This window comes from Argentina silus (genome assembly GCF_951799395.1).
Source record: "Argentina silus genome assembly, chromosome: X".
In the NCBI taxonomy this organism is placed as follows: Eukaryota; Metazoa; Chordata; class Actinopteri; order Argentiniformes; family Argentinidae; genus Argentina; species Argentina silus.
Window position 1 is genome coordinate 9,210,657 of NC_139653.1, and position 144,165 is coordinate 9,354,821.

The 144,165-nt window shown below is 42.6% G+C and overlaps 5 protein-coding genes across 6 annotated transcripts in view; 3 read left to right on the top strand and 2 right to left on the bottom strand.

Moving 5' to 3' along the window:
• Positions 1-2,354, top strand: part of entpd6 (ectonucleoside triphosphate diphosphohydrolase 6) — a 12,465-nt gene extending 10,111 nt beyond the window's left edge. Inside the window, exons 10-14 of the mRNA XM_083695495.1 lie at positions 869-970; positions 1,163-1,303; positions 1,484-1,540; positions 1,714-1,826; positions 1,959-2,354. Of these exons, the coding sequence (XP_083551621.1) occupies positions 869-970; positions 1,163-1,303; positions 1,484-1,540; positions 1,714-1,826; positions 1,959-2,042 (497 nt within the window). The 3' untranslated portion in view covers positions 2,043-2,354. The remainder of the gene's footprint in view (positions 1-868; positions 971-1,162; positions 1,304-1,483; positions 1,541-1,713; positions 1,827-1,958) is intronic.
• Positions 2,355-10,458: 8,104 nt separating this feature from the next.
• On the top strand, positions 10,459-22,568 carry pygb (phosphorylase, glycogen; brain). Its single transcript, XM_083695977.1, has 20 exons — positions 10,459-10,778; positions 12,098-12,199; positions 13,232-13,310; positions 13,426-13,529; positions 13,618-13,749; positions 14,073-14,184; positions 15,348-15,430; positions 16,050-16,193; positions 16,327-16,419; positions 16,863-17,009; positions 17,500-17,663; positions 17,845-17,959; positions 18,627-18,728; positions 18,868-19,015; positions 19,362-19,420; positions 19,740-19,881; positions 20,194-20,401; positions 20,732-20,866; positions 21,012-21,078; positions 21,563-22,568. Exons 1-20 carry the CDS (start codon positions 10,536-10,538, stop codon positions 21,725-21,727), a joined length of 2,544 nt encoding a protein of 847 aa, XP_083552103.1. The 5' UTR covers positions 10,459-10,535; the 3' UTR covers positions 21,728-22,568.
• A 386-nt stretch (positions 22,569-22,954) lies between these two features.
• On the bottom strand, positions 22,955-46,214 carry abhd12 (abhydrolase domain containing 12, lysophospholipase). 2 transcript variants are annotated; one of them, XM_083695978.1, is made up of 15 exons: positions 46,120-46,214; positions 45,321-45,495; positions 36,363-36,434; positions 34,871-34,992; positions 33,930-34,035; positions 30,193-30,312; positions 29,952-29,982; positions 29,790-29,835; positions 29,487-29,616; positions 29,191-29,228; positions 28,689-28,768; positions 28,494-28,576; positions 27,955-28,033; positions 26,854-26,981; positions 22,955-26,377 (listed from the first exon to the last, which is right to left on the bottom strand). In XM_083695978.1, the coding sequence occupies exons 2-15, from the start codon at positions 45,491-45,493 to the stop codon at positions 26,344-26,346; spliced, it is 1,242 nt and encodes a 413-aa protein (XP_083552104.1). In that variant the 5' UTR covers positions 45,494-45,495; positions 46,120-46,214; the 3' UTR covers positions 22,955-26,343. The 2 variants fall into 2 exon arrangements, with proteins under 2 accessions (XP_083552104.1, XP_083552105.1); XM_083695979.1 differs by lacking the exon at positions 36,363-36,434.
• A 98-nt stretch (positions 46,215-46,312) lies between these two features.
• gins1 (GINS complex subunit 1 (Psf1 homolog)) lies at positions 46,313-49,782 on the top strand. The gene is made up of 7 exons (XM_083696157.1): positions 46,313-46,509; positions 46,728-46,792; positions 47,501-47,599; positions 47,685-47,775; positions 47,906-48,022; positions 48,395-48,469; positions 48,724-49,782. The coding sequence occupies exons 1-7, from the start codon at positions 46,435-46,437 to the stop codon at positions 48,790-48,792; spliced, it is 591 nt and encodes a 196-aa protein (XP_083552283.1). The 5' UTR covers positions 46,313-46,434; the 3' UTR covers positions 48,793-49,782.
• Positions 49,783-49,794: 12 nt separating this feature from the next.
• ninl (ninein-like) lies at positions 49,795-69,896 on the bottom strand. Its single transcript, XM_083696155.1, has 28 exons — positions 69,858-69,896; positions 68,488-68,693; positions 68,196-68,292; positions 66,943-67,142; positions 62,664-62,730; positions 62,332-62,522; positions 61,987-62,142; positions 60,810-60,977; positions 59,803-59,939; positions 58,880-59,020; positions 58,332-58,506; positions 57,422-57,532; positions 57,191-57,280; positions 56,665-56,812; positions 56,250-56,318; positions 55,948-56,069; positions 55,331-55,701; positions 53,512-54,993; positions 52,825-52,929; positions 52,602-52,671; positions 52,143-52,427; positions 51,911-52,024; positions 51,685-51,831; positions 51,394-51,543; positions 51,116-51,229; positions 50,630-50,839; positions 50,286-50,399; positions 49,795-49,996 (listed from the first exon to the last, which is right to left on the bottom strand). Exons 2-28 carry the CDS (start codon positions 68,668-68,670, stop codon positions 49,805-49,807), a joined length of 5,409 nt encoding a protein of 1,802 aa, XP_083552281.1. The 5' UTR covers positions 68,671-68,693; positions 69,858-69,896; the 3' UTR covers positions 49,795-49,804.
• Positions 69,897-144,165: the final 74,269 nt, after the last annotated feature.

Consider the following 144,165-nt stretch of genomic DNA (forward strand, 5'->3'; position numbering starts at 1 on the left):
TTTAGTTGATGCCTGGCTTTAAGAACTGCCATCAGTCCGTTGCCCCGGATGCAGTTCTCCACGGGGGATTTGCATTTTATACACTTCAATTCTAATCAGATTTCTTTGTTAATACATTCATTTGTTGTACGGTGTATTTATTCTAAATTTTCCAATAATATTCTCAACACATTTTGGCTTGCTTATTCTCAGGACTACTTCAGTTTGCCACCAGATGTCAGTCTTAAAGCCTAGAATGCAGCAGTAGAAGCTTTGCCATCTCATAGCAGGTTTCTGTTATTGCAGGTTGTTGACCATTGGGTAGCACTGTAGTACTGGCATCTTGTGTGTTTCTACAATGCTCCTATTTTTCCTTAACCCATATAAATCCAGAGAAGTACATTTGAATTGTTCTCTGTGCTAACGTATGTGGAAATCTGAAGACATTTTCCAGTTTAACCAAAGCACAGCTGCTTCCTTACTGAACTGTTTTTAGTCTTTTAAGGACCCGATGAGTTTTGACAATGCTTATTCTGATGGAGTATTGTAGACACCTGGACAAGCTGTATACCAAAAATTATCCAAATCTGATCTTTTGAATATGGACCAAAATGTATTTGAACTTGAACATTTCTAAACAAAGAAACTACTTGTGACCAGGGACTAAAAGTAGCACTGATTATTCTGACACAAACATTAACATCCATTCACACCAATCAGTAAAAAAATTGGTGTTCATTCATATTCTACTAAACATTGTCTCAGAACCTAAATATGTTAAAAAAAAAAACTACCTCAGCATTGTGAGTAATGGCTTTCATACACCCTGCCTTTGTACCGAAGCATAAGCTATGTGGTTAGGTCAAAATGAAACATTTCTGTTTAACAGTAGAGGGCACCACAGAGCTGATGAGCCCCTGCCTGGCCCCAGACTACAGTGGCTCATGGGAACATGCGGAAGTGCTGTACACTGTGAAAGGACAGAAGGCAGGTATGTAAAAAAAAAAAAAAAAAAAAAAAAACTTCTAGTAGTGTCTGAATATTTGTCTGCCCATTCCATGTAATGATCAGACACTACAGTGTATGGGAGATTCAGTACACAGTGTGGCATTGGTAATATCCATGTTATGCACCAACTCTGGTTGTACGTTTTGGAGACTTGGCTGCTTTGGTTCTGTTTTAGGAGAGCCTATATATGAGTCCTGCCTTAAGAAAGTGGAAAAGATCCTCTACAAGAAAGTGAAGAAAGCAGGGGAAGCCAAGGATATGGACTTCTATGCCTTCTCGTATTACTATGACAGAGCAGTGGATCTGGGTGCAATTGGTAGGAACCATACCTGTGAGATTATTGAGTAGTTTGATTGTATGTTCATGATGATTATTGTTGTTGTTGTTATTAGTAACTGTTCATGACAATGAACAGTTGGTGCAATACAGTTAAATATAATGACATCTTACTGGGGAGTTTAATTGTGTCATTTTTAATCTCCTCTCTCTCACTTAGATGAGAAAACAGGGGGATTGATAAAAGTCAGCGATTACATGGATGCTGCCAGGAGAGGTGAGACAGCGCCCTCATGCTGTGGATGTGTGTATGTGTTTCACTACTCACTCAAATTGAATTTATTTAGCAGCATTTGAGCCTAAATTAGTAACAAAAATTGCCTTATTACAGTCCAATCACACATACAAAAATGTAATGGATGGAATTCAGGAAGTCTTCCTCTCTCCTAGTGTGCAATGGGATGGCGGTTAGTCCATCAGAGAACCCTTTCCTTTGTCTGGATCTTACCTACATCTCTGTCTTGCTGCAGGAGCTTGGCTTTCCCAAAGATAAAGTATTTAAGGTGAGAGCAAAATGGGAACAAATGTTCGTCTCTGTTAATCTACTGTGAGTGATGTAGGCATGTGATGCACTGAGGTTGTGTGTTTTATTTCGGTCCTGCCAAATGTGACAAATGATGTGTGTCTGCTTGCAGCTTGCAAGGACGATTAACGAAGTGGAGACTAGCTGGGCTCTTGGTGCCACGTTACACTACATCGAGTCCCTCCACCGTCAGTGAGCTGCCAACCTCACAAGCGAAGTCTTTCCTCTCAACACTACCATGATGTGCCATGAATGAATCTGTACTGCAAAGTATGCTCTGGGAAAATGTCCTCAGTGATTGTACTTATTGAATGCAAAGTTTAGCAGAATGTGAGTTTTTATTGACCAGTCACCTTGGGTGTCTGACTTTTATCATTTACATAGATTGTTTTTGTACTTTTGAAGGAAAGTTGTATGTATTAACTAATCAAGCACAAGGTACTGATGTAGTTCAATGGAGCATGACCAATTACATATTTGGTATTTTTGAATATAAAATTGAGCTTAAAAGATTGATTGGCTGTCAGTTTACATTTTTATTATTATTTATTTGTTTTAAAGACTTATTTAGGGTTTTAAAGACTATATAGTGTATTCAGGATGTTAATAGCTTTTAAGTGGAGTTACTTAAAAATAATTATTGGCAGGAGCAAAGTAAATTAAAAGTTTATACTTATTCAACACCTATTAACATTATTAGCATTATTAGCATTTGTTGTTCTCATATGGCCATACATGGATAAGCAAGCCACAGAAGATGTACTGAAGTGTTTTTACATGACACTTACATTGTTAGACAGCCTTAGTCCATACTAGTGAGACCAATTTAGAAATGTCCTCAATGGTCTGGAACTAGACAGGGTCAACTGTGCCTACAACATTTCCCCTCAATAATAATAATAGGATTATTTTGCTACAGGACTTTTATTTAGAAAAATAAGTCAGCAAAAGTAATTGTAGACAACAAACGTAAATATAACAACACAAACTGGATAAATGTGAGTCAACTTTGAGATGCTAGGAAGATGTTGAGTTTCTCCTGGCTAGTACTTACTGTAGCTGCAATGTCAGGGTTTATCTCTAGCACTTGCTAAGTTAGCTAGTTAACGATGTGTGATAAAAAAATCTGTGAGTCCACTAGAACACCCCTGGCAGTAGCAACATGTTCTGGTCGTGTGAAATACTGATAGTGAGTAATGTTTTGTACAGTAGCAGAAAAAGAGTACTTAAAGATCCAGTATGTAACATTCACGCTTTCTAAAAACTTCATAATGGTTGTTATGACAATGTTTAATTGGTAGTGATCATGGAATGAGATTCATTGAAAGAAATATTTAATTTCCTAACGCTGTTTTGGTCCCGAAAAGCGCTTTCTAAAATGGAGTGTCCTACCTGACACTTGTTTGCATATAAACATGTTGTTACTGCCAGAGGTGTTCTAGTGGAGTGGACTCTTGCTGACTCTTCGAATCGTACGAGCATCCAAAAACACCACAGCTAATGCCCATGCAAGTCCAGGGGTTATATTATTATTAGGGAAGATGTTGTTTGGAAATTCAAACAATTTCACTGCAGTGGCCAGAGGTGGCAGATATCCAAACTTACGCCCTGCTCCTTTAAAAATGGTTGTTTAATTTGAAACATATCCACATGCAGTCACCCCATTGTCTTACGATAGACTCCGTCCACACTGACCTGTTTGATAACTCGGAAGACGGGTAGCTCAGGTGACGCGGGTTGTGCTCGAATGAACAACAATACAGTCACACTATTATTCAGTACAGTATGAATGGCCCTAGGACCGGTTGGACTGTACCAGAGTGAGTGCCCCTCTGCAAGGCCTTCAATTGTAAATTAAGATTACTGATTTGTCTGTGTCCTTTTCCCCTTAGTCTGTAATTTCCTTCAATTATAAGTTAGTTATAATTGTAAGATGTGTCTGTATCCTTTTCTCAATAGTCACTAGATAAAAGCATTTAAAAGCTGACTCCTACATCCTTGGTGTCAGGGTTTATCTCTTGCTAAGTTAGCTAGCTAACATTGGGTAGTTCTGGCTGTGTGAAAACCTGATGGTGAATAATGTTTTGTACAGTAGCAGGGAAAGAGGACTTAAATTATTGTTTCATTGAATATATCTACATTCACACCATTGACGATAGATAGAACGACTCAACGACTGTCCACAGACTCAACACTGATCTGTTGCAAGATAGTTCTGGCGGCACGTGTAGAATGGCGACGCCTGTGGTAAGACAATGCAGTCACACTGGTATTCAGTACAGTATCAATGGCCCTAAGACTGGTTGGACTGTACCAGAGTAAGTTCCCCTCTGCAAGGCCTTCAATTGTAAATTAAGATTACTGATTTGTCTGTGTCCTTTTCACAAAAGTCACTCGGCAACTCCCGGACGCCCCAGCAAAATGGGTCCCTCCCCCCATGTCCAGCTGACTCCGACACATGCATTCAAGCTCTTTTGAAGTGGGGAGAACTCTTCAACCAATGAGATTTCGTTTGCAATTCATAATGAACGTTAACAAACTACAAACATACATTATACATCCATGTGTGATTGTTAAGAATTAAATATGTTGAAATTGTACAGAAAGATGAGACATTTTTACCATTCACTGTCAAAATCAGTGTCTCTTTTCTGGGCATATATTTCTGACTATTTAGGGGGTGCCACTAAACCAAATTAGGCTGTGGGCCCTAGGCACTAGGAGATCACCTGCGCCTGCCTGGTCTACTGAGTTGACTTGTGCTTTTGATTGCTTGATCAATTCTTATCATCAACTTAAAATTCAAGCGTTAATTACCACTACAAGGCAGCATAGGCAGTAATTAATCATTTCAACAGTCACATTTTAGGAAAATGACAAAATAAAGTGACAAATTAGCGTTCAAAATTTCATACAAGGATCATGCCTACCAATTACTTAAAAGTATATAGTGCATAGTAATCATACTACATGCTATTTAGAGCCTATTGTTTAGTGAAATGTATTCAGTAAGTGACACATGTCAACATACTACACCTCATTCACCTGTAGCTCAACCATGTTGTTAACTGTAATTTGTCAAATGTTGCTACATGCCCGTTTCACAGCTCTCTACTGGCGTACGGAAGTGGGGTTTCCAGTGGGATACAATTGTCTGTTAACTATGATGCAGATGATTGATGGTGATAACTATTTTGATAATGACACCCCAAACTCATGAAAAAGTTTATTGAAACATAAAAATAACAACAACAGCGAATGTCGAAAGTGACCAACGGTAAGCTATTTGTAGAGAGAGTCAATGGGGAAACTTGACTTCTGTACCCCAGTAGAGGGGCTTGGCTTCAGATTTCTGTGTTTTAACGTGAGTACCTATTGAATTGTGGGAATAAAATCGGAAAAGACTTCCTGAATAGTGTGCAGTGAATTCATATTACATGAAAAGGCGAGTCCAGTATGCCAACATGGCATTTTGAGTATACTCAATGTTCGTAAATTTTGCATACTGTAACACGTTATAATCTTGCACGGGTCATTCTAGAATTGGAGGACAATTTAGGCATCAACACTTTTGAAAAATGTACCCTTTATTTGATCATTTTCTGTTATGTATTTAAGAAAAACATGTAATAAACCAACAAATAATTTGATTCGTCCAGCTCAGGCATCAAAGGTACACTTTTTATGAGATGTTTTATTTGTTGTATGCGAATGCTTGGTGCAACCCTGTTACAAATACTCAGGTATATTTTAAAATATTGTTTAATAAATCATTTACCATTAAGTAAAGAAAGTCACAAAATTACATTGAATACTCATTTAATTTCAGATAAGACTTAATTTAAGCAACTTTTGAAATCTATCTTGCCCAACTTTTCAATAGTCATACTTTTTTTTTATTTTATTTTTTTACTAATTTCAGTATTTATTTTCAAATATTTGCTCAAATACATTATGCACATAATCATTCAAACTATTAAAAGGACAATAGGCTAAACCCTTGTGAGCTGAGAAAATCATTTAAGATTATTTTAATAAAAATGATATGGTAACAGGGTTGCGCAAAGTAACAGGGTTGAATGGATACATACTTTTGATTGTAGATCATGACATAAATGTGACAAATAAATACTCAGGACCACAGGAATGTTGTTTAATAATATTTTATATATCTTTTCGATGAAGGATCAACAGGATGAGTAGGAATGATAAAAAATAAACATGTCAACAAGACCACAAACTGGATCTGATCAAATATTCAATGGATAAACATAAAAAATAGTCATATTACAGTAGGCCGACAACCTGGCATTAAAATGAATGAGCATATCAAAAATAGTCATGAACTGATCAATATTTTAGAAAGCTGATTCAGATTTAATTTTCGTGGCTGGCCGGAGTATCCCATTTCACCTGGCAGTGGGTCTCATTCACTTCTTGGATGATCCCTGGGTAGATGGTGTGGTTGTACACCAGGAAACACCTGGAAATTTCCCCACAACCTCTGAACTGTGCCACTGCACTTCTTCTGGTGTGCTGTGTATGGGGTCTTCTGTGTGGTCATCTCTGGGATTAAAGCTGAAGCACTTGGTTTTTTGGCAATCACACTCCAGATTCCCTGTTGCAGAACACATGCAGCTGACGTCGCGGTAGAGAGTTGTCTCAGGTGAAAGAGTGACCACCTGGTGGAGCCTCATTGTGGACGGTACAGCTGGAAGGTCAGTTGGCATTTCTTTCACTGCATCCTCCACAGCTTGCTCCTGAATGTAAAACAATTTCACCTTTAAATTGTTCCTCACTCAGAGCTTGGTACAGGGACAATGCCGTGGGGATATCAATTCCTTGGCTGACAAGGCTGTCGGCCCTCCTTTTCAATGTGCCACCAACACCATCTGGAGCACCTTTGCCATGGCTGGCTTCGAAGTAGTTCCAGGTTCCTCTTGTAAACCCCTTCTTGAAAATGTTAGTACAAAAGAGGTAAAAAATTACGCTGCTTGTAATGTGTGCAGGGGCCGTTGCTAAAAAAAATGGATGGTTGTCACATCCGGGCATCTCTCTCGGATTTCCCTCAGGATGGGCTCCAGGCGCTGCCATATGGCAGGTGGTCCCTTCTGTCTGGATGCTGATACAGTGCAGAAGGAGGTAGGAGCAGATGCCTAGTCAACCCCAGTGTGCAAAGTGGCCTGTTGGTGTGATGCACCAAAATGGACAGCTTGTACTTTAGCGCTGTACTTGCATCCGTAGTTCTCTGAGAAGTCAATATGGAGTGCACATTCATTTGCAGACAGGTTCAGCTTCAGGGCCCGTGAGAAAGCATATTGCTGCCTGATGTCATAGAGATGGCGCCTGAACTTCTGGGCAAAATGGCAAACGTTTCCACCAGCTCATCTTGAGAGCATTCAAATTATTTTTTAAAAGTGATCTTTGAGGCTGCTCCAGGATCATTTTGTGCTCTTTGTTAATATTTTGTGCTCACAGTGGCCCACTGAAGACACTGGAGACACGATCGATGGCTCTGTAGTGGCTAGTGAGTGTATAGGTATTCTTGCTGCTTTCCTCACATTCCCCATACATACAGTGCCTATAGAAAGTCATCATACCCTATGAAAACTTTACCTTTTTGTCATATTACACCCTGGAAATTAAAATAAATCAAATCTAACTTTTTTGAGCTGTATGTACACATTATAACCCTCATCATCAAAGTGAAAATAACAATTAAAAAAATTCTGGACAATTATTAAAAATTAACTCGTGAAATACCTGGTTTGGTTAAGTGATCAGCCCCTTAGAGTATACCATTATAAACTTGCTCAGGTGCAACCAATCAACTTCCAGATCAAACACCAGGCTAATTGCCCCCCACCTGACATCAATTGTAGTGGTTTTGATTACTTCAGAATAAAACCAGCTGTTTCTTGAGGACTCCACTACTAGAAGTGCATGGTTCTGCAAAGAATTCACCATGGTTGGAAAAGTACTTTCAAAAGGCCTCCGGGATAAAGTTGTAGGAAGGCACAAGTTAGGTGAAGGCTACAAAAAGATTTCTAAGGCTTTAGCTATCCCTTTGAGTACCGTTCAGAGCATCATTAAGAAGTGGAAGGCGTATGGCACCACCAACACCTTGCCTAGATCAGGCCGTCCGTCCAAACTGGATGATTGAGCCAGGAGGACATTGTTCAGAGAAGCTACCAAGAGGCCAAAGGCAACTTTGAAGGACTTACAAGTCTTTATGGCTGGGACTGGTCTGTCTGTGCATGTGACAACAATCTCACAAGCTTTACACAAAGCTGGCCTGTATGGCAGGGTAGCAAGAAATAAGCCTTTTCTGAAAAAGTGCCACAGTCAGTCTCGTTTGTGCTATGCAAAAACACACCTGGAAGATTCTGTTGCCATGTGGAAAAAGGTTTTATGGTCAGACGGAACTAAGATTGAACTTTTTGGACTGAACTCCAAGCTCTATGTTTGGCGAAAACCAAACACAGCACACCACCCAAAACACACCATACCTACTGTAAAGCATGGTGGTGGCAACATTATGTTGTGGGGATGTGTCTCTTCAGCGGGGACTGGGCAATTGGTCAGGATTGAAGGGAAAATGGATGCTGCCAAGTACACCCAAATTCTTGAGGACAACCTGCGTCCCTCTGCTAGACAGCTGAAGATGGGCAGGTCATTCACCTTCCAACACGACAACAATCCTAAACATACCGCCAAAAGAACAACACAGTGGCTTAAGGATAGAAAGGTGAATGTCCTTGAGTGGCCAAGTCAGAGCCCTGACTTAAATCCGATAGAAAATCTGTGGATGGACTGGAAGAGAGCAGTCCATCGCCGCTCACCACAGAATTTGACTGAACTCAAGCAATTCTGCAAGGAAGAATGGGCAAATATTCTCCAATCTAGGTGTGCAAAGCTAGTAGAGACATATCCAAACAGATTGATGGCTGTAATTGCAGCAAAAGGTGGCTCTACAAAGTATTAAATCAGGGGACTGATGACTTTTCCAACCTTGTTATTCTTGTTTTTAATTTTTTATAAATTTTCAGAACTGTTGCCTTTTTTTCCATTAGTTTGATGTTGTATGGCTAAATTTGTACATAAAGCTGGAAAAAGTTTTTTTTTAATGGGTTTTGGTTTCAGGCTGTACGACAAATATAGTAACTATTTCAAAGGGGTATGATGACTTTCTATAGGCACTGTACATTGCTACCATGTGATGGCTTGTGTCAGGCTCTCCAAATTGGATGTGTCGATGATGTGCATCTGGTGAAGCATTTTGGCAATAAAGCCTAGATTTTCATTTTGTTTGCACATGCATGTTTCACGATCTGGCAATGTTGGATGCACAACCCAGCAGGGGCGAAGTGTGCAGAACAGTGAGTATGATAGACATACATGCATGGACCTTTTCCCAATTGTAGTTTTGCACCAAACAAACAAAGTAATTAACAGAAATGACTTTCTTTATTATAGTGACTTTCTAGATTATACCTATCAAGTAAAAGTGATGCCTATTTCACTGTTCATTGTACAGATACAGTTCCTTTACTTTTCTTCACTTAAATATATCCTTATGATCTACTTGTATTCCTCAATAATCTAAACTTATGTCCTGACCATGAAGTCCCAGGTTGAGAGCTGACTGGAGACTCTGACCTGACTGGAATTTCTGGGCTGACTGGAGGGGTGTTTAATCCTTCAAGTACCTTTTTCCTGACATTTCCTGGCATTATGAGCCTCTTTTCCACTTTTTTCGCTGGGCACGCTGCACTCTCACACAGCGGTCTTTTTGCCTTTTCTTCTTCCCTGTTTCTACGTCTTTCCTACACTTCTCTTTTTCAACGTACTGCTGTCTCCTCTGGTCATCAGCATCACGCCTGGCACGGTAGCGTGTCTGCTTTTCAGCAGCGCTCAATGGTGTACAAGAACTATGTAGAAATCAATTTAAAATTTTAAAAATGTCTATTAACGTATTGAAAATGATCTGAACATGATTTAAACACAGTTGAGTTCATTTTGAGTTCACAATCCCATTAATAATCCCATCCAGGTAGTTGATGCAACCTTAACATGCTTAAGATACCTGGTGGCAATAAAAGAAAAATAAAAGGCAATTAATATTTTGGAAAATACGGGAATACATTTAAAACATGTAGATTGTGCTAAATTATACATACACATTACTTATTATTATTTATAAATGTTATATTTGACATGCAAGTTAGTCATCAACAAAGAAGGTGGGACAAGAGAAAAAAAATGTTTGAATCACTTGTTCTACAACTTTATTTACATTTTGACTCGGGACAAGTATAATTTACACAACAAGTGCATGTTTTAGTTTTTTCTACATGGATTATCTGAAATTTAACGCGTGGGACAGAAAATATCTTCCAATTCTGGAATGTCCCGCATTCTGAAAACGCCTACTAAATAGGTCTCAATTTCAACTGTCGGACATAGCCCCCCCTTAATTAATTTATCAAGACGTATTTTTGTTGGGCCAATAAGAGACAAGTGCGAACGCCCTCCCCTCTCTCTGTCAAGGGGCGTGTCTCCTGAGTTCCTTCATATTGTGTACGGCTGGTTCTTCTGTGCCACCTCCAGTCACCTGTGTTTGTCAGGCGGGCATCTCAATTGAATCAAACCTAAACACTGAGGTTAGGAATCCCCTTCATTAGAAGCCATGGCTACGCCATTGAGTGATCATGAGAAGAGAAAGCAGATCAGCGTGCGGGGCATTGCAGGACTGGGCGATGTCGCAGAAATTAAGAAAAGCTTCAACAGGCATCTTCATTTCACTCTAGTCAAAGACCGAAATGTAGCCACTCCGCGGGACTACTACTTCGCCTTGGCCCACACAGTGAGGGACCATCTCGTTGGCCGATGGATCCGCACTCAGCAATATTATTACGAGAAGGATCCAAAGGTAAAGGAAAAGCAAGTTCGGCGGAAATATTCTATAAGTGGTATTGGGTTTCCTGTTTATGTTCCGATATTGTCATGCCACTATTTCACTATAATGATAATGCTGATATCATGTATGCATTACTTCATACGTAACTGCATGTTTACTGCTAATCTTTTTGATCAAGATTATTAACCTACCCACTAACTTCAGTTGAACCGTCAGCCTCCTTGTTTCAGCTCACCTCGCGTACCTTTACTGTACATTTTGCTTCACTGCTAGCACCCCATGGCTTTATCAGGCAGCTACGGCTATTTACAGTGGAGTAAATACTTGTACATGTCATTTTCCATAGTAGTGAGGCAGTCAGGTAGCTCCTGACTGCCTGGACATCACGGGAGTGAGGCCGGGTCAGAAATTATTGGTATAGAGCGGGTAGTGTGTTCTCTCTACCTCATAGGAAATCAGGGCAGATCAACAATACTTCAACTCTGTGCAGACTGAGGCACTTTATGATTGTGCCTCTGCCTGACTTCTGTGAATGAAAGCTCTGTTTAATACCAGCACCCAAGCTGCTCCTTATGTGTGTCTATGGCCCATGTTAAAAAACCTGTTTGGTTTTATCACAAACATCATCTGTCTGTAAGTGGAGAACACAGAGGATGTGTTTTCTTTATTATCAGGAACAAGGTCTCATCAGGCAAGAGCGTGAGCTTCACCAAGTCATAGTCTTGAGCTACTGTAGTATGTTGAATACTGCAGACAGCGTCGTCAGATGTTGTACATGTTTCTCAGCCATACCTTCTTTTGCACATTTCTGTATGAACACAACCATACTGGAAACACGCCAGATATTGCATAACATGCATACCAGAGTGGGCTCTAATTTATACATCTCCCCAATCAATGTGCTAAACATTTCCTGTGTCCACAGCAGAATTTCCCCTGTAGTAGTTGCTAAATCATGACAAGTCTACCTTTTTACTTGAGAAATAGGGCTAGGGTTAGCAATGCCTTTGTGTTCAGTCTGTTTGAGAAGCTGCAGTATTGACAATGCAGTGGGGCTGCTCCAGCCAAAGACGGATATCTCAGGGGGTCAAACAGATATGTCCTTATGTGATAATTTCCAGGATTCTACCAAACTTGTTGTAATCGGAAGCAATGCCAGAAGGAAAAGATTCCCCTGAATAAATAATGCCAACTCCTCTTTGCATCAAAGTGTGATTTGTTATGCTCAGTCATTTCACAAGTTTACTGTATAGGGAATCATTTTTTCTCCTCTGTCTTAAGTGATGAGATCAGAATGAATTGCTCACATTCATTATCCTTTTTATCCTCAGAGGATCCACTATCTGTCATTGGAGTTTTATATGGGTCGGACCCTTCAGAATACCATGATCAACCTTGGCCTGCAGAATACCTGTGATGAAGCTCTCTACCAGGTAAACGCAAGTCATTCTGTTCCTTTGTCACATCTTTGTAGCATTTTATCTTGTTTGCATTGCGTGCGTGCCCATGTGTGTGGGTGTGCATGTACACCTACGTGTGAGTGTGCATTTTAGAGTCTCAGTTATATTGCTTTCAGTGCCAGTGTCACAAAGCCCAGCTCCAGCACTAATATATATAATATATGTCATTTAGCTGACGCTTTTATCCAAAGAGACTTACATTGCAGTGAGTGCATAATTTTTTTAGTATATATGGTCCCAGCAGGAATCAAACCCACAACCTTAGCGATGTTAGCACCATGCTCTACCAACTGAGCCAGAGAGGACCACACTGAACACAAGACCAGCACTGAAGTGGCCTGTGTTCTGTCACTGGAAAGCTGTGTCATTATACCATTCACCTGTGACCCAATACATGTTTTCTAAGGCCTCTTTGTGTTAATTTAAAGTTATCTGCAGTCCCAGTTACTGTGAGAAAGGTACCATAGTTGCCAGTTTGAGGCTAGAGTACAGGGGGGCTGTGCCTCTCGTAGTCTCACATTGTCGTTGTTTCTAGTGATGGCAGCTCTTCAGCCCTGGACCCGCTGTATGATATCCTGCAAAGCAAGGAGGGATTTGTGGTATCTCCGTGCAGTTTTGATAGACAATGGCACTTTTGTTCAGTATGGCACCGTGCACCCTTTGTTTAGGCCTAGTTAGATTTAATCTGAAAAAACAGGCTTCGCCCATAGCCTGCAGGGCAAGTTGATGTAAACCAAGGGTATACGAGTAGTCGCTGACAGACTCAGTAGCAGGCAGTTCTCAGCAGCAGTGACTGAATGAGGAAACATTTTTATTTGTTTTGTTTCCTCATTTTTGCTCCTCACCGTACACTCAACCAGGAACCTCCTATATATGCTATAGGTAGTGGGGTTTGTGTGTGTGATTTTTAAAAATAACACAACTCACTCACGGTTGTTTCTGCCCAGGGTTGTAAGAGTGTTGTCTCTGTTACTGTTTCTCTAATGAGTTCTCTCTCCTGACCAGCTGGGCCTGGACCTGGAGGAGCTGGAGGAGATCGAAGAGGACGCTGGGCTGGGAAATGGGGGACTGGGGCGCCTTGCAGGTGACAGATCAAACACTCTGTGAAGTGAATTTAACAATTTCACTCAATAAAAGATGTCATTGCAAGGAGAATATATCCTCAGTAATGGACTCTGCTGTCCCATCCTCCATTTCAGCTTGTTTCTTGGACTCCATGGCCTCCCTAGGCCTGGCAGCCTATGGCTACGGCATCCGCTATGAGTTTGGCATCTTCAACCAGAAGATCATCAATGGCTGGCAGGTGAGGGATGGAGTCTTATATTTTGGTCACTTTCAGAGGCCATTGCAATGGATTCTTACTTGGAATTACCTCACTATTTACTACTAAGGTGGAAGAGGCAGATGATTGGCTGCGCTATGGGAACCCATGGGAGAAGGCCCGTCCAGAGTACATGCTACCTGTGCATTTCTATGGCCGAGTGGAACGCACAGGGGAGGAAGTGAAGTGGGTGGACACCCAGGTGAGCGTGCACCACACACTCCTGTCTATTGAAGTCTGTCCCATCATCGGTCTTCTCCTCCATCCTCCACTCGCGTCCTACTGAGAACACACTGGAGGAGAAGATCTAGGCTCCTCCCCTTACATATTCTTCTCCAATGCTTTGAGGACTGAGGAGATGAGGCGAGGAGACATGTTCCTAACAATTGAGAAAAAGACCGCTCACTCACTGAGACTTGGACACTAGCGCACATCTAATCTAGCTTTGTTGAAAGACAAACACTTGTTTAATAATAATCACCTCATCACAGTCTCCTCAAATCACTACTGTATTCTGTCTTTTAGGTTGTCCTGGCCATGCCATATGACACTCCTGTGCCTGGATACAAGAACAACACTGTTAACACCATGAGACTGTGGTCTGCCAAGGCACCCAATGACTTCAATCTGCAAGAGTGTATGTATTCACTTCAGTGTTTGTTTTGCTTTTGTTTACCTTGCCATAATTAATAATTTGTGCTCAATAGGGGTTGGTAACTACTTGAGCACTTCAGCAGTAAGAGGCAGGGCTGAAGTTTCTATAGATACCTGATGTATTTTATGGCTCAGAGCTAGAGCTGTGATAAGAGCACACCATTGGTGATGGCGGTTGTATTGCTGTCAATGTAGGTACATTCCTCTCTAGCTTTACACAGCTCTGGTATGCAGACATTGACCCTCCCTTCCCTTGAACTCTGTGGCCACTTTTGCTCAGAGAGACTGATAAAGAAGACATTCTTAGCATTTGAAATGATCCATTTGAATATATCACAGTTAAACCAATTAAAGTTTTCCCATGGTTGTAGCCAATTGGTTTGGTTACTCCTACACTGAGCGTACAGCGAGCCAGGGACAAAACACTAATATGAGCTAAGGTCAAGTCCAGTCAGGCCAAGATAAATGGATTTATTTATGCACAGAGTGGCAACGGGGGAGTTGCTTACCTTTTAGGAAGAAGCTGATTGGAATACCAAGTGTTACCCCCCATACCAACACAATGCCATCTCTCCATTGGTGGGGGAGAGGATAGGGCAGCCAGCCAACGTTGCCAGTGGATACGGCCCTGTGTAAGGACGCAGAGGTTAGGGAGTGTTCCCTGCTGTATTTCAAGAACTACAAACAATCTTAAATGAAGTTGACCAACTCCAAACTGAGTGAAAAATACACATTTCCAAACCTCTGATGTTACATTCCTGTTGATGGAGACTCTCAGAGAATCATGTCATTCTCTTTGTTCTAATGTCAATTGCATGTCTAGTAGTTTTCTAAGTTAAAGTGTATTTAGACCAGACCTGGGTTTAAGCAAATGCTCAATGTGTTGGAAAGAATTTCATACTTTTTGACCCATGTCTGATTTAGATGACAGCCTGAGTGTCAGGTTTGGTTCATGTTTACTATGCAGACGAGTGTAGCCATGAGAAACATAGGCCACTGGGTTTACTAGGCTCATGAAAGGAATGGGTGGTTGTAGCATGACAGTTGTTACCATTCAAAGTGTTGTTTACATCATGGAGGCTGCTTGCACAGTCCTGTAACTTGTGCTGTACTACCTGTATGTAATCCTTCCTCTCTCTTGGCCAGTCAATGTTGGAGACTACATTGAAGCTGTGTTGGACCGTAACCTGGCAGAAAACATCTCAAGAGTCCTGTATCCCAATGATAATGTGAGTTTATTTATGACCTCTATGGTCTAGAAATTCAGAGAGAGATAGAGACACAGTCACTTGGGGGTGCGTGGTGCATTCTCTCCAGCCATCACCTAATAAGGACATAAGATCAGGTCTGTGGTGAGCCACAGAGCAGCACAGCAGCATACGCTACTCGCAGTGCAAAACACACTCACTCCTTAGTGCAGACTGTTATGTAACATGAAGCACACCAGCTGTTCAAGCTATGAAGATGAGGAAATCCTGGGTTACTCAATATACACTGAGCATGGATGGTATGGATGGAGCAGAGGGTGAACTGAGCAGCTGTCCTCAAGCAACAGTCTTTGTCCACTTTGACCCATAAATAAAAGCACTATTTGGACAAAGTGTCACCCACCCGCGGCACTCATACCCCTGCTGAATATGACATGTTAGTGTGAGAGATTGTCACTCAACTGTTGCTGAGCACCCACGCCATGCTGAGAGCATCTGTTTTGGTGCTTTGATATTATGCTTTAACATCTTCCGTTTGACTGAAAGGTCTTTCGATGAAGACTCAATCCATCACTATCTATACCAGGGGAGGCTGAGGTCAGTGCTCTTGACTGGGGAATTCCTAACTGTGTGTGTGTAGTTCTTCGAGGGCAAGGAGCTGCGTCTGAAGCAGGAGTACTTTGTGGTGGCTGCCACGCTGCAGGACATCATACGTCGCTTCAAGTCCTCCCAGTTTGGCTGCAGAGACCCCGTCAGGACCTCCTTTGAGACCTTCCCAGAGAAGGTGAGTCTCTATCTCCACTTTAAGGCCGGAATGCTGTTTGTCACACTCTTTCCCTAAGATTTGTTATTCCTTATTTAATATTTGCTAAACAATTCACTGACACGTTGCCACCCTCTTCCCCCTTCTTTGGTAGGTGGCCATCCAGCTGAATGACACCCACCCTGCCATGGCGATCCCTGAGCTGATGAGGATCCTGGTGGATGTGGAAAAGTTGGACTGGGAAAAGGTACGGCACACACTCCCAGGAATGGCACTCAGTGGGACAGAGGTGGAGGCAGGGCCAGGTAGTGGGGTTGCATTTAATCGGAAACCAGAGGTTTTCTAGGGCTGCATTGTTTGAGGAAAGTTGCTCACTCTGCCAAGTCATGGTAACTGATCTAGCCTGTGGAGGTTGGGTGGAGCATGGGTATTGGATATTGCTTCCTTCTAAGTGTTCTAAGGAACACTTCCTTCTACCATACAGTTTAAAATGAATTGATGTATCTACACATACAGTAAAGTAAGTCTAAAATGTATAACATATTTTCCTTTGGTCCCTTTATCTGAGCAAATCATATCAATCAAATGGTTTACCTTGTATAGTTTGATGCACTTTAATTGTAAAACAATACTGAAATCAGTCTTGTAGTAGTGCCTCTCTCTCCTCACTCCATCCCTCCGGTGTTGCAGGCGTGGGATGTGACGACTCAGACCTGTGCCTACACCAACCACACAGTCCTACCTGAGGCTCTGGAGCGCTGGCCTGTCCACATGTTTGAGAAGCTGCTGCCCCGCCACCTGGACATCGTCTATGAGATCAACCAGCGCCACCTTCAGGTCAGCCCTCTGGACACTCGGGAGGGATTTACACACTACAAGGCCAACCCAAACCTTATTGTGCTGGCGCTGATATTTTCTTTTCACATTGTCCTTTCAGCACTGTTTCAGCAACTATGGTGGATGCATTTCCAGGCCAGCCCAGCAAAGCTCAGCTCAGTTCTGTTGGGTTCAACTCTGTGTAGTGTAATTTAGGGTTCACAATGCTGATGGCGCAGCCTGGTTCTTTTGACGTATTAATTCAGCAGGAAACAGTAAATGTCCCTGTTCACCTTTATTTACTGAGTGCTCAGATCCATCTTGTTCACTACACAGTATTCAGCCTGGAATTCTGGAACTCTCCTTTTGGAATGTCTCTTGTTCCTTTCCAAAGAGTTAGAGATTAAATATAGATGTTATTGACCTTTAGGCTACTGTACTGCAGTGCAAATAACAGTATACACTGGGACCCTCATGAATTCACTAATTTGGTTTTGTTCTGTTCCCTCAGAGGATCGCTGCCATGTTCCCAGGGGACAACGACCGCTTGAGAAGGATGTCCCTGATTGAGGAGGGAGACCCCAAGAGGATCAACATGGCCCACCTGTGTGTGGTGGGCTCTCATGCTGTCAACGGAGTTGCCAGAATCCACTCCAACATTGTTAAGAACACTGTGTGAGTGTTTGGTCAGCGCTATTTGTTTTAATTATTTGTATGAACCGCAATAGATATTAGAGAAGTAGTGACTGCTTTGCATTTAAATTTATTTATTAATGGATTTTATGTTTAACAATCAGAAAGACATCCACTTCCTTCCATGTATACCTGGTTTTGAAAATTGACTTCCTCATTACAGCTTCAAGGACTTCTATGAGATGGAGCCAGAGAAGTTCCAGAACAAGACCAATGGGATCACTCCTCGTCGCTGGCTGCTGCTGTGCAACCCAGGCCTGGCTGACATCATTGCTGAGGTAGGAGTTCCAGAACTACACAGGGGTCGGTCTACTGAAAGATTTGTAGCTTAATGGTCCAGTACATGACATTCAAGCTTTCTGAAAGTTTCCTAATGGTTGTAATGACTATGTTTAATTGGCAGAATGAGATCCCTTGCAAAAAAGATTTCATTTACAAACGCTGAATGAAAAAAGCTAATTCTAAAATGAACTGTCCTTACCTACACTCAGTTTGCATATAAACATGTTGTTACTGCAAAGGGTGTTCTAGTAGAGTGGACTAACTGAACATTTTCGCCTTTCTGTCTCTAGTGTTTGGAACTTTGACCTGAATTTCACCATAGTGGCCAGAGGTGGAAGATTTTCAAAAAATCTCCGCCCGGCTCCTTTAAGTAGTACTTAATTTCTCCCGACAACCTGTCGCAAAGCCCCGAGAGTAACAATTGTAAAATCTAAATTGTCAGGTGAATCTTCTGTGTGCGAAATGTTTTAACTTAAGAATTTTTTTTGGTCTAGTAGAGGAGTGGGCCTGGATTTTCGGGAATCTAAGCATTGTTAGTGCCATGCTCTACCAACTGAGCCACAGAGGGTCCAGATGCTCAAAGTGTATGAGGGGGGGGAAAAAAAGTCAAATACTATTGAAAATTGTGTTTCATGCTAATAATGCCTTGTCCACTCACTGTAGAAACTTGGAGAGGATTTCATGACGGACCTCTCCCAGCTGAGGAAACTGCTGGACTTCATCGATGATGATGCTTTCATTCGTGATGTGGCCAAGGCTAAACAGGTACTACTTTAGGATCAACATCGCTCACAAATAATCCAAAATACAAAGGTTACACTGACTATGATTTCAAGACCAGACTTGGAGAAACCTTTTTCATACAACCCCGCCCCCCCCCCCCCCTTCTCCATTGTGATTCCAGGAGAACAAGCAGAAGTTTGGAGCCTACCTGGAAGAGGAGTACAAGGTGAAGATCAACCCAGAGTCCATCTTTGACATCCAGGTGAAGAGGATCCATGAATACAAGAGACAACTGCTCAACTGCCTCCACATCATCACCTTCTACAACCGTAAGAACTCTAACTCTATCTTCAACTAATGGCACTTGTTGCACCTCTGATGACACAATGATTTGAATCCATAATGATGGACCCTAGTTAAACATTGAATTACGCCAACTGTTTTATTGAGCAAATCTTTAGCCGTTGCATCAGAGCAGAGTGGTTTGAAACAGAGATCCCTGTGGGGGTGTGCTGCCCTCTGCCTGTGGAAGAGTGAACTTAAGTGAGGCAAAAAGTGTAAAGCCATAAGAAATTGGAGCTGCAATAGAACTAAATAAACGTATTTGTTCATGAGGTTATAATTGCTGAAAAGATTCAACGTCACTTCTATTCTCTCTTATTTATATTTGTGCAGGGATTAAAAAGGAACCCAACAAGCACTTTGTCCCCAGAACTGTGATGATTGGAGGAAAGGTATGTAAACATAATAACATGTGATGTTGTGACATATTTGTTGATGCTTGCATGGGGTACAGTATTGTTATATAGATGGTATAGATAATGGGGTACAGTATTGTTATACAGATGGTATAGATAATGTTGTAATCATCTAGTAATTTTATTTATTGGGGTGTCAGAGGGATCGATGTTCTTGATCCATCCAGATGTTTTTTTAGATGTGCATATTTGTCATTTAGTTATGAATGCAAGTGTCAACATAGTCACAATAACCATCCCTTTAATCCAGACATTGGATAATGTGTTTCTCATCAATATCCTCCTTTTACCCCAGGCTGCACCGGGCTACCACATGGCTAAAATGATTATCAAGCTGATCACCTCGGTGGGTCAGGTGGTCAACAACGACCCCATAGTGGGAGATAGACTCAAAGTCCTCTACCTGCAGAACTACAGGGTCTCCCTGGCAGAGAAAGGTAAGGGTGGGACTTGGTCACAATAGTCTGAGAGAGCCATCGTTCCTTATGTCCTTTCCAATAAGACTAATATAAAAGGACTGGGATGGTATAAGCAATATGATTCAACCCTTTCCAGTACTGAGACCTATTATTGAACAACAGGAAAGGAAGGCAACTTGGACACAGATAAATTGAATTTGTAAGAGCCCTGACTGTAAAAATGATGTATGATTAGAATATCAAAATGTTTAAGGTTCAAGGTCTACATGTTATTAGGTATGATATACCCAGTATGATTGTAAATAAGTCCCTTCTTGTTCTGCGTGTCAGTGGTCCCTGCAGCTGACCTATCTGAGCAGATCTCCACTGCGGGCACAGAGGCCTCTGGCACTGGCAACATGAAGTTCATGCTGAATGGAGCCCTCACCATCGGCACCATGGATGGAGCCAACGTAGAGATGGCAGAGGAGGCCGGAGAGGAGAACCTCTTTATCTTTGGCATGAGGGTGGAGGATGTGGATGCCATGGACAAGAAAGGGTGAGTATGTGGGAGAGGGAGGACTGGTGTGTTGGAGTGGGTTGAGCGGTACATGCATAGACATTGTGCAGCACCTATACAACTGGAGTTGACATTCTACATTCTACAGGATTCTACCGCCTGAATCCTGGGTTTAGTATCTAAGCGTCAACAGGCTTCGTTAGCATCCACTCAGGGCCGTAGCCAGGGTGAATTTCTTTGAGGTGATGCACCACCCATGTAGGGGTTCAGGAATAATCTTTTCTAGTGTCTGGTTGGTATCTGGTTACAGCAGTTTAACTACCACATTGGATGACATCGAAATCATGTGTTGTATGTGTGTGTTCACAGGTACAATGCTAGAGAGTATTACGAGTGTCTGCCTGAGCTGAGGCAGGTGATTGACCAGATCAAGACTGGCTACTTCAGTCCCAAGGAGCCTGAGCTGTTCAAGGACGTGGTCAACATGCTGATGAACCATGACAGGTAAACACAGTAACATGAGGGTCATTGTGTGGAACAGCAATAAAACACCCTGCTCCTACTGCCTGATAGCCAATCACACACTGTTGTAAACCTAGGAGATATATAGATATAGATATGTCTAATTCTTTCTTCTCTCATGCCTCAGGTTCAAAGTGTTTGCTGATTATGAGGCCTACATCATGGCCCAAGACAGGGTGAATGACCTGTACAAGGTGGGGGATTGCAAACTGCTCAAATCTTTCAGAAAACAGAATTCAGGACTATTCCCAAATATCTTGGTTGTTTTACTGGTTCTTGTTACGTGGCCTGGCCCTATCATATTGACAGTGTTGATAAACTCCACCAGGGGGCACTGTCTGATATTGTGCTTTACCTACCTGAACACCTAAACTCATAACAGTCACTACTCTCTATCACTCTGTATGAAAGGAGGTCAGGGCAGTCAGCATGTAGCAGCGCAGTCCTGGTTTGGGTTACCATCTCATGTGTCTTTAGTTTTTTGCACTCTGCAGTCGATTGGGTTGTCAGTGTGCAACAAGGTACATGCACACCCTATCACCTGACATTAGCTGCTTATTAGCGGTTCTCTCTGGATATTGAATAATGGTTACTTCTTGACACCAACAGCTGGTGTGATGTGTATCCTCACATACGAAATATGTTGCCTATGACAATATTTTTCCTGCTTCCCTCCAGAATCCTAAAGAGTGGACTAAGATGGTGATTCACAACATCGCTGGTTCTGGCAAGTTCTCCAGCGATCGTACCATCACAGAGTATGCCCGGGAGATCTGGGGGGTGGAACCCTCTGATGTGAAAATCCCACCCCCAAATGAGGCCCCCAGCGAGTCTCGCGAGTGAGAAGCTGGCCTTCACATGCAAGTCAAGATCGAACTCCTTGTTATGTTTCTTGTCTACTCAAGTCTGTCCCATCATCAGGCATTGCTCAGACACTACACCACAGCAGAGACAGCGTGTCAGGAACAGAACACAAACACACCAGCCAAAGGAAGACTGGTTTAAATTTGCCTTCACACCTCCCTATTTACTTATGTTAACTGGGCTTGCCCCTATACTATAGATGGCAAGCCCAGTTGACCAGTAGTGGTGAGACCTTATGCACGGTGTGATTTGTGAGGTTAACATGCACTGTAGGTCATTAACTCAATCATTAACTTAATCAACCAGCACACCTTAATCAAGGCAACTGAACTTACTCTCTAATGATGAAAAGATTGTAAGAATATGATAGATCTCTGCTACTGACAACATATTTTATTGTAGGGAATAACTTTGTTTTATCATCCTTATATGCACTGTTATATTTTCATCTATACTTTACGTAAGTGCCTGGTCGTCATCAATGGACCAGTTTTGGACCATTGCATTAACTTGTTAATTCTTGTCTGTTGAATTTGGTTGCTGTCTACAATCTGTAACATGTTGTGGGTTTTCCATGTTATGGAGAATGTTTTTTACATTTCTACTGTGTTTGACTTAAGTTGTCTATTATAATTGGACAAAAGCAGTTCTAGGACTTGGTGTGAATCTTATGATAAATTGAGAATCTATATTATGACACTGCTTTACTTGAATCTGCTACTTTAAACAATGGTGTGTAAAACATCTCTAAGTACCTTATCACTTGGAGTCACTGCAATCATGTTAGTATTGTTATGAAATAAAAGACTACTACTTGTGATTAGTGTGTGAGAAATTCAGTCTACTGTACGTTCAGAAAGTAAATGACATTTCAAGATGAGTCAAAATGCAACAAAAACTGATCTGTTCAAGGCTGATGTAGCCTCAGGTTATTGTTGCGTTGGTCTGTTCTGCCCTCTCCTCTTAGTCCATGAGCCAGTGGGGTCATCCGGAGGTACAATGTCTTTGTTTTTTTTGGAAGATCTGGGGTTGAAAAAATGGTAACATTGCATTGCAGCTTTCTGTGCGTCTCTTTTATAATACTCTCTGTGTCCTTCATTCTCAGCCTGCTTCCCCAACTGGAAACGTGACATGGTAATGAGTTCAAACTTAAGTAGACCTTAATTCTCAGCATAACAGGCTTTAAAAATAACACCCAGGCATGTATTTCATTCCGTTCAGTTTATTCCATTACTTAAAAACATAATATTTTGTCTGTCCAGTCAGGTTTAGCAGCTTAAAAAAGTTTCTGACAGAAAAATTTGCAAGAAAATCAAAATGTGTTAAAACAAAAAGGGCAAGATTTTCAAACAGACAAAATAACACAAAAAAAAACTGAAGACATTTGACCACGCAGGCTCCAATAACAGCTGTCAACAGTGGTCACACTCTTAACCTGACTCTTGTGATGTATACCAACTCTCCCAGCTCTCTTGTTTAATTTCTATAATCAATTTCAGAGAGAATTTCCACCAGACAAAGTGGAAAAGGCCAAAGCCAGCTGCACCAATCATTGTAAAGTTGGATGATACGGATGTATTAAAGGGATTTGAGAGGTTGACATTTGAGGAGCCTGGCTTGGTTTATTGAGATTAGATCCACTGCACCCCCAATCTTCTGTCCATAGGGAGGAGTAGATAAGACAGTGGGGGTGTGGTTTTATGAAACTCCACACAGGTGGTGTAACATCAGTTTATCCTTCAAGTTAAGTGCAAATTGAATCATGTCCTCCACAAGTGTTTTAATATAGGGGATACTGAATTGATTTCAAATCGCCTTCCTTCACAATCTAAATAAATTGGCCAACTCTTGCATTTCACCTGAAAAGCACACATACTTTAAAAAAATAAAATAAAAATTGAGGTTTTAATTTTTCAACAGATGGCTTTGTGGCTTATAGTTGTCATCTGAATCGGAATCATTATACATCCCCCACTGTAGCTGGGAAATGCCTACAACAGTCTAGCTCTAACAAAACTCATCTGTTTGTACATGCATATACCAATGCATACAGTATATCAATACGTTACGTATTACAGGTTTTCCGTTATAGCTTTGGCACATTCTTGGTAATATAGATCCATGCTCGAGATAACCCAACCTTCAAGACTTATTTATTTCTGCAAAACTGATAGTGACTTTTCATTGTATTCACACAAATTACTATTACAAAAAGTTAGCACAAAACACTACATAAAAGCACAACTCACATGGGAGATTGTAAACAAATAGAAATGTGTTGATAGTAGGTAGAACAAATGTAAGTACACCTACACTACTGTTAGATGGGTTGGATTTAACAGTAAATAAACCTTAAAAAGTTGATTCTGATTGTAGTATTTGATGTTTACATCACCCTTATGGATGCTGTTCAATAGCTGATTGCTATGCTTTGATTTTATAAATCAGAAATGCTGAATTTTGCAGTGGCTTTGGGCTTTTTGGCAGAAGTGGGAGTCCTCCGATGTTGGTTTTAACAGTTTTGAGAGCATGGACATTTGTTTGCAAAAATGTGTCAAATAAGGTGAGAAAAACTATGTTTCTAAATGTGAGGGTATGTATCTGACTGCCTGTTCATCTTCATACTGACTTATCACTGTATCTCTCCATACCATGGTTCATCTTGTGACAAAATATTCACTTCCTTCCTGCCTTAACCTGATGCATATCTTTCTACATCCAGAGCAGAGTGAACTTGTTTGAGATGGTCATGCACAACATTGCCTCTACAGCAACAGAGAAGTAGCTAGTGCAGATCTGTATCAGTTCAGGCATCACATCCAGATGACAGGGTGACAAGACCAACACAGTGATAATTGACCATTACCCCAGCAGTAAATAACATCTTGAGTTTCCTGTGGAACACGCAGATTAAAAACACAGGGTATACACCATGTCATTTTCTTAAGAGAAAATATTTGTCAACAACCAATACAAAAGCACAAATCTCTAAATAAATGACAAACAAGCACTGAGTGTTGGACAATTGATGAGGAGCCAGTCAGCATTAAATAAAGAGTGCAAACAGTAACATTGTTCCCTTCACTCTCAGAGGGACTGCTAGAGTAATGTCCAGTGGCGTTCTGTGCCATTTTAATTGAATATGAAAATGTTGCCCTAGATTCACAATCAGCTCACATTGCAATAGCACAGGGGATATTTCTGTACGTGCGTATTGGCCAGGGCAGTATTCCATGAGGGGGGGGGGGGGGGGATTTAACCTGTAGCACTGTGTACATTTAGATAAATAGCTCCCAAAGCACCTGAATTACTTAAATTCTTTCCACCTTCAAATGAACAGATTTCATTGGGAACAAAACTCTTGATGACCCAATACATAAGCCTGCATCACTAAACAAAGGAAAGAAAAAGGTTCTCTCTGAATGTATACAGACAACCTGTGCCATTTCCTCCCCAAAAGGCTCACTTAGGGAGATGGTAGGTGGCGTCAGTTACTGGCTGCTGCGGCCCACTAGTATTCATTTCACAGGGTGGGCATACAGTACTGACATACCATACTGCACATGCTGCTCAGCCACCCACCACCTCCTGCTCCTAAATGAATTACCGCTTCATCACACTCCACCACCCAGATGCCAAAGAAAAAATTAACCACCTCCACCAATGCCAGTGAAATAAGCACTTTGTTTCTCCATCGCCTTGTGTAGTTTGTACAGCAGCAGCCCTGGCTGAAAAGAGTGGTTTGGTATTCAAATTGAGATTTTCATTAGGTATCATCTATTAGTTACACTTGACTAGCTAGTTGTAATCATAAGAGACACAGCTACTAAACCAGCCATGATGTGTGTGAAGGCATACAGAACCAGACATTACTCTAAGAAGTTATTTCCTGGTTTGAGAGATATCATTGGGAACCAAGAGCCCAAAACTTTACATCCAAGATCAGTCAAATATCATTTAAGTATAATTAATGATTAAAAACATGATTAAAAACAAAAAAAGAGGGGGAATACGGAGTTTAAAAGATCCACTTTGACTGGTATTGACAGATTGTTTGCTCTGTGCTGCAGATGATTTGTAATATGAGGACATGGCTCAGATCCTGATGACCAACCCATGCTCTGGTTCTTCCTCTGTGGGGTGATGTACTATGTTCCCCATGTGCAATTCAACCTCCCCTTCAGTCTCTTGATCTACGGTTCTTCACACCCCATGAGGTTGTTGATGTCAAGGTTCGGTAGATTAGTGCATATTTATCATTTGTGCTCAAGCCATCCTCTTTGCCTGTGTAACCGTAACAAGCAACAGCAGACAAGTTGCCCATCCTTCCTCTCTTGCTGCGCGTGTTCTATTTTTGTCTTGTACTGTAGGTATCAGATTCAAAGAAATGCTAAAATCAAGGAATGGTGCATCTTCTTCAGTCCATGCATGTATGTATGTTTTTTGTTATGATTTAAGAGATACATACTTCTCGTAAAGCATACAGTGGAAGAGTTTCAGACAGTGTGCACTGAGAGTATGAGAGGGAGACAGTAGAGGGAGACGTTTAAGTATGCAAGAGGAAAGGGGTGGCCAGGCAGAACCGTTCTTGTCAGTTATGCATGGGGATGAAACGTGCCGAGGAAGTCACTGAAAAAAAAGAAAAAAAAAGAAAAAAAAGAATTAACCTTGGAACAACACCTCATTTCATTGTCAACCATCATGATATCATCATCATGAGCCATAAACAGGGACGCAGTAGAGAGTAAACACCATTTACAGACCTTAAAAGTCTAGTGTTTACTCACATATATAAATTGTGCGTCTTAACGTCAGCGTTACGTTCCTAATTTTTTCCAGTGTCAACACACACACACACACACACACACACACACACACACACACACACACACACACACACACACACACACACACACACACACTGCATGGAGAGGATTGAGAGGGCCTAGTGCCATTCACCCACCTTCTGCTTCTCCACCGCATCACTTACTGCCTACAGTATATTTGTTAATTGCTGCTCAGCTGGGTCTGACGTTATGACAAGCTTGGCCAACAGTGAGACATGACTTGCTACCATCTACATCCAGCAGGCCCAGCTGCTGTACCTGAGTATGTGTGCCAGCTCGGGACTCCTGTAGATGAACTTGTGCTTGTAGCACAGTGTGGCAGGAAAGGGAATGAACTGGACCTTGTGTCCACTCAGGCTTTTGGACTGGGCAGCGATGTTGTACAGCTGAGGGGAGAAGAAGAGGGACAAGCACAAATAATGGAAGAGTTATGGAAGGGACACATGCTTAGTTCAATTGAAAATAATAGTAAAGATGGACAGGGAGCCTGAGTGAACAATGATTGTTCTGTACTACAGAGAGGGTGCCAGGGTTAGAGTGAAGTCCTTTTTATTTATAATCTTCTTTTGACACTTGAAGGTTACAATGCTTTATTAAGCCTACAGAATTGTTCCTGGGCACACATTTTTTGAACATTGTTGAATCTTTTCTATGCAACCTTTCCTTTATTTAATTTTTCAAGGTAATCTAATTTTTAAAATGTCTACTTTATTTATGCATTTTATATGTTTTTTGGACTGATCTGTTCCTCCATCCATCCTAATGACTTGATAGTGTTTCACTTTTACCTTGAGTCGTTGTGGGGGAACCAATCTTATCATCAGACCATTCAAGACATCATTTTTATATTCTTCTACTGATTGATCCTGTGTGTGTGTGTGTGTGTGTGTGTGTGTGTGTGTGTGTGTTTTGCCTCTGACGTTATAGCTTGTTTGCAGAAAGTTGTTTTCCAAGAGACATTTGCTTGACAGGATTCTAACTAGACACTGGACTGGAAGTGTGCTGCCATCAACAACCACTCACTTCTTTCCTCGGGTGCAGGTCTCAAAATTTCCTGATGTACACTTCCGATACTTTTGTCTCTATTGCGTCCAAGGAGTGGACTAAAGGTGGACAAACCAAGTCTACCCTCCTTTTTTTGATTCCTTCCCCTGATGGGTCACTCTCTCTCTCAAAAGAGAATCCATTTTAGAATCCATCATTAAAGTAAGAGGAATTATCACAGTAACGACCATAGGTCTTGCCAAGACAACAGCTGACCATTGTAAATTGCACTGTATATTCTCAGCTCAAGGAGGGCCAGAAGAGGCTTGTGTGACAAGGTTAAGATGACAATATTTAGGGTAGAATTACGATTACCTTTTTCCCTAGATGAAACGGCACAACGGTGTCATCCTCAGCATGCAGGATGAGCACTGGGCAGGAAATGTGGTCCACGCTAAAAGAGGGGGGAACAAGAGAAAGATCTCAGTCTTTCTGAGAACAGGCATGGATTGGCTGCAGGTTTACAGCCCTAGACTGTACTAGTGCTTGGTAAAAGAAATTGGTGGCACCATGAACAATCATTGGCAAATGAACTCCTTTGTGTAGAGATGAATCAATGTCCTCTGTGGTCTGCCAATGACAACTAGATTAGGCTTCTGGCCATTCCTGGGAGCTATCTCACTCAGTACTATAAACAGCAGCAGGGCCCAGTATTTCAAAACTTTTAATCTGTATCATTCTGATCCAGATAATTTGTTTGCTATCCAGGATCAAATCGAGCAAGCTGATTCCCCCTAAACTACTCAAAATCTGCCAGATAGCTCAGATCCTGCATTGCAAAAAACAATCTGGATCATTCTGATCTACATTAAAAGTTTTAAATACTGGGCCCTAAGGCAACCAGTTCAACCTACTTCTCATCACTGGCGAACTGGATGTCATTTGCCGATATGGCATCCAAAAAGAACCAGTCAAATCCTGGCAGGTATCTGTAGACCTATGAGAGGCAATGATACACAGCAGTTAAGGAAAAATCAATACTGCATCAAATCAAATATGATTAAACATCACCGTGACTAATCATTCTAGGGTTAAGGGGAAATGCTTGCCATTGAAAAAGGGTGGCTCTTGGCCTCCTCTCTTATGTTAGTGAATGGAGACTCCAAGATTAATGAGTCAGGAGGCATCCCTGGAAAAATAGGAAAATGAAATTGCAATGAAAAAGAGCTTCAGCAAAACAATGAACAACAAATAAATGCACAGGACACTACATGGGGGCAAGTGTCTCGAACAGTTCGATTACAGCTGCTCTGTAACTTTGTCCATGTGGTGTGAAAAATTCAGGCCCTAGACACTTGAGCTGCCACTGGAAGAGGAGCTGTCCCTGTGTGTCTGTGTGGTGTTGAGCCTCAAGGCCAATGAGTTCACAACCACTCCACGAGTTCCTTAGGCCATAAGAGAACTTCCCATGAGATGTATGCGTGTGTGTCTGTGTGTGGGTGTGTGCATGTGTGTCAATTTGACTTTTCTTAGGATTTTGTATGATATTTTACATCTGCATTTATATCTGTAGTTATTTAACATGTGCACCACCTGTGAGAGGATGCTTACCTCGGTCACACAGACGTCTGACTAGGTTAGTGGCCACTCTGAAAACAGAAAGACACACATAATTAGTCATGAGTCAACACATACTGTAGATACATTTACAAATATAATAAATTTCACTCTACACACAGTATAACTCAAAGACCTTCATTTCAGAAGTAACACTTATTTGTGTGTCCTTTTACACTTTTGTGGTTTATAATAATACTTGATACATATTACGTAATACATACTTGAGCTACTATAATTTTTAGACGTTGAGATGACATAACGTTACAGAGTGACAGAGCTGCTCCTACCCTGTTCCCAGTGAATGGCCCCAGACGTAGAGGGGTTTGCTCCCGGTCCTCTGCTTCACCCATTGGTAGAGGAACAGAGCATCTGACGTCATGTCTCTCTCTGATGGGCTCCCGTCTGAATCACCCCAACCTAGGACACACACACGCACACAACACAGACACACAGACACACACACACACATTCCTGTGTTACCTTGTTACCGTGCCTTGTGACAGACTGGGCCAGGAGTATGTATTTATTTCCTCAAAATGACTGAGCTGTCCATCTAAACAAGTAATAGACTGTAATAAAACTCTACTTACCTCTATAATCAAATGTGACTACATGGTAGCCTAATGAGCCAAGAACCTGGAGGGCAGAAATATATATGTAAAAGAAAAAAAAAAAAAAAAATCTAATTATCAGAATGAAAGCAGGTCAAATTCCGAAAACATTCAATTAAGTAAATGTGTTGACCCTCTCACCTTGTAGAGTTGAACTCTATGGTCCCCTCCTCTGAAAGAGAAAGGACGGATAAGTTGATCAACCAGACGAAAGGTGAAAGCATTCCACACAGACTGGTAGAATACGATCAGAGAGCATATATGTGTTTCTATGTATAAGTTCACAGGTTGTGAACAAACCCATATTTAAGGCAGATGCTTGTGATGAGAGTTGGGGGACACAGTCTAGTTGTGGGGTGGAGGCTGGTGGACTGGGCCTTACCTTGTCCCTGCATTGCCGTGCAAGTAGAGCATGACTGGGTAGGAGGACTGGAGAGCGCCGTCATACCACACTCTGTCCTTTCCCTGTGCCTCCTTCCACATCTGGCCTGGGACTGTGTGCCTGGGGAAACACACAGGGGTCTAAGGTGTGAGGTAGCATATCCACACACACACACAAATAAAAAAAAAAAAGGTGATTTACACCTTGTGCAAACTTGACAGACAAATAGACATATATTGTGGTAAGGCAAGTTGAGGTGGGCCAGATTGACGCATAAGTCAAACTGGTTGGACAAATTTCCCAGTCTGTTTGAAAGCTTTACAACACTAAACACACAACATTTGAACATGAATGTAGTCATGGACACAGACATTCATTGGGAATTTACATAACGGCACAGAAACCCCTATATAACATTTTATGGCCTGAACTGAGACGTGTCTATTTACATATCATCACCTCACCCGTTAGTCTCCACAAACCACCACAAGATCCTCTGGGCTCAATCTGCCCTTCTCACTGCCAAGGTCTCATAGTCAGACCCCTCCCCTCAAGGCCCAGCAAGGATCCACTGAAACCTGTGTCCTACCACCCCCATGGCCCATCAGTGTGTGAGTGTCTTTGTGTGTGTGTGTGTGTGTGTGTGTGTGTGTGTGGGTCTCTGTGTGCATGCGTGCCTCTCTCTCTCTCTCTCTCCACAGAGACCTGTGTCCTACCCCCATGGCCCATCTACAGTGTCTCTGTGTGTGTGTGTGTGTGTGTGTGTGTGTGTGTGTGTGTGTGTGCGCGTTCGTGTCTGTCTGTGTGTCTCTGTGTGTGTTTGCGTTTGTCTTTGTGTGTGTGCTTAATATATAATATATGCTATTTAGCTGACGCTTTTATCCAAAGTGACTTACATTGCAGTGAGTGCATACATTTCAGTATATATGGTCCTAGCAGGAATCCCTCAAACCCACAACCTAAGCGTTGTTAGCACCATGCTCTACCAACTGAGCCACAGAGGACCACCTGGAAGAAAAAATGCTTGATTCATGCTTGTGCGCATGTGTACGTATCTGTGTGCGCACATGTATGTGTGTGTGTGTGTGTTTGGCACACAGGGTGTTATGATGCGTCTAGTGCAGCAGTGTGTAGTTAGAGAGAAGGTCCATGCCTACTTCCCACCTGCTTGCAACCCTCTTGTTCACAGCTCTCTGCCGCTGGCTAGCCCTTGTGGTGAACCGGGAAGCAGCTTTGTGTGTAAGTCTTCCTTTGCCAGTACACAGCCTCTCCTTCACCAAGACTCCGGCCAGGCCTCCTTGTGGCCACACACGGTAATTGGGTATCCTCGTGGCCTCCGGCTAACTTGGCAGGGGATCTCGGAGCTGCAGTGGTCCCCAGAGGTGCGATGCACAGGCCTGGCATCGGCCAACCGCTGTCCTGCTGCCTTGTGGGTAAGTCCAGGAAGACAAAGGCTAGGGGAGCACACCCTGAGAGAAAAGCAAGTGCTGGCAGGCGCACCACAGGCGCTCCTCCAACAGACTGGAGCTCAGGCAGCCTCCTGCAGCTGTGAGGAGGTGCTGGTCATCCTGGAGTACATCTCCCCATATGCATCTCCTTCGTCACTCTAAATAATTTCAGCCTACTGGCCCAGTGGAGTTCCATTCAGATTCCTGCACCATTCCAGTCTACTGGCGGTGGGGAGCTTGGTAACAGGGGCAGGACCGAAAGATCTGGAAGCTTCTAGCCAAGCTTCTGCACAGTAGCGACACAGGGCTATTATGGTTGTCAGCAGCTGGGATTGGCAGCGAGTGGCAGCACCCCTGTGTGTCTGAGCAGCCCTATTAACATTTACATTTTAGACATTTAGCAGACGCCTTTATCCAAAGCGACTTACAACAAGTACATTTGTCTAAAGTAAGTGAATCATCTATACATCAGTCATCATAACAAAAACAAATCTATGCTAGGACCAGGGGCCATTGGCAGTCACAATGCTAGAAGAAGTCACAACATGGAACATAAGGACTCCACTAAGCACCAATAGGCCCGGACAAAGGAGTGAGCTTATTGTGGCAGAACTAGGGATATGACATAGACGTCGCTGCTCTAACCGAGACCAGACTCCTCGGTGAGTCAGGGACGTCCTCTCTACGCAAGCCATGAGAGGGGCGGAGTGCTGGACGGATCATCGGACGATAATGACCATGCTCAAAATGAGGGTTTCATCCAGCTTTCTGCCTCAGGAAGTCCACTGGGTCTGGGTCTGGGTGCACTGCACACTGCGCCTGGCTGCAGGAAACAGAAATGCGAGACAACTTACAAAGTTCTCTAGCAGAACAGCTAGAGAACATTGAGTCTCTCCTGGGCACGGAGGGGAAGATCAACGACAAATGGTCCTCCCTTAGTGCATCACTTTATGTGGCAGCAGCCCATTCAATCAGCTACAGCAGGAAGAAACACCAGGACTGGTTGATGAGAACTCCACACACATCACCACGCTCCTCAACAGCATGCACACAGAACATAAGGCTACACTCAACAATGCCAAAAGACAAAGGCAAGACCGAAGGAGGGAGGCAGTGTGCTCTGCGATGTCTAGAAAATTTGTGGTGGGTCTCCAAACACATGAAATTCAGTTCTATTTGGACAGATACGACATGCACAACTTCTATGAAGCCGTGAAGACATGAAGTTCTCACTGCCCACTTAGAAGTGCTGATGGTTCCTCCCTCATTAAGGACCAAATTAAGATAGCCCAGGTGGGGTGAACATTGTGAGGCCCTTTTAAACTAACCAAACCCAGTTGACTTCTCAGTCCTGGAGGAGCTTCCAACTCTCCCCACCATCCAGAGCATCAACCTCCCACCTGCCTTCTACAAGGTCTGCACTGGCGTAAGATCACAAAAAAATAACAAGACTCCGGAAACAGACTCCATCTCTGCTGAGATGGACAGTCTACAGCTGCCACCTGAAACAGCTTGAGTCCTTTCACATGAAATGCCTTTAGCGCATCCTGAAAGTGACCTGGCAGGATGTGTGTCGCGCTCAGAGATCCTACAGAAGACGACCATCACCCACCACCAACATCCGGATGCCAGCTGACCGTCTGCCGCAGAAGATGTTGTACAGTTACAACTGGGCCGTCGCTCCGCAAGTGGTCAGAAAAAGCGGCAGAATGACCAACTGAAGACTTCTCTAAAGGAGTACGGTATGAACCCTACCACCCTGGGGGCTGCTGCTGCAGATCGCTCCACCTGGCGTGGACTCTGCCACCAAGGAGTGCAGCTAGCAGAGGAGAGAAGGACCGAACACCGCCTGGCAAGGAGGCAGAGAAGAAAGATGCCCATGGCTGCACCTGCCACAGTGGGTCAGGCCTTCATATGCCCTGTCTGTGGCAGACAGTGTGCATCCGCATTGGACTATACAGTCATCAACGGACCCACAAACAGTAGTAGAAGTCATCATCGGCCACGGTGGACTACCATAAGCAAGTGTGTGTGTCCATGTCTGTGTGTGCATGTGTGTGTGAGTCTCTCTCTCTTTTTGAGGCGAGGGCTTTATCACAGGCCTATGAGAGTCAGCTAGAGGGCTAATTTGAGAGAGGGGGTGGGGGGCAGAGACAACGACATCATTCCGTGTTAGCAGAGTGGATTGTGTGTGTGTGTGTGTGTGTGTGTGTCTGTCTGTGACAGTGTCTCTATGTGTGTGTGTGTGTGTGTGTGTGTGTGTGTGTGTGTGTGTGTCTCTTGTCTTACCACACTCCAATGTTGATGCCCTCTTCCGGCTGAAGATAGAAGTTAATGGTGTGGTTCAGGCCCTGGTCCTGTGGCCTCTTCAGGTCAAGAAAATAGGGCAGCCTGACTGTAGAGGAGAGAGGAGAGGGGGGAGGTTGGTGCAAGGTAGAGAGGCTATGGTAAGGGCAATGATGTACAGACTCAGCTCAGCAAAAACCGACAAGTTACTGTCGTTGCTCCAGAAATAGAAGCCTCTTTCCGCCCTAAAGCATTACACAAGATGGTCACAAGCCACTGTTCACTTCCTACATACATATACAGTTTCACTTCCTCTCTGCCTGGCCTGAAAGACTGTCTGCCACTGACACGACTTTCAGACTGGGTCTGGGTGAAAACCATTTCAGGTTTCCTGAAAGAACATCCGCTGTCACTGAGTGGGGCTAGAAAACTTTATTTTGGGGGCTGTATGGTACAAAGTAAAGACTCTAAATGCCATTATCACAAAGTGGGACAACAGAGTAGTATGGTTAGATCCAAACGTTACCAGCATGGCTCGCCTAAATGTTAGCCTACATTAGCCTACATTAGAATCATCTATGTTTAGTCACACACAGACCACCCCTCAGGCTTTGCCACTGCTGACTCATCAATGTTTTAGGTGTAATACTGCCTGTTCCTGCCTATGGCATGAAAGCTCTACGGTTACACACCCACCCACACTGCATATCAGATGGAGGGAGCAGCGGGGACTGAGTATTGGAATATCCATCTCTTTGAACTTCCTCCGTCTGGAGTTGCAAGCCGTGTTGTTGCAGAGTCACTTGACATGCACTCACACAAAGACACAGCCTACTGTAAACTGTATGTGCTGGTATGCTACTTAATGAACTCCAAGAGTCAGCGTCTACCAATTGAATCAACCGGGGCTGACCTATTATTGAGCGTGCTTCTTATTTACTCACCGAAATTCAAAAATACTAGTTTTGCCTGAATAGAGGGGCATAGTTTGACGATGAAGGGAATGGCAATATACACTCCCAGCACCCACAGAAAGATCCTCTTCAGTCTGCTGATCAGGCCATATCTGGAACACACACAGACCAAAAACATAATTATAACATTCTAAAACAAACCAAAAAAAAAAAAGTATAAATCATATTTTACACTGATCCCCTCCCAAAAAAAACAACCTAAGAGCATATATTTTATCATTGAGGCCAGAAGATTTGCTAATCTCGATGCAAAACATGCCATCAAATGCACATATGCAGTATGAGTTGTGTTAGTAGTCAGGATAAATGTTCAGGCTGTGCTTTGCCAGTAATAACTGGCATTGAAGCTTTGTGTCAGGCCTAACAACGCCCCTTTATTCACGATTAAGCATGGCCTCTCATGCCTTATGCTGCGTTCATGACATGTCGGAACTAGGAGTTTCCCACTTGGAGAGTATCAGAATCAACCAAAAGGAAGCTCTACACAATTAACTTACGTTCATTCAGAGTATCTGACTTGTCATGAACGCAGCCTCATTGTTTGATCTGACCAAACATTATGATTGGCCAAGAAGCATCATCAGCACGGCTCTCATCTCTTTCACTTGCAAAATGTATACATTACTAAGAAATTCGCTGGAGAAAAACATGAAAGTAATGGACAGGGTTATTGTTTCAGGTACGACTAGTCTACACATTGTAACCAAGGTAACGATATAACAGATCAAAAGTAGTTTGGCTAAAATGTGCTATCCCATGATCGTTATCCCGTTTGCCCGATATGAGACAAATCAGTGCAGACGGAGTCACTGAAAAGCCACTAATTGTTTTTATTTTTTTTTATCATTGAATATTTTGGTCAGAATAATTGTTATTTATGCAAAACCTTTGTATAAGAACAATAACACACTTATATACACCCTATTGTGTGCTATAATGTCCATGACAAAGTTGGAAACTCAGAAGCTATGACTTAAAATGAATGCAAATGAGTTTAATATTGGTTGATTCTGATACGATCCAAGTGGGAAACTTGTGTATCATCTTTGTATAGTGAGTTTCCAAGTTGGAAATGTCCAAGTTTCCTGTCATGAAAGCACCATTAGGTCTCTTCAGAGCGGCTGGATATAACCAGCACCCCTCCCTAAACTGACTCATCCAATTAGTAGTCAGTCAGAGGTCAAATTGCAAACGTGGCAACGTTTGGCATGGAAGCAGTGGTGCTCATTATTACCTCAGGCCTTTTCAGATTCTCACTGTAGATAATGAAAATAAAGTGAAATGCTATGTTGAAAACAACAAAATGCAGTTGTCCTTAAAGCAATTAACACCAAATGAGATGATAGGTGGAAGGGCTGCTTTCATAAAAAAAAAAATGTGCCAGCTGATAAAGAAGTAGGCTAACTGCTCTCCCTTCCAAAACATGTTTCTGCCCTGACATGGATTGTGTACAGTAGCTTACCCCACATTGAGGGTGTAGTCCCTGACACATAATAGGCCCGGACAGGAAGGATTCAGCCAATCTGTGGCTACCCTGCAGCAGGGGAACAAAACAAACCTCCTCCAATGCCTGAAATGAAGGAAAGCTGAACATACGATGTGCTCATGTGCATGTGTCTTAATGTCAAGGGGTCAGGGAAGGACTGGATACGTTTCTTTCCCTCTTCCCCTTTATGGGACCTGGCCGTCTCTTTAGCATGTTTCTGTTCGTTCAGAGATGACCTCTAATACCCAGTGCGGCTGGGGGCTCTGATATGTCATGATGATGTGGCTGGACCGTCAGTCAGGGAGGAGGCCAGAGGCACGTCGTCACCATGGCACCCCAAGGAGCACAGTCACACGTGCAGTTTATTCAGTACTGGGGGGGGGGTGTGACATAACCTCTAATGTACTGGCTGTGCTTTGGAATCGGAGATACTGTATGTTTTCACAATGCTGTTTTGCTACAGGAGAGAGAAGGGAATTGATGAGAGAAGGCTAGGTCATTGACCATCCAATGAATGTTATTGAAACAACAGATATGAAGCATGTTTAAAAAAAACAGATTACACCCTACTCATGGACTAAATTGCACTTTGATGACGCTAAATTATACATTAAGGTTTATCTTAAAGTTCCATTCCATGCGTAACAAATGGGAAGAAGCATTCCAATATTATACATGTGCGCAGAAACACACACCACAGACTAGCGCGTACTGTTTTTTATCACTGTGAAGAATAACAGTGCATGTACTGTAAACTGACTTATTCTGTCTGACAACCTTCACTGGGAATAGTGTAGTAAATTAAGTTGGTCCAGCCACAGAGAATGTTAGGTGTTTTCGGAATATAGCTATTCTCACATTAATTTGTCAAACATACACATGCATAAAAGCCCAATAACGGTCTGGGGCTATCGACAAGGTTGAGGGTAATCTGAATATTCACCAAAAAAGCCACAGACTCTGCAGCCCAAATGTATTCTATCAAAGGTTAATCAATTTTTTTGTTAGTTCTACACTCACTGAGCACTTTATTAGGAATATCTTCTCATGGTGGAGGTGGTGTAATGGTGTGGGGAATGTTTTCTTGGCACACTTTGGGCCCGTTAATACCAATCAATCATCGCTTGAATGCCACAGCCTATTTGAGTATTGTTGCTGACCATGTGCATCCATTCATGGCCCATCTTCTAATGGCTACTTCCAGCATAATAATGCACCATGTCACAAAGCAAAAGTCATGTCAAGCTGGTTTCATGAACATGACATTGAGTTCAGTGTTCTTCAGTGGCCTTCCCAGTCACCGGATCTGAATCCAATAGAACACCTTTGGGATGTGGTAGAAAGGCTTGAAAGTGCACCTGAAAAATCTGCAGGAATTGCGTGATGCAATCATGTCATCATGGACCAAAATCTTGTGGAATCAATGCCACGAAGAATTGAGGCTGTTTTGAGAGCAAAGGGAGGCCCGACCCAGTAATAATATAGTGCTCGGTGAGTGTATATTAACATATTTTATTAATTACATATCGGTATTCGTGGATTCCTCTAATCTGGGTCTAAAACCAGACAGACAGACAGACAGACAGACAGACAGACAGACACACACACACACACACTTAAGTCTGACCTCGACTTCAAATGCGCCAAGTGAAGTTTGTGCGGAGATGTGAAACCCCTTTGAGAGTGTTCTGCGAGAGCTCTCTGGTCCTATGAATAATGCAGGGTGGTTGATACTCTGTGCAGGGTGATCAAGGAGCCAGAGACCGAGGGACAGACAGAAGAGAAGAGGGGAGACCGAGGGACAGACAGAAGAGAAGAGGGGAGACCGAGGGACAGACAGAAGAGAAGAGGGGAGACCGAGGGAGAGACAGAAGAGAAGAGGGGAGACCAAGGGAGAGACAGAAGAGAAGAGGGGAGACCGAGGGACAGACAGAAGAGAAGAGGGGAGACCGAGGGACAGACAGAAGAGAAGAGGGGAGACCGAGGGAGAGACAGAAGAGAAGAGGGGAGACCGAGGGACAGACAGAAGAGAAGAGGGGAGACCGAGGGAGAGACAGAAGAGAAGAGGGGAGACCGAGGGACAGACAGAAGAGAAGAGGGGAGACCGAGGGACAGACAGAAGAGAAGAGGGGAGACCGAGGGACAGACAGAAGAGAAGAGGGGAGAAGGGGACAAACCTGTGTCATGTTACACACTGATGGGAATAGTGATTCGAGCTGATGAATAAGTTACATGATGCTTTAGTATGTAAGATCAGATAGGCTGCTCAATTAGGCCCCCTTGTCTCTGTCCCCAGAAGGATTAGTTTTGTCTTAGGCCAAGCTGTTGGTGCCATTCCCATACTCAGGATAGTAAAACACGTTGACCTCAGGATGGGCACAGGCTGCCCATGAGACAGAGTGAGAGGGGGTGAGGTCATTAAATCAGCTTGTAATTTAGCTTAAAACTGGGAACCAGCATTCGGATTCTTCCTTTGCTGTATGCTATATCTCTCCCTTGTGCTCATCTGATCTCTTAAGAATTCCACACACACACACACACACACACACACACACACACACACACACACACACACACACACACACACACACACACACACACACACACACACACACACACACACACACACACACACACACACACACACACACACACACACACACACACACACCAGGGCTCCAGACTAAGCTTTTTTAGTTTAAAAACGTTTTAATTTGGTGGCACCAACATTTTGTCACAGACATTGACATTTTGTCAATAGAAAAAAAATTGCAGTCTAATCATCTTAGAAATGAATTTGCCATTGCTTTCAGAGACAACTTGTGCTATGTGTGTGCTAAAGAAACATTTCAATGGTCTTACTATTTACAAACGCATACAGAAACGCATTACATGTTACATCGTCTGTTCTTTCATAAGACAAAATATGATCAAAACATCGCAATTGCATGCGGGGGAAGGCACTTCCCGGCAGCATGCATAACACTGACTGTATAGGCCAAGACAAGTCATATGGATATCGAATGGAAAGAACATATTAATATAGGCTTTTAAACAACTATCCACACACAGAGTTTAAGGATTATAAAAGGTACCGCAGACCATGAGAAAAGTTAAATATATTTTCTTACTGGACATTTTGTGCTGCTTTGGTGAAAGCTTCGGCCAGACAACTTGGGTCCGAAATGAACACCTGCCAAGCGCTAAATGAGGGTAGGCCTATATTCCACGTGGCGGGTAAATCTTGCAGTGATCACCTGCCACTCTGGCGGTTGCTTGTGAATGGCAGCGCTTCATTCCGTTTTTAAATATCTATTTGGTATCATAATTTAGGCCAAATCATTTTAGTTCCTCCTTTTTTAAAAGATTGGACAGATGCGTTTCGCTTTGATACTGTAAGTAGTTCGAGACGCAAAGCCTAACATGCAGCGCGAGATTGGTTAGGGTTAGGGTTACCCTAACCCTAGTTTTCCTTTCCCAACATCAATGTAGCAAATATAATTTTTTCGTTAGATAAGTTGTTTTCATGTAGGCCTATGGCTTTCACTTCAGCAGGCGAAAACTACCGGAAAATAGTTTTTGAAGTTTTTAAAGCAGCGATTCTAAACGTGACTTGTATAATTGTACGCGTAGTATACAGAGAGGGGTGAATGAATATCAAACATTATGTACGCCAATGAGCACTTCCTTTACTCGCATAGCAACGTCGAATGGTCGCAAAACGGAGCCCTGCACTCCCTAATAAACATTTGCCAAGCTTTACTTGGATGCAATAATCAGCTCAACCTCTGTAGTGATCTCTTGCAGACAGCTCCTTCCACCTTCCCATGTTAATGCTCTTTTGGAAATATCAACCCAGAATCTTGGGATGTGGTTGAAATCACGAGCATTTTTCTTCTCTCATTGAGACCAATTTGGTAAGCTAATTGCTCTGTGGGCGTCATGTGAATGGTTTGAATGGCGAGTCAGCAAAAGCAGAAACATCTTACAGTGGTATGTAGCCCAACTAAGCTTGTGTGACGATTAGAGAGTCATTGCGCCACATCCTACAGAGATAATGAAACAGATACAGTACGCTGGTTTTGAACACAGTGGCAGCTGCATGTTCAGCCAACTGGAACGCGAGTCTGACAAGTTCCGACAAGCCGGAGAGCACTCTGGCTTTGTTCAGAACTAGCGCTACACTAGCCATGCCAACCAAACAGATGGTGGTCTCATTATGTAGGGTCCTGAGTTTTGGGGTAGTATTGCCAAGCTCCCCTTGAACCAATGGCATCAGTGGGAGAGAGCAAATTGCTTTGACATACAGTACAGCCCCCATGATAGCATATCTGTCCTCCCCCTACCTGTGTGGGATGGAAACAGAGCAGCACTGTGGAGCAACAAGCCAGCAGGACACCTGCACCTCCAACGCCTGGCGGCTAATGCGTTTAGCTTAGCGGAGGGGGCAGGCCAGACGTAGTTCATACGAATGTGCTGCCATATGGACATGATTACAGCCCAGTCAGTTGACATGAGGGTGGGAAGCTACTGTACATTGCATCCAATCACATTTGTTCATCAAATTCTAACTCTAAATCTGTAACACTTAATTGATGTACTTCATTTCAAATAGTATTCAACACTTCACTCTCAATTCAACTTGGTTCCTCATGTGCAGCTTAACCATGGGTTAGGGTTCTTGCAGGGCTCTCTCTCTCTCTCTCCCTTCTTCTTCTTCTTCTCCTCCTCCTCCTCCTCCCCCCCCCCCCCCCCCGGCTGAGCCCTGGCTTTGTCCCTCTCACTTCTGTTTTACAAAGTGAAGAGGGGGCACCACCAAGGTTAAGGGCTTCGATGACAGATACGTGAGATATTTTGCTGTCACTTGATACCATGCAAGCTGAACTTGTCTCAACCTCTTGAGTTAGAATATGCATTGGCTGAGAGATGATAATACACTCTACTTCAGCCCACGAGAGAGCTGGCCATCTCATGTTCCCAGAGAGGCTTCTAAAATGAGCCATAGCAATGAGCCCTGCAAACCCACACACAATTGTGTTTGCACACACACGCGCATACACACACACGCAAGATCCTCTGCTCGCAAATGGGGGGGCGGGAGTATCCTAATATAACAGCCATGACAAGGCCGATTCTAGCCGCAGACACTTGAGCCTAAGAAACTTCTGACAAGGCCAATCAAACCCAAAGAATGAATCTCTTCATCATGCGCTGGCCCATCTACTGGAGCAAACACGTTTCTGCCTCCAAACAAATAACGGAAAATGCATTAACAAACAGAGTTTGGTATTTGTAGGGACCAGAAAGCACTACTCTATTAGGATATTTGGCACAGAAGAACCATAATCTGAAGCAATTTACAGCACCACAGCGTACAATGAAATTGTTGGGTTTTAAGCAAAATTGTGCAATTAGAATTAAACATGGGTCAGGGCAACAACACACACATTTTGCTAATTTGTGCTTTCCATGACATTGCCTCCATTTCCAACACTTGATACTGAGTGCTATGCACTGCTTCCTATTGGGGATTTATGGGCACATAGGCCAACAATCACACTTGTCTAGAGACAGTGTACAAAGCCACCCAAAGTATTTGGTTGATGTCATGTGTCTGCATCATAAAGGTCACACTGAAGTATGTCTGAGGTGGATGTTGGAGGGGTTATTCAAATACATTAGTACAGTAAGGCAGCTAGCCTATATTTAAGAGTGACTGTACTGTGCGCACAGTTTTAAACCAAAACAAGTGTACAGTAAACATCTTGTCCCTGTCGAATAATGTAGCACCCCTCTATAAACGGAGAGTGATGGAATGAAGCCTCTGAATGAAGCAAGAAGTTTATTCATGAACTTTTCACAATCAGTTTCTGTGACCGAAAATAAAAATAATTTGGGCGCCATTAGGCTACTATCGTACTATTGATATAAGAATCCTTTACTTCACAAGCTTCACAACATAAACTAAGACAAAATATATGCACAGGAAAATGATTTGGTTACAAATGCTACTGGCTATAAATCATGACAACTGGTTTCTGTATTGACATAAGCCAAGTGTCAAATCTATACTGCACAACAGACTTCACTCACAAAATATTATTACCAAATCTGTTAGGCTATAGGCCTACTGCATTAGGCTACACTCTTACAGCTGCATTCATAGTCAGAATGAAAAGTCACTGAAACTATGGAAACTGTTTATCAGTCTTGCTTCTTAGAGCTTTGTGTTGATTTCTCAAAATATTATTCCCAAATTCATTAGGCTATATACCTACTGCATTAAGCTACACTCCTAGCTCTCCACTTTGCACCCTATTATGACGTGTTTAATGATGAATCGGCATCACCTCGAAACTCATAAACAATCTCTATGGCAAGATGCATCTTTCACCATAGTTTCGTCAAAATTGGGTCAATCAGTGTAATTTCATACATGTCTCATCTGTATGACAAGACCCATCATTCACCCAAGTTTCATAAAAATTGTCCCAGTGGTGTCTGAGAAAAAGCTTGTGACATACGAATGGACAGAGACTGAATCACTCTCCAATTTCATTGGTGGGGGACAACAACCCTATTATACTATTGCACTGAAGCAACAGAAAAGCTTGTTCCTGCTCTGAGAAAAACATGAAAATGACAGGAGATGATGACTAGAAGTGAGTGAGACTTCAAGGATAAAAAGAGAATACCGGAGTTAAATAGACTATGGAGTTGGGAAACTACTTGTCTGTGGTGCTAATTTTTGCAGAGTAAATCTATCTATCTGCACTAGCTGCCAGATTGGGCCAGAAGTAAACACACTCAGTACAGGGATGAACTGGAAGTGTTTTTCAACTGTCAGTGAGTCTCTTGTGGAGCTGCTAAAAAGACAACTTAGGCATTATGAGCAATCAAAATACAAGTAGACAAAATACAACTGTCTTGGACCAATTCAAATATGGTTATGCCTGATGACAGGGGAGTGACAGTTACGTTCACAAATTGAGGAGAAAACACAGAGGAAGCAAACTGTAAAGTAATCTTGACTGTGGGAAAATACTATGTACATTGTAGTCCCTGAACAAAATGACAACTCAATAAGCCAAACAGGCAACAAGGAAACAAGAGTTCCCCAGAGTATTTCTAGAAGGTCAGCTACTGGCATGAAAGGTATCAGAGGGAAGACAGAGGGCCACTGTGTATTCCATGGAGGTCGGCCCTACAGAGCCTCCTCCACCACCATATTCTCTCTCTCTCTCTCTGGAAGAGAGAGTCCCTGGCTTTTCAGCTGAACCTACGCTATTTGTTTTGACAGTGATGCCAGTGCAATTTAGCAGTCTGCCCTTCTACAATGGTCCTGTCCCACACGTTTTTATTGGATTGTCCAATCCATCAGTGGACCCACATTCAAACCAAGCCAAGACTGTTTAACGCAGCTGAAGCTGATGGGAAAATGTTGAGCAAATTGTAACATCCCTAATCTGGCCTTGATACCTTAGGAGCTTATGGTCGCTCTAAGCTCTACTATACCCTGTGGCAGGCAGCAGAATCAGGAGGCCAACTGATTCAGGGGACCTCAGAGGCTACTAATGGCTTCTAAGGCACATGCAAAGCTATCATTTAGCCTACATCCATATGTCACTGAAGATAGAGACTCAATCTCACAGCTGTCCAAGTGACCAACACACATACACTGCCCGCTATTCCCATATCCTAGCTCAGCTCAGTTATCACAATGAAGGAATGGTTTAGGTTAAAATAAGGCCTTACAGTAGTATCAGGTCCTTCCCACAAATAGTAGGCTATAAATAATAACATCATGGCCAACCAACTCTGACATTAATCACTTCAACATGGCACTCTTGGGGTCTGTTGTAGTTTATTCTCTGGTGCAGAAATGAGCAACGGTGGGTTATTTATCAGTCAACAGGTTTATTACAATCAAGTTGCATCATGTTGCAACAAGGAACAATTTCCAACATCAGAGTAGAGAAATTGTCTAACCTCAAATAGTAAGGAGGACACAGTTTATACAGTTAGGTAATCATAGTTAGTTAATACAATAAAAATGTTGTTTGTGCATGTGATTGTCTGTTGATGATGTACTCCATAGGTCAATTAATAGATTAAGACAGAACACACAAATACATCAGAGATAATATATTGTACATAACATTTCAGGCTCTGTGGTACCAGGACTCTCTCTTGTGAGGGACATTCTGAACATCAGCTGACAAGCTAGAGATTCATCAATAGAACATACAAGTATTCATAAAGCAAGACATTATATTATATTTTCTGATATGATCAGCCATACAACAATGTAATATGCTCACTCTCTCAATACTCATGTGCTACGTTTTCCCAACATGCATCTTGTAACAAGTCGTATCAAGCTACTGTAATACAGACTAATTCCAGACAGTGTGCTCACCCAGGGTCAGGCTGGTTACACAAACTGTCAAGAGCTTATTCCAAACTGTGACACAAGACGTTGGAGAATAAAATGACCTTGATTTAATTAAAAGCAGATTATTACCGTGTAAGTTACTGATGAAAATAATTTGATACAGTAGGACAGCTAGCTAGCTACTAACAAGCCGATGCTGTCATTTGGGTAACGAGTATCAAAGCACTTGGGTTGACCTTTCTCTTACCCGTTTGCCTGGAGTATGTAATAAGGTACAGTGTAGAGCATTTTCTTGGAAGACACTGTTATCTCATTGGTAATGACACCAAGCTTTGATGCTATAAACAGAGAGGTTTTAAACCTCTCTTTGCTATAAACAACACACCATTCTCAGTTATCAGCACATCCACAGCAGCAGTATGCCTATGGCATGGTCTTCATTCGACACCCCACCCCATGCTGACCCTGCTCCTGACAAAAGAGAAGTTCAGTAGAACTAGTGTGAACAGACCGGACTTCCATGGCGCAACATGCCTTACCTTCTAAATGTTCTGGCCATTGTCTTGTCCGAGTCAGAACCGAATGGGATACCGGGCTCCGGAACCCCCTCCCCTCTCGTGTGACAGTACTTCAAATTCGGGCTGGGGTCCAGCAATGTGTTGGTTGTAGAGCTGTCATGGTCCACGGTGAGCGAGTTATTTCGCTTTCGCATCACTGAAATTTCAAAACCCGCAATGTGAAAGAAAGGTTTAAAATGATGCGACAAATGTGGCAAAACACCGTCTTTTATGACACTAGCAACAATCTTTGATAGCAGCACAATGTGCTGGTGCCCTGGCTAGCTAGGACCACTGGTAGAAGCCGGGTAAAGATCTGGTCGCCCCTGTGCCGTTGTTTTCACCCCCAGCACAGCTGACATTCAGCACTTTTGCTACATTGTTTGCAGAAGTCCGATATCTGCAGAGACCAGCTGATCAAATCAACCTTTCCCCTAGGTTCATATTTCAGCCAATCAGAGCACACCATACGCCATGTTTGTAAGGGCAAGCTAGCTAGCCACTTTTCAAAACACCACCTAACAAAATTAACTTCATATGTAAATTCAGTAAGAAGAACAAACGCCCATATACCTCAAAGTTGAACTAGTATGTGAAACTCCACTGTTAACCATCTTCGCTGGCTAGCTAGCTGTAGTAGTAGCTACTACTAGCAAGTTGACAAGCAAGTTTGACAGGGTTTCGCGCGAAACACGCACATTGTTAGCTCTAATGACATATCACAACGTAGTATGTATAATGCCCATACTGTAATAACAGCGTCATAACACAAACATATTACCATTTCATTTATTCACAGCCATGTTGTTGTCCTCAGAGATTTCCTCGAAAGAGTTGGCTGTGGTGGAAGCAGGCGTTACCGGTTGGTTGAATTGGTTGTTGTCTTTCATCGGTACCCGTAGCTTCCGGTCATGTGATCATAACACTATGTGATGGGATTTTACCGCGAAAACTCAGCCGTTCAGCTAGCTTATTACCTATGCGTGGTGCTCGCAACAAAACAAGAAGCACGTATCATTGAGTGAGTGAATAATTGTAAACTATACTTCTACATATGCGTAGCCTTAGCTATTTATAAGAGAAATTACCAAGAGAAATGTTTTGTGAAAAGTCGATAGAACTCATCAGAGAACTTCACCGGATGGGCGATGGACAATTGCCTGCATTCAATGTAAGTTTGTGCAATTTACCACTGTCAATCTAATGCGTTGCCACAATGTCCAGGTGTCAACACCATTAGTAATACATGACAAGCATATTATATCCCACGTTATTAGAATTCGTTTCAGGAAAATAGCTATTTGACTATTGGTTGTGTGTGGTACTATTAAATGGAAAATACTTGTCTTTCTCTGCCCTCTGTCATCATGCTTATTCTACCTCTCACAGGAAGATGGTATTCGGCAGGTGCTGGAGGAGATGAAAGCTTTATATGAGCAAAATCAAAGTGACGTGTGAGTATTTGACTGTCAGACATTTACAATTTTTAACATAAAGCCACAGTTCTCAATGTTTCCATAATAATTGAATATACCTCTGAATTCTAAATACCCCAATGAGAGTAAAATAATTGTCTTACATTATCATAACCAGAACAACAAGGACTTAACTAGATAAAAACATCATGTTAAACACATGATGTAGCAATAACTCATCGTTTTTTTTTATAAAGTAATGTTTCTCTCATGGAATGTCAATCCTTGAGCACTATACTGTATCATAGAAATCAGATATATCATAGATATCAAGTGATATTTGCATGAGAAGATGTATTTGCACCATTTTTTTGTGTTTTGTTGGTGACCCTGTATGCTGAAAACACTGAGTAGGGCCTTAATCTCATGTGCAGGGTTGCCATGTCTGCAGTTTTCACGCCAAATTGGGCTACTTTGAAAACAAGATTGTGGGTAAAAATTTGTCGGCCGTCGGGTGCAGGTTTTTGGGCTACTTCTAACTTGCACCGCGGATGCCAGAGCATTTCTCTTTTTCAATGTGACCTGCTGCTGCTGACTATGAGGCAGTGGAGGTGGGGCAACCCTGCTCATGTGTGTTTTTTCCTAAGTAGTTATATACATACTTTACTTTTTGGGTTGGATTAATTAAATGTATTCTCATGAGTGTATTCTAAAAAGGTAATCTGGTGATCTTTTTATTTCATACAGCAATGAAGCCAAATCAGAGGGCAGGAGTGAGCTGATTCCAACGATCAAGTTCCGTCATTGCTGTCTGCTGAGAAACCAACGTTGCATTACTGCTTACCTGTGAGTGCCTGTTCTATTGAGCTGATCCTCTGTATTTTTGTTCACACCATATCATATACCATCATCACCCATTTCTCCTTCCCAGCTATGACAGGCTCCTCCGCATTCGGGCTTTGAGGTGGGAGTATGGAAGTGTTTTGCCCACCAACATCCGCTTCCACATGTGTGCAGAGGAGGTACATTGATTTCTCCTCTTCCCAAGAGAAACAAGAATATGCACTGATGATGGCAGGATCATAGGAATGCCATTCTTTGAAAGTACTTTTTTAAGGCTTTGTTTTCTGGTATTATGTTCATTTTGAATAGTTGGAATGGTTTAACCAATACAAGAAGTCCCTGGCTACCTTTATGAGGTCACTTGGAGGAGAGGAAGGACTCGACATAACACAGGACATGAAGCCCCCTAAGAGTTTGTATATAGAGGTAAGATGTACACAGGAACTGCTAGCTACTCATAGTCTTGCAAAAAGTGTGAATTCATTCCAATTCTTTCAGCTGCACTTTACACATAAACATACACATGCATCACACAACCTTCACCCTCATTGGCCATTCCTGAATACACACGCCTGTAACACACTCCATTTATACCATGTGCAAATGTCCTGATTTTACCACAATCCCTTGAAAAAGGAAGCAGCTGAAATGTTGGGGCTGGCAGAACGTTGAATTCAATAAATGTGAAGACTAAGCAAGAACAAACCTGTATTTCTGGTGTGTGCACCCTACCTCTTCATTAGAGATATTGACCATTTTGTATTGATTCTTACCCTTAATACATGTTTCTCTTCATAGGTGCGCTGTTTAAAAGATCATGGCGAGTTCGAAATAGACGACGGAACCATTATTCTTCTCAAGAAAAACAGTCAGGTTTGTTGACTTACCGCTAAATTTATCAACACAACCTATTGCTGAGTGGTCGCATTCCAGATAATCTACATTGCAGTTCAACTGCACAGATCTGCAGATTGATATTGATGTGGTACCTGAGATATTTAACATTTATCCAGGTATTGTGAGATCTGATAATCATTGCAGCACCTGCAGTGTAGGTGACATGGAACACAGTCTGTGTGATGGACATGGACATGTTTCACTCTCAAACCTCTCTCCTCTCTCCACAGCACTTTCTGCCACGGTGGAAGTGTGAGCAGTTGATTCGCCAGGGTGTCTTGGAGCATCTTGTCTCTTGAGACAGACCACAGCAGCCATCCATAATTTGTGTTACTGTGATGGTGATATACATTGGTTTTGTATCCATCATAAATGTGTCATTTAGTTTGAAAAAGTGCTTAAAAAGACTAAACTCATACATAGCAGGAGGACATTTATTACTTGATCAGTTTTGTTTTACATTGATTGTTTAGTGCATGAAGAATCCACAGCTTACATGATATTAGCCTTTTTACAATAATCAACAACCTACAATTGGAGAAGTGAGAACTTACAATTTCTTACAACAATTTTTTTCTTTAGTGTGCAAATAATTTAGGAATCAAAATGTTGACTATACAGCAATGCAAAATCTTGAACATTTTGCAGATTTATGAAAGGGCATCTGTGTATCAAAACTTTACATTTTGTGAATATTGTGCTTTTGGTTGATACCTAAAAAGATCTTGAACACTTCATTAAAAAAGTAAAGCATTTCTTTGATTCATTTTGTGTGACAAACAAGGTTTCAGCCTTTCAAATACAGCACTATTCATCCCATACAGTCTCAGACAGATCAACACTTGTGCTAACTGCATGTTTGTTGATCAAATTGGAATGTGTTGGCTGTCATTCATTGGCCACGTCATTCATTCTGCTCCATATTTTTACTTCACCTAACCTACAACCTGCCTCTGAAGAGACAGAATACAGATTCTGATTGACCGTCACAAAAAAAAAAAATGGACTTCCTTGACAATTTAATTAAAATAAAAAAATATATTTATATACACAAAAACATATGTCCATGCATAATACCCTGGTGGTTGAAACACTAAAGACTGAAGTGCTGTTCCACTTTTACCCACATAAGTTTCTATGCTAACAGTGACTTTGTAATGAATCATAGACACATGGAATCATGTGTACCGCTTGCCACATTGATGGGTTACTAGGACTCATCGAATACTGAGTTTAGGAGTAGGAAAAGAGGTCTTTCACAGTGGTCAATGTCTTTTTGGGTGTAGCATAGTTCTAAGATACATAGAACTACTATGCAGTGAGGGAGGCAGGGGCAATCTTACGAAGGAGTTTATTGAGGGCCATGATTTTCTCCTCCAACAAGAAGTTCTTTTTCTCCGCACCCTTCTGTCGTTGCTCAGTGACCTGCAGTGCCTTCATCAGCTGGGAGTTCTCCACATAAAGGTCTTTCAGCAACATGTCCGATTTAGCATTCTTTGCGAGCTATGGAAGGATAGATGCAGGTTAAAGTTAACTCGTTCAGTGCCGAGGGTGAATAAAGTCGCCCAAATGGTCAACATTCTAGAGTGCCATGGGTGACTATTCACCAAAAATACACCATAAATTATGATGCTTCATTTAGTCAGCAATCAAAGTATTGTTGCTAGTTAAATACCACATAAAACACTAAAGCACTCTAGGTGGTGAGTGTTCTGGAATTCTTTGGCAGTTGGTGAAAATGGAAATGGAAATGAGTGTTTCCCTGATGTTGTCTCATGTTCTGTATACTAACCTGCTCCTTGAGCTGTTTGACTTTCTCCTGCAGCATCATGCGGACACTCCTCAGCTTGGTCTCCACCTCCTCCATCCTCTCCTGCATGTTCCCCATCACTTTCTCATACTGCTCCTGCACAGATGTTCAGACACAGGGGTGTTCATGTCAAGAACATCAAAATGTGGTCTTGAATTAGAGAACACTCAATCTTTTGATCGTTTCAGGCTCTGGGTCAAGCTATAGTACATTTTTCAGAGGATGTTTAAGGGCACAAAACTTTTAGAGGAAACACTTGGGCCCAGAAACCTAGCCAGTGGCTAGTTGTGTGCATCTCTGTGTGGTAACCTGTGGTGCGGTAGTACCTGCTGTAGGCCCATCTGGGCACTGGCTTGCTGGGCCTGCGTGCGGAGTGTCTCCTCCAGCTGCTGCACCCTGTGTTGCTCCTCTACCAGTTGGGCTTGGAGGTGTGCCAGCTGTTCCCTGGACCTCCCTCCTGCCTGCTCCCTCATCTGCTGCAGCTCCCGGGCATGCTGGGCTTGGGCCAGGGTCAAGGCTGTGTCAGCTCTGAGTGCCTGCACCAAAAGAACAAACCACAAACTCACTGAATGAACATAGGAATAGAATGATTTGAATGAAAGATTTCAGAAATTTCAGTGAGGGATTAGGAGAATTTGTAAACCTGCTCAAACCTGAAATTGTGGATTAGTGTAAACTTGGATCATGACATGAATTGCTCAATTTGAGTGGAAAAATAATTGCAAACCTGCTCTCTCCATTAAAAAATGTAGCACCTCAACAAAAGTAAACTCTTGAATGACTTGAGCAGATTTAATGTGTGCAGTAATCACCTGGTCTCGTGCCTCCACCATGGCTGTCTCAAACTGTGACTGTTTGTTCTTTAGAGTCAGGCACTCCTGGGTCAGACTCTGGATCTCCACACACTGGGCCTGCATCTGAGCCACCTGAAGGAGACCAAGCACAACACACATGATCCTCAACCTCCATAAACACAACAATTTCACATATTGCCCATTCAATCAGCTGCAGCAGTGTGATTCGTTACATTGAGTAGGGCAGTGTAGCAGCGATTAGCTATGGGTAGGATAGTTCCTCTCATGGTCCCTACCCTCTGGTGCAGATCCTGGTTTTGGAGGCGCAAGCTCTGGCACTCCTCCTGTAGGGCCACGCTTGCCTTCTCCCCATTCATTTTCTGGGCCAGCTCAAGCTGTTCCTTCTCCCTGCTTAGACTGCTCATACTAGCCTCCAGCTCTTCAACCTGTGGATCATTGCAGGTAATTTCATGTCTGTTATACCTCTTATATTAGTTGTACTACTAATACCAGTGTAACACTGTTCCACTGGAGAGTTGTGAATAACACTTGCACAAATGAAGAACTCAGTACTGTATGTCACCCACCTTGTCTTGAGTCTCCTGCAGCATCCTCTTGTGTGTGGCTACTTCCTGAGTGTGGACATTCTTCTCCTGACTGGCAGCCTGGAGCTGGGAGCGAAGCAGCTCGGTCTGGGAGTCCAGGGAGCGGAGAGATTCCTGGAGATTCTCAACCTGTCAACGAACACATTATAAACCGGAAACACAGAAAAACTTGCAGACACACTATAATAGCTGAAAGCCCCTCTCTTACCCTCTGGGTCCTCCCCTCAGCCTCTCTCAGAAGTCTCTCCTTGTCCTGCTCTAGCCACTGGTGCTTCAAGATCAGACTGGTCAGCTCTGAATCCACCTCTGACAAGCCCTGGAGCTAAAGACAAGGCAAGTCAAGAACCCAGGGAGACTAATTAGACCTATGCATTAAACACAAAACAAATCTAGACACTGAGAAATTCCAACCAGTGTTGTCCCAAGGACCGCCACCATACCTTCTCCTTGGTGGTGGCCAGCTCCCTCTCCAGCAGCTCCTTCTCATGCTGCCAGCCTTCCTGCAGATGGAACCTCTCCCTCTCCTGCTGGCTGCTGGTCTCCTGGAGCTGCCTTAGCGTGGTCGCCCCTTCCTCGTGCTCCCTGGACACCAGGGCCAGGCGCTCCGTCAGCATCTGGACCGCCCCCTGGTCGGCACGGAGACGGGAGCTCAATTCAGCATTATCGCTGCTCAGCTGCAGGTTGCGGGCACTTAGGTCCAATACCTCCTCGCGGTACTTGGAATTCTGGGACAAAGGAAAGGTTCCTTAGAATGGGATCAGAGCCACTGTACAGTGCTCTCGGGTTAAAGGAGGGAAGTTCATGCGCTTGTTGACCAAGGCAAACCTTGAAGTCTACCAGGCTAAAAGGGAGTTCAACTATGAATTTTGATTGTCCATTTTACCAAGTAAATGATTTACCTCTTTGTGCAGTCTCTCCTCCTCCTCTCTATTCCTTTCATGTTCCCGCTCCACTTCATCCAGCTTCTTTCTGATTAAATCAAACATTTAAAGGAATTTAGCGAAAGAACACATTAACTTGTGAGAACAGGACACTTATTATTTTTTTGCTTATACCACAACCCTCTCTGCAGCAAAAAGGGGTTTTGTAAAACATTCTGAAAATACAGATGGATCAGCTTACTTCTTCCTGATGATCTCCTCTTCCAGTCTCTGAATATCCTGTTGCAACATGGCCAGGCTGTTATTCAGTGCATTGTTCTCAGAGGTGACCTCATCTAGCCGAGACCTAGGGTTCAATTAGTTGATCAGAACCTCCTCAAATGAAACAGTAAATTACAGTAATAAAAATACCACCATACTTTATAGTCTTACTAAATCTTGAGCATACTGAACAAAATCAAGTATTTTTCAACATTATAGGAGATCATTATTTCATGAAAGCATTCACAATATGAAGGATACATTTGAGTCAACAGAGCAATCAATGCATATAAGTGGGGAATTAGACACATACAGTAGCCATAGGTTTAGACAGACAGAACATTCAAAAGGCACAAATACTGTTACTCACAAAAATGACATCAACCATCATGCACTTAGGTAAAGATTATTCAGTTAGAAACATGCAGTAAATTGTTAATGCATTCCAGATAGTTATAAGTGTAGGTTTGATGTTGGAGCACGGCCTGCTAAGCTGTAGAGAAAGTTATATTCATTCACTTTAGTGACACATAATCGCTACCTGAGGAGAAAAAGGTTAAGATGAGAAGATTGGTTGCAATTAGTCAAAACATCTCAATCAAGGCGGGTGAAGGTTAGTTGTTGCTGGTTGGTTTGATTCTCGGCAACTGGCCTGTGGGTCACAAACCTGTGTGGACTGGCAGGGTCCATCACCATCTCCAGAGCCATGACCAGTCTCTCCATCTCTACCAGCTGCGCCTTCATCCTGCCCTTCTCCCACTCAAATGCCTGCTCCACCTTTCGCATCTCCGCCTGAGAGTCCAGCAGGGCCTGCTGCAGCTGGTTAGAGCCATTGTCAGCCTCTTCGCTGATGGAGCACAAGGCTCTCTCCTTAGCCTCCAACTGGCTAGTCAGCAGCTGCACCTCTTCACAGTGCTTTTCAGATAGGGCTTCCACTCTCTCCAATAGAGCAACTTTCTGCTTCATCTCTGTTCGAAGGCAATCTGCCTCTGTGGTTTTGGTCTCTAGTTGGGTCCTGAGTTCTGACACCAGGTTAGTGGTCTCACCAGGCTGAGATCTCAGCTTGTGGATGTGGTCTCTGAGTTTGGATGTTTCCGTCTCCATATCTACGATCTGGGAGGAGAGCTGGTCTGCGAGGCGGATGTAGCAAGTGTTCTCCTGGCTCAGACCACCAGTCTCTTCCCTCTCGGAGTCCAGGGTGGATTGGACCTCCATGATCTTGGTCTGTTCCTGCCTTAGAGCCTCCTGCAGATTACCCTCTGCCCTTTTCCACCAGTCCAACTCTTCAGTGACTGTGTCAAGGTCTGACTGTAGATGTTGAATTGTGGTTGCCTGCTTCTTCAGCTCCTCCAGCAGTTTAGCTCTGTCAGTCTTCATGGAGTCCAGTTCAGCAGTTTGCCTTGAGTGACATTCAACTTCCTCTCTCAGTGACCCCTGTAACCTCTCAAACACCCCCCTAAAGTCATCCATGTCTTGCTCATTGGCCCTCAGCTGAGCTTGCTGTTGGACAAAGGCCTTGGACAGACTGCTACAGTTCTCCACAACCATTTCCTTGTCCTGAAGAAGGACCTCAGATTCAGCCTGTAGACTGTCCAGCTCCTGCCTTAACTGAAACACCTGACCCAGGAGCTCTTGCTCTCTCTGTGTCACTATCCTCAACTCCGCATCTAAAGCACGCAAGTCTGAGGCTTCCTGCTCAGTCAAATCCTCCTGAGACCTCAGAGACACAACGCTTTCCTCCAGTTGGGCACTAACAACCTCTAATTTGGCCTCTAACTGACTGTAATGTATTCTATACTGGTCTAACTTCACCTCTAACTGACGGTTTTGTATATTTGACTCCTCCCCATTCTCCTGCAGACGGGCTATGTGCTCCTTAAGCTGCTGGACCACCTCCTGGTGCTCGTCTTCCAGCTTGGTCCTCTCCAGGACGGCCCAGCTGCAGATCTGGGCCTGCTCCTCACCCGCCCTCTCTGCCCTGCGAAGCCTCTCCATGTGCCTCTCTTGCTCCACTTCCTGCAACCTCGTCTCCCAGGCCCCCTGCTGCTCCTGCAGCCGCTGTTGCTCACAGTGCAGCTCGTGGAGGAGGGTGCGCTGGGCCTCACTGTGCTGAGCCTCCACCTGACACAGCTGCTGCTCTGCCTCCTCCCTGACACACACATCACACACTGTTCACTGAGGCAGGCAGGCAGGCGCACACACACACACACACCCACACACCCACACACACACACACACACACACACCTCACATACTGAAGGGCAGAATGACTGGTTCCAACCAGCCTGTTGCTGTGGGATGGTGCAAGTCCATTGTGTGTGTTATGGAGTTAAAGGGTAAAGCTGTAGGGACTCATGCAACAGTTAAATGAGAATCTTCAAATCTTAAATGAGAAACAGGGAGATAACCAACACCAAAAAGTATAACAAATGTGAACTTTGAACTGAATTATAAATACAGGAAGAAGGGTGGCAGGCCACACCCACCTCACTAGCAGCACCTCCTGGTCCATCTTGAGTTTTAACTCTGCCTCCAGCTGGTCTTTCTCCGAGGTCAGTCTCTGGACCAGGTTACTGATCTCCCGGGCATAGTTCTGCTCCAGCTCAGACTGTTCCCGCTGGGCCCTGCGCTCCTGGTCAGGGCCCCAGCAGCCTGGCCCTCCCAGGCCCCCAGCGCTGCTCTGTAACCGGACCTGCATCTTCTCTAGGGCCTCCTGGAGCCTCTTGGCCTGCTCCTCAGCCTGGGCCTTGTGCTCCTCAAGCTCACTGATCTCCACTTTGAAACCCTGAGAGATGTCCTTCCGCTCCACCTCCATGTTCCGCCGCATCAGCTCCAGGCTGCGCTCATAGAAGTTCACCTGAGAGGGGGTGGTGGGTGTTCAGGGGTCAACTGATGGACTACAAATTCATTTTCTACATTAATCTGCCATCAATACAATCTCCAGCAGTTTTGGCCCTGGTTAGTATACATGAGAATTGCGGCCTGAACAAGCATATGTGTAGCTATCAGTGTGTCTACAGAAATGTTGCTTACTTGTCCATGTCAAATAAACATGATTATGTACAACAAATAACGTGTTTGTGTTGCAATGGCCTCTCTGTACCTTGGTCTCTAATTGAATCTTGAGGTCCTGCACCTCCTGGCTGTGCCTCTCCTTCAGCTGCTCCATGGCCATCTCAGTCTCAATGCTCACAGGGCCAGGCAGACTGTCCAGAGAACCCAGGCCTGAGGACGGACACACAGACAATCATAACAACCATGAGGCAACTGAACAAGCGAGGGATAAACTTACACACTTATGTACACCAGCACACAAAGAAACACACACACACACACCACAGTGTGCGAGTAAAGCACAACAGGAGTTTACTGAGAGGAGAAAATAGTCATGTTTCCAGTTCTTACCATTCTTATCGGCTACTTGTAGCTTTTTCCTAGTTGGGGGAGATGTGCCTCTCTTCATTTCAGGGTCATCTAAACGAACAAGATTACAGTGGAGACGTCAGCAACTACAGTGAAACTGTCAGTGCAACTGTAGAGACACTGAGTAAGGAATGAGAGAATAAGCAGAGGTATGTAAAAGAGGGTGTGTACTAAATGGGCGGGGGGAGGGATAGAAACCAATTCCCTATGGTGATGAGATAGGTGGTGGCCTCAATGTATTCAAACCAACAAGCCCATGCTGCATAAATGCAATACAAGTTTAATAGCAAATATCAACAGCATATCAGACCCTGCTGGAAATTAGGCACTGAAAACAATGTTTCTTGGGGTTAGGTTCTGAACAAAGAACTGAAATCAATCACAGGTATTTATTTACCAGAGTCTGACTCAGTGGTCAGTGACCGGCGGCTGGACCAAGCATGTGCGGACGTGTCTTCCCTTGCCTGTCTCGACCTCCTCCCTGTCCCTTGACTCTTGAACATTTCCAGCTCAGAGTTTAACTCGTCATTCCTGTCCCGCAGCTCCTGTGACACACACACCATTCCATTTAGCAACAGGGGTGGCATGCAACATTACATCTGACTAACACAAACTCAGCCACCAAAACACAGCAGGCATGCATCACACCATGTTCACAAGCATGCATGCATTATGAAACCACACTGCATCACTAATGACAGGGCACTCACCTTCACTTTCTACTTTCCCAGATGGGAGGCATTTGGATAAACCTTGTCATTTAATCAGTGTAAACAATGAAAACACATTCAACTTCCTATATAGGGCAATGTGAAAATTACAGTGAAGGAATTACAATGATTGCATATGGGAACCAAATTTGAGGTCAACCAGGAAGTGCATTAGGGCTCCCATTCAAGGTACACACACACTTTCTATCTTACCCTGCATTGCAGCTCATACTCCTTTATAACCTCTGAGAAGCGCTCCTCCTGGTTCAGCAGTCCTGCGTTGTTCGGGTCCAAGCTCCCAAACTGTCAGTCAACAAAAACAGAAAACCCTCATCAATTAATCATGCATGGCTAAACGGCAAGGCTCCTTCCTGAGAGATCAGTTACCCCCCACAGCATGACAAGGACACCACCACTCCTGCGCGCTCCTTCCTGACTTCTCACCTTGTCTAGTAGGAGCTGGTCCAAGTCCTTTTGCAGTCTACAGACAGAGCCTTCTGCCTCTGACAGCTTCCTCCTCAGGACACTCACCTCTTCCTCCATACGGCCGTTCTCCTATTCGGCCAGAGGGAGGGTTATTAGACTGATACCACTAATCACTTCACACTGAGGAACAACTGGGGTAGTACTGATGGAGGACTGTTAAGCAAGAAAAAGCAGCAGTGTGATGGTCTACATGTGTGTGGGTCGATATGTGTGAATAATAGGCAGAGGACTCTTGTAGCTGGAGGTGGGTGTTGCAAACAGAGAAGCAGAACAGGAATCACATGGGCTCTAATCTAATCCTCTCATTTTGACTTCTCTAGAGAAGAGGGAAGGGATGAAAACACAGTAAATTCATTGCAAAACGTTAAAAGGGGCAGTCTGGAGTTGGTACACCCGTTTTTGGACTTTTAAATTAATGATATATAGCAATTGATTCTTAAAGAATATAACTTAGAAATTCCTCATGAGCTTCATTCAATGTTCTTACCCCATCAGAACCAAAAAGATAACCTTGTTTTACTCCGTTGTTTGTAAACAATGTAATTGTAAACAAACATCTATAGCTTCAAAACATTATTAAAACTATAATTTAGATCTTATGGATGATCAGTCATTGCATCCATAGCTCCATCTAAGAAATTGAGAGTGTTTACATTTCTCCAGCCCCATCCCTCAGCTGTTTTCCCAAGCCGCTTTGTTGTTATTTGAATGCCAGATTGCCCCTTTAACCAGATTAACATTAACAAATATCCCAAGTGTATATTTTCATAAGTGATTAAATCAATTGAAAAGCTAGAGAAATAATTTCTATGCAGAGTAGTTGATCAACTGTGTTCTTAACATTCAACTCCACTGTGATGCCAATCACCTGGGTAGCATTGCAGACTTCCTCCTGGAGACTGGTTTCCTGTATCCGTAGAACCTCCACTTCCTCTCGGAGTTTGGCCCGCTCACGCTCCACCTGCTGCAGCAGGACCTCGCTCTCCTGTTCTGATTCGCTCCGCAAGGCTGTTAGCCTATCCCGGAACACATGCTCCAGATCCCTGCCAATCAGAGGGCAGTAAAGACCAGATAGCCCCCGCCCTGTAGATGTATGGTACAATCTATTGAAAAGGTCTACTATTCTTACACTCAGCCAGTGAGAGATTAGGGAGGGGAACGCAGATACCCATACATAAGTCATTCGGCCCAGGGCAAGAGTATGTTTTGCCCTCAAACTGAAAGGTTTTCCTCTATGTACAGTGGAACATCCATGTTAAAAACAGCCCTTCTGTGACCTCATTATTGTCCCTCATCACAGAGTGTCACAGATCCTCTGAGCTTCCAGTACAAACCAGTCAGGCAAGATTTCACCACCATCAAATCACAGCTGCCTGGAACAAACACAAGAAACAGGGGAGAGAGAGCAAGTCTTACTTGATTTTGGTTTCATTGACTGACTCAATAGTGGCGTGCCTGTCATCCACCTCTCTGACCAGCTGGAGGTTCCTCCGGTCAGCCCATTCCAGGTCGGCCTTGACCTTGTCCCTCTCTCGACATGCCTGGTCCGCTAGGACCCTGGGGGGGGAGAGGGGGGGGGGCACACAGCAAACCACCATTTTCAGCATAAAAGCAGTTGAGAACTGTTCTATGTGGTACATATTTTACATTATTCTTTTTAATGTGTTTTTAATGTGTTTTTCTACTTTTAGATTTTAATGCTGCTCTTATTCTTTTTAATGTGTCTGTGTTTTACTGCTTCTACTTGTATGTTTGTTTTATTTGCATATCTGTTTTATCTATTTGTAAAGCACTTTCGAACATTGTTTTAAAAAGGTGCTATATAAATAAAGTTTATTATTATATTTCCATCTACAACATTCCTAATGTGGCTACTCACTGAATAAGTATATAAGTATATAACTGAAATTAGGTATTTCTAAAATACATTATGTGCTCAAATGAATCAAAAACTAGTGCTGCTTAACAGATAAACAAATATTGAATGAAAGGTGAAAAAATGTGGTCATTAATTACAGCCACAAAGCAGTGATCATTACAGTAAAACATTTTAAAAGCACAAATACCTCTCACCTCTAGGTGGAGACAAGTAAAATCACCAGACTAACGACAGATCCATGATGAATCTCCATTATTGTCACTCTGCACATAACGTTTCACTGAGTGAACCAATGATTTTCCCTGAAGCAATGTCTGACCATGAAATCAATACAAACTTGATGGAAATGAATTGGTCTCTGTTTATGGGTCCTGCAGGAAATGAACCCTGTGTGTTTTGTCCATGACCTCCACTACAGAGTTTAATAGAATGGTTCAGTGTTGTATCAAATCAAACCCACTGGAGGAACTGGATCTCATTCTTGTAGGAGATGAGGGCAGCCTGGTGGATACCGTTGCCGCTGACCAGCAGCTCATTGTCCAGAGCCAGAGTGAGTTCAGCCAGACTGACCCGCTCCTCCAGAGGAAAGTCCAGAGTCTGTAGGGGAGGGGAGAGGGGCGGGAGTCAACTGATGACCTGATGATGTAGTCAACCATGGTTCTGGGTAGGGATCTACCAGGTGTGCAGGCTTTTGTTTCAGCACAGCACTAGAACACCTGATTCAGGCCTTGATGGCCAGTTGGTCTGGGGCTAAAGGCTGTAGCTCTCAATGAACAGGGTAAATACATGTTTCAGGTCGAAGTTCAGTTCAATCAGTATTTTATCCTGTGCAGTAAATACAATGTCTATCATCTACTTTAGATTATATGAGGATTAACTATGATTACTATAATGAGAGCATGTCCAGGCGGGGGCTTTTGAGTAAAAACTGCATCACAGATTACATTTCTACACCACAGTATGTAACACAAACCACAAGAGCGTTAGACGTAACTGGAAACCACAATCTCAATCGTACTCCTATTACACATTTCAAACATAAGAAGGGCAACTTAAATAAAATAATAGGAGAAGTCAGATATTTAGTTTATGCAATATTATGTTAATGTTAGTTAATGAAAATTATTAAATTGAAAACCCAGCAATCTAAATTGTCCTATTCATAACACTTCACGCTCATGCCTTTCAGCAACAAAGCAATTAAAGTAGGCAGAAGCAGAGTATTCAACATTTCAAGGGCACTTCTGAAAATAACTGATACAAAGAGGCAGTTCATATACAGGACTGCAGGACACTGAAATAACATTGGTTCACAGATGCCACGTAAAAACATGCTAAACCACATCATGGAAGCTAAATGAAGTTCCAAGCACACAGTTAGTTATCTAACACATAACAAAACCATATTGGTGTGACAGCAGGTCTTGGTTAGCCTGAACAAACCAGTAGTCGTGGTACAGCACTGACCTGGAGGATATCTCTGCTGTTCCGGATGCCCTCTTCCGTCCAGAGGCTGATGACTCTCTCTGGACTGGTGCAGCCCGAGCCATCGTCCAGCCGGCTCAGCAGCCTCTGGCCAACGGTGGCAGACAGCAGAGAGGGAGAAGTGGAGCGCCCCAGCCGCTCCTCAAAGGCCTGGGAGAACATGGAGAGAGCTGTGAGGCAGCTAGCGATGCCTGTCCAATGCAGCTATTCCCACATAACACTGAGATCAGTGCGGTACAGCCCAGCACTGCGCTGTAGCCTCAAAGCTGTCTCTGATCGCCATACAAAGAACTCCTTGAGAGGCAGGGTATTGTACTGTAGCAATAACACCTTTAGTCCTGCAGCTCTCCAAAAATAACCTGGGCTACACTGTGCATTGTGTAATACAGCCACATAGACAAAGAAGCTTCAATGGGAGAAACAAAATCTTCACACGCCACTAATGAACGCTTTTTGCTGTCGTAACTACTAATCTGGATTAGCCTAGTTTCCATAACCATGTGCTCATAACACATATACCACATTGCATGCAAACACCAGTTTAGAACACAGGAGCTGCATATAGGTTCTGGAAAGCCCTTACATATGCACTGTTGCCACAGTGCAGGTTCATACATCAGAGTAAGTGCAAGTTGTTCACCTGGGAGGCGCCAACATGCCCAGAATTAAAGGAGCCAATGTTGTCTTTCATACCCCATGTTAACAACCCACAGCCAGACATAAGGCCTGAAGTGCAGTACATGATTTCTAGCTCTGGCTTTTGATTTTTGTCCCATTCATCTAGGAAGAGAATGCAGGAGTGTGAATCTATGCTCCTCCCACAGCAGTTAATTATTGGTAGCTTGATTGGTAGCTGCCTGGAGTTCCTTAATTGGCCAACAGGAAATTGGAGCATTGTGTGAGAGCCTACTAATCATACAGGCTGGAGGCTCAGATAAACATGCTTCATTCCACTTGTATTATGTTACACATTCCGTGTAATGGATAGTTCCTGTGTAAATATATATTCAACCAAAATTACATGGTTTGTCTTCTGTGAACAAAATTCATGTCAAATATCCACCTTGTTTGAGCCAGATGGGAGGCAAATTGTTATCTTGTCCTAATTACATATATGTATTCTGAAGAGTGTGTGTGTGTGTGTGTGTGTGTTTCTGACCTGCTGGAGTGAACGCTGGGGGTTTGGGCGTATAGGGGTTGAGGAGGAGGTCGGGGCTTGGGCACGCCCCTCTCTTAAGAGACCCTTCTGGAACTCCCTGAGACTGACCCGCCCATCAAGGTCTGTGTCCAACTTCCTGAAGAGAGCATCCAACTCCTGCACAATGAGACATAGGGTCAAAGTATCATGGTAAAAAGCAGAGACAAATTCAACACAGAACCATAATAATTGAGATTCACATAACAAAAATCTAGTATAACAAATAGTATATCTAGGAAACATCTTTTAATGAGTATTAGAAAACACAATCACATCAAGGACATAATATATTATTTGTGTAAATACCTCTGACTGTAGGTCCTGCAGGCCAAGGTGGTCACACACCAAGGAAAGCTCCTGCCTGTTCAGAAAGCCACCTCTTCCAACACCCAGCTCCTCCCACACCCTCTTCATCTGACTGTCTGTCACCCCAGCCCCCAAGCCAGGAGATTGGAGAGGGCTCTCCGAACTGTCCCACTTCCATCGCTTCTGCTGGCCTGACACACATGCACGCACATGCACACACACACAGATTATTAATTAGGTTACTATTAAAGCAGCCTGTGTCCATTATTCAGGGGGTAACAGCATTAGACGAGATTGACCAAAATAAATCAACTGCCAAAATAAATTACTACCTTGTGCCTCAAAGGTTTGGTGGATGGTGTCCTTATGGCTTCCAGTTTCCTCATCAGACTTGAGACTCTGCACCCGAAACATGAATGAATGTTACTGTTATCATACCACGTGTTCACAGCATAAAAGAAAAACAGACATTTCACCCCAATGCTGATCCATATGCTCAATCATAAAATACTGTCCCAGTCTATGTTTGGTCAATGTATAGTAAGTGTCTGTGTGTCAACCGTCAGTATTACTCAAGTGTGTTGCGTGAGAGAGAGTGTATGTATTGCAGATGAAGCGCGCGTGTGTGTGTAAGTGTGCCTCTAAGTGTGAAAGAATGAAAGCTCTCCCAAGTACGGCCTATTAGCATGGAGCAATGACAACCGGGTGACCAATGAATTGACCATAAGGAATTCCATCCCGCCAACATTACTTCTGCTACACTGAGCAAGAACAACCAGCAGATTGTGATTCCAGGGTAAAAAATAGACCAGTACTCCCCTGCAGCATATGGGGCCAGTGGCTCTCACGCAAAGGGGCTTAGGGCCTCCTCTGTGTGTGTATGCCTCAGACTCTCCCTAACTGTGGTGTAGGTCTTACATTCTGAAGGGGCCAGGTTTTCCTGAAGTTAGTTAGTAAGATAACAGTAGTTCTGGCTTAATAATACACCAACTTAATAGCACACCGACCTGGCTTAAAAACACACCATTTAACTCAAACTCATAATTAAAATCGATAGTGTCAATCAGGGTCTAAATCATTTGCATAAAACAAAACTTTTTGAGAGGGATCTTCATCGCTTAACTTTTACTGATGCTCATTTCCAGCCTTGGTCTCTTGTATTTTAGTGCCAACCAGTGGTGGAATAAGTCAAGTGCCAAAGCACTTAGTAGAATTTAATACAGGACTGCAGTTTATGTAATTTTCCAATTATGTAATCATATTAATCCCAGTGACACATAGGCTAATAGATAGTGTGTATTTTCAGGAGAAATGAATCTTGTTAAAAAAGATCATTCCTTTTTTATCAAAATCCTTGAAATGTTTAATTTCAGTCAATCACATGGGGAATATACAGATCTAAAAAGAGCATGGGTATACATATTGACTTCATGCCTTCATTAGCCTACAGCATGAATCAATCTCGGCATCACCCCAAGCTGCAGCATCATATCAAAAACAGGCCGCTCATCATGGGACAACAAGCCACTACCAATTTCCATCAGTATTAAATATTGAACAACATTACGTAACCATCCATGAAAGGCTTTTCAAATGGGAACACTGTGTTGGTCTCAATTCTCTCTCTCTCTCTCTCTCTCTCTCTCAGCTGAGAGACAAACCCACTAACCCTCTCAACATAACAAAGGATGGATGAAGAGGTAATAGTATTTGTGTAAGTAAATAATCACTGAAAGACTTGTGACAGTTACAGTATCCCCAAACAAAAGATACATCTGTAGAAAGAAGCTCTGTTCAAGAATGGTGAATGAATAAACCAAGCTTGCTGAATGAGACACCATTCTCACGTCCTTGAGAGAGGTCCTTCTGGCATTTAACCTGGGCGACACACTGCTCAATCAAAGGATGTGTGACATACATACAGACATACATAATGTACAGGTAGGCTATGTACATATATGATCACAAAATAAGTTGTATGGTGTGATAAAAGAAAGGATAAGCTTGTGTGAAATATTTAACAGGAGCAGTTTAATTATTTACATACCAAGAGATTGCTAACAGCAGCATTCCAAGTGAACAACCTATCAACTCCCCACCCTAATCCACCCCTCCCCCATCCAGGCGCCCTTACAACTGTACATTTTTCCTGTTACATGTGCTCTGCTTGAGTGAACTGCCCTGACCCATCCTCTGTAATCAACACTATGACAGTAATGCTATACTGTAGTTCTCCCTCTGTCCTCCAGTAGCACGCCATGGAGGCTTAAAGCCCCTTACATAACTGAAATGTTAACTATTCAAAAGAGATTATTGGTGGAGAGCTTAATGAGAAACATGGCGCAGGGATCTGGCGCTATGGCCTGACAAGAGAGAGGGAAAGAGTGGCTTTGGAAAAGATGTCATCTCGCAAGCTATCAGAGATGTCAGGGCAAAGTTACATAAAAGCTCTAGGCCTAAATATTTCATCATCAAAAAACAGAAGGAATGAGCACCGCATTTGAACAGGACGGGAGTGAACCTTGTATTCGTTTTGCATTGTAATATTGTTTATCTAGGAATATTGTTCTATACCGTAGGCCTATAAATATAATAATGAATTTATTTTGTGTAGCGCTTTTCTCAGTAGACACTACATTACATGGAGAGAACAAGAATAGATAAATAAATAAAAAGTAAAACAAAAGTACAGTCAGTAAAAAGAACAATACAAATTAAAAAATTATAATAAATAATAAAGATTAAAAGCAAGTACAAAAAATGGGTTTTGAGGGATCATTTGAAGGAGAGCGTGCTGGATTCTTTGATGTGGTTTGAGAGAGTGTTCCAAAGAGTGGGGGCTGCAGCGGAAAAAGCCCGGTCCCCCAAGGTCCAGTGTTTACACCTGGTGATGGGGACAAGAAGGTTGGCATAAGCTGACTGGAGACTGTGGGTCGGGGTGTGCTGGAGGAGGAGGTCAGAGAGGTAGGAGGGTGCCATGTTGTTGAGGACTTCATAGGTGGTGAGGAATCTTAAACTGAATCCTAAATCATACTGGGAGCCAGTGGAGGTTTTGAAGGACTGGAGTGATGTGGTCTCTGGAGGGGTTCTAGTGAACAAGCGGGCAGCTAAGTTCTGAACATGTTGGAGTCTGTTGAGGACTGTTGGTGGCCCCAAATACAACACTGTTGCAATAGTCCAGCCTGGAGGTGACAAATGTATGGATGAGGATCTGTCACTGAAGGACAGGGAGGGTTGGAGACGGGCAACATTCCTGAGGTGGAAGAAGGCCATTTTAGCCATGTGTTTGACATGAGGTTCAAATGAGAGTGTGGAGTCCAGGAGGACACAGAGGTTACGGACCTGGCAGAGTGGAGAGGGACTTTTGGACAAGTATGACTACTGATTCGTTGCAGTTCAGTTTGAGGAAGTTGCATTACATCCAGAACTTGATGTCAGTTAGCAAGACAGTTAGCATGGGTGGAGTGAGCTACCCCACCATTACCTTTGCTTCCCTTCTACTGCTATAAGAAGCACAGCAACCCCCAACCATGCTGCTCAAACCCAACAAACAAAGTAATAAAAGTTGATAAGATTTTAAGGTATGACAAGAGAGAAGATCAGAAAGAGTAAACACTGAAGTAGCTGGCATACAGATCAATATGTCCACTGTAATGTAGCTGGCATACTACAGGTAAATATGCTGTATCTTAATCGGTTGTGTAGAAACTGCTGTAGGTCTGACTAGAGAAATCTCTTAATGTTTATGCTAATTTAAAGTATCTTGTAAACTGCCGAACTAATTGTTACAATATTCTGGGGATGTGTATGTGACACAGTGAGCACACATAAAAATCTGTGGTCAAATGGCTGAGAAATTTGCCAAGACGATTTGGCATTTTCAACGATAGGCATAACGAAGCCATTACTATCACCACCGTAATGTAGCTGGCAAACTATTGGTCAATATCACCACTATTAAGGATTCCATACGGTACAATCATCTCTGCCTCTGATTCAGCTAATCAAAACTATGATCCAAGACACAATACACAACACAGCCATCAGCCATTGGAGCAGATGGTCCTAATCTTTCCCTATGGTAGAGCTCCTGGCTGGTAGAGAGAGAGAGGGACACATCTTTGATCCACAGCCAAAGCTAACACTGAGGGGTGGTGTGGGGTGGGGAGGGGGGGAGTTGGGGAGGGGGGCAGGCATGAGGGCTGCCAGTAGCACATTCCATATAATCCCACTTCCTGAGTTGGGAGCGGAGTGGAGTAGCTGGCCCTAAACCCCATGCACCTCTGAGATTCAACTCACTCGCTCACGTATTCACTGGTCTGCAAGAACATTAAAAATGTCTAACAAATTGCAGGACACTGAGATATGTGAGACCTACACCTCACCCAACACTAGTACAATGTACCTCATTCATGGGGATATGCATGAGAGAAATGGAGGTGGAGCACGGAGTTAGGAAATTCTCTGCATATAGTAGGCCTACATTAGGCCCAGAGCCCCAGTTTGAGAAGACTAAAGTCAGCAATCTTCCTGTTCTGTTTCTCAAATTACAGTGAATGGCCACAGCATAAACACACCAGACAGAGGCTGAGAGGGAGGAGTCCATCTTACCTCCACACTCTCCAGAGAAGTAGAGCGCCTGAGTTTAGCCCTCCTGACGCCAGCAGGAGAGGGTTCCGTCTGCTCCGTCCTAAAGGGAGGAGTGTCCTCAGAGTCAGCAGTGAGCTCCGAGTCAGGCCTATCAGGCCGGGACCTGCGGCCGTAGCGCTTTGTTCCCTTCACAAACTTTGGTTTCACCTCCTCTGGAACAACTGGAGGGTCGGGGAAGGAAAAGAAAGATGCAGCAGTTAAAGAGTGTCTGTTATAATATTAGAAAAATAACTAATAGAGCTGCTATATGTAGAGAACGGGGGGAGTTTTGAACTAACAGAACAGTTTCTGACCACGATTACAGACACACTCTCAGTCACTGTTTGGTAGCATTTAGAGTTGCAAAGCCACTAGGGAGAGATTCTATTCCAAACTTAGAGACAGAGTAAATTAGAGGTTGACAAAAACCATGTCACACTTAAACACTCCCTTTACGACAGAGCTTAGGCCTATCAAAGGACACTGATATTCAGTTCCCAGAAACCAACACACACACACAAACTTGATCATACTGTAACATTACCAGAAAGAGGAAGCAGAACTGAACTGCCTTCGAAGCTACCCCAAGTGCATCCCTGTAGGCTATCAAGTACTATTCTAATAAGGTCTCATGTAGTAATCTCAATGGCAACCACAAAATAAATAGACAAAATTAAACTGCACTCGACTAAATACACTTTTGATGATGTCATAGTACATTTACTTACCGGGATTATGGATGCAAATTAGCTTTGTAGCTGACTCTGACAAATTAAATCACAACCATTGACAATGGAGCATAGGTGAGCAGGGCTAGAGTTTTACATAAAGAGTACTGAAAAACAACAGAAACCTAATTTTTCATATTTGGGTGTGACAATGACAATATTCACATTAGTGGGCCTTTAAAATTGATTGTACTGTGCCTCAGACAGTACCTTTATCAAGCATTAAACATGTGAATGCTAATAAAAATGGCCATGAGTGTTGTTATTGTGCAAAGCAGACACGTTTGTTATGGTGATACACTGATTACATAAACCACTCTTATCCACCAAGAGCCCATGAACAAGGACAAACAGCAACCTAAGATTTAACCCTACCTAGGTACATAAACCACTAACCTCATCGATCCTAAAACCCCACATAAACACTTTGCTAGTTTCAGTTTGTTTGCATTAATTTTCTATTTGAAAACGAAGTCCCCACCTCACCACTCAGAAGATGTGTTTTACCTGGCTCCAGGTAGCTGCTCTCCTCCTCTGAGGTGCTGAAGTCCAGAGAACGTGATAGCACAGCCACAAAGCCTTCTTTGAACTCCTCAAAATTCACCTGCAAACAAAGGGAATGTGTCAGTGGCAAGAACAGCATCATCATGAGACACAACTGTAGATTAAAGGTAGAAATATATCAATGTGTCATTGTGTTTTGGGTTGTTAGTAATTGTCAGTAATTTCTCATTTGATTTTAGAATTTGTAAATGAGCAAATACATAATTTTGCTATTAGAAAAGGGGGGGTCTCATACCCGTGCATAATGATGTGGTCCTAGCAAGGTGTCCAACAGTAGAGGAAGGTGAGCATCCAGGTGCAGCTTGTGACAAAGGGCTGTCAACTCATCCTTGTCCAGGTAGCCAGTACCTGTGGTGTCACAACTGTCAAACTCCTCCTTCAGCTGGGCCACATAGCGGTTCTGTTCTTCCTCATCCATCCCACATATTGCAATGCTTGCCCCTAGACTCAGGAAGGATGACAGTAGCAAAAACAATTCAGCATATCACTGCTGCCAGAACACCTGCAGAACAACGCACACATAGTATATACAATTAAAACTGGTTACCTACTCAGTTCTAGTGTGTTTTAGGATGAAACAGTCCATCTAAACATCTGCTGCTTTGTAATGGGTTCCCCTTGGATTCCAGCTACCACAGGCCAAAACATCTGCAGGCACCTCCGTTGTATTACACAGCTGAATATTGAACCTTGTGTTGGTCCTGAAATTTTCCATAGGTTATGTAAGCCGGTGGATCTTTCTTTTGCAACTGGGCTACGTCAAAATCTTTCAAAATATGTGTCTAAGTTTGTTTTAACACAGAAAGTCGTAATGTGACAAATTCTAAAATAGTCCAGCACATACAATAGATAGGCCTATATTGCAATGCAACTGTGTCCCATAGCTATACTTTTTGGTTAGCACAAGATGTAGGCCTAATGTGAAATTAAACAATGTCCATTAAACTCATGCTCGTTTGCAAACGGTGCCACTGAGGCTATTTGAAATTATGGTTGTAACAAAAAGTTGTCAATGATTGGGATTGATCACTGTCGTCCCTAGCCTATGATAGGCTAGGCCTACTGTGGGTGATGACGGCACAGGGCAGCTTTATCTCAGTTCGCACAGAACTGCATTGACATGATGATGATAATCTAAAGGCCGAATCGACTATGAATAAATAACCAATCATATGCTGTAATGGCGATTTAAATAAAATAAAAATTCATTCATTTGTTTTTCTTTTCATAATAGCCTACGCCAACGAGAGAGCCATTATCTGCACCAAAGAACAAAATTCTTTACATAAACAGATGCACTCATTAGGCTATATCCGATGATGGCTTGAACCAATGATGTAGCCTACTGTATATAAACACACGTCTATATCCTGAAGAGACAAGCGTGAGTCGGCAATGCTTCACCATGGGAACGGGTAGCTGGCCAGCGGAGAAACAAAGGTCGGGCGCCGAAAAAAACGACACAAAGTAACTAAACAAAACACTTTTCGCGGGGTTCAATTGTTGGTTGATTTCAAAGTATCTTGTAATTTGTAAACTGTTGCCTTTCGCCGCCGACCGCAGGAATAGGCGAATAGTACTAACGCAAATGAATTCGGCTCTTACCGTTTTATTAGTTCACCAAAGCCCTCAAGAAACTTCTCAGCTCGTCCATAGAGGCATTCGGATATTTTCTCGTCATGAACGAGAGATGGTGTCCGCTCCGGTGTTTTACAGGAGAGTTACAAGACGAGTTATTTCCCCTCTGCAGAAGTGACCACAAGTATGTGTGGCAGGCTTGAATCCCACTTGATCGCTGGGCTACGCTAATCCATCATGTTGAGCACTAGCTGGAGTTGTCTACTGTGGAGGCTGGCACTGAGAAGTACCGAAAGCGAGGCTGCGTTTTGATCTGTGCCTTCTGCCGAGAGCGCGGAGGATGGCAGTGGAATGATGAAGGAAATGTTCTTCTGGTGGAGCTCGCTGCCCCTACCGGTCACGGCTGCTATTGACCTGCTGCCCCCAAGGCAACACTCGCAGTCAGTTTACCCCCTAATGCATCCCTCATGGGATGGGGTCATCATCATCATGGCCAGTAATGCCAAAGTAGGCTGTCGTAGGTATAGAAAAATAGTCCTGACTGTCCAAAATCAAAATTAAGGACATTCATAGGCCTAATTTTAAAATAAGGCTTTATTATTGTTATTGCATTGTAATCCTTCAATCCTGACATTTCCCATTTTTACAGCACACCCACCTTTTCCCTTTGGTAGACTCAATGGTGGAGGAGAGCAGAGCCCTGTGGGTCTGATCAGAAAGACAGTGAACATGCTCTGTGAGCTCCAAAACAAGGATTACTTAAAAGCAAAGATGTTTCCAAAGCGGCATCAACCCTCCATAGTGCAACAAGGGTGGAAATGAATGCCAGCTCTTCCTTGAGGCTATATTGTGAGGTCATTGAAAATACCACAGCTCAACTGGCCTTCTGATTTTCAAATTTAAGTGCTCTCTAATTCCTGCACCTCACTGACTCTAAACTTTCCATAATTTGCTGAGAAATTGCCTGACTCGTCAGCTCAATTGTCTGACATATCACCTCAAGAAAGAGTTCTTGTGGTGTTTAAAGATGTGGTGTTTCATAGCTGCTCAGTCAGACAGATCCTTCAGCGCATGCATAAGGTCTTGAGGAGACATACCCTCTGTTTAGCCTGTTAGCCACAATACCGGCATCAACAGCATGTACAGCACTCAGCTTCCCCTGTCTAGATACCGGCATCAACAGCATGTACAGCACTCAGCTTCCCCTGTCTAGAGAATATCAAGCCATCACAGGGAAGCATATCCAAACATTTGTCAGTGCTCACACTTGTTGTCTCTAGTGAAAGTGGTCAAGATACACAATGTTATCCAGTTCTGTGGGCCAGCAGCTATTGACGCCCACACAACTCATGCAATGTGACTCAAGGCACTGGAGTCCACCACTCCTCGGCGGAGGTACAACTTTCCTTCCATCCTTCAACCCCCATTCTCTTGATATCTTATTGGTGCTACGATCTGTCAGTAATTTCATTTTGAACATCAACAGCACACTCACATTCTGATTTCTCTTAAGTCATTAAACACACTGACTTTGCCACACAATGGTGGAGCTGAGTTGATCCCCATATGTCTGGCAACTAGACTAGAGAAACAGACCTGCTAGCAAAACTAGAGAAGCAACACACATTAAAGCAGCTACTTTATCAGTGATTTCTGCATGGTCACCAACAAAATGTAGACAAACAGCACTAGATTAATAGACCTAGACCTATGACCTTCATATTGTAAGAAAATAAAAGGACAATGACAACTTCTGTGTTAAAGGAATATTTTAGTTGGTGTAATCGGCAGCAGAGCAGTCCATGCTCTGTGTCCTGCTGTGTGGTCTGAGCCAAGAACTGAGTTTTACCTCAGCTCTTCTAGTGTTTTACCCATTTGATCTATGACCCTGTCTGAAGCAGGATACAAAGCATTACCATCTTAATTGGTTTGATAGTTCTTGTGACACCTAACTTGATCACTCACCATCACAGGATGTTGTGGAAACCAGTTCCAAATGGTAGGCCTGATTAGCATGTCTCCTAGCAGTCTACACTTTACAACATCAATCATAATTTGCCAAAATATTCATCCTTCAATGGATGGAATCACTACGCCAAGCTAGATCAAGTAGGGCAAGAGGATATACTCAAGGCTGCGATATCTTAGAAGTCATCGTGAGATGCCTTAATTGGAAATCAGACCTATGACCTTCATTGTAATCATAATCAAGGATATAGCCTATTTAAAATGACACAAAAAATCACTGATGCTTTAATACAACTATTGATTTTCATAAAACCACCCTTTTGTGGGGACAAATGTTAACTTTCAGGGAAATTACATGGTGTAGTTAAATTGCTTGAATTTAGTGTCAATTGTTTTATCAGTAAAAACAGCCTGCAGGTGTGGCGGTATGCTTTTTTCACACGATTTATCCAATAGGGTGTAATTACAGGCCGCAATTCGGGCCGTTTTTTTCATATGGTCGTTTCTTGATATCAGGAAACGCCCATTGATGCCTGCCATTGGTCAGTTCCCGTATTGTCCCAAGCTGTTTATATTTACGAGACTTCTGGATTTCCGATGTTGAAATAAAGCACACGTTTGCTAAAGAAATGCTTTAAACATGATAGGAATTGCATTTATTTTTAAAATTTGGTTGACTGTCTGTGGATGGCACATGCTGCAAAAAAAATAAATTTAAAAAATCAAAACATTATTTTAGATCGTTCTTTCCTAGTTTTCGAACTATAAAGGGGTGGAAACCTGTTTAGAATGAGTGATGCCTCACGACACATTAAACCAATCAAATACCTTGCTTGAGAGGGGCTCCAAAAAAAGAGAATTCAGTTTGTCCTTCAGGTTTTCTTCCATTTTCCTTTGAAAAAACATCAACCACTTGAGAAAATGAACGTTTATAAATTAGAAGTCGTTTTGGTAACCCTTTATTTTACAGTCCCCTTGCCGGGTATTTGTTATGTTTGGAATACTCATGTGAACACATACATGGACATTTAGATGACTGACAATCACATGTACCTATCGCATTCTTACATGTTACCTATGTTCTTGGTTTTTGTTTAATAAAGGTATATTAGGACTGTAAACTGAAAGAGTGACTATTTCCAGGTAAATAGCAAGTGCAAATCAATCCACATACTACTTTACACCACTTTATCACAATATCCAGCTACTATGACAATTGGTGAGTTATCTACAGCTACTTTCTGCAAACAAAGAAAACATGCTTCATTCTCCCATTACTTAAGCAGGCCACTGTATATCTCACACTAAATATAATTGCTACAAGGTCAAATAACATGTTTTTATTATGTGGCTGTCCTCCACACCCACATCTGTCTGGTGTAGACTTTAGAACGAGGTCACTTGCACCTCCAACCGTGCATGTTTGGCTCCTATGTTGTCTGTAAAACAAGGAAAAACAAAGGTAATATGATCAACAGCCATCATTATGGGAAACCACAGGAAGGGAGAGAGGGAAGAGAGGGGGTTGAGAGACTGGATAAAGATACAAAGAGATGAGATTAAAGGGAGAATGTATGGTAAAAGACGTGTTTGGAAGTTGTCCAGACTCTAGTTAGAGCTTTCTCATTTAAGGTCTCATCCGTCTTAGATGAGACAGGCAGTGATGCTCAGTAGATGCTCAGTGGTGCATAACAGAAGGATAACAGAAGGGTTAGAGCAAGGTTCAGTTGTTGACAAAGTTGTCAGTTTGATCCTGGTCACAACCACACAGCCTCAAAGTTGAAAGACAACTCTGTGGAATAAAATCTATGTATTACCAAAAAATCAACCTACTTTTAAAAAAAAATACTTGCTCAAATGGAAACATCACATTGTGTGTGTGTGTGTGTGTGTAGAGAAAGGAGGAGGTGGACTGTGGTACCGACGTGGCTGGGTGTGTCACTGTGGCCGGGAGGGGTGATGGGGGCGACGACACACACACACACACACACACACACACACACACACACACACACACACACACACACACACACACACACACATACATCCGCTCAACCAGGAATCACATCCGAGTTACGATATTTGGCAGTCCTGTGAAAGAAAGTAAAGTACCTACACATAATAATAACATGGAAAATATGGATAATTATGATTAACTTATTCTAGTTATTAACAGTAATGTGAGTTTTGTTTTTAATTAATTAATTGTCAATGCTGTCAATGTCTAGTATTGATTCTAGGTTTTGCATTTGCCTTTGAAGTTTGTTATTAGTGTCTGTCAACATGAGGACCAAAGAGGTGTCAGTGAAAGTCAAGGCTGAACAATCCTACAGTCTTTTCAGGTGATCAAGTATAAACTGATTATTTAGTGAGCTTGCTCCTGTAAGTCCAGCTATTGTTATTTCTCATACTTATTAGTGGGCTTGCTTCACCAATTCCAACTATTGTTCTTCGACATACTTATTATTATTATTATTATTATTTGGTGAGCTTGCTTAAGCAAGTCCAACTATGGTTCTTTGACATACTTATTATTATTATTATTATTATTATTATTATTATTATTCCAATTCTTCCACCTGCTACTCCTTCTACAACTTTTAAGCTATTCACACCAATCCAACTCTAAAACATGCAGAGAGGTCTAACTCGTGTTGCTATGACTTTTTATTTTGATACCTATTCAACTTTTTAAACTACGCTTACACTTTTTGTACGCTTTTTGTAACTCCAAAACCTCTCATCCGGTTAACATAGGGAGCTCCTTTGTTACTGCAACTGTCATGGAACTTTCATGACTAAATAAAAAACAACAGGAGGCCTGCAGAACACATTCTTAGAATGATTACACAACAATGCACTCTCTTTGCTACTAGTTCTACCCCACTAAAACCACTCTCAACCACTTAACCAACCATCTCTACCACTCTCAACCACTCAACCAACCAACCGTCTACCCACTCCACTGAACTCATCCTATCTATCTTTATATGACCTTCTAACATACTATCGATCTAACCTTATATCTTTCTAACCTTTTATCATCAAAACCTTCAACTACCTAGCATCATCCTTTCTTCCTTTCACCAGTCACTACTGCTTCATATACTGATTAACCTCTTAATCTTTATCCATCCAATGAACCAACCTAACCAACCTCACTTTCTTTCAACTACCCAGAACATCTTCATCAATCCTGATAAACGCCTAGTGCGTATCGTGTTGTATCCTTACGGGAACACAATACGCCTCTCCTGGTCCGGGGGGAGGGCCCGGTATGTTGCCGACGCGGACGACCTGCCCCGTGAGGAATTGCTCCATCACCACCCGGTCCCCGACCTCCTCCGCCGAGCTGTTCCCAGGTCCAGCCACCGCCCCGCAGCCGCTGGGCGTAGGCAAAGGGCCAGCTCCCCTCCTCCATCGTCAGGGCCCGGAACCGGCATTGGTGTTCCTCCGGGTCTTGAATCGCCCGGGCTAGGGAGGGGTAATCCCACTGGGCGGCCGCTGGCAGGCTGTGGGCAGTGAGCTGCGCCTCGCCTGACAGGAGGGGCAGCAGATGGTACGCCCATTCGCCACCCATCCGGCCACCCCGAGATCCTTGCCGTCCCCTCGAACACCGCCAGGAACGCCTCCGGGTCGTCCAGGTCCCCCATCTTCTGGAGGTGGACCTTGGGGGGACCTTGTGCTGACCCGGGCGCCGGTCCCGCTTTGTTGGCCCCGATGAGCTCCCGGAGGAGGGCACGGTCCTCAGCCCTCGCCATCACCATCTCTCCCACCGCGGACTGCTGCTCCTGCTGCAGGTGGGCCTGCTGCTCCAGGATGAGGGTCATCCTGTCGATGGCTGCGCTTAACGTCTCAATTTTTTCTCTTTTCTATCCGCCTTCACTCTGTGTCCCAGGTTGGGCGCCAATTGTAGCAAGGTCCTTCGACACAGAGGCGGACTCAGAAGGTAGGATAAGGGAAACCCCGTTTATTCACTCGGTTTACACTTTAACATTCGTACATGTCAGGTCCTGGTTGCCTTTTCAGTCTCAACTTTCCAGCCCTCCCCGAAAGCAGAGGCACACACATCTTAAACCATTTCATTAACGAGGCTTCATTCGCAACAGGTGCGCAACAAAGCCTCGCTTCCGCACCCTGGCCACGGTCATGTAGCTCCCTCTACAGGCCGAACGCTGCATGTCCCCCCACAGTAGTACTGATACTGAGCCCAGTGCCAGGGGAAAGTCACCAAGTGCCTGTGTGTATGTGTGTACAATAGTTAATGTTATAAAATATTATAGAATATAATAGAATGTTCTGTGCATGCCCCAACTCCCCACTTAACAATGACATTCAGGGTGTCATTCCAATACAACCGGAAAGATCACTTTAAAGGTTAGATTTTTTTTTGTGATGACATGGTGAGACATGTTGACACCACAGCACATGATGATATCCCACCTCTGCTTATTTGCATTTCTGAATCATGAAGCATTATGTCACCTAACTATTAACTATTAACCATGTAGCACAGCACCATGCAATCTGCCCTTCTCACTGTTTCACAGTGCAGGGAGTTTTACCTTTTAGAACTGTCATCATACATCCCAAGTGAGGAATGGAGATGTCCGCCGGACACATAGTCTGTTACTTCACATAATGCTAGAATGACCTCTGTCTAATCCAGAATGAAGTTCATTCATCTCTGCACAGAATACAAGGAGGTGTGTCCCCATGAGGAACAGAGCACATTCATGGGACACATTGTCTTTACTTCACTTCAGTTCTACCCCACTGAAACCACTCTCAACCCCTTAACCAACCAACTCTACCACTCTCAACCACTCAACCAACCAATCCTCTACCCACTCCACTGAACTACCCCAGGCTCATCCTATCTCTCTATCTCTCTCTCTCTCTCTATCTGTAACCTTCTGACATACTATCTGTCTAACCCTCTATCTTTCCAACCTTCTATCTATCTAACCTTTCAACTACCTTGTGCCATTCTTTCTTCCTTTCACCAGTCACTACTGCTTTACTCAGTATAACCCATACTGATTAACCTCTTAATTGTTTTGATCTTTCTATACCTCCCCTCTCTCATCCATCCAATCAACCAACCAATCAACCAATCTATCTCACTTTCTTTCAACTGCCCAGAAAATCTTCATCAACCCTGATAAAGCTATGAAGCTTTTTGTAACAACCCACAGACATACCCCTGGTTCATCCAATCTATCTATTTATCTATGTAAAAAAGAACAGTCACGCCCTGTTCTCCCTGCTTCCATCTGGCAAACTTTATGGGACTATCCAGACCTGGACCAACAGGTTTCGGAACAGCTTTTACCCTCAGGCCATAAGACTGCTGAATTGATACCCCACCTTCAACTGACTCTACCCCCCCCCCCCCTTCCTGTTCAGTGACACTCTCCATTGACATTGCACTTTAAACCCTCTCCAGCTGCTAAATAATTAATGCTTCTATATATTCACCTTATATTATTGCTATTCATTTTATTATGAGCAACTACTGTGCTTTGACATATTTATTATTATGTGGGCTTGCTTCAGCAAGTCCAACTATTGTTCTTCTACATACAGTGGGGGAAATAATTATTTGATTCCCTGCTGATTTTGTTAGTTTGCCCGATTACAAAGAAATGAGCGGTCTATAATTTTTATGGTACTTTTATTTTAACAAATAGAGACAGAATATCAACAAAGAAGTCCAGAAAAAACACATTATATAAAGTTATAAATTCATTTGCATTTGATCGAAGGAAATAAGTATTTGATCCCCAAGCAAAACATGACTTAGTACTTGGTGGAGAAAGCCTTGCTGGCAAGCACAGAAGTCAGACGTTTCTTATAGTTGGTCACTAGGTTTGCACACATCTCAGGAGGGATTTTGGTCCACTCCTCTTTACAGATCCTCTCCACATCCTGAAGGTTTCAAGGCTTTTGCTTGGCAACTCGAAGCTTCAGCTCCCTCCACAAATTTTCTATAGGATTAAGGTCTGGAGACTAGCTAGGCCACTCCATGACCTTAGTGTGCTTCTTCTTGAGCCACTCCTTTGTTGCCTTGGCTGTATGTTTTGGGTCATTGTCATGCTGGAAGACCCATCCACGACCCATCCTCAGTGCTCTGGCTGAGGGAAGGAGGTTCTCGTCCAAGATCTTATGGTACATGGCCCCGTCCATTGGCCCCTCAATGCAGTGAAGTCGTCCTGTACCCTTAGCAGAGAAACAACCCCAAAGCATAATGTTTCCACCTCTGTGTTTGACGGTAGGGATGGTGTTCTTGGGATTGTAGCATTCAGCATTTCTCTCCCTCCAAACACGAAGAGTCGAATTTATGCCAAAGAGTTCAATTTTGGTCTCATCTGACCACATCACCTTCTCCCAAGCCTTCTCTGAATCATTTAGGTGTTCATTGGCAAACTTCAGATGGGCCTGTACATGTGCCTTCTTGAGCAGGGGGACCTTGCGGGCACTGCAGGATTTCAATCTGTTACGGTGTAGTGTGTTACCAATGATTTTCTTGGTGACTGTGGTCCCAGCTGCCTTGAGATCATTACCAAGCTCCTCCCGTGTAGTTCTGGGCTGATCCCTCACCCTTCTCATGATCATCCTTACCCCATGGGGCAAGATCTTGCATGGAGCTCCAGGCCGAGGGCGATTGATGGTTATTTTGTATTTCTTCCATTTTCTAATAATTGCACCAACAGTTGTCTCCTTCTCACCAAGCTTCTTGCTGATGGTCTTGTAGCCCATTCCAGCCTTGTGCAGGTCTACAACTCTTACCCTGATGTCCTTTGAATGTTCTTTGGTCTTGCCCATGGTGGTGGAGAGGTTGGAATGGAAGAGATTGATTCTATTGACAGGTGTCTTTTATACCCATAACAAGCAGAGATTAGGAGTACTTTCTTAAAGTGACAGGACTAATCTGTCTGCCTCATGGGCATATAACCGGTCTGTATGAGCCAGAATTCTTGCTGGTTTGTAGGGGATCAAATACTTATTTCCTTCGATCAAATGCAAATTAATTTATAACTTTATATAATGTGTTTTTTCTGGACTTCTTTGTTGATATTCTGTCTCTATTTGTTAAAATAAAAGTACCATAAAATAAAATTATAGACCGCTCATTTCTTTGTAATCGGGCAAACTAACAAAATCAGCAGGGGATTAAATAATTATTTCCCCCACTGTACTTATTATTATTATTCCAGTTCCTCCACCTGCTACTCCTCCTAAAACTTTAAGCTATTCACACCAATCAAACTTTAAAACGTGCAGAGAGGTCTAACTCTCGATGCTATGACTTTTGGTTTTGATACCTATTCTACTTTTTAAATGTTACAAACTTGAAAGTGCACTTTTTAACGTGGAGGTCTATGGAAACCAAAAGATTACATTTTCAACCACTACCGATCTTATACATTTTAAGCTATTAACACCATTTCAACTGTAAAATGTGCCAACAACTCCAAGTTATCATCTCTGATAAAAGCTTTTTTATACCTACTAAACTTTTTAAACTCTTTGGTTTTTAAGTCCAAAAAACGTCTTATCCAGTTAACATGGTGGAATGTTGATTTAGGCCAACATTCTGTGAGCTCCTTTGTTACTGCAACTGCCATATACCTTTCAGGACTCAAGAGACAACAAGAGACTTGCAAAACACATTGTTAGAATGATTACACAACAATGCACTCTCTTGGCTACCAGTTCTACCCCACTAAAACCACTCTCAACCACTTAACCAACCATCTCTACAACTCTCAACCTACCAACTGTTATGGAAAATACAATGATAGAACTGTTTGAAGGATATGCACTTTTGTGTGACTGATACAACTTGTGTGAATACTGTGATTACATTTTCTCTTGCCACACCTCTAAAGTTCTATAACCATTGTTTTGAGAAACGGTGGATGATTACAATATGGATAGCGGTGGTTTCGGACGCATAGGCATCCACCACACAACCCACTCCACTGAACTACCCCAGACTCATCCTATCTATCTATCTATCTATCTATCTATCTATCTATCTATCTATCTATCTATCTATCTATCTATCTATCTACCTACCTACCTACCTACCTACCTACCTACCTACCTACCTACCTACCTACCTACCTACCTACCTACCTATCTATCTATTCTATCTATGACCTTCTAACATACTATCTATTATTCCAACCATATATCCATCTAACCTTTCAACCACCTAGCCAACATCCTTTCACCAGTCACTACTGCTTCACTCATTATAACCCATACTGATTAACCTCTTAATTGTTTTGATCTTTCTATACCTCCCCTCTCTCATCCATCCATCCTCCCTTTCATCTATCCATTCATCCATCCAATCAACCAACCATCCTATTTCACTTTCTTTCAACTACCCAGAAAATCATCATCAACCCTGATAAAAGCTTTCTGATACCCATTAAACTATTAAGCTTTTTGTAACTCCAAAAACGTTTAACCTTATACCTATCTAACCTTTTAACTATTGAAAAACATGACATGCTCATTGAATAACACGATAAAGCAAATTGCAGTATTGACCATTTCGATCACAAACTCGCAATCAGACCATTTGAATACGCTACAGAAGTGCTGCTGGTCCCCAAAAATTATGTGTGAGTGTCACCAGTTATGTTTACCTGGGCCTACATCCTTCAGTCACAGTATGGACTTTCATAGTGTACATATGAACAATTATGTAATTGGTAGGCTTGCTTCAGCAACTACTGTTATTGCTCATACTTCTTCTTAGTATGTATCCATCTATATCCCCCCTCTCTCATATATCCATCCATCCGTCCATCCAACCAACAAACCCACCCACCTTCCATCCGTCCAACCAACCAAACTATCTTTAACTTTATCTGCTACCATAATAACACAATCTGACTTCCTTTCAACTACCCAGAAAATCTTATCAACCGTGATAAAAGCTTTCTGATACCTATTCAATTTTTTAAACTATTAAGCTTTTTGTAACTCTAAAAACTCATCCGGTTAACCAATCAACTCTACACCCACTCCATTGAACTGCCCAACCTTACAACATTCTATCAAACAAACCTAACCCATACTGATTAACCTCCAAATGTTTATTTATCTCAAATCTGTAGCACTTTTTACATAGACAAATGTCGTAAAATGCTTCACGACAAAAACAATATGAAACAATATAAACAATACAAACAATATGATCTAACACAAAACAATAGACCCCCAACAAAGTCAAGCAAAAAACTTGGGGAAAAATATAAGGCACAGTGGCAAGGAAAAACTCCCTGGGAGGAAGATCTTTCTTTACTTACCCTCTCTCATTTATCCTTCCTCTCTATCTATCTATCAAACCTTTACTTACCTTCTCTCATCTATTTGTCTTTCCATCAATCTAACTTTCTCACATATGTCTATCTAATCTTCTCTCATCTATATATCTGTGATCTATCATCTACCAATTCATCCATCCAACCAAAGCTTTGTTATGGAGTGTTTGGGGGTCACTTGTTTTGAGGTGATTGTAAAATTTGATTGCTCTTTTTTGGGTCTTAATTAGTAGGGGGTATTGGCTTAATTCTAATGTTTTTCATGCAGGATGCTTTTGCAGAACTCAGCATGGAATGTTTTGACAGGCTGTTTGTCCCATTTGCGGAATTCCTGATTGTTAAGTGGAGCCCTTACATCACTGCAGTATAGAGCAATAAATTCAGTAATTTATTCAAATATTTTCAGCCAAATTCTAATTGGTATGTACATTGTTATGTTTCTCTTTATAGCATAGAAGTCTCTTCTGGCCTTGTCTCTCAGCTTGTTCACAGCTATGCGGGTGTTACCAGTACTGCTGATATTTAGGCCTAAATATGTATAATTCCTTGTATGTTCTAAGACCACTATGTCAAAATAAAATTTGTGGTCTTTGCGTACTGACCTTTTTTGGAACATCATTATTTTGGTATTTTTTAGGTTCACTATCAGGGCCCAGGTCTGACAGAACCTGTGCATTATATCCAGGAGTTGCTGTAGACCCTCTTTTGTTGGGGCGAGCAACACCATGTCATCTGCAAACAGCAAACATTTCACTTTAGTGTCGTGTGAGTGAGTGGTGCAGCCTGTTCTCCAGTCTAAGTAAGTTAGTTTAATCTTGTTTAAAGTCAGTGTGCTGTTGGTTAGTGATGGCAGTTTGACACTGAAGCTTCGATACGTGCTTCAAACACTGACCAACAATTTTATCGAAGCACTGCTTCAAAGCTTGCTTTGGTGCGAAAAAAATCACGTGACATATGACGTCCGAAGCAGCAACTGCTTCGTTGCCTGAATGAATCACCTGACTGGTTCGCGGTCCAATCAGGTGATTCACTGGCACTGCCTCGTCTCGATTCTGACAGGTGATAGGTTGCGACAGTTTTGAATTTGAGTGCCTCAACACTTTATAACCGCTCTAAACAATGCACAATTTGTGGATTGTCGTAGTAGGTGCGTTGTTGCTGTTGAGTTGTTGGTATTGCGTTTGTATTCTCTGAGTGTTCTTCTTGTAATTTTTGAGTGTTCCCCATCCCACATAATCACCCCCTGCCATAGTTACACAAACACACCCAACCTATGCCATATTTTCCCCAGCACTCTCTCCTCAATAACACAATACACACATTCATCAATCTTTATTTGTAAATAGAACATGATATTCAGTCTTAGTGTGTGTGTGCATCAAAGAATTTCATCAAAGCAAAGATACTGTAGCGAACAGCGGGGTAGAGCAGCTTGCCTTAAGCGGGTATCGAACTCGCAATCTTTCGCTTACAAACCGGCCGCGCTAGCCACAACACCAAGAGCGGTAACTCCCTTGGCGGAGTTGCTAACGGGCCTTTCACAGGGTCGTTACAATACTTTAAATCCAAGGGTGATCAAAGCAAAGATGCTTCAGAACAAAAGATCTTTTCTACAAAAGTAAAGTAGTTTCTCCAACACTGCTCATTGAGGTGTGTGTGTGTGTGTGTGTGTGTGTGTGTGTGTGTGTGTGTGTGTTCGTGCGTGCGTGCGTGCGTGTAATTAAAAGCCTCCTGTCCACCAACTAGCCTGCCTAATTTGACTGCAGCCTTGCACTTCGCCAGGAGAGGTCACTGTAACTGAAGCTTCGAGTAATGAACCCATTTTCGAAACAATTGGCTCAAGTGGTTCAGTGCTTCACAAAAGCTTCATTTGCCCATCACTACTGTTGGTAGCTTGTGTATTTTGCTGTGGCTATCCTGCTTTAAGCACAGGAACCTAGTTTCTATTGAAACCAGCTGTTTGAAGTCATTTGCTGTGAAGTGCTGTCAATCTCCAGTGGGAGGGCCTAACACTATCCTGCAAGGTATTTAACTCCTGCTCACCTTGGACCAGGACTAATACATTTGGGATTGAGTGAGTGGTGAAACCTGTCTGGTCGTTAACTGATCGTCAGGTGGGAGGGGCTGCTACCCTGCTAGTCATCAGCAATCACAGAATCTGCATTTATCTGCGTCAGCCTCCTGACACGAAGACGCTTGACACAAAGACGAGTCAATCTGTGGAGTCCATCGAGGAAGGCCTGAGAGGAAGGCCAAACTACTAAGTATTTTTATTCTTCTACCTTGTTTTTCACTACTCTGAGTGTACTGAGTGCTACCTACATCTTGTATTTCCCACAAACCCTCTATCTCTATACTAGCAAATATCACAATGTGCTTCCTCCCCATTCCTGTTATTTCATCCATCAGGAGGACACATCGACGCTACACCCCCGCTCGCAACCCTTCCAATCGAATCTCTCTCTAGTCTCTCTCCCTCTCTGATGGCTACTCCTTTTCACATTCCCTAAGACTCTATGGTCGAGGAGGAGGAACAGGACTCCTCATCTCGCCTAAGTGGTCACATAATGTCCTTCCCCTGTCACACCTGTCCATATCCACCTTCGAATTCCATGCTGTTTCTGTCACCTCCCCTGTCAAACTTCACATTGTTGTTATCTATCGTCCACCAGGTCAGCTTGGCCACTTCTTAGATGAGATGGATGTCCTTCTCAGCTTCTTCCCTGAGGATGGCACACCGCTCACACTACTGGGTGACTTCAACATCCAGTCGGAGAAGTTTCACTCGTCTGGAGCACTTGACCTTCTCTCCTCCTTCGGCCTTACCCTGTCCTGCTCTACTCCGACTCATAAGGCGGGCAATCAGCTTGACCTTGTCTTCACCAGATCCTCCCATACCTCTAACCTTACTGTTACCCCTCTTCCAGTTTCTGATCATCATTCTGAATCCTTCTCCATTCCTCTCAAATCCTCCCCCTCCCAGTCAGTCTCTACCCATCCTCTCGTCGCAACCTGCGCACCCTCTCACTCACCACTCTCCTCCACTCTGTTCTCCACATTTTCCTCCCCCTCCTCCCTCCTCCCTGTCTGCGGGTGACTTTGTCACCTACTTTGAAAAGATGACATTATTTTCCCTCTACCTCTCACCAACACTGCTACCTTTCCTCCAAAACCCATTGTGCTACACCCGGTCTCTGGTTTATCAGATTTCTCCCCCCTCTCCCCTGATGTTCTAAAACTGGTCACATCCAAGCGGGCAACCACCTGCCCCCTCGATCCTATCCTCTCCCCCTTTCTCCAATCCATCTCCAAAGACCTCCTTCTGTTCCTTACCACCTTAATCAATTCCTCTCTATCCACAGGATCTGTCCTAGCTGCCTTCAAGACAGCCAGAGTCAAGCCTCTTCTCAAGAAACCAACTCTTAACCCGTCTGTCCATGACTACAGACCGTTATCCCTTCTCTCCTTCTTATCTAAAACCCTTGAACGTGCTGTCTCTAACCAACTGTCTACTGCCTCCTTCAGAACAACCTCCTTGACCCTCACCAATCCGGCTTTAAGGCTGGGCACTCTACTGAGACTACTCTCCTTGCTGTCACGGAGGCCCTCCATTCTGGTCGAGCTTCCTCCCTCTCCTCTGTTCTCATTCTTCTGGACCTGTCTGCTGCGTTCGACACAGTAAACCACCCAATCCTTCTCTCCACCCTCTCAGAATTGGGCATCTCTGGCTCTGCACTCTCCTGGTTTGCATCCTACCTGGCCGATCGTTCTTACCAGGTGAGCCCTCATCACTAGGGTGAGCTTCCCACTGCTGTCATGACTGCAGAGTCACTACCAATCTTCCGCCGTAGATTGAAGGCCCATCTCTTCAGGCTACATCTTAACGGTCCCTCCTAAAGACCTCTTCACCCCCACTACCCCCCTGTACAAGTTTCTCTCCTGTTAATAATAAAAACATTTTTTTTTTTTTTTTAAATCTAGCATTGTGATTGCCTATGGCCCCTGGTCCTAGCATTGATTACTTTATCTTATGATGACTGACGGATAGATGATTCACTTACTTAAACAAATTTAATTGTAAGTCGCTTTGGATAAAGGCGTCTCTGGGCTCACACTCTGGGCTGTCTGCAGAGGTCCTGGCAGAAGCTCACCAGGCTGAACAGACACTGGAGCCTAGAATTCATGAAGCAAGTTTGCGCCAGGTTTGGTACCCTGGGACCGAAAAACAATATGTGAATTTCATATCTGAAATTTAGTTGAGAAAACACATATACTTTGGCTGACCACAGCATGTCACTCTGGTTGTATTATTGAGTTATGATTTTGTATTACATAGTTTATGTGTCCTCCAGAATAATATGTCACCACCGCTGTATCTGACACACTTCTTATCCTAGCCAGCTACATTTTAATTGAACAATAAACATGCTCTATTTGACATGGTACTCCATACTAAACAAAAGACTGTGTATTTGTGCTCTTTGTGGATGCTCAATACTAAATCATTCTTGACAAAGTATTTCTTACCTTTGTGGTCCCTGGGCCCCTTCGTGCTTAAAGCATGAGCTGACCACTAGGGGTCCCGGGCCCCTGGGTGCTTACAGTGTGAGTTGACCACTAGCACCCCCGGGCCCCTGGGTGCTTACAGTGTGAGTTGACCACTAGGGCCCCCAGGCCCCTCAGTGCATACATCGCGTGTAACACCTGGGCCCCTTGGTACCTACAGTGCATGCTTAAAATGAGAGCCTCTTGAAGGTGAACCCTCAACAGCTAATGGTATACAAGAACCATAATTTCCACCTCAGGAGCAGTTGGGCAGTTCACAAGAGTCAAATCAGTAACCAAGCCATTCCTGGTGCTATGAGGTCACTGACCATGCATTATGGCAAAGCGAGTGACATTGTTAAGTCAGTGGTTATTGAAAGAGGAGCAGTGAAAAATACCCAGCTTCAGTTAGAGAAAGAGCTAGCTGGAAAGACTAGAAGTTTCAACAATGAACTTCTGAACTGTATATTGCCAAATGGGCAGAAGGTTTCTAGACAGCGGCTACTGAACTCACCCTCAACAGGTTGTGTGTACTGTTTTGCATGCAAACTGTTCTCCAGCAAGCTTGGTGGCTTTAGTCAGGGGTTTAGTGACTGGAAGCGGAGATGGACTGTGTTTCACATTGCTGTGGATTGTTCTATTTCTCTCTACTGTTGTGTTTGACAAATATTACAAAGGTGAGCATATTGTCCAGAGAGTTATATTATTATATATGTCCTTCCTGACAGTGTATCTGTTGCCTACACAGATGGGTAGATGCTAAATGGGATCCTTGGGAGGACCATACCTTCAACCCATAACACTAACCCTTTACCATTTTAAATCTCAACTTCTATGGGTTGAGGCCATCCCAAGGATCCCATTTAGCATTGACTTACACAGCTGTGGCCTGAGAGAATAATCTAATTTGAACAAGTCACCATATTGATTCCTGATCAGTTGCAACCTAAACTGCATGTGTAATAGGGGAGGACTTTAAACCTGAATAAATAATTAAGTCATCACTGGAATCCACACTATCTGCATGAAAACAAACCGCAAAGAACTCAAAGACAAAGCAGTCAGGACACTCAAATTCAAATGAATGACATTTAATGACACTTATTGCACACCATGGCATTGTTTTTTTGACCATTCTTTATGTGCGTCTTTAATAATTGTATCCATTCTTTTTTTACTTTTCCTCCTTTCGAGCCGCCTTTTTCATAGCTTTTTCTCTCTGGACCTCCTTGTAGTCGTCCTCTATCTTTTTTCTTTTGTCCTCCATCTCTAACAGCTTGGCCCTCTTCTGTCTCTCTCGTTCAGGGCGGGGTATAATTTCTTTTCCCCAGAAACCTGTGTCAGAGTCACCAGTAGAGTTGGGTTCAGTACCACATTTCTTCCGGTCAATGCATTTGTTTTCTCTAATTGCATTCTTTGGATGTAAAAGACCAGCAGTTTCATATCTAAAGAAATAGTGATAATAATAAAGAAAATATTCCACTAATCTCTTTTTGAGAACTGTTGGTAAAGCATTCTATTATTTACAATGCATTTACAATGCTACATCATAGAAGACATAGAACTAGATAGTATGACTACAAGACTGGTTTTGACTCCCCCTGCATTATATGAAGCACGGATGATCTAGAAAAAAGGAATGGTTTCTGCTAAGTGGGATGCTAGAGACAGCCCAGCTCTGACGTCACCCCATTGAAGGTGAGATTTAAAACAGTTACGGTTAAGATTAGGGTTAAGGGGTTAAGGTTAGGGATAAGATTGGGGTTAGGGTCAGGTAAGTGTCATGGTAAAGGTTAGGGGAAGGGTTAAGTTTAGGGTAGGGTCGTCCCAGGGATCTCGCTTAGCATCTACCAATAATAAAAAATAATAAGTAATCGAGTTGGGAAACAGACAAAACTTAAACTTACCGTTGATGTAGACCTGGTCACTCTCCTCCTTCTCTCTCTTGTAGGTCCTCTCTATTTTTTGCTGGTGTTTTTTCTTTATTTTTTCATTTACCCAGCCCACACATCTCCGTCTAAAGCTCTTGTCGTTTTTCCAGGACATCTCATCTTGATCTTGTTCCTCCCTGTCCTTGACGGCCGCATCTCCCTTTGCAGCCAACATATGCTGGTTTGCATGATGTGTTGTCCAGTCCTCCTTCTGCCTGTTCATGTGCACCTGTTTTAAGATGGCAGACCTGACTCTGTCTTCCTCCTCTCGTTCTCTCTGAATTTCTTTCAGTCGTTCATCTTCTGCCTCTCTTTTCTTCTCTTCCTCCTCTCTTTTCTGCTGAATTTCTTTCTGTTTCTCTTCTGCCTCTCGTGCCTCCCTCCTCTCTTTCAGGATCTGGTTAATGTCTGCTAACGCTTTTTTCTCGCATATGTCGTTGCTTATTTTATTCTCAGCCCTTTCTTTTGCTTCCCGCTCCCATCTTTCCTCCTGGGCGCGCCTTTTCTCTTCTTCTTTGAGAATATAGGGCATGTGCTTGGCTAGGGCTCTCTCCTGCTCCATTTGGAAATGGTACCACATATTAACTTTTTCAAATTCTCGGCTCTCGATCTCTCTTTGTTTCTCATTCTCTACTCGTACTCTTTCCATCTCTCTCCGTCTTACTTCCTCCTCTTCCCTCTCTCTCTCCTCTTTGTGTCTCTCCGTCTCCTCTCTTTCTCTTGATTCCTTACTCTCTTGCTCAACTGCCTGTCTTTCTATCTCTTTTTGTTCGAGTTTCTGTCCCTCCTCTTGTTGATCATCCTCTCTCTCTCTTTCTATCTCTCTCTGTGTTGCGATCAGTTTTACTTGGTGAACCTCCCTTTGCAACTCCGCCTGATCTCTGTCGAACTCTTCCTGTTTCTTCTCTCTTTCCTCCTTTTCACTCTCCTCCTTTTGTGTCTCAATCTCCTGTCTTTCTCTTGCCTTCTGTTTCTTCCTCTCTTCCTTTTGTCTTTTAATCTCCTGTCTTTCCCTTGCCTCCTCCATCTCTCTCTCCTCTTTGTGTCTCTCCATCTCCTCTCTTTCTCTTAATTCCTTCCTCTCTTGTTCAACTGCTTGTCTTTCTATCTCTTTTTGTTTGAGTTCTTTCTGTCTCTCCTCTCTTTGTCTTGCGTCCTCCTTCTCACTCTTCTGTCTTTCCTGTCTTAGTTGGTCAAGTTCCCTTTGCAACACCTCCCTCTTTCTGTCATGTTCTTTCTCTTCCTCCTCTCTTTGTCTCGCTGCCTGCTGTCTTCTCTCTTCCTTTTGTCTTTCCTGTCTTTCTCTTGCCTCCTCCCTCTCTCTCTTCTCCATTAGTCTCTCCATCTTCTCTTTTCGTTCCGCTTCCTTTCTCTCTTGCTCAGTTGCCTGTCTCTCGTCCTCTTTTTCTTGCTGTGTCTCCATCTCTCTGTTTTGTTTGGTTTCTCTCCACATCTCAATCTTCACCTCTTTCTGTTGATCATCCTCTCTCTCTCTTTCTATCTCTCTCTGTGTTGCGTTCAGTTTTAGTTGGTGAACCTCCCTTTGCAACTCCTCCTGATCTCTGTCGAACTCTTCCTGTTTCTTCTCTCTTTCCTCCTTTTCACTCTCCTCCTTTTGTCTCTCAATCTCCTGTCTTTCTCTTGCCTTCTGTCTCTTCCTCTCTTCCTTTTGTCTTTTAATCTCCTGTCTTTCCCTTGCCTCCTCCATCTCTCTCTCCTCTTTGTGTCTCTCCATCTCCTCTCTTTCTCTTAATTCCTTCCTCTCTTGTTCAACTGCTTGTCTTTCTATCTCTTTTTGTTTGAGTTCTTTCTGTCTCTCCTCTCTTTGTCTTGCATCCTCCTTCTCACTCTTCTGTCTTTCCTGTCTTAGTTGGTCAAGTTCCCTTTGCAACACCTCCCTCTTTCTGTCATGTTCTTTCTCTTCCTCCTCTCTTTGTCTCGCTGCCTGCTGTCTTCTCTCTTCCTTTTGTCTTTCCTGTCTTTCTCTTGCCTCCTCCCTCTCTCTCTTCTCCATTAGTCTCTCCATCTTCTCTTTTCGTTCCGCTTCCTTTCTCTCTTGCTCAGTTGCCTGTCTCTCGTCCTCTTTTTCTTGCTGTGTCTCCATCTCTCTGTTTTGTTTGGTTTCTCTCCACATCTCAATCTTCACCTCTTTCTGTTGATCATCCTCTCTCTCTCTTTCTATCTCTCTCTGTGTTGCGTTCAGTTTTAGTTGGTGAACCTCCCTTTGCAACTCCTCCTGATCTCTGTCGAACTCTTCCTGTTTCTTCTCTCTTTCCTCCTTTTCACTCTCCTCCTTTTGTCTCTCAATCTCCTGTCTTTCTCTTGCCTTCTGTCTCTTCCTCTCTTCCTTTTGTCTTTTAATCTCCTGTCTTTCCCTTGCCTCCTCCATCTCTCTCTCCTCTTTGTTTCTCTCCATCTCCTCTCTTTCTCTTAATTCCTTCCTCTCTTGTTCAACTGCTTGTCTTTCTATCTCTTTTTGTTTGAGTTCTTTCTGTCTCTCCTCTCTTTGTCTTGCGTCCTCCTTCTCACTCTCCTGTCTTTCCTGTCTTAGTTGGTCAAGTTCCCTTTGCAACACCTCCCTCTTTCTGTCATGTTCTTTCTCTTCCTCCTCTCTTTGTCTTGCTGCCTGCTGTCTTCTCTCTTCCTTTTGTCTTTCCTGTCTTTCTCTTGCCTCCTCCCTCTCTCTCTTCTCCATTAGTCTCTCCATCTTCTCTTTTCGTTCCGCTTCCTTTCTCTCTTGCTCAGTTGCCTGTCTCTCGTCCTCTTTTTCTTGCTGTGTCTCCATCTCTCTGTTTTGTTTGGTTTCTCTCCACATCTCAATCTTCACCTCTTTCTGTTGATCATCCTCTCTCTCTCTTTCTATCTCTCTCTGTGTTGCGTTCAGTTTTAGTTGGTGAACCTCCCTTTGCAACTCCTCCTGATCTCTGTCGAACTCTTCCTGTTTCTTCTCTCTTTCCTCCTTTTCACTCTCCTCCTTTTGTCTCTCAATCTCCTGTCTTTCTCTTGCCTTCTGTCTCTTCCTCTCTTCCTTTTGTCTTTTAATCTCCTGTCTTTCCCTTGCCTCCTCCATCTCTCTCTCCTCTTTGTTTCTCTCCATCTCCTCTCTTTCTCTTAATTCCTTCCTCTCTTGTTCAACTGCTTGTCTTTCTATCTCTTTTTGTTTGAGTTCTTTCTGTCTCTCCTCTCTTTGTCTTGCGTCCTCCTTCTCACTCTCCTGTCTTTCTTGTCTTAGTTGGTCAATTTCCCTTTGCAACACCTCCCTCTTTCTGTCATGTTCTTTCTCTTCCTCCTCTCTTTGTCTCGCTGCCTGCTTTCTTCTCTCTTCATTTTGTCTTTCCTGTCTTTCTCTTGCCTCCTCCCTCTCTCTCTTCTCCATTCGTCTCTCCATCTCCTCTTTTCGTTCCGCTTCTTTCCTCTCTTGTTCAACTGCTTGTCTTTCTATCTCTTTTTGTTTGCGTTCTCTCTGCATCTCTTTATCTCTTCTCACCTCTTTCTGTCTCTCCTCTCTTTGTCTTGCGTCCTCCTTCTCACTCTCCTGTCTTTCCTGTCTTAGTTGGTCAATTTCCCTTTGCAACACCTCCCTCTTTCTGTCATGTTCTTTCTCTTCCTCCTCTCTTTGTCTCGCTGCCTGCTTTCTTCTCTCTTCATTTTGTATTTCCTGTCTTTCTCTTGCCTCCTCCCTCTCTCTCTTCTCCATTCGTCTCTCCATCTCCTCTTTTCGTTCCGCTTCTTTCCTCTCTTGTTCAACTGCTTGTCTTTCTATCTCTTTTTGTTTGCGTTCTCTCTGTATCTCTTTATCTCTTCTCACCTCTTTCTGTCTCTCCTCACTTTGTCTTGCGTCCTCCTTCTCACTCTCCTGTCTTTCCTGTCTTAGTTGATCAAGGTCCCTTTGCAACACCTCCCTCTTTCTGTCATGTTCTTTCTCTTCCTCCTCTCTTTGTCTCGCTGCCTGCTTTCTTCTCTCTTCATTTTGTCTTTCCTGTCTTTCTCTTGCCTCCTCCCTCTCTCTCTTCTCCATTCGTCTCTCCATCTCCTCTTTTCGTTCCGCTTCTTTCCTCTCTTGTTCAACTGCTTGTCTTTCTATCTCTTTTTGTTTGCGTTCTCTCTGCATCTCTTTATCTCTTCTCACCTCTTTCTGTCTCTCCTCACTTTGTCTTGCGTCCTCCTTCTCACTCTTCTGTCTTTCCTGTATTTGTTGGTCAAGGTCCCTTTGCAACACCTCCCTCTTTCTGTCATGTTCTTTCTCTTCCTCCTCTCTTTGTCTCGCTGCCTGCTTTCTTCTCTCTTCCTTTTGTCTTTCCTGTCTTTCTCTTGCCTCCTCCCTCTCTCTCTTCTCCATTTGTTTCTCCATCTCCAATTTTTGTTCCGCTTCCTTCCTCTCTTGTTCAGTTGCCTGTCTCTCGTCCTCTTTTTCTTGCTGTGTCTCCATCTCTCTGTTTCGTTTGGTTTCTCTCCGCATCTCAATCTTCACCTCTTTCTGTCCCTCCTCCTGTTGATCATCCTCTCTCTCTCTTTCTATCTCTCTCTGTGTTGTGTTCAGTTTTAGTTGGTGAAGTTCCCTTTGCATCACCTCATGTAGTCTTTCAAGTTCTTTCAGTCTCTTGTCTCTTTGTCTCTGCTCTTCTTTCTGTCTCTTCTCTTTTTCAAACTGCAATTCTTTCTGCAGTTCCTCTCGTTTGTCCATGGCTATTTTTATCTGTTCATCCTCTCTCTCTCTTTCTATCTCTCTCGGTGTTGTGTTCAGTTTTAGTTGGTGAATTTCCCTTTGCATCACCTCATGTATTCTTTCAAGTTCTTTCAGTCTCTTGTCTCTTTCTCTTTGTCTCTGCTCTTCTTTCTGTCTCTTCTCTTTTTCAAACTGCAATTCTTTCTGCAGTTCCTCTCGTTTGTCCATGGCTATTTTTATCTGTTCATCCTCTCTCTCTCTTTCTATCTCTCTCGGTGTTGTGTTCAGTTTTAGTTGGTGAAGTTCCCTTTGCATCGCCTCATTCATTCTTACAAGTTCTTTCAGTCTCTTGTCTCTTTGTCTCTGCACTTCTTTTTGTCTCTTCTCTTTTTCAAACTGCAATTCTTTCTGCAGTTCCTCTCGTTTGTCCATGGCTATTTTTATCTGTTCATCCTTTCTCTCTCTTTCTTTCTCTCTCGGTGTTGTGTTCAGTTTTAGTTGGTAAATTTCCCTTTGCATCACCTCATGTATTCTTTCAAGTTCTTTCAGTCTCTTGTCTCTTTCTCTTTGTCTCTGCTCTTCTTTCTGTCTCTTCTCTTTTTCAAACTGCAATTCTTTCTGCAGTTCCTCTCGTTTGTCCATGGCTATTTTTATCTGTTCATCCTCTCTCTCTCTTTCTATCTCTCTCGGTGTTGTGTTCAGTTTTAGTTGGTGAAGTTCCCTTTGCATCGCCTCATTCATTCTTACAAGTTCTTTCAGTCTCTTGTCTCTTTGTCTCTGCACTTCTTTTTGTCTCTTCTCTTTTTCAAACTGCAATTCTTTCTGCAGTTCCTCTCGTTTGTCCATGGCTATTTTTATCTGTTCATCCTTTCTCTCTCTTTCTTTCTCTCTCGGTGTTGTGTTCAGTTTTAGTTGGTAAATTTCCCTTTGCATCACCTCATGTATTCTTTCAAGTTCTTTCAGTCTCTTGTCTCTTTCTCTTTGTCTCTGCTCTTCTTTCTGTCTCTTCTCTTTTTCAAACTGCAATTCTTTCTGCAGTTCCTCTCGTTTGTCCATGGCTATTTTTATCTGTTCATCCTCTCTCTCTCTTTCTATCTCTCTCTGTGTTGTGTTCAGTTTTAGTTGGTGAAGTTCCCTTTGCATCGCCTCATTCATTCTTACAAGTTCGTCTCTTTGTCTCTGCACTTCTTTTTGTCTCTTCTCTTTTTCAAACTGCAATTCTTTCTGCAGTTCCTCTCGTTTGTCCATGGCTATTTTTATCTGTTGATCTTTTCTCTCTCTTTCTATCTCACTCGGTGTTTCTAGCTCCTCTATTCTTCTCTTCATTTCCTCTATGTCTGTTGCTTCCTCACTCTTTTGGTCAGTTTGTATCAGTTTGTGCTGTATAAAGTTCAATAAACTGTTGTTAATTTAAAGATCCTATCCAGTCAAAATCACTGAAAGTCCATTAATTGAGTCATTAAACGTAAGGTTAATGCATAAGCAAAAACAAGTTTGTTGTGTTGTTGTGAGCCACTAAGTTCAAAGGCACCGCTCTGCGCCAGCAAGGCTGTGTTATAGCTCACTTCATTTGTTCCATGTTTTAACAATCAGCTATGGTAATTTTCTTAGAGCACAGTACATGTTTATGAAGACAGCCAAATTAAAAAAAACAGCACCATAACATTGCCCTTTTATGCTTTGACTAAACGAAAATGCTACAACGTTGTTGGAGAGACAATACATTTTAGCGTAATGGAAAGAGGAGAGGGATATATTGGCGACTCATCACGTTAGCCACGATACTTGTTCCAATCCAATTCAAGTATTTTATCACGCTGAAAAAATAGTTAATTTAAAACAAATAAATAGCTTTCAGGTTGCCAGGTATACCACATGACACAAAACGGTAATCACTCATCTGGAGGAACTTTAATTGATTCTGTCCTTTATTTAGCCTTTTTTCAAATTGTAGCTTTGGTGAGGTTTTCTTGTTTGTTTTTGGGCTTATTACCTCACCTCACACGTTTTAAACCTTGTTTTTTAATTTGCGCTATATACTGTATGTTGTCCTTCACATGATTTTATTGTGTGCACAATAAAAAAAACAAAAAAAACAAAAACAACATGAAACAAGAAAACAATAACAAATAAAATCGGTCTTACCTCCACAACCTTCCTCCCTCCATGTTCCCTCCCCTGGGCTTTTTCTTCGTGCCTCTTCACCCATGCCTGTAGTCTCGAGTGCTCAGTTGGCCATTTTCTGCAAAGACAGTTTTCTTTGTAAAAACCTAATTGACATATCACTGTAACACACAGCTGTCATTCAAACTGAAGACTGAGGTTCCTTCCTTTTAAAACTAGGAGAGCCCTTAACAGCCTTGTGCCAACATCAACATCAGATGAATGAATGAAGCAGTGCAAATTGGGACACAAAGAGCATTAGCAGATGAAGAGCTGTTAGAGCTGTTTTTACTAAATGTTAATTAGTCTTGAATCTTTAGCTGGACATGTGGAGTATGACATCCATGTTTACTGTTGTTCTATTTATTACCTTATTGTTTGTTAATAACTTTGGTTATCATTATTAATTACTTTAAATATGGGTTTTTTTGTGTGCCTATTTTACTGTCTGTAATTTTTCATTGCTGGCAACTACAACTACAACAAATTATACCCACACACTTACTCAATTCCAATAGTTTTAAATCATCATCATAACAAGTAACCAGGGTGAAAGTACTAACAAGTGACTCACTCGTATGTGTCCTGGGCCCATCTGGAGGTCCCAAGGTCGTCACTTCCCTTCCTATCACAGAAGAGACACATCCAAATATTACGTTAAGGTATCTTCAATTGACTGTATTGGCTTAGTGCAGTGGAGGCAGAAATCGGAGGACACACATGTTTGATACAATTCCTCATTCTGTTCCATGCATTACAATGAGCCCGTCCAACACACAAAACAACAAAGAAGATTCCAGAAAGGCTGTCTAAAGAGGTGAGTTTAGGGCTGATTTGAAGGAAGAAAGCTTAATGGGCTAAAATACCAAGTCTTTGTTAATTTGTATCTGTTTTATTGTTATTGGGGGGGGGGGGGGTTGTAAGGTCAGCTTTGAAAATTAATAAATAGAATTGAAATTCTATCTAGTAGCAATGCTTGCATCATATCCGGTACCCCCTTTTTATTTAATTTTTTCCCCTGCTCCAACCCTCCCCTCAGTAGAGGACATAACAAATAAAATAACAACCACAATTCTACTTCTTTTAGAGCTATTTCCCTGCCATGGTACATATTATTCCCACACACTTACTTAATTGCAATAGTTTTAAATGTCTTATAACAAGTAACCAGGGTGAAAGTAATAATTGACTCACCTGTATGTGTCCTGGGCCCATCTGGAGCTCTCAAAGTAGTCAGTTCCCTTCCTATCACAGAAGAGACATCCAAATATTATGTTAAGGTATCTTCAACTACTGCATTGGCTTAGTGCAGTGAAGGCTGTTAGAGGTAGAAATCGGAGGACAGGCTCATTGTAATGCATTGTATGGAATGAGGAATGGTATGTTTGATAAAATTCTCGCCTCAATAGAGGGCCTAACAAATAAAATAACAACTACAATTCTACTTCATTATTTATTACAACTATTTCCCAGGCATGGTACAAATTATACCCACACACTTACTCAATTCCAATAGTTTTAAATGCATCATAACAAGTAACTAGGGTGAAAGTAATGACAAGTGACTCACCCATATGTGTCCTCGACCCATTTGGGGCTGCCAATGTACTCTCCCTGCCTATCACAGAATAGATACATCCAAACATTATGTTAAGGTATCTTCAACTACTGTATTGGCTTTGTGCAGTGGAGGCTGTTGGAGGTAGAAATCGGAGGACAGGCTCATTGTAATACATGGAATGGAATAAGGAATGGTGTCAAACACGTGTCTGAAGGACAAAACTAGGAATTAGCTGTATGTATGAGGAGTTAATTTATTCACTGGAAGACTAAAGACTGGTGGGACTTTTTTTTGCACCAATGTGTGACAGCTGGTGTGTATTTTCGGTGACAAGACTTACTTCAGCCTCTCAATCCTCCTGTACAAAATATCCCAATTAGGACCGTAGAGGAGAGGCTTTCTTGTAGTTTCAGGGAGGAGATTTCTCATCCAGCTGTCATAAAACAGACACAGAAATAACAATGTACATGTTATTAATGTAAATAGATACAAAGCAGTGTTCCCAAAATATTTAATTTACAGTATTTGATGGAAACATAGAGCTCGACTCACCTTGGTTTGGGCTCCATGTCTCAATGTCTCCAATGTCTGTCTGCATATTCAATGTCTCTCTGCATAGAAATATACATTCCAGTTACATTTTCCACTGTGATGTCAGCATCACTTTGACAGATTTTTCTTATTTATTTTCTGTGTCATACAGTACATCTGCAATAGACCTCCCTAACATCACATCACAACACCTATCTGCATAATTGTGCATTGCCAGATTCTATTCTGTTGCCATACATAGACTACAATACAATTATAATTCAAGGCCATGCTGTGTTCAGTATTTTGGAGATTGGAGTGAGGGTCAGGGGTGGAGCTAGGGTTAGGGCTGGAGCTAGGGTGAGGGTTGGAGCTAGAGTTAGGGCTGGAGCTAGGGTTCAGGCTGGAGCTAGGGTTAGGGATAGGGCTGAAGCTTGGGTTAGGACTGGACCTAGGGTTAGGGTTAGGGCTGGAGTTCGGCTTAGGATTGGAGTTAGGGTTAGGGCTGAAGCTAGTGTTAGGGCTGGACTTATGGTTTCGCCAAGAGCGAGGGTTAGGGCTGGAAGTAAGGTTAGGACTGGAGCTAGGGTTCGGGCTGGAGCTAGGGTTCGGGCTGGAGCTAGGGTTAGGGCTGGAGCAACATCTGGGGATAGAGTTAGGGCTGGGGCTAGGGTTAGGGCTTGAGCAAGGTTTAGGGCTGGAGCCCATTCTGAGCTATTTCATCAAAAAATTGCTTTTCAATCAATCAATCAATCAATCAATACAAAACTTACATGAAAAGTTCTTTGATGGCTGAAGACGTTTTTGCTTTACAACAAACAACTTCACCTTCAAAATTACAGTTTTAACTCACTATACCACCTAAAACCCAACAGTAGACTTTAGTTAAAGTAAATCATACTCACCAGTTCAAAATCACTTGTGAAATGTGTGTGTGTGAGTCTGGTTATTTTCTGCCCCTTGATTAGAATGTTGCTTTACAATGACAACGATGACACTTTTCTTTGTGATGTCACAAATCAGTATGACAGGATGTGAGATAGGGTTAAGGCTGGAGTTAGGGTTAGGGTTGGAACTTGGGTTCGGGCTGGGGCTAGGGTTAGGGCTGGAGCTAGGGTTAGGGCTGGAGTTAGGGTTAGGGCTGGATCTAAGGTTAGGGTTAGGGATGGAACAAGGGTTAGGGCAGGAGTTAGGTTTAGGGCTGGGGCTTGGGTTAGGACTGGAGCTAGTGTTATGGGTGGACTTTGGGTTTGGCCTGGAGCTAGGGTTAGGTCTGGAGTCCTGTCTGGAGTTAGGGTTAGGGCTGGAGTTAGGGCTAGAGATAGGGGTAAGACTGGAGCTACAGTTAAGGTTAGGGCTGGAGCTAGGGTTAGGGCTGGAGCTAGTGTTAGGGTTAGGGTTAGGGCTGGGGTTAGGCTTATGACAGGAGCTAGTGTTTGGGCTAGACTTATAGTTTAGCCCAAACCTGGGGTTAGGTCTGGGGTTAGGGCTGGATTCAGGGTTAGGGCTGGATTTAGGGTTAGGGCTAGAGCTAGTATTAGGGCTGGATTTAGGGTTAGGGCTGGAGCTAGTATTAGGGCTGGAGCTAGGGTTAGCGCTGGAGTTAGGGCTGGAGCTACGGTTAGGGCTGGAGCTAAGGTTAGGGCTAGGGTTAGGGCTGGAGCTAGGGTCTGGGGTTGGGTTAGGGCTGGAGCTAAGGTTAGGGTTAGGGCTGGAGCTAGGGTTTGGGGTTGGGTTAGGGCTGGAGCTAAGGTTAGGGCTAGGGTTAGGGCTGGAGCTAGGGTTTGGGGTTGGGTTAGGGCTGGAGCTAAGGTTAGGGCTGGAGTTAGGGGTAGGGCTGGAGCTAGGGTTAGGGCTGGAGCTAGGGCTGGGACTGGAGCCCACCCTAAGCTTCTTCATCAAAAAATTGTCAATGCCTATTCAATCAATCAATCCATCAACCCATCAATCACTCAATCAGCCAATCAATCCATAAATATAAAGCCTATATGAAATGTTTTTTGATGGCTGAACACCTTTTTGCTTGACAACAAACAACTTCACCTTCAAAATAACAGTTTTAACTCACTATACCACCTAAAACCCAACAGTAGACTTTAGTTAAAGTAAATCCTACTCACCAGTTCAAAATCACTTGTGAAATGTGTGTGTGTGTGTCTGGTTATTTTCTGCCCCTTGATTAGAATGTTGCTTTACCATGACAACGATGACACTTTTCTTTGTGATGTCACAAATCAGTATGACAGGTGGGAGATAGGGTTAAGGCTGGAGTTGTGGTTAGGGCTGGACCCTGGGTTCGGGCAGGGGCTAGGGTTAGGGCTGGAGCTAGGGTTAGGGCTGGAGTTAGGGTTAGGGCTGGATCTAAGGTTAGGGTTAGGGATGGAACAAGGGTTAGGGCAGGAGTTAGGTTTAGGGCTGGGTCTTGGGTTAGGATTGGAGCTAGTGTTATGGGTGGACTTTGGGTTTGGCCTGGAGCTAGGGTTAGGTCTGGAGTCCTGTCTGGAGTTAGGGTTAGGGCTGGAGTTAGGGCTAGAGATAGGGGTAAGACTGGAGCTACAGTTAAGGTTTGGGCTGGAGCTAGGGTTAAGGCTGGAGCTAGGGTTAAGGCTGGAGCTAGGGTTAAGGCTGGAGCTAGGGTTAGGGCTGGAGCTAGGGTTAGGGTTAGGGCTGGGGCTAGGCTTATGACAGGAGCTAGTGTTTGGGCTAGACTTATAGTTTAGCCTAAACCTGGGGTTAGGTCTGGGGTTAGGGCTGGATTCAGGGTTAGGGCTGGATTTAGGGTTAGGGCTAGAGCTAGTATTAGGGCTGGAGCTAGGGTTAGGGCTGGAGCTAAGGTTAGGGCTAGGGTTAGGGCTGGAGTTAGGGTTTGGGCTGGATCTTGGGTTCGGGCTGGAGTTAGGGGTAGAGCTGGAGCTAGGGTTAGGGCTGGAGCTAGGGCTGGGACTGGAGCCCACCCTAAGCTACTTCATCAAAAAATTGTCAATGCCTTTTCAATCAATCAACCCATCAATCAATCAATCAATCAGCCAATCAATCCATAAATATAAAGCCTACATGAAAAGTTATTTGATGGCTGAACACCTTTTTGCTTGACAACAAACAAGTTCACCTTCAAAATAACAGTTTTAACTCACTATACCACCTAAAACCCAACAATAGACTTTAGTTAAAGTAAATCCTACTCACCAGTTCAAAATCACTTGTGAAATGTGTGTGTGTGTGTCTGGTTATTTTCTGCCCCTTGATTAGAATGTTGCTTTACCATGACAACGATGACACTTTTCTTTGTGATGTCACAAATCAGTATGACAGGTGGGAGATAGGGTTAAGGCTGGAGTTGTGGTTAGGGCTGGACCCTGGGTTCGGGCTGGGGCTAGGGTTAGGGCTGGAGCTAGGGTTAGGGCTGGAGTTAGGGTTAGGGCTGGATCTAAGGTTAGGGTTAGGGATGGAACAAGGGTTAGGGCAGGAGTTAGGTTTAGGGCTGGGTCTTGGGTTAGGATTGGAGCTAGTGTTATGGGTGGACTTTGGGTTTGGCCTGGAGCTAGGGTTAGGTCTGGAGTCCTGTCTGGAGTTAGGGTTAGGGCTGGAGTTAGGGCTAGAGATAGGGGTAAGACTGGAGCTACAGTTAAGGTTTGGGCTGGAGCTAGGGTTAAGGCTGGAGCTAGGGTTAGGGCTGGAGCTAGGGTTAGGGCTGGAGCTAGTGTTAGGGTTAGGGTTAGGGCTGGGGTTAGGCTTATGACAGGAGCTAGTGTTTGGGCTAGACTCATAGTTTAGCCCAAACCTGAGGTTAGGTCTGGGGTTAGGGCTGGATTCAGGGTTAGGGCTGGATTTAGGGTTAGGGCTAGAGCTAGTATTAGGGCTGGATTTAGGGTTAGGGCTGGAGCTAGTATTAGGGCTGGAGCTAGGGTTAGCGCTGGAGTTAGGGCTGGAGCTACGGTTAGGGCTGGAGCTAAGGTTAGGGCTAGGGTTAGGGCTGGAGCTAGGGTTTGGGGTTGGGTTAGGGCTGGAGCTAAGGTTAGGGCTGGAGTTAGGGGTAGGGCTGGAGCTAGGGTTAGGGCTGGAGCTAGGGCTGGGACTGGAGCCCACCCTAAGCTTCTTCATCAAAAAATTGTCAATGCCTTTTCAATCAATCAATCCATCAACCCATCAATCACTCAATCAGCCAATCAATCCATAAATATAAAGCCTATATGAAACGTTTTTTGATGGCTGAACACCTTTTTGCTTGACAACAAACAACTTCACCTTCAAAATAACAGTTTTAACTCACTATACCACCTAAAACCCAACAGTAGACTTTAGTTAAAGTAAATCCTACTCACCAGGTCAAAATCACTTGTGAAATGTGTGTGTGTGTGTCTGGTTATTTTCTGCCCCTTGATTAGAATGTTGCTTTACCATGACAACGATGACACTTTTCTTTGTGATGTCACAAATCAGTATGACAGGATGTAAGATAGGGTTAGGGCTAGAGCTTGGGTTAGGATTGGAGCTAGTGTTATGAGTGGACTTTGGGTTTGGCCTGGAGCTAGGGTTAGGTCTGGAGTCCTGTCTGGAGTTAGGGTTAGGGCTGGAGTTAGGGCTAGAGATAGGGGCAAGACTGGAGCTACAGTTAAGGTTTAGGCTGGAGCTAGGGTTAAGGCTAGAGCTAGGGTTAGGGCCAGAGCTAGGGTTAGGGCTGGAGCTAGTGTTAGGGTTAGGGCTAGGGCTGGGGTTAGGCTTAGGACAGGAGCTAGTGTTTGGGCTAGGCTTAGGACAGGAGCTAGTGTTTGGGCTAGACTTATAGTTTAGCCTGGACCTGGGGTTAGGGCTGGGGTTAGGGCTGGATTTAGGGTTAGGGCTGGAGCTAGTATTAGGGCTGGAGCTAGGGTTAGCACTGGAGTTAGGGCTGGAGCTAGGGTTAGGGCTGGAGCTAGGGTTTGGGGTTGGGTTAGGGCTGTAGCTAGGGTTAGGGCTGGAGCTAGGGCTGGGACTGGAGCCCACCCTAAGCTACTTCATCAAAAAATGGTCAATGCCTATTCAATCAATCAACCCATCAATCAATCAACCAATCAATCAATCAGCCAATCAGCCAATCAATCCATAAATATAAAGCCTATATGAAAAGTTATTTGATGGCTGAACACCTTTTTGCTTGACAACAAACAACTTCACCTTCAAAATTACAGTTTTAACTCACTATACCACCTAAAACCCAACAGTAGACTTTAGTTAAAGTAAATCCTACTCACCAGTTTAAAATCAGTTGTGAAATGTGTGTGTGTGTGTGTGTCTGGTTATTTTCTGCCCCTTGAATAGAATGTTGCTTTACCATGACAATGATGACACTTTTCTTTGTGATGTCACAAATCAGTGTTACAGTAGTACAGCAATGAACATAACATAAACAATTCTAAAACTAATGTGCATTCCATTCCCATAGAATTAGGACAATCATTCTAATTCTACTGTCTTGTTTTGTGATTTCATCCCTGTAATTGTTGAAGTTTGGTCAACCGTGATTAAGGGCAGTACATTTAATAAACTCATGTATTGAAACGGCATTCTTCCACTGTGTCGCACCCACACACAGAACATGCCATGGCTGATTTCTGCCACTGGATGGTGCCATCGCAAACAACATTGCTTTACACGTCGGCAGTTTGCAGTGAACACATGCTGGTATTTGAATGAATACTATGTGACTATGACAATCCCCAACCAGTTTGACAGTGTCTGGGTGTCTTTTGATGCTGTGGACTTGAATTGATTTAAATTGACTTTACCTGAGATCAATCAGAGTTGTAGGCTATCACATCTCGCATATGGACAGTTATTTTATTTTATTTAAAGTTATTTTTGTCCCAACAGGAACGGTTTGGTATTCGGGCAAAACGACTGTAGCCTAATATGTACTCAGTATAGGCATCTGCTAAAGAGAGTGAAGCCCAGTGCCCACCTGTTCGCGCTGAAACACCTGAATCCGATCCATCTGTTCTGCTTTCAATTGGCTACAGTTGTCTCAAGACCCGCCCCATTCCAGTTGATTATAGCCTCTTATTGGTTAATCCCGTGACAGTCATCTCAAACCCTAAACGATTACCTGCTCTGTATATCCTACCCTTCGGGTTAAATCCGTAGTTTCTCACCATGTTGCCAGGTAGAGAACGTGAATGAAGTGGATGAAAGAGCACCCGCACCCTGATTTTGGATGACACCACCGGCTGTTTGCGATGCAACAGGCGGCTGGAGGAAACAGGCTACCCGTTAAAAGGATATAACTGTTTTACATTGTTGAGGAACTGTTGCGCCGCGGCGACGGACAAGCTCAATTGCCATGTCTCTGCTGTGCGTCAGAGGGGAGTTGTCTATGATACACATTTGATATGTTTACTTCATGAAATATTTCTTAGAGTGCTGATGGGAATGTTTGGTTTCGGTAAAGTTTGAATGGCTTTCTTGGGTTGTACATGCGCGCTAGTTTAAACTTCCGCGGCAGCTGGTGATGTTAGAATTATAAGGTTCTATGTCCAACTTTTGTCGAAAATGAGTTATTTACATATACTTAATTGTTGGACATATATTAATGTATTTGCAGTGTAATTTAAAAAAATAAATAAAAAATAAGAGGGGTTTTTTGGTCCGTAATTTATAAATGTAGAAAGTAGAAACATCACATACCAAGGTTCTATTTGTGATCCAATCATAACCCGAATGAACACAGACGGACCAATCAAAATCCACCTCTTAGCCATGTAGTTTATCTGTGGCTTTAGTGTGCTGCCCATATATATATATATGACGCGGGAAAGAGAGAAACGTCTTCGAAATGTAATCACTGGTAGTGATCGTGATCGGTAAATTAACATAAAGTAAATGGTAACGTAACACATGTTAGCAGTTAACATGACCACCTTGCAATTCGTTAGCTAACGTTAGCTAGTTCGCTAACATTAGTATTAGCCAGCTCACCATCAACTTGACATTTGCAGCGTAGTTAGCTAACATTACCTAACGTTACCTGCCTTGTGTTAGAAATTATTTTTATGAAAACAGTTGCATCATAATGCTCAATAGCAGACGAGTAAATAAAGCTTTTCACTTCTTTATTTAGGGTAATTAAAAAAGTGTATTTGATATGTGCAAATCAATTGAATTAACTTGTTTTTTAATCAATCTGATTCAGGAAATATTTGTTTGGTAATCATTAACTGAATTGATTGAGAAGTGTTGGAAATTATTTTGATAAAAACAGTTTATTATTGCTATAAGAAAAATACATTACTGCAGTGTGCTAAATTTACTAATGTGATGGCCTGTTGATAAATGAGAGATGAATCAAGCATTAGTACCATGGTACGTTGGATTAATACATGGAGAGGTTAAGTCAGGTCATCAAGAAGGATGTTGCAACACACGCTTACACAAAAAGCTACCAGACTAGGGAGGACAAACCAGAGTAGGTATTTTATCTCTAACAGGGTGCTGACTCCACAGCACCCTGTTAACAACTAAAATTGTTGCCAATTTTAACACACTTATTGTTTGTATAGATTGACTTTATAATATTGTATGTTTTTCCCCCCAACACCACTTTCAATTAGTTTGAATTGAAGACCTTCGTGCCAAATTGAGTCAAATGCTTTTTTGAAGTCAACAAAACATGAAAAGATTTTGCTTTTGTCTTTGTTTAAATGTTTTTATCAATGAGGGTGTGGAGGGTATAAACATGGTCTGATGTACGGCAATTTGGTAAGAACCCAAACTAACATTTGCTCAGGACAATTTGTTCACTGAGGAAATTAACAAGTCGGCTGTTTATGATACTGCAGAGTATTTTCTCCGGGTTACTGTTAACACAGATACCACAATAATTACTTGGGTCAAATTTGTCTACATTTTTATATACAGGAGTGATAGGTCCTTGGTTCCAAATGTTGGGGAAAATACCTGCAGTAAAGACAATGTTAAAGACTTTTAGATTTTTAGGCCAATTTGTATTTGTTGTCTGTATATTTTATCATTTAATTTAATATTCCATCGCCACCACAGGCCTTTTTGGGTTGTAAGGTTTGTAGTTTTTCCAGTAATTCAAGCTCTGTAATTGAAGTAACCAAAGGGTTCTGGTATTCAAGGGATTGCAATTTGTCATGTATAGCTTTTTGTTCCAGATTCATTGTTATACTGCTATAAAGATTTGTAAAATGGTTCATTCATATATCCCCATTTTGGATAGCTATCTCATCATGGTGTGTTTTGTTCAGTGTTTTCCAATTCTCCCAGAAATTATTTGAGCCTATGGAATCTTCAATTTCAAACTTGTACAGGGGGGTAGTGGGGATGAAGAGGTCTTTAGGAGGGACAGTTAAGATGGCCTGAAGCCTGAAGAGAGAGGTCTTCAATCTAAGGTGGAAGATTGGTAGTGACTCTGCAGTCATGACAGCAGTGGGAAGCTTGTTCCACCAGTGGGGCGCCAGGACAATGAAAAGCTGTGACCGAGTAGCGCGGCTGCTGCATCCACGTAAAGACGGCGGTGCCAGGCGGCAAGCCAAGGTGGAAGAGTGGAGTGATCAGGCAGGGGTTTAGGGGCTGACCATTGCTTGCAAGTAGGGAGGGGCTGTTCACTTTGCTGCCCGGTAGGCGCGCACCAGGGTCTTGAATATGATGCCAGCTGCTACTGGGAGTCAGTGAAGGGTGCGAAGGAGGGGACTGACATAGGAGAATAAGGGGAGATTGAACACCAGACGGGCGGCAGCATTCTGGATGAGCTGCAGAAGCCTGATGGTGGAGGCGGGGAGACCAACCAAGAGTGCGTTGCAGTAGTCAAGGCAAGAGATCACAAGTGTTTGGACCAAAAGTTGTGCTGCTTCTCTGGTGATGAATGGACGTTTCGTTCTGATGTTGTAGAGGAAGAATCTACAGGAGCGTGCTGTCGCTGTGATGTTTGCCACACAGGATAAGTGGTTGTCAAGAATTACCCCAAGGTTCTTGGCTGTATGGGAGGATGTCTCTACTGTGATGGAGAAGTCTTGGAGAGGGCAGGCTTTCCCCAGGAGGAAGAGCAGCTCAGTCTTGTTAAGGTTGAGCTTGAGGTGGTGGGCTGATATCCAAGCAGAAATGTCTGCAAGACACGCAGAGACACGTGTTGCCACCTGTGTGTCAGAAGGGGGGAAAGAGAGAAAGAGTTGAGTATCATCTGTGTAGCAGTGGTAGGAGAAACCATGTGAGGAAATTACCGAGCCAAGAGATTTGGTATAGAGGGAGAACAGTAAGGGCCTTAGGACAGAGCCCTGGGGGACCCCAGTGTTGAGGGCTTGTGGAAAGGACAGCGATCCTCTCCACGTCACCTGGTAAGAGCGATCGGCCAGGTAGGATGCAAACCAGGAGAGTGCAGAGCTAGAGATGCCCAATTCTGAGAAGTTGGAGAAGGATTGGGTGGTTTCAGGGAGGCCAGTTTTTCTCCATTTCCCCTCAGCTGCCCGCAGCCCTATTCTACAAACTTGCAGGGTTTCAGACAGCCAAGGAGCACGTGGAGAGGACCATGCCGACCTTGAGGTCTGTGGACAGAGAGTCGAAGGATGAGGAAAGAGTGGACAGGAGGGTGGAGGAGGCTGCATCAGTGGATAGAAGGGAGAAGGATTCAACAAAGGGTAGGAAGGATAAGACAGAGGAAGAGAGAGCGGTCAGTGAGAGGGTACACAGGTTGCGACGAGAGGATATAGTGTGGGTAGAGACTGACTGGGAGGGGGAGGATTTGAGAGGGAGGGAGAAGGATACGAAATGATGATCAGAAACCGGAAGAGGGGTAACAGTGAGGTTTGAAGTATGGGAGGATCTTGTGAGTGGGAGGAGAGTGGGACAGGGTGAGAGTGGGACAGGGTGAGGCCGAAGGAGGAGAGAAGGTCAGGTGCTCCAGACGAGTGAAGCTTCTCCGACTGGATGTTGATGTCACCCAGTAGTGTGAGCGGTGTGCCGTCCTCAGGGAAGAAGCTGAGAAGGACATCCATCTCATCTAAGAAGTGGCCAAGCTGACCTGGAGGACGATAGATAACAACAATGTGAAGTTTCACAGGGGAGATGATAGAAAGAGCATGGAATTCAAAGGTGGAAATGGACAGGTGTGACAGGGGAAGGACATTATATGACCACTTAGGTGAGATGAGGAGTCATGTTCCTCCTCCTCGACCAGAGAGTCTAGGGGAGTGAGTAAAGGAGTAGGCATCAGAGAGGGCTGCCGGAGGAGCTGTGTTATCCGGTGTAATCCATGTCTCTGTGAGAGCAAGGAAGTGGAGAGACATGAAGCAGGCATAGGCTGAGATAGCCTCTGCTTTCCGGACCGCAGACTGGCAGTTCCAAAGTCCTCCCGTGACTGAGGTCATGGTCAATTGATCATGGTGGGTAAATTAGATTGGAAGGGTTGCGGGTGGAGGTGTAGCGTCGATGTGTCTTCCTGATGGATGAAATAACAGGAATGGGGAGAAAGCACATTGTGATTTTTTGCCTGTATAGAGGGAGAGGGTTAGTGGGAAAAGTAGGATACAGGTAAGCTTAATACACTCAGGGTAATGAAGAAATGATCAAAATAGAATAAAAATACTTTGTAGTATGGCCTTCCTCAAAGGTGCCACCTTGCTATGACAGAATGTCAGTGTGACATCACTTCATATCGACTCTGAGAACCTCACCACTCACTGAGCTGTTTTACTGTATTTTGGATTAAAACAATGCTGGGTGCGTCCCATACCAAAGCCTCTTTAAAGGAAACTGTTTCCCTCTGCCATCTTGGTGAAGCCTCTTACAGTGCTTATTATCCCCCGCCGATGGTGAATGATGGGTCTTACCATGCATATGTGACATTTACAAAGTTATACTGATTGGCCCAATTTTGACAACTATGGTGAAAGATGCGTCTTGCTATAAAGATTTTGCAAGTTAAACTTTGCAATTGCTAAACTTTTGGAATGGAGCAACGCACATCAACTAAATTGATGGAGGGGCAAGACAAACAACTGTGTCTTCCACTACAGTTCCTGAAATAAATACAATGTTTTTCTATGAAACATACTCTAATGGATTCACTCCCCTCTTGCTAACAAGCTACGCTGTTACTAGCATAGAAATGCCTACGAAGTTCACGTTAGCCTAATTGCTAATCATTGCTAGCTACCTTGCCAGCTAAAGCACTCTGGTAGCCTAGCAACAACAGCCGTCTTTCTCCACTTCGCTTTGAATGCCACTGTTTCAAGTACAGAAGCGTCACGCCTCGCTTTTTTGTAGGTAAAAGCGTGTTTGTTGGACACGGCCCCTCGTAGGCATATAACCTAACGACTGTGGGAATAATGTTTTGAGCTGTAAGAATCAAGACTGATAATGAATCAAATGAGCACTATAGGTTCCGGTAACATTTCAGTTTTGCTACGAATGCAGCTGTAGGCTATAGCCTAATAAATTTGGAAATCATATTTTGTGAGTGAAGTCTGTTATGCAGCATAACTGAATACCGAAACTTGACCTATATCAATACGGAAATCAGAGTTGTGTAACCTTGGTTTATAGCCAGTCACATTTGTAACCAAATATTGTCTTAGCCTATTGGTGAAATTTGTGTTTGAGGTAAAGGAGTCTTATATCAATACCAGGGATCTCCCCAGGATTTTTGAACAGCGTGGAGCTGGATTGTATTATATCAAAACCCGACATGTTTTTTCATTTCAAAATGCGCAAAAATACTGCTAAAACGCTGAATTCACTGAGGAAAGTCATAACGCTTTCGTTTTTAGCAACAATGTCGTTGGCGATCAAAGAGAGTAACTATCATTACATATAGTTTAATTAACTGTTTTTATTTTTAAATCATGCTTTTCAGGTCTATGGACGGAATCATTGTTTTAGTTTATCTAGCCGTGTTTACTTCCCACACTTATTGCACTTATTGCTCTGTGTTTCAGTTTGGAGATGATGGTGAACAGGCCTTGGTGGATAGATAAAATGCTGGTTGCATCTGGGGAATGTGCCTCGGGCTCTTTTACATCTGCACGGTGTTGATTATTTTCCTATATCGGAACCTCGCCGTTGATTACCCCTTACAATTATTAGCATTATTATTGTGTTGTATGCACTAAGCAAGTGTTTTATTATTTATTTCTAGCAATTGCAAGTTCTGTGTGTGCGCTGTATTAAAATACATGTTTTGATATGTAATTGCCTGCCTGATTTGCAATAGGCCTATTGCAGGCATAGATGCCTACAAATGTACCAATCTGATTGTTTAGCAGCCTGTTGTATGTGCTTTGGTGCAAATGAATGATGTGAATAGCTTAGAAGCTGTAGGAGGAATAGCAGGTGGAAACATTTGAATAATAATAAGTATGCTAAAGGAAGCCCACTAATAATACTTATGAGCAATAACAATAGTTGGACTTGCTGAAGCAAGACCACTAACTACAAAAACATGTTCCAGAAAGAAGTTTCGTTGGCTTGCAAAGTCTTATTTTGGTAGTAGAAAAAGTTTAAAGATGATTTGAATGATAGATAGTGAGAGTCTAATTTTAGTAGAGGATACAGTTAAAGGTGGTTTGATTGGTGGGTTGGGTGGGTGGATGGATGGATGAATGGTTGGTTGGTTTGTTGATTGGTTGGATGGATAAATTGATAGATAATAGATACTGTAGATTGATAGATGAGAGTTGGTTAGATGGATAGATAGATAGATGAAGTTAGATAGATGAGGGAAAGATAGATAGAAGATGGTTTGGTTGGATGGATGGATGGATGGATGATGGATAGATGAAAGAGAGGATGGTAGATGAAAGAGGGGAGGTATAAATAGAATGTATCATAGGAACCCAATGATTCTCATTGAAACCCATGTTCTTTCACGCAAATTAAAAAGGCTCAAAGTTTAAAAAGTCTAAATAGTATCAAAACTCTGAATGGAAGTTATTTAAATGGAGTCAGCCTACACATTTTTAAGTTTAATCGAGGGGGTCAAGCTTAAAATATGAAAAAGTGGGTACATTTTGAAATGTCCCCATTCAGAGCAAATGGCCATAGGAATTAATAGGATTTCAGGCAAAATGGGGTACAGCGCAAAAAGTATAAATGGCATTAAAAAAAAAAGGATGTTATGAACAGCAGACTACTATTGGGAGACACCTCATTTGTGGCCTCAGGGCAACATCTAGTGGCCAAATGTAGTAACATATAAGTAGTTCTTTGGACCAAGACACCAATCAGATTGAAGCTACTTCACTCCAAAATGAGGATATCTTCCACTACAGTTTCTGAAATAAATGTACACAATTTGTTTTATGAAACAAACACTCTCAAAATGTATTTTACCCCCTCTTACTAGCAAGCTACTCCGTTACTAGCATAGAAATGCCTACAAAGTTAGCATAATTGCTAATCGCTGCTAGTTATCTTGCCAGCTAAGGCATTGCATCAGGTAACCTAGCAACAACAGTCACGTATTTCACCATGTTAAAAGATAGGACTTTTTGAGTTACAAAAGGTTGAATAGTTGAAAAAGTATAATGAATATAAATAAATAGATAGGATGAGCCAAAGGTACTTCAGTGTATTGGGTAGAGAGTTGGTTGGTTGAGAGTGGTAGAGTTGGTTAGTTAACTGGTTGAGAGTGTTTGGAGTTACAAAAAGCTTAATAGTTTTAAAGGTTTAATGGTTATCAGAAATCTTGTGTCTGGGTTGATGATTATATTCTGGGTAGTTGAAAGAAAGTGAGAGGTTGGTTGGTTGGTTGATTGGATGGATGAATGGATAGATGAAAGAGAGGATACATGGATGAGAGAGGGGAGGTATAAAAAGATGAAAACAATTTAGAGCTTAAACAGTATGGGTTATAATGAGTGAAGCAGTAGTGACTGCTGAAAGCATGATGGCCAAGTAGTTGAAAGGTTAGACAGATATAAGGTTGGAAGGATAGAACGTGGGATAGATAGTATGTTAGAAGGTCATAGATAGAATGATAGATAGAATGATAGATAGATAGATAGATAGATAGATAGATAGATAGATAGATAGATAGATAGATAGATAGATAGATGGATAGACAGGATGAGCCAGGGGTAGTTCAGTGGAGGGGTAGAGAGTTGGTTGGTTAACCGGATGACAGTTTTTGGAATTACAAAAAGCTTAATAGTTTTAAAAGTTTAATGAGTATCAGAAAGCTTTTATCAGGGTTGATGATGATTTACTGGGTAGTTGAAAGAAAGTGAGAGAGGTTGCTTGATTGGATGGATGAATGAATAGAGAGGATTGATAGATGAGAGAGGGGAGGTGTAGAAAGATCAAAACAATTAATAGGTTAATCAGTATGGGTTACACTGAGTGAAGCAGTCGTGACTGGTGAAAGGATGATGCTAGGTAGTTGAAAGGTTAGTATGTTAGAAGGTCATAGATAGAAAGAGAGATAGATAAGATAAGCCTGGGGTAGTTCAGTGGAGTGGGTAGAAGGTTGGTTGGTTGAGTGGTTGAGAGTGGTGGAGTTGGTTGGGTAAGTGTTTGAGAGTGGTTTTAGTGGGGTAGAACTGGTAGCCAAGAGAGTGCATTGTTGTGTAATCAATCTAAGAATGTGTTCTGCAGGTCTCCTGTTGTTTTTATTCAAGAGTTGTGAATGTTCCATAACATTTATAACATAACATTTGTAGTAACAATAGGGCAATCAGAATGTTGGCCTAAATCAACACTTCACCATGTTACATTATAGGAGTTTTTGAGTATAAAAAAGTAAAAGTAAAAAGTATAATCAGTTTGAAAAATGTAAATGTAAGCAACTCAAGTTCGACCTCTGCACGTTTTTGAAGTTTGATTGATGTGAATAACTTAAAAAATGTAGGAGTAGCATACCGAAAATCGGAAGAATTGTAATAATAACAATAATAAGTATGAGAAATAACAATAGTTGGACTTGCTGAAGCAAGCCCACTAATAAATTAATTATTATTGTTATTGTTATTATTATTATTATTATTATTATTATTGTTATTATTATTATTATTGTTATTATTATAGATGTACAGAGCACAGTGATACGATACTGATGATATTATCCAGAAACAAATAGCTTTTATAGTCGATATGTCACAATAGTGGAAGGCCATCCTAAATGCGCCAGTATCAGGCTTTGATTTTAAGGATCACTTTTGTCCCTCGTTCGCTGCTGTACATTACATGCATTTTATCACTATATGGCCTTCCTGAATAGCCTAAAAAACATTTAAAGTTAATCATAGCATTGGATAGGTCCTCACGCCCCTAGTGAAGCAAACAACACAATGTCAAGGTCAATGTCATGGTTGTTGGTGCCAGACGGGCTGGTCTGAGTATTTCAGAAACTGCTGATCTACTGGGATTTTCACGCACAACCATCTCTAGGGTTTACAGAGAATGGTCAGAAAAAGAGAAAATATCCAGTGAGCGGCAGTTCTCTGGGTGAAAATGCCTTGTTGATGCCAGAGGAGAATGGCCAGACTGGTTCGAGATGATAGAAAGGCAACAGTAACTCAAATAACCACTCGTTACAATCAAGGTATGCAGAAGACCATCTCTGAACGCACAACACGTCGAACCTTGAAGCAGATGGGCTACAGCAGCAGAAGACACACCACTCCTGTCAGCTAAGAACAGGAAACTGAGGCTACAATTCGTACAGGCTCACCAAAATTGGACAATAGAAGATTGGAAAACATTGCCTGGTCTGATGAGTCTCGATTTCTGCTGTGACATTCAGATGGTAGGGTCAGAATTTGGCATAAACGACATGAAAGCATGGATCCATCCTGCCTTGTATCAATGGTTCAGGCTAGTGGTGGTGGTGTAGATAGATAGATAGATAGATAGATAGATAGATAGATAGATAGATAGATAGATAGATAGATAGATAGATAGATAGATAGATAGATAGAAACTTTATTTATCCCAGGGGGAAATTCAGGAATTTCCCCCTGGAAACCAATACTCATTACACCAATACTCAGGTGTAATGGTGTGGGGGATATTTTCTTGGCACACTTTGGGCTCCTTAGTACCAATTGAGCATTGTTTAAATGCCAAAGCCTACCTGAGTATTGTTGCTGACATTGTCCATCCCTTTATGACCACAGTGTACCCATCTTCTGATGGCTACTTCCAGCAGGATAATGCGCCATGTCACAAAGCTCACATCATCTCAAACTGGTTTCTTGAACATGACAATGAGTTCACTTTACTCCAGTGGCCTCCACAGTCACCAGATCTCAATCCAATAGAGCACCTTTGGGATGTGGTGGAACGGTAGATTCGCATCATGGATGTGCAGCCGACAAATCTGCAGCAACTGCGTGATGCTATCATGTCAATATGGACCAAAATCTCTGAGGAATGTTTCCAGCACCTTGTTGAATCTATGTCACAAAGAATTAAGGCAGTTCTGAAGGCAAAATGGGGTCCAACCCGGTACTAGCAAGGTGTACCTAATAAAGTGGCCGGTGAGTGTATATTGCATAGCATTGACTGTATAAAATGGCTATGGAAAATAACCCGTCCACTAGACCTGCATCATGGATCACATCAGGCCTATTGCACTCATGCCATCTAGCTAACAGATGCGCGCAACTGGCCTATTCATTTAATGCAGTCTTGGACCTAGTAGTTTAACATTTTCTCAGTGGAGGCTGGTGGAGGACGGCTCACTGTAATAGAATAGAATAAAGAATGGTATCTAGTCGCTCAGTTCCACCAGTGGGGGGTGCTATAGCAACAGACAAGCTGACGAGTGTTTATTTGTTTGCCCAAGATCATATAACAAAACCTGAGGAAAATAGTATGCTTCAACAGTAAAATGACAATACATGCATCAGCTACCGGTATTCATTGTTGAAGAAGAGAGTATTTTCATTTTAAATTAAAATTGTTTTCTTAGATTTTTCTTTATAGATGTCACATATTCTGTACATTCAGAAACTTCAGTGAGATTAAACAAATGGAAAAAAGAACACACCATGGTTGTTTTTTTATATTTTTTATTTTACATGAACAATAACACACACTAAATGCTACATTTTAAGTCCCTCATTTGATTTGTGTGATTAGGATTAAGCCTTTACATTGCGCTGGCCTTGTGCAATGCAGTTACTATGTGGTAACCATAATGCCATTACTCAACTGTGTATGCTACACAGTTACAGCAGATAAGATGAACATGAAACTATGTTTTTCATTAAAATACATTACAATAACATTTAAATGCATTACATTCGCCTATTACAGTAAATACATTAAATCTTTGTACTGAATTACTTTTATTGTCTCCCACGATTAAATCGGGGAGGGTACTATGATTCAGTCTCTGTCCGTTCCTATGTCACACAATTCTGTCCGTTCGTATGTCACACACTTTATCTCCGACAATTTTGATGAAACTCTGGCGAAAGATGCGTTTTGCCATAGAGATTGTTTAGGAGTTTCGAAGTGACGCCAATTCATCATTAAACACGCCATAATAGGGTGAAAAGTAGAGACCTAGGAGTGTAGCCTAATGCAGTAGGCATATAGACTTACGAATTGGGGAATCACATTTTGAGAAATCAACAAAGTTGTAAGAAGGAAGACTGATAATGAATCAAATAAGCACTACACGTTCCAGTAAATGTCCAGTCTGGCTAGACAAATCAACGCAACGCTGTAAGAAGCAAGACTGATTGAAATATTGGCGGTGCAAATATTTTGTCTTTGCCTATTGGTGAACTTTGTGTTTAAAGTAAAGGCATCTTATATCAATACAGATTTATTACGAGCCTAATGGCGCCCAAATTATTTTTCTCTTTGGTCGCAGAAGATGATCGGACTAAGAATAAAGCCCTCTCTGTGAGCAACGGGAACGGGAATCTAGTAAACGTTTATGAATAAACGTCTTGCTTCATTCATACAACCACAGGCGTCTCCATCACTCTCCTTTTATGGAGGGGCGCTACATCATTCGTGGAGGACAATATGTTTACTGTAGGCCTACACTTGTTTAGCTTTAGAGAGACAAATACAGTGCCTTGCGTAAGTAATGGGACAGTGAAGCATTTTTTTCTTCTTTTGGCTCTACACTCCAAAAGTTTGGATTTTAAATCAAACAATGAATATGATGATTCTCAGCTTTTATTCAATGATATTTGTGTACATATTTGTTTCACCATTCAACACTTTTTATGCACAGTCCTCCTATTTTAGGGTACCCAAAAGTAATGGGACAATTGACTTGACCGGTGTTTCTGGTAAGTCAAGTATGTTCCGTTACATCCTTTGTGCAGGCATAAGAGAGCTGTCAATGTCTAGTATTGATTCTAGGCTTTGGAGTTTGGTGTCTGTCAACATGAGGACCAAAGAGGTGTCAATGAAAGTCAAGGAAGCCATTATTAGTTTGAACAATCAGAAAGAAACGATCAGAAACATAGCTAAAACCTTAGGCTTGCCAAAATCAACATTTTGGAACATCATAGGTCAGCAATCACAAACAGGCTGGTAGGCAAAGGCAGACTTCTACAGTGGATGAAGATTGGTCACCATAATTAAGAAAACCCCCAAAACAACTGTTCCACAGATCAGGAACACTCTCCAGGAGGTAGGTGTGAATGTGTCGGAGACTACCATACACAAAATACGTCACCAGCCTCAATGCAAGGTGCAAACCTACAGTTTGCTAAAAAGTAGTAATTGTTTGATTTTACAACCCAGATGTTTGGTGTGTAGAGCCGGAAGATGAAACAATGCTTCACTGTCCCATTACTTACGCAGGGCACTTATATATTGCTCACTTTGTCCACTAGAGGGCCTCAATCCATCACAGTTGTTGTCTGGTTGTATAACCCAGTTCCTTGACAACATTATTTCAAGAACAGTTAAAAACCACCAGTTTAGAGGGGCGAGTGTAACCAAGTTGAGAAAATGATTAATTCATAAGTTTATGGTTGAGATGGTAAACTCAATCCTCATTATCAGAGAATTACACCTAATAGACTGGCTCAACCTTAATTCTCTCATTTATGTGGAATGACCAAGTAAGTGATGAAACTGACTGAAACAAACCTCTGTGTGACCATATGAAGAGGGGGGAACTGGTAACTGGTCAACATTTTCAGCCACAATGAGAGTGGTGGGTGAGCTTCAGGAAACCTGGCTATCAGCAATACTCATCATTTGCCACCCTGAGGGCAAGCATGTACAGAGCTATCAACACACTGCTGATCACTGGCTTTGTTTTCTCCAGAGGCTGACTAGAAGGAAGAATGTAATCTTATCGCATTCTGAGTTACCTGCGTCTCTAAAGCACACACACACACACACACACACACACACACACACTAACAGTAACAAACATACCTAAATTCTCCCTCATTATGTAACCAGTCCTTCACTGCTTTGCTTTCAAACCTGGACAGGAGCCAAAGGTTCACACGCAAGAATGTGTAGAGCACACGAGTCCCATACCAAAACCCAATCAGAAATTGCCACACTCATTTCTGACATAGGCCTATGTAGATCTACTTATGTCAATTAACTCAATGAGACATAAACTATAAATCAGGAAATGGTGTGAGATTTTTTTTAACTTTCATACCAGTACATAGAACACCTGCGGGTTGCATGCGAAGGAGAAATATGGTAGACATCTAGCAAATTAACTCCAAGCCTTTTTCATTAACTTGAAGAGGTAATAGGAATATAAACAGAGGAAACATGAAGTGTGAATGTTCATGAAAATGAGATATGGAATTTCCCTGCTGAAAAATAAAGATGAAAAAAAAGGGGTTTTCTAAGAGACCATACAGTATGAGTTCTAACAAACAACAGGTATCTGAGGGAACCATGGGCCAATGCTTTCTGTCTCCTCAGCTTGCAGACAGACACCATCATTGCCTTTATCTCGGTGGGTGGTCATGGCTGCACAGTCACATGCCATCTCTCCACTAGGCACTCCACTACACACGCCACGTCCTATCCAGGACATTTAGATACTGTATCACCTGTAATTCTGTCTCCCCTTTCCACTGGTGGATACTTGGATAACTAGCAGATAAAGCACACCTATCTAAAAGATAGCATGGCTCATGTGTCTAGGGAACTAGACAAGTTTCTCTGAGGAAATGAGGCTCTAGGATTTGTGGTGTATGTTTGCAGAGTGCCTAGTGGAAACACTGAGAAGGGTAGGGTGTTTAGATGTGGTTGTTGCTCAATACTGCCTGTACTGAGGTGTCTGTATGAGGATTGGCCTCTTCTCAGAAACACAGGAGCAGGTGACCCTGAGGGTGTACTGCACCCATCACAGGGAAGAGCTTAGTGCCTGCATACGGCTTAGGGATTGTGTGGATGGCACTCCTGGGCTTTGGTTGATTGGAGACCCATCTAGAGGGGATACACCAGCTCTGAGTATTCATCTTTTATTACCATGGGACATTAGTAGTGAATGAGAGTGGATACAGTAGATCAATGTATTCTACTGACCTCTCGTTGTCAGGGTCCTCCTGATCACATCAGCCTGTCTCTAATACACACACAAACACTCTGGTAGCGCACACATACATGTGAGATTTTATCAAGCACAGGGGAATGTATAAGCTATAGTCTAAATACAAGTACACTGGTGTGCCTAATTCAGTTTGTCATGGTTACAAAGGGAGTCTGGCAACCTGCACATACACAAAAACAAAAACAAAAACAAACGATCTCCAGTAGCACTGTCTCAGTTCCGCTGGTTATGTAATGTTACTGGATGATGATATCCATCCTATTTGCATGTTGTTATGTTAACAATGTATCAAAATTGTATATTTACAGTTTTTTGTTAGTTAGCATATCACAATGATTGCAAGTAAGACTTTCAACGAAAATAGGTGCTATAATCAGCCAGAGCGCTAAAGAAAGGGAATCAAAAAATAATTGTTAAGGGTGGAGATAAGGAGTAGTTAGGGTGAGGAGCAGGTTTGGAGCAGGTATAGGGGGGAGGGGCAGTGGAAGGTAGGCAGTCACTCTGCTGTCCTGACGATGGTGGAACGATGGTGGGAAGCTCAATCCATCACTGGGTCTGATGGTGGAAGTTGGGAGCCCGCCCAGAACAGGTACAGAAGGTACATTAGCCTATTATATATCCAGGTATGTTGGCGGCTGGGGATTGCAACCCACAGGTGTTCTATGTACCAGTATGAAAGTAAAAAAATCTCACACCATTTCCTGATTTATAGTTTATATCTCATTGAGTTAATCTTTGAGGGGCCAGAACAGGTACATGAGGTTCAGTAGCCTACTGTATATCCAGGTATGTTGGAGGCAGGACCAGGTTACATAGCATATGTAATGATTCAACAACATTGTTGGGATCTCATCTCATGATCAGAATCATGATGCTATTGTGTTCCAGTTGATTTCATTTATGACGCTTGCCACTCCAATTCATCTAAGGATGTTGATCAACAGCAGCCTGTGAAAATAAAACTCATGATTGAAACACCCTCACTCAGTCGGAGAAGGTGTGTGTGTGTGTGTGCAGCTGCATCTGTATCTGTGTGAAAGTGTGCATGTGTGCGCATCCTTGTGAGTGGGGGAGAGAAAGGCAGGACCTCCCGGAGTGGTCTAGCAGACAGAAGCCCCCTCTCTCTCTCCATTGTGGCAGCTGAATTCTCCTGACCAGCCACTGAACCGCAGCGGCACTGAACCGCAGCGCCCCCCTTTCCCCCCATCCCTTAAAATATGTGTAGTTACTGGAGTATAACCCTGGGACCCAAGGTCTAGTGAACACAGTCAATAGAATGTCCACCCTGTAATCCACCCCCCCATCAGAGTCTGGACTCACACCAGAGATGGATTATATGGGACATGTTGTGAAGCGCCTGATATGGGGTTAAGGTTTGAATGGAAAATACAAAACCTTTAAATACCTGATGGAGGGTCAGATATTGTTTTTGGGGGGAGCTTAGTAGCATAGCACACTAATGCGCATACCACTTAATTGCAAGGTTCCTGGTTTGATTCTGATCCTCAACATATCTTGCATGTCATCCCTCCTCTCTCTCACCCATCCTTCCTGTCAATCTCTATTGTCTCTATCCCAATAAAGCAGAAATCCCCTAAAAACATATATATATATATATATATATATATATATATATATATATATATATATATATATATATATATATATATATATATATATATATATAGATATAGATATAAATATAGATATAGATATAAAAATATATATTGTTTTTGGCTTGGGGATGGATGCAGTGCCTGCTATAGCTTTACCTTTGTGTGGTGTACTATCAGCATGCCTCAGTAAGAATATATTCCCCAGGGGGTTTGGGTTGGGCAAGTAGTAAGGCTCACCAGAAAATTATTCAAAGTCATATAAGCAGATAGTTCATAAAACATGAAATTCCTGGATCTTCTGAGTCAAACCTCAGGTTTTTCGATTGCAACTGACTCACAGGAGAGGTATGGGTAGCCTACAGTGATCTAATAGAGTACCTGAGATGGAACTACTGAGATGTAGTCTTTTTAGTTGTTGATATTCTATGCGTTTTGAGATTGATCAACTGAAAAGCGCTTTACAAATAAAAATATTTTTTATTATTATTATTATCCTGCCTAATGGAAAGAGTCACACCATCACATCACAGCACCCCAGGGGTGCAATTTTCAGGCTGACTGGCCAAGAACGGGACATGCTCAGACAGGTGACTGGACGGGGTGTGCGCTCTTCATCTCCACACGCAACCCCCCCTCCCCACCACACACACACAAGTTTGACACGCAGGGCCCTGCCTTACACTTTCCCTGTCTGAGTGTACAATATGTCTCTTACTCCCGCCCAGGGAACCTTGGCTACGGTTTACACTGGACATTGCTATGGGACTCAAGAATCAGAAAACAAACCAATTGTTTACACTCTGTGATTGCAATGGCGTGGTTGCTTTACGTGTATGCTGTTTTCACTTGCATGTACCGCTGACGCGTTTCGATTGAATACGTTTTTTCCTTTATTAGTGAAGAAAAGGGCAGTTTCTAGACATGCCCAGTGTCAAGTGTGGTCGTTAAGGTCTCCAGTTGAATGGTCGAGAGTTGACGTGGAGTAGACGTGATGGCATATGGATGCTGTGTGTTGTTCTTTCTGTCTCTGCTAAGGGCTGACACATTTGACAATAATGACACCATCCAGTCCACACCTCTGACATATTACTATGTTAGTCTCCACCAACAAAAGAGTGGGAGGCAGCATTTTTGTTTGCTGCCTTTTTTTCCTGGTGTGTCACCAGCTCCTAGCAATATGTAATGTATTGCCAAACCATTCATTAAGAGATATTTCGACTCACAAACACAGACACAAACACCCTCATATTTGTCATTTATTATGTAAGATTTGATTCAACTTTATTGTCATTGCACAGAGTACAAGTACTGAGACAACGAAATGTAGTAAGCATACATTGGTAAACAAATGAACATAACCAGTGTGGTTAGCCTAATGTATTTGTTTTGATGAATATGCAATATAATTGTCCACAATTTCTGACCACTGGAGTCTTATTAATAGCCTTGTTAATACGGAAGAAGCTTGCATAAAAGATTTAAAATGTGTTTGTCATGTCATAATGAATCAACTTCCTGGATGGAATTTATGAGATTTTGTATTACCAAGCTGGTGGCTCTTCATTCTGCCAAGCCTTTTAGCGTCATACTGAAATACAAGCTACACACCCAACTGTCACTACCCTGCTGTCAATAGACTGTGAGACACACAACAAAACAAGACACAAACACTTAGAGACTGCTCATCATACTTAGCTGCAATCAGCAGATAGATAATACACATACTCATAGTCTATACATAGAAAACACACAACATAGTAAAAGGGCTGGACATTACTTTGTCAAGTATAATTTCAATTGAGAGAGCATATTTCTCTGCGACTAGTCATTAAATCAGTGCCTTTCAGCAAAATCACAAATTGAATTAGAGCACTGGAAAGAGCTGAGCATTGACAACTGCATATACACCAATGGCATGATGCAAAATGATATGTGTTTGTGATGTAGAAGGAGTGGTGATCCATGCATAGAGTAGTTTTCCATATATCCTGCCCATGTGGGAAAGGGAAAATCCTGCTCATTAATTCTCCTTTCAGGAGTGACTAAAAGGCTTACAGTATGTCATTACATTATTGGGATCAACTTGATTTAGTTACCAGGGTGCTGCAAGTGAGCTTGCTTCAAATTACACAACATCAATACTTCTGGACAAACTAGTGTTTAAAGACTTAATATACAACCTAATCTCAACTGACTACAAGAAGGCTTTGAAATGAAATGTGACATAAATGTTTACAACAAAGCAAATAGGGGCCACTCTGACCCTATCCTAACACAGCTACATGAGTGAGAATACATTAGATATTTACTCTCTGTTCCCCCAACACTACACACAATCAAAAGAGATACCATGATAGTACAGAGAAAATTAGTTTGGGAGAGAGGTAGCGAGAGAAAGAGGATGAAGAGTTAAATAAGGCTAGGGAGCCCCTTATTTATCTCAAGCAGATACAGTACATTCCATTGGACTTCCAGAGGCTCTTTGGGGGCTCTTTCATGAATCTGCATCTCGGACAAGCCCCCAGGACACTGATAAGGGCTGACGACAGATGGCCCCTATACTCCCGGTGAGGCCGATGGCCTGACCGCTCCATATCTTACCTGGCTGAGGGGAGCAGGACCTCCAACCCAGCCCACAGAACCTCAAGGGAACCATTGTTGTCAGCATGACTTAGCACCAGAGATGTCAAACAAAGAGGCCCTCTCTACCAGGCAGTAACCTCCTCCTTTTATCATAGAGGTCTGACAGAGTACAACTACACGTCTGTGCCGCAAGTCCACATAGTGCAGGGTAAAAAGCCAGAGCAGTTTCATATCTGAACATCTGTGGATCATTACCTCAAATATGGATCAAATAGACCCTTCTGTGGGAAAGAGAGTTTTGCACATGAATCTTCTGATTTCTGTAATAACGACACTAACAACTGCACACTACTTGCCTCTGAAGTAAATGAGGATGGCGTTAAATTGAGAATTGCCTATAGCAAAGTGACAAGAGAAAAAACATTTTAAGTGATTAGGACATTCACTTTGACCTCTTACAGTTATTCCTCCATTTCAACAATTACCATCAACTCCATGACCGATTAGAAGCCTGAAGCTCGTAAGGGCCTCACAGACTAACAAGTGCCTGGAATGCTGAGGTCATCTTAAATGACATTACACTCTAAAGGATGATAGCCTGAAGGCCCATAAAGTGCAAGTGTTGGTGTGTATGTTGAAATGATTCGGGGCTTAGGAACTTTTTCCATGAGTCAGGATGACTACAGTGACTACGTCTTTAATGATGTGTTGGGTTCTGCTCACAGGTACACTGTGCAGGTGAGCTAATGATGACCCAGATCTTAGAACTCTGGAATACAAATTATGTTAGTGACTCAATTAGGTTCATATGGGAAAATGTGTGTTTGGGGCATAGATAATTGCTGGGTCTTATTGCTGGATCAGACATGCCTCGAGATTACCTTTCTAATCTAGTATGAACTGGGCTGTGCAAAGCTTTGTATACCACTATCCAGAGGAAAATAAGGAGAATATGTTATAACAGGGCTCACTGTCACAAACTAAATTCTTTGTCACATGAAGGCAGGAACCATAGAGTAATATTGGTCTATATTCAGGGACATGTCTTCCAATTACCACAGTGCAAGTGTCCCACAGTGATAAGGGACAGCAGAGACAGACTGATAGTAGAAACACCCATTGTCTCGACTCAACTGTTTGATCACTGAATCAAAACTCGTCTGACGGTTAAAAGAGGTCAAATCTACCAAACAAGTATCACTATCTCTTTCAACAATCTGTAGCACCACTGTCAAATTGTGTTCTGTGCTTCATCACAAGTACCGTAGGCCTAAGTGCTTCTCCAAGTCAGTGGTTAGAAATATCATTGTGCCATAACCCACCTATAACCTTCCAAATGTTCTTATGAATGTCGAGTTAAAAAACAAAAACAATATTTAGAACAACATTAAGAACAACAAACACACAGGCACGCAGGCACACACACACACACACACACACACAGCTACTTGGACTAAAAAGTACAAGAAAAAGTACAAGAAAATAGTTCCCTGAAAGACAGCCACATCAGTGTTGCGTGATAGAAATGAAACTGTATACTTGAAAACAAATCCAGCACTTATTTTCCTTTTTACGTAGCTTAGTTTTATTTTTATACAGCTGGACCAAATACCAGGAAGTTGTAAATCGTTTGCCAAATGGCACCACAGTGTTGTTCACCCACCTAGATGGCTTTTGTAGTTTAATCGAAAGAACATGCAGGCAATTATAACTTGTTCAAACTACCAATTATTCTATGTGATCTCAAAAAACACATCTGTCCCTAATGCTTTTATTTAACAGCAAGGTTTTGAACATTTTAGAGACTTTTTCCAAAGGACTAGTATTGATTGATAGGGTCCCTGTAATGTCTAGAATGTCTAGAAAATAAAGCCACAACAGGTTTAGTAGTAGTCAGATATTTCTTGACAATCAGCAACCCCTAAAAGATTAATAATAAATAATATCCAAGCCTGTTTATTAATGTGTTGATATTGTTTCATAAAAGTGTGTGTATTATTCCATTACAGCAATTAGAATAACTCACGTGTCCAGTCCGTTTCCATAACAAACTCTAAGCCTTACAGACAAAAAGTATGTCAAAATTGTCAAAACCTTGCTCTTCAAAATAAAGGCAAACAAAAAAGGACATTTGAGAGTTACATGACTTTTTGGAAGAAAGTTGATTCAATGTAAAAATAGACATTATATCATAAAAAGAGGAGGGGCCAAAAGAACTTCATATGTTGACATCAATTAGCAACGACGAAACAAACTAAAACAAAGGTCTGTCACTAAATCCTGTCGAAAGCGTTAAATTCAACACACTCCTTAGAATGCTAGGAAGGAATGACAGGGCTTATGCACCACAATGGGAAACTGTCAATGGCAATATCAGCAAGCCGGTAAACGATTAAGTCAGATTTCCAATCCTGTAGGGAGAAAGACCTATTCGAGTCTCTGAAAAATGTACCTCTCAACGCCTTTTTGTTCTGCTCCTTTGTATGGCCGATCTCACTGAGAGGCTTACTACTTGCACAGGCATCAATTTGGGACATTTTAGAGTTAGCTCATCTTCTCAGAAAGCGGGTTTGGTTGCAGGGATGGAATTTAAGGATGTTGGGCACTGGCCAGCCGGGCTAGTACACTGCAATTTCTACTAGCCTGGGTGACATTCTACAAGCCTACTCTCCAAAACATTAAATGGCTAAAGCAAATTATTATTTTTAATAAGGAGATACATAATATTTGGATGAATATCTGATCTGCTACAGCTACATAACTGTGACTATTCAGTTATGATTAGTTAGCTGTTCTTTTGCAATTAGAAAACACAAATCTCACTGGCCCAAAGGGCTAGTTGGTCACATTTTTCACTAGCCAGCTTTGAAAAAGACAAGCCTTGGGCTAGCGGGCTAGCTTAATTTCCATCCGTTTGGTTAAGATCTCGCTGCACCTCTCAGTGCCTAGACTGGTTTTAGTGTCCTATTTTGCTGCCTGCAAGCATTCATATTGTATTTCTGTGGGTCTGAACCAATGACTGCTTAGGTCACAAGAGTTTTTTAGCATGAATGATGTTCCCCTTTAATTCTCTTTCGTGAGAAGACACAACAGAAAGCTGATCCGCAACTTGTGATGGTTGTACTGTAAGGATAACTCGACTGCAGCTCATATTACCTTAACACTAATCTCTGACTGACAGAGAAATGAAGGCCAATCAGCAGAGCGAAGAGAGCACCCATTCACAAACACACCATTAACTCATTCAGAGCCAAGGGTGAATAAAGTCACCCAAAGTGTCAACATCCTAGTGTGCCAATGGTGACTTTATTCACCAACAATGCATAAATTATGATGCTTCATTTTGTAGCCAATCAAAGTATTGTTTCTATGTAAATACTGCATAAAACACTTGGCACTCTAGGTGGTGAGTGTTCCGGAATTGTTGTTGGTGAGTTAACATAACATAGTAGACCTAGCATACATTTATAACAACTTGTGTACATCTATACTGGATAACCAGCAATAGATATAAATGCAGTATATTCTGCTAATAACCAGGTTACTGTAAAATACATGAATGTATTTAGAACTGAGGAGCGTGGGTCCTGTAAGGGGTGTGTTTGTTTGTGGTCGTGTGTGCGTGCGAGAATCTGGAGACTACAGAGACCTTGCATGTTTCTCCCGCTACAACCTTGCCAATCCAGTTTGGTATCTTCCATTCAGCCTGACATATATTCCATTATCTGGTTACATAAAAGGAACGTAAACTACAAAGAATGTTATTAGCCCTCCTGTTAAAAAAACATTCAGGGCATTCTACAGAACATATTTATCAATGGAAACACAAAAAAGCTTCTACTCATTCCATTCATAAATCCACCTGAATGTACACAACTATTAGGTAATGTATTCTCATAACCTCATTGAATGACAAATTGGCCCCTTCGCAAGGGCTCTGAAGCATGCCATTAAAACATAGTTTGTTGAAGCTTCCTCTTCTAACACACACACACACACACACACACACACACACACACACACACACACACACACACACACACACACACACACACACACACACACACACACACACACACACACACACATACACTCCTGTAGATGGGAGCTATCTAAACACAGATAGGATAGTTCCTCAGAATGTAAATGTCAAAGCCTAGTGAGATAGACGTATTCCAAACTGACAGGCCAGCATTCACCTCCATGCTGCAGTACCAAATCCATGACAGTGCCTCTTTATTTTCACTCTATGAGAAACAAATCCAGCACAATCCGGGCCCAACTCTACACACAACTTGGCACTCCAACCACTGACAATAAAGGTTCTGGTTCAATATGGGTTCTTCAATTACAGTAACATGGGACATAGTTGTTTGAGACATAGAGAGGCTGAGTATTATAGGAAAAAGTAAAAAGTGTGACACCCAGCCCCAGTCTTCCAGAGTCAGGTTAGTACATGGCCCATAATTGTGAATAACTCATTCACACTCACAAATTGTCATTTCTTCCAGCATGAACCCATTTTCCCCATCTGTACCGTCTATGTAAGGATTGCAATCCCAAATTTGACTTACGCCCTTTTGTTGTCATGAGAGTATTTACAATTTCCTTGGACATTCCATGATTTAACGAGTCATAACAGTACAACTGGGCTGTTACAGACAACAAATGCTATCACTGCTAGACTATAGCTTGATGTACCAGTAAAAGTGGTCTTACTGAAAATTGTAAACACATGCACCCTAATTACCTCATGAATTAAAATACTCAACAGGAATCTGTTTCAAATATTTTGTCTCACAAGCATAGAGTAGCCACAAAGAGATTCAAGATCTATTTGGACGTGACCAAAAACACTGTTGAGATATATTTTTCGTACATACTGATCCCTCAAATAAATAGGCATACTGTACAAACTTTACTCTAATGTGATGAACTATAGGTTGTTGTTGTTTTTTTACATCAGTTTGATATGTTTAAAATCGGTTACCAACTTGTTTGCTTCTCAAGTATGATTGGTGTTAGCCAAGCATGATGGGCATGTAGTACTCTTAACTTCAGTTCTGTCTTCTTGGATTTCTCTTAACTGTAGTAGTACTCCATAATGTCACTACCAATGAAGTTTACCGAAACTAGAAGTATTTACAGGGAAATTATTGAAATTTCAGCAGTTCAGCAGTTCAGCATTTTACAATAACAGTGAATTAACTAGTGTCCCGTACCCTATTATTGTGCTAAATATGTAGATTGCAAAACTTCCCTTTGTACACTTGGAATACTAAACAAAAATAGCTCATTAGCCAAGGCTCCAGATTTCACAACATGCAGGCCATCCATTTATTCGCTATTTCACAGAAATGTCTGGCACTGTCAACCTTGGACCCCCAATGGATCCTCCTTATTTTATCTGCCGCATTCTAAGGAGCTGTGACATTCTGCTGATGTTGTGGCAACATAGTGAGAATGTTCTGCTTGAGAAAACATTGCCAAGAGTCTCACTGTCAGTTTGGCCATTCTGTGTGTGGGTCTGTCTTGAGTCTCCAGACAAATTTGTTGCAAATCAGCCGAACCTGTAATTGATTTAACCGAGCAATCACAATTAACTCACTCACTGCTGTGGCGTAAAACCTTCAAATGACAATATTTGGGGAATGCTTTATTAAAGTGGAAACCTTCACATACTACTCCACCCTTCCTCCTATCATTGGACTAGCCCCAAAGGGACTCTCCTGCTGTATCAATCTCCTAGGGAAAGGGGATGTGGGTGGAGGGGAAGTGGTTTGATGTATTGTGGGATGTGTGATTGTTAAAGTGTGTGTGTGTGTGTGTGTGTGTGTGTCTGTGTCTGTGTCTGTGTGTTTGTGTGTGTCTGCATGTCTCATGCTGTTTTTATTTAAGAGTTCTAAAGATCCTTGACAGTTGCAGTAACAATGGGACTCCCAGAATGTTGGCCTTAATCAACATTCTACCATGTTAACCGGATGATAGTTTTTGGAGTTCAAAAAAGATTCATAATTTCAAAAGTTGAATAGGTATCAGAAAGCATTTAATCAGGATTGATAATTTGGAGTTGTTGGTACATTTTACAGTTGGATTGGTGTGAATAGCATAAAAGGTGTAAGAGCAGTGGTGGTTCATAAATGTCTTTTGGTTCATATAGTGCACTTTCATGTTTGTTTTAAAGTTTTCAAAAGTTTAATAGGTATCAAAACCAAAAGTCATAGCAATGCGAGTTTGACCTCTCTGCACATTGGAAAGTTGGAAACTAGCAGTGACTGGTAAAAATTGGAATAATTAATGGATGATTGATTGATTGATTGGTTGGTTGGTTGGTTGGTTGGTTGGTTGGATGGATGGATGGATGGATGGATGGATGGATGGATGGATGGATGGATGGATGGATGGATGGATGGATGGATGGATGGATGGATGGATGGATGGATGGATGGATGGATGGTTGGTTGGTTGGTTGGTTGGTTGGTTGGTTGAATGGATGGATGGATGGATGGATGAATTGATAGATCAAAGATAGATAGGTAGTTAGATAGACAGACAGACAGACAGACAGACAGACAGACAGACAGACAGACAGACAGACAGACAGACAGACAGATAGATAGATACACTTAGGTCCGGAAATATTTGGACAGTGACACGATTTTCAAAATTTTGGCTCTGTACGCCACCACAATGGATTTGAAATGAAACAATCGAGATGCAATTGAAGTGCAGACTTTCAGCTTTAATTCAAGGGGTTGAACAAAAATATTGTATGAAACGTTTAGGGATTGCAACCATTTTTATACACAGTCCCCTATTTTCAGGGGCTCAAATGTAATTGGACAAATTAACAAAATCATAAATAAAATGTTCATTTTTAATACTTTGTCGAGAATCCTTTGCAGGCAATGACTGCCTGAAGTCTGGAACCCATGGACATCACCAAATGCTGGGTTTTCTCTTTTGTGATGCTTTGCTAGTGTCTCCCGGCAAGAGTTCGAATATAAAAAGAAAATATAAAACGAACTCGAAGCCCCTTACAGGGCTCCGGTACCAACCCTCTAGTAACAGGTCTGGACCTCAGGTCCGGTGTAGGTCGGTGGCGGTTAGATTCACTCCGCTGTTAACAGTCTAAGAATCCCATAGTTCCCCCATATAAGCTTCCTTCACCCACTTCGGTTGTACTGAAAACTCACCCCTATAAAACCGTACACAGAAGCGGGCAATCTCTATGGTTGAACGACTGCTCTAACCTTAACGAGTGCAAGTTGGTGTGGTTGCGGATAAAATATTTATCGGTATGTATAATATACCCAAAGGAGGTAATAATAATGGGCCAGATATAACCATTCAGATCCTATGATAACATATGCACAGTAACCTATAACCTTTCACATTACCTGGAGGAAATATATGACTTATAATGAGTTGTACAATTAAAAGTAAAATAATAAACCATTACATTTCGTGAAACTGTTGCTTTAAATGCAGGATATGATATTTAATAATGGTTCAAAGCATTACAGCATAGCTAAGATATCATAAAATGGGGTTACAGACAGTTCTAAAAATGTTAATCAGATATAATATAAAAACATGGTAAAATCCTAAAAGTAATAAAAGCCATACCTCTGTCCCTACTCTTCCTGTTTTACTGTTTATCAGTGAAATTTAGAGAGGCCCCAGTTCCACTCCGTCGAGCGGACCCGATTCCTCTTTCCGCCATGGCTGTGGTGGAGAGCTTGAGTTTCCTCTACCCAGCCAAGGGGCTCTGATTCCCCGCGGAGGGTCTCAGCTTTGCCCCTGATGAGTAGGACCTGGAAAATCTACTAGAATTATCTTCTTTGATTGATTGAAGAACCTGAAATCCTGAAATCTTGAAGATCCTGAAATTATGTGTCCAAGTATCTTCCGTGAAACTGTCGATAACCTATAATAATATGTCTAAATGTGATCCAGGAACTTGTGAAAACCTATAATAATAGACCCCAGTCTTCCTCACTACCACAGCGTCAACAGCTAAGGGCGTTGCCTAGTGCTGAGAGAGGAACAGTGGAATTTTCAGAGTGTGGTCTAGTAACTTGCTAAATTCTACAAAAATGTTGTCCAAGTACTGTCAAGAAACTTGTCCTCAACAGTTGTTCAGCGGTTGCAATTCGTGAGTCAGAATTTGATCAGAGTATGAGCTCCGGGCTTGGTCTACAACACACTCTCTCCTGCTCCGATGCTTCAGGTATTACGCTCCGCAGCGGGGTACGCGCCCAGCGAAATGCTCTGGGGAGCTCGTTTTATACCCTTGCCAAAAGTACCTCTCTACCTTGTGTATGTGTGTCTATGTCTGAACATTGTGTGTCTAAGTTTCCATTGTGGGTGTCTATGTTTTGCAGATCAGGCCTGCAAAGTATTTTTTTCAGAGAATATAAAAATAAAAAAGAGGAAGAGGGTATTGCAATAACACCAGATTTCGCAACACTAAGACTAGGAAATTTTCTCTGTCCCTCAATAAGTATGGCTTTCAGGCCCTATCACACCAACACATTCTCCAACTGTATAACAATATAATAATCAGGCATTTTAAAGGATCCAAAACCAGTAAATCACTCTATTCTTCATACTATTAGTTTTACACATCTTCAACATGTTCACACTTGATTTTGGACACCATGGTACTTTCCTGTTGGGGACTTTCCACCACCTGACCTGCTTCTACCGGCAGGCCTTACACAATATCCCCTTTCTTGCAGTGATTAATCTTTGTACCCATGACTACAACTTTCAGTAATATAGTACCTTACTTCAGTGATCATCTCTAAGTAAGATTACACAATCAAACATGGGTATTCTCATATTCTTAGCACTTTCTTTGATCACGATGAGGCCTAAGCAGATATGGTGACACGGGGTCAAGCACTCTCACTCTAGTTACGTCTATGCAGTTAGGCTGTCGCATATGTTTGAATCAACTTATCATCTATTGGCCATTATGCAATTACACATTTTTGAATCAACTTATCATTTACTGATCCTGGAAGGTGGAGCTGATGAACGGCTCCGTCCCCTCTTCCAGCACCAGGTTTGACAACTCCTGCCGTAGCAGGGACAACTCATAGAGTAGATCCGTGAAGTCAACCTCGCCAGACATTTCTGGTGAAGGACTCCGCGGTATGGTCTCCGATAAGATCCCTGTCTCTAGAGTGAGGATTGGCATTTGGTCATCCTCTGGTATCATAATTACTTTTTTAGGATCATCCTCAGTCGTATCCAACAGGGCCTGTGAAGTTGGCGGGGCGGTGGCGTAACCTCCTTCTTTTCTTGAGCCCCCTGGCCTCCTGTGGGTTTCCCGGGAGCTTTGCGCTTCGCCTCAGGACCCCTCTCAGCCTTCGGGCCCAACCTGTTGTAACCTGGGTAACTCTGGGAGTGGTGCTCAGGCCGGGGGAAGGCCATACTAGACTCGCCCTCGGCGACACTAGGCCTTTACTGCAGCTGTCTTCAGTTGTTGTTTATTCGTAGGTGTTTCCGCCTTTAGTTTTGTCTTCAGCAAGTGAAATGCATGCTCGATCAGGTTGAGATCAAATGATTGACTCAGCGATTGCAGAATATTCCACTTCTTTGCCTTAAAAAACTCCTGGGTTGCTTTCGCAGTATGTTTTGGGTCATTGTCCATCTGTACTGTGAAGCGCCATCCAATCAACTTTGCTGAATTTGGCTGAATCTGAGCAGACAGTATATCCCTAAACATTTCAGAATTCATCCGGCTGCTTCTGTCTTCTGTCACATCATCAATAAACACTAGTGACCCAGTGCCATTGGAAGCCATGCATGCCCATGCCATCACACTGCCTCCACCGTGGTTTATAGATGATGTGGTATGCTTCGGACCATGAGCAGTTCCAAGCCTTCTCCATACTTTTTTCTTCACATCATGCTGGTACAGGTTGATCTTAGTTTCATCTGTCCAGAGAATACTGTTCCAGATCTGGGCTGGCTTTTTTAGATGTTTTTTGGCAAAGTCTAATCTGGCCTTTCTATTCTTGAGTCTTATGAATGGTTCGCACCTTGTGGTGAACCCTCTGTATTTGCTCTCGTGAAGTATTCTCTTTATGGTAGACTTGGATAATGATATTCCTACCTCCTGGAGAGTGTTCTTCACTTGGCTAGATGTTGTGAAGGGGTTTTTCTTTACCATGTGAAGGATCCTGCGATCATCCACCACTGTTGTCTTCCGTGGACATTCAGGCCTTTTTGTGTTGCCAAGCTCACCAGTGCGTTCTTTTTCTCTCAGAATGTATCAAACTGTTGATTTTGCCACTCCTACTGTTGCTGCTATCTCTGTGATGGATTTTTTTTGTTTTTGCAGTGTAAGGACTTGCTTTGAGAGCTGCTTTGACCACATGTTGCGCGTTCACAGCAACAGCTTCCAAATGCAAATGCCACACTTGGAATCAACTCAGACCTTTTACCTGCTTAAGTGATAAAGAAATAACAAAGGAATAGCCCACACCTGTCCATGAAACTGCTTTTGATTCAATTGTCCAATTACTTTTGGTCCCTTGAAAAAGAGGGGGCTACATATTAAAGAATGAATACCCTCAAATTAAAGCTGAGAGTCTGCACTTTAAGCCCATATTCATTATATAACTGTAACTTGAATATGTTTTGGTAAGACTTGAGTCATCACATCAGGTATTTGACCATGTCTTTTTACATTTACATTTACGAAATGAAGTAAGTGCATCATCTATACATCAGTCATCATAAGAAAAACAAATCTATGCTAGGACCAGAGGCTATTGGCAGTCACAATGCTAGAAGAAGGAAAAGAAGGAAAGAATTACTTTTTTAATTTATTTATTTTTTATTATTATTTACAGTAGAGAAACTGTACAGGGGGGTAGTGGGGATGAAGTTTTGGACTACATCAACTCCAACATCAATAGTGTCACCACACTCAAACGGATCACCACTTTCCCTAACCAGAAGCCATGGATGAACGGTGAGGTCCGACTCCTGCTGAAGGCACGCGACATTGCCTTCAGATCAGGGGATGCTCGGGCCTACAGCTCATCCAGGGCTAACCTGCAGAGGGGCATCAAAAAGGCCAAGCACAACCACAAGCTGAGGATCGAGGATCACTTCAAGAACAACTCCGACCCCCGACGCATGTGGCAAGGCATCCAGGCCATCACTGACTATAAACCCACTAACACCTCACCCCTCTCCATCGACGCCTCCCTGCCTGATGAGCTGAACCACTTCTATGGCCGCTTTGACAGGGACAACAAGGAGGTGGCAATCAAGGCTGTGCTCCCTGCTGATCACCAGCCCCTCACTCTATCTCCCACCGACGTGTGTGCGGCACTGAGCAGGACTAACGCACGCAAGGCTCCTGGTCCTGATGGGATCCCCGGACGCGTCCTCAGGGCCTGTGCTGTGCAGCTGACTGAGGTTTGGACTGATATATTCAACCTGTCCCTAGCCCAAGCAGCTGTCCCCGCGTGCTTCAAAACCACCTCCATCGTGCTGGTGCCAAAATGCTCCACTGCAACGAGCTTAAATGACTTCCGCCCAGTTGCACTCACGCCCATCATCATGAAGTGCTTCGAGAGGCTGGTCTTAGCTCAACTCAAGACCTGTTTACCACCCACACTGGACCCCTTCCAATTCGCCTACCGGCAGAACAGGAGTACAGAGGATGCCATCTCAACGGCACTTCACTCCGCCCTGTCCCACCTCGACAATACCAACTCTTATGTGAGAATGCTGTTCATTGACTTCAGTTCAGCATTCAACACCATCATCCCCTCCAAACTGATCTCCAAACTCAGTCAACTGGGCATCAACCCCTCCCTCTGCAACTGGATTCTGGACTTTCTAATCAACAGGCCGCAGTCTGTTAGGCTTCACAACCACACCTCCTCAACCCTCACCCTGAACACCGGCGTTCCACAAGGCTGTGTGCTGAGCCCCCTCCTTTACTCCCTCTTCACCTATGACTGCACACCTGTACATGGCTCAAACACCATTGTTAAGTTTGCAGACGACACAACGGTGATTGGTCTCATCAGCAACAACGATGAGACGGCCTACAGGGAGGAGGTCCAGCACCTGACAGTGTGGTGCAACGATAACAACCTGGCTCTCAACACCAGGAAGACCAGAGAGCTCATTGTGGACTTCAGGAAGTCAAAAGCTGGCACACAAACACCCCCATCCTCATCAACGAGACTGAGGTGGAGCGAGTCACCAGCTTCAAGTTCTTGGGTGTCCACATCTCTGAGGATCTCCTGGACCCTCAACACCTCTACCTTGATCAAGAAGGCTCACCAGCATCTCTTCTTCCTGAGGAGACTAAAGAAGGTCCATCTGTCTCCTCAGATCCTGGTAAATTTCTACCGCTGCACCATCGAGAGCATCCTCACCAACTGTGTCACAGTATGGTATGGCAACTGCTCGGCATCTGACCGGAAAGCACTGCAGAGGGTGGTGAAAACTGCCCAACGCATCACCGGTTCCTCACTCCCCTCCATTGAGGCTGTCCAGGGCAAGCGATGCTTGCGTAAGGCACGCAGCATCGTCAAGGACATTTCTCACCCCAACCATAGACTGTTCACCCCACTCCCCTCCTGGAGGCGCTACAGGTCTCTCCGCACCCGAACCAGCAGGTTCAGAGGTAGCTTCTTCCCTGTGGCTGTCACCCTACTGAACTCGAACCCTGCACCTAGGTGACAACCTATCAACCCCTGCACCCCCCCCCCCCCCCCCCCGGACAATTGCACTACTCTTACAGTATTCACACTTGTACAACCTGCTCTTACTCCATACCACTGCTTATTATATTTATTCTGCTATCTACCTTAATGCTACTGTTAATACATATATACTGCTAGATTGCATTGCCTATACAGCTCATATGCTGCTACACTGTTCATACTGCAACCTATTTATTTATTTACCTGCTTATAATGCCACTGCTAATTCATATACTGCTTACACTGCACTACTTGTACTATACTGCACTACTTACTGCTCATATACTGCACTACCTATATATACTGTTCATTGCACTTTCTGCTTTTTTGCACTTCTGGTTAGACGCTAACTGCATTTCGTTGTCTCTGTACTTGTACCCTGCACAATGACAATAAAGTTGAATCTAATCTAATCTAATCTAAAGAGGTCTTTAGGAGGGACAGTCAAGATGTAGCCTGAAGAGATGGGTCTTCAGTCTATGGCGGAAGATAGGTAGTGATTTTTGCAGTCCTGACAGCAGTGGGAAGCTCGTTCCACCACTGGGGCACCAGGACAGTGAAAAGCTATGACCGAATCGCGCAACCGCTGCATCCTCATCCTAAGACTGAGTTTCTTCCCCCATGCCATCAGGATCATCAACGATGACCCCACCAGTGCCCCCCTCAAGTCACTCACACACTCATTGACATCATAACACATATGCACACACATAATCATCCATTGCAGACTCATCCTCCACTGTAATTATCTGTACTGTTAACCTGTCATTGCCACTGTATATTGCCATTCCATTGCGTACATTGCTTCACCGCTGTTTATACTGCTTATACTGTTTATATTGTTTATACTGTTTATACTGTTCATACTCTTTATATTTTTTAGTACTTCTATTTTATTTTATTTTATTCTATTTTAAAACTTATTGTTGCACTACTCTGTGGCACTGTCACTTTTGCATTTCACTGTATACTTGTATGCACGTGACAAATAAAGAATCTTGAATCTTGAATCCTCGTAGAAGCGGCGGTGCCAGGCGGCCAGCCAAGGTGGAAGAACGGAGTGATCGGGCAGGGGTTTGGGGGCTGACCACTGCTTGCAAGTAGGGAGGTGCTGTTCCCTTTGCTGCCCGGTAGGCGAGCACCAGGGTCTTGAATCTGATGCGAGCTGCTACCGGGGGCCAGTGAAGGGTGCAAAGGAGGGAGGTGACATGGGAGAATTTGGGGATACTGAACACCAGACGGGCTGCAGCATTCTGGATGAGCTGTAGAGGTCTGATGGTGGAGGCGGGGAGCCTGGCCAAGAGTGCGTTGCAATAGTCAAGGCAGGGGATCTGGGAGGAGGTCACAGTGGAGTTCCGTGATGGGGAAGTCTTGGAGAGGTCAGGCTTTCCCAGGGAGGAAGAGCAGCTCAGTCTTGTTAAGGTTGAGCTTCAGGTGGTGGGCTGACATCCAAGCAGAAATGTCTGCAAGACAAGGGGGGGAAAGAGAGAAAGAGTTGAGTGTCATCTGCGTAGCAGTGGTAGGAGAAACCATGTGGGGAAATTACAGAGCCAAGAGATTTGATATAAAGTGAGAGCGATCGGCCAGGTAGAATGTAAACCAGGAGAGGGCAGAGCCAGAGAGGCCCAGTTCTGAGAGGGTGGAGAGAAGGATCTGGTGGTTTACTGTGTCGAATGCAGCAGACAGGTCCAGAAGAATGAGAACAGAGGAGAGGGAGGAAGCTCGAGCAGAGTGGAGGGCCTCCGTGACAGCAAGAAGAGCAGTCTCAGTAGAGTGCCCAGCCTTAAAGCCGGATTGGTGAGGGTCAAGGAGGTTGTTCTGAAGGAGATAGTGAGACAGTTGGGTAGAGACAGCACATTCAAGGGTTTTAGACAAGGAGAGAAGGCATATCGGTCTGTAGTTATGGACAGCAGATGGGTCAAGAGTTAGTTTATTGAGAAGAGGCATGACTCTGCTGTCTTAAAGGCAGCTGGGACAGTACTGTGGATAGAGAGGAATTGATTATGGTGGTAAGGAACGGAAGGAGGTCTTTGGAAATGGATTGGAGAAAGGGGGAGGAGATAGGATCGAGAGGGCAGGTGGTTGCCCGCTTGGATGTGACCAGTTTTAAAATATCATCAGGGGAGAGGGGGAAAGAGCTGATAAACCAGAGACAGAGTGTAGCGCAGAGGGTTTGGGAGGAGTGGTAGCAGTGGTGGTGAGGGGTAGAGAGAAGGAGCTGCTAATGTCATCAACCTTCTTTTCAAAGTAGGTGACAAAGTCATCTGCAGACAGGGAGGAGGGAGGAGGGGGAGGAGGTGGGTTGAGGAGGTGGGTTGAGGAGTGAGGAAAATGTGGAGAACAGTTTCCTTGGCTCAGAGGCAGAGGATTGAGTTTTGCAATGGTAGTAAGAAGCTTTAGCAGCTGATGCAGAGGAGGTGTAGTTGAGGAGGAGAGAGAAATCAGGTTTTAGGTCATCAGGGAGGCTGGTTTTACTCCATTTCCTCTCAGCTGCCCGGAGCCCTATTCTGCAAGCTTGCAGGGTTTGAGACAGCCAACGAGTGCTTGGAGAGGATCGTGCTGGCCTTGAGGTCAGTGGACAGAGAGTCGGATGAGGAAAAAGTGGGAAAAGGAAAAAGGTCGAAGGAGGAGAGAAGGTCAAGTACTCCAGATGAATGAAGCTTCTCTGACTGGATGTTGAAGTCACCCAGTAGTGTGAGCGGTGTGCCATCCTCAGGGAAAAAGCTGAGAAGGACATCCATCTCTTCTAAGAAGTCGCCAAGCTGACTTAGTCACCACTCAGTCCAAATATACTTTGTTCTAGTCAGAGCTGAATAGGGACTTAAGTAGCTTGGAGAGAAGTTTCAGCCCCTCCCACTGGAGATTGACAGCTTCAAGCAGATTGTTTTCAACAACATGATCCTCAGCTGTCCAAGGTTCTTTGGTACTATGAATAAATGCCAGATTAATTCAAAAACAGTAGAGGCAATCCAAAGTGAAACAATAAGTCTTTGACCAGAACCTGTATCGTTACAGTATAGTCATCTACACTTGATCTATCCAAGCAGTGTCCAGTTTGGTTCCATATTGCAAAATACAGTCCTGATGTTTGGGTGAATGTTAAAGAAGAGAAAATAATCATTGAAAAGCAGCTTCCAACAAGGCTATGGGGTGCAATGAAGCACTATTTGGATTTCAAAGCCATGCAGGCTTAAAGCATTTTACTACAGATTTTATAGTCTTTGTTCTCACATGACTGCATCAGAAGACATCACGTCTGTGTGGATGGTTTTAGCTCTGTGCCACAACAATCCTACAAATACTTTATCATAAAATAGAATTAATGGCTGTACATGAAGGCATACTTTCTAAACCGGTTTGCAAAAGTGTTTATAAGTAGTTCATTGATTTCTAATTATTAGTTCATACTGTTGTGTGACACACATAGTATTGTTTTGGTGCTTGTATGTGTGGCTGCACTATTATCAGTGTTTAATAAAAGCACTTCCTGTATATATGCACCTTTATAATGACTGGTGATATGTTGGGATTAGCAGTACTACTGTTTATCATGTCATATATTCTCAAAAGCAAAGGAATCTTGATTAACCACAGATTATATATATATATATATAACAGAATATTTAAGCAGGCTTTCAAGTCTGAGGATGCAGAAGGCTACCATCGACAAGACAAAGCACCTTGCGTGACTTCCACCTCTGCAGTCCACTGCTGATTTTGCGTGACTGTCCATCATCATTACCTGCTTGTAAAAACACCAAAGACGACACTGGGGGGGGGGGGGGGGGGGGTAGTGGAGGCAAAGCTTCCCTTTGAGCACTGCTTCACCTTTAACCTCTCACAGGAGGAGACGGATAAACAGAGGGGGGAGACAGCTAAGCTCCAGTGACTTTTAATGACAGACTCAGTTGGGGTTAGAATAGCAACACTGCCATCATGCAGAGACTAGATAAGATTAGGCCTACTAGGCATTGTGAAAAAGCTTCCTAGTCTGTGCAGATCTATTTTCTATTATCAGAAATGTAAAAAACGTTATCCTACTATCACATAAAAAGTAGAATATGTAAATGTGAATAATATGTATGTTTTTTTTTTATTTCACTTCATAAGGTGGATACAGTATAAATGTTTATAGAGCCAGTCTAGTGAAATTCTGCAAAAGGCCAACGTGAGATATTTTAGCCCATAAGTGCTTCCTGAAGGAAGCAACCATTTGAAAAAGAAAAACAGACCATTCCTTTGGAGCATTCCTTGCTGATTGTTTAGTGCAAATAAAGTGCAGTGCCAATTCTCTGCACTTTATTCAAATGTCATATGTTCAAGCTTCAGACTGGAGGGATGTCTTAAAATGGACACAATCTGCACAACCTGGATTATACATATCGGCGCTAGTTTTGTATCTGAGACCAAACCAATGCAAAAACGACACAATGAGGTCTCAAAAGATTGGCTCAGACTAATAATTTGAACAAACCCCAAATCATCTTAATCAGGTTACAAAGTAAAGTTCACACATAGTTCTGGCCTCATTAAGATCTCGCTCCATTCATTCTCATTAATCTTTTTACTACATAAGTCTTGTCTGTCTCTTCTATTAGGACAAAAAAAATAATGGCAGATGACAACAGCAAAAAAGGACAGCTGGGTTTGGAAAGCGCAGTCATGCGGTTGAACACGTACTATGCCTGGCTCCCATTCTTCACAAGTACCACTAGTTTAGCCAGCCTCCACTGACATGTGACAAAGGTTTTTCTCCAGTTAAACAAAAAATCCGACATGCATGCTGATTCCGAATTCAGGGGGAAAATGCCCTTTTAGTGTCAGGATGGAGACGCCTTCACGGACTGCTGACTACGCTTTGGCAAGGGCCTCAGCAACAGTTGGCCAGACAAAAAAAAGACCACGCAGATAGAGGTACCTCAATGAGCACTCAGATAATCTGCAAGGTCATTAGTATACTTCAGACACTCATTAGCATCTTTCTCTTTTCATTAACCAGAGTTTTGGCCTCGGTAAAAACACGGGATTCACAGTTTTCTGGGAAACTTCTAGGAAGAGTGGGGGAGTGTTGTTTTGGGCCGGTTTGACATTTGGAGTCATGGGGGTCATTCAGTCGTAATGAGGGGTAGGAGTTTGGGCCACAGTAACAGGGTTATGCTCCTGTTTAAACTCTCTGATTCAAAGGCGGGACGGTTTGCTTTGTAGGTAGTCAGACAATCTCAAAGCGGCGGTTTTTTTTCATCTCTAATGGGAGGCAATTAACAAGCTGAGGCCATACAGACAAATCCTGTTTGATGACTTTGGCAGAAGTGTGTGTGTGTGTGTGTGTGTGTGTGTGTGTGTGTGTGTGTGTGTGTGTGTGTGTGTAATACCATGTTATTTATAGAAAAAAGTGAATCTCACTGTCTTAATGAGATGAAATAATGTCCCTCCAGTAATTATGGGTAAATTCCAACAAGCAAAAGCACTGGGAGTTCAGGTCTGTATGGCAGAAAAGAAGCTGTGGTTAAGGTGGCAATCCAACCACCCAGTGATTTGAATCGTCTTGCCAGAGGTGGTAGGCTGGGTGGGGAGGTTCTTTGATGATTTTCCTCACCCATTTGGTGGTTCGCCTGATGTATAGGGAGCTGAGATCACCGAAAGATCAACAAGAACATGAACAAAAACACTGAAAATGATTGAGATGTATTTAACAATACACCTTAATAAGAATTATATCTGAGTAGGTCTATCTACGGTATGAGCCTATAGACAGATTCTGGCGAACCTGCTAAAATGTGTTATTTGGGGCTTTTTCGATTGTTGACTGCAACCTACTCAACATTTCTTACAATTAACAGTATTCCTGTTAGGCAGCAAGGATACTATAAACCTACCCTGCCCTGACAACCACGCGTAGAAGTCACTCCAGTGATGAAGTGGATGTGCGTGACTGCTCCGCACATAGCCTGCGGCTATCCACTGTTCGTCTGTTTCCCTAGAAGTTCACAGTATAGATGGCGAGATGAAGATAAGACACCTACCTATAGGCGTAGCAAAACATCCGATGGTGCGTGTACGCTTCAACTAATTACTCACATAAATCAAATTACTTCGTTTCTTGATTAAGGCTGCTACTGTCACGAATGGCTTTGCTGTCACGCCGGCATATCACATACCGCAGTTTGCACTGAAAATAATGAGTTTTGATGACAAACACAAAGTACGTCATAGCAGACTACTCAATTCGCGATAGTTGTAATCCTGTAACGGTTGTCGAGGCCCGCCATGACCTGCATACTCACATCCACCCCTCAGTGGCCCCAAACAAAGTTGCCCACCTGGCTTCCAAGCTCGCTCACACGCGATGTGAGAAAAATTTGCTGTTTGGAAATCACACTTTGTAGTGCGCGGGAAAGAAAATAAACAGTATAGTACCTAGCCTATCCTGACTGAATTACAGACAATTCATTCAACTCTTTCATTGAGAGATATAATAACATCACAATTGAATGTGTCTATTTGCTGTCTCCACAGTCACCACTATTGCTCATCAAACAGACATAGAAAATGAGAAATGGAATCATGATATTGCCTACATAGGTGCTTTGGTGTCTTTCATGTTTAAATTTCAATAGTCCATAGCCTACCAGTGTAGCCGAGTAATTAAAAAATAGTATTCTTCAATGCTCAAAGACATGATGGACTAGGCCTATTGTATTGTAGTTGCAACAGAAATAAAGTTAGTGACACATATTTATCTGACTCCAAAGCAATAATATCTTGCAGACTTGTGCAACTGCACCAAGGTTGGGGTCAATCCAATTTGAATTTACCAGTAAATGTATGGGAAAATTCATGAATTGACCATGCAGTGGAGAATTTATCATGAATTGAACATTCAAAAATCTTTAAGCAATGCAATTTAGACTACATTAACTGGAATTTATTGGTAATAGAAAACGTTTAAATCTTTGGAATTTTAATGTAATTGTGCATTTTGCATGATAGTAAGGAAGCCAATAAAACAAGAAAAGTGACTTATTGTCATGCTATTGATTTCAAGGTCATACAAAACTATACTTACTGTTCTTTAACAAAACAATTACATTTAAAAACTAGATTGATCAAATAGTTATGAATATTTTTTGTAATAAAGAGATGGGATTAATTACTCATATACCTTTCCAATTAGGTTAATTTGGTCGATTTAGATCAATTTTAAGGAAAAATTATTTGTGCAGTCTGCCTATGGACTGAGGGACATAAGTCATTTCAATTAAGGGGACTGAATTGTTCTAGAATTTACGGAATTGTTGTGGGAAAATGTTGCATTAAGAATTGTATGTCTTTAATTCACTTGCAGTTTAAATGTTAGCCTAGAGTTATACAATATGATAGAGGGGATTCTGGACAGGGTTTTTTAATGTAATATTTTTGTCTGTGGATTGGAATTGCTCTTTTGCAGCACATAACCCCTTATAGCACAGAAAACCCTAAAATATCCCAGGCATGTGAGAACACCTGAAATGTTTGTCATGCCTAGAGATAAATGCTCAGATCACCAGTTTGACAGTTACTGAGCCTTGCTGGCCATGCCCCACACGCACGCACGCACGCACGCACGCACGCACGCACGCACGCACACACGCACACACACACACACACACACACACACACACACACACACACACACACACACACACACACACACACACAGAGTTATGGGTACATGAGGAGTATTTTGACTAATAAATAAAGTTGAATGTGGCCGTATGCCAATGAAAGGCACTGGGGTCAGACTATGTTCACCCCCCTCTCCCCTTTATCACAAGAGGAGTGGAATTCTGTTAAATTAAATTATTATTATTATTATTATTATTATTATTATTATTATTATTATTATTATTATTATTATTATTATTTTAACAGAGTAGGCTGCAGGGAATTACCTTGTGCCATATTGTAAGTAAGTCCTAAAGAAACAAGTAATGCATATTATATTATAGTGTTATTATGCCTATTTAACCATGTAATTTCTAACAACATTGTAAATTCTGTTCCCTTAATAAAGCAAGGTGAGGCTATTTGAAGCCTAAACATGTGTTGGATATTTAAGAATGTTTAGGGTAGGGCTATAGCCATTGTCTTACGACAAATAGCGCGACTCCGTCCACGATAGTAGTTCAGGCGGAGCGGCGTCGCGCTATAATGACGTAAAACAATGGCTATATCCTAAACATTCTTAAATATCCAACACTTCAAATAGCCTCACAAAGGAATCAAGGTCAAAGATAAACACAGGGCTATCGTGTGTGCTCTGTCCATGGTACTGAAGTCTTAAACAAGTCCCATCAGGTCCTGCCGATGCCGCACAAACTTGAAATAGAAGAAAAGCCCACGACTTCATGTCAACTTTATGTCCTCCTCATGCTTTACTTCGAAAGCCTATTGTTTTACCAAAAACCTAAAAACTAAATTAAACGGAACATTGAGTGACAGTGCCTCATCTGACTATAGATTAGATTAGGTCCCTTGCACTTGAGTTATGCTTCTGTAAACCAGCGACAAAGAAGAACATGTTAGACGTTCACAGAAACGACATACTCGTGTTATGTAAAGTCATTGGTGATCTTTAGATCATTGATTTATATAACACAAATCAAACAAGCCCTATGACATCAAATAATCAACTCTCCCCTTGAAACGGAGATTGACCAATACGGCTTTTGCCGACGCAACGCATCGTATCAACGCTCTGCCTTTCAACGTGCTCTTTATTCCCACATAAGCACCCTCCTGGAGCCCCGTGCGCAATGTCCCTCTCCAAATGTGGTATACATACTGTCTGAAATACTGAAATACCCGAACACTACTGTACCACCAGAGACAGAATTGTCAAACCGACTGGCCACAAACGCCAGACGGGAAAGGCACCACTCTTTGCCTCCCCCCGTTGGCCATTTCCCATGCCCACATTGCTCCTGCTGTCCCCAATTACTTAAAATCAAATCCATCACAATCCAAAATAATCAAACTATAGGCCTACTCATAACTCCCTTACCACGTGTGCGTCTGACGTTGTGATAGATGCTAAAGTAGGCAGGATCCATAGCCTACTACTATAGACCAGCAAAACCCATATTGAAATGTCACGCACATAAAAGCAACATAAGGCACAGACGAAAAATCCGCCTTTGCGACTGACTTCCAATTCAAACACACTCCTCCTGAACAAATGTAATTCTAGACTACCGCCAGAATTTATAAAACGCAATCCCAGAGGTGACTATGATAAACTCTTACTCAAACCGAAAGGGAAGTGGATCCATCGCCCTGACACGATCTCCCAATACACTTAACGAGTAATTCGTTTGTACCTGTTTATTGTAACCGTGCTGTTGCTGTAATGATAACTGCCATTGTGTAAATATGTATTTTGTGTTAAGTTAATAGTTGTCTAACATAATGAGATATCCATTTGAAAAACCCCTGGATTTAAACAACTGAAAATAATGATGAAAAAACGTAGGCCTATAGACTAAAAACAACAATGGGGCCTACTATGGGCCTAATACTACTATTACTACTACTAGGCTACTACTACTACTACTAACAACAACAACAACAACAACAACAACAATAACAACAACAACCACAATAACGGTAATTATAATCTTCTTTGTCGTGTATTGTAGATATGTCTTGTATTGACTTGGATTGGAATGTGAACGCTGCCACATGGTTATCGGAACTGTGATGCGGTTGTAGGCACGAGGCGCAACCAGTACAATTATCCCTCGGGAATACATGAAGTATCTTGAATTATTATGATGATTATGATGATTATTGTGATTATTATTATTATGTTGTTGTTATCATTGCATTCGGGCAATAATCAGTTAATAAACAATTCATAAGACATTGCCTAATGTAAATCTCGAATAAAAAAAACAACTCCAGCCAAGCTCTAGGCCTATAGCTATGTGCACATCAAACGAAAAATAAGACCAACTCAGCATTGGCTACTTCAATCGAAATACTTTAACTATCAGCCTACCGTGATTAAGTTCAGACTCCTGAAAATCATTGCTTAAAACAATTGCATATATACAGCAAAAACTGTACCTCATGATACATTATCACAAGAGAGACTGTAATGTAAAATCTGAAAACAACTATCCATACATTTTACAATTGAA

What these genes read in the sequence shown, in the direction of transcription:
- abhd12 (XM_083695978.1), bottom strand. Translation starts at nt 45,493, where the DNA reads ATGCGAAAGCGAAATAACTCGCTCACCGTGGACCATGACAGCTCTACA. An exon ending in ACTAGTATTTTTGAATTTCG is followed by an intron (nt 34,036 to 34,870) that starts GTGAGTAAATAA and finishes TCTCCTCTACAG; the next exon opens with TCAGGCTGCCCTATTTTCTT. An exon ending in ATAGAGTTCAACTCTACAAG is followed by an intron (nt 29,836 to 29,951) that starts GTGAGAGGGTCA and finishes TCTGCCCTCCAG; the next exon opens with GTTCTTGGCTCATTAGGCTA.
- pygb (XM_083695977.1), top strand. Translation starts at nt 10,536, where the DNA reads ATGGCTACGCCATTGAGTGATCATGAGAAGAGAAAGCAGATCAGCGTG. An exon ending in TGAAGTGGGTGGACACCCAG is followed by an intron (nt 13,750 to 14,072) that starts GTGAGCGTGCAC and finishes TCTGTCTTTTAG; the next exon opens with GTTGTCCTGGCCATGCCATA. An exon ending in AACATTGTTAAGAACACTGT is followed by an intron (nt 17,664 to 17,844) that starts GTGAGTGTTTGG and finishes TCCTCATTACAG; the next exon opens with CTTCAAGGACTTCTATGAGA.
- gins1 (XM_083696157.1), top strand. Translation starts at nt 46,435, where the DNA reads ATGTTTTGTGAAAAGTCGATAGAACTCATCAGAGAACTTCACCGGATG. An exon ending in GACAATTGCCTGCATTCAAT is followed by an intron (nt 46,510 to 46,727) that starts GTAAGTTTGTGC and finishes TACCTCTCACAG; the next exon opens with GAAGATGGTATTCGGCAGGT. An exon ending in GAGCAAAATCAAAGTGACGT is followed by an intron (nt 46,793 to 47,500) that starts GTGAGTATTTGA and finishes TATTTCATACAG; the next exon opens with CAATGAAGCCAAATCAGAGG.
- ninl (XM_083696155.1), bottom strand. Translation starts at nt 68,670, where the DNA reads ATGGATGAGGAAGAACAGAACCGCTATGTGGCCCAGCTGAAGGAGGAG. An exon ending in GACCACATCATTATGCACGG is followed by an intron (nt 68,293 to 68,487) that starts GTATGAGACCCC and finishes CTTTGTTTGCAG; the next exon opens with GTGAATTTTGAGGAGTTCAA. An exon ending in ACCAGGATCTGCACCAGAGG is followed by an intron (nt 51,230 to 51,393) that starts GTAGGGACCATG and finishes GGTCTCCTTCAG; the next exon opens with GTGGCTCAGATGCAGGCCCA.